The sequence below is a fragment of the Myxocyprinus asiaticus genome, chromosome 4 (genome assembly GCF_019703515.2).
Source record: "Myxocyprinus asiaticus isolate MX2 ecotype Aquarium Trade chromosome 4, UBuf_Myxa_2, whole genome shotgun sequence".
Lineage (NCBI taxonomy): Eukaryota > Metazoa > Chordata > Actinopteri > Cypriniformes > Catostomidae > Myxocyprinus > Myxocyprinus asiaticus.
Window position 1 is genome coordinate 44,007,280 of NC_059347.1, and position 144,179 is coordinate 44,151,458.

Consider the following 144,179-nt stretch of genomic DNA (forward strand, 5'->3'; position numbering starts at 1 on the left):
CCTCATATTAAGTGAGAGACCTCATGGAATATTTGTACTTTTAAAAATTCAGATGGCACCTTATATTAATGCTCCATTAGTTAAGAGTTTATACTGGGGTTCATTAATGACTAATAAGCCATTTACAAATGCATTACTTATCACTGATATATGATAATAACGACTTGCATGACTTATGATTTAAGGCAATACCTGCCAAATAGTGAGCCATTTTACCTCACGTTATAAATTCTTAATAACACTTATTCAACAATAGAAAATGTACCTTAATTTAAAGTGGACACATAAAGGAGTTGCCAATATTAGAAAACTATAGTATGTACCTAAAGGCTTTAGTAGATGATATATGCTGTGAATAAGCATAAAGACCTGAAAAATGTTTTTGCAGAGGACTCCACTTTTTGCCAAGAACGTGACAGAAAAGTGACAACACAAGTGAGTCAAGACATTACAGTTCTTAATACAAACACAAAGCAGACTGTAGCGAAGTGACATTATCCCTCCTTTTTATCTCACTATGATAATCTATTTTTGCTGTATTGTGACATGAATAATGAATACCAGCATTTTATGTTTTTGATTGATTTAAGCATTTATATCATGTAAGTTGCTTATATTTGGCAAGTATAGCATAAAAGTCACCTTTTTATTCATATTATGACTGTATATAAATGATTATAATACATTTGTAAATGACTTATTAGTCATTAATAAACCCATTTATAAACACTTAACAAAGGAACATAAATGTAAAGTGTCACCAAAATTAATTTATTACATTGTAGGACAATTTATGTGAACTGTAAAAAAGCAAAAAGGTGATTTAAGTTATGGAGAAAAAAAAATTGGTGACTAGTTACAGCACCTAAAACTATACGATTTTGTTTATACATACACCGATCAGCCACAACACTAAAACCACCTGCCTAATATCGTGTTGGTCCCCCTCGTGCCACCATCAAGGCATGGACTCCACAAGACCTCTGAAGGTGTCCTGTGGTATCTGGCACAAAGACGTTAGCAGCAGATCCTTTAAGTCCTGTAAGTTGTGAGATGGGGCCTCCATGGATCAAATTTGTTGGTCCAGCACATCCCATAGATGCTCAATCGGATTGAGATCTGGGGAATCTGGAGGCCAAGTCAACACCTTGAACTCTTTGTCATGTTCCTTAAACCATTCCTGAACAATTTTTGCAGTGTGGCAGGGTGCATTATCCTGCTGAAAGAGGCCACTGCCATCAGGGAATGCCATTGCCATGAAGGGGTTTACGTGGTCTGCAACAATCTTTAGGTAGGTAGTACGTGTCAAACCCAAGGTTTCCCAGCAGAACATTGCCCAGAGCATCACACTACATCCACCGGCCTGCCTTCTTCCCATAATGCATCCTGCAGCCTTCTCTTCCCCCGTGTAAACGACACACCCGGCCGTCCACATGATCTAAAAGTAAACACGATACCTTAGACTAGGCCACCTTCTTCCATTGCTCCATGGTCCAGTTCTGATGCTCATATGCCCATTGTAGGCACTTTCGGCAGAGGACAGGGGTCAGCATGGTCACTCTGACTGGTCTGCGGCTACGAGGCCAAATAAGCAGCAAGCTGCGATGCACTGTGTGTTCTGACACCTTTCTATCATGGCCAGCATTAAGTTTTTCAGCAATTTGTGCTACAGTAGCTCTTCTGTGGGATCGGACCAGACGGGCTAGTCTTCGCTCCCCACGTGCATCAATTAGCCTTGGGCGCCCATGACTCTGTCGCCAGTTGTCCTTACTTGGACCACTTTTTGTAGGTACTAACTAGGCACTGCATACCAGGAATACCCCACAAGACCTGCCGTTTTGGAGATACCCTGACCCACTCGTCTAGCCATCACAATTTGTCCCTTGTCAAAGTCGCTCAGATCCTTACACTTGCCCATTTTTCCTGCTTCCAACACTTGAAATTCAAGAACTGTCTGTTCACTTCCTGCCTAATATATCCCACCCCTTGACAGGTGCCACTGTAATGAGATAATCGATGTTATTCACTTCACCTGTCAGTGGTTTTGATGTTGTGGCTGATCAGTGTATATAAATTTTAAAGGTTTAGCACTAAAAAAAGTTTTCATGTGAACACGCATTCCACTCCTGAATGCACAATGGACATCAAGATTTTCCCTGGAAAATTAACTTTTCAGATTTAAATGAATCGATTTTGGATTGTTTCTTAATAAAACCAAGTTGTATGTCTTCATAAGACTTGGAATATGACAAACGAGTCAGATGGACTACCTTTTAGATACCATCAATTCCCATTGTATTGAAATGATGGACCGGTACATCTATTAAACTGTCTCCTTTTGTGTTCTGCATAAGAAAGGAAGTCATCCGAGTTTGGAATGACATGAGGGTGAGAAAATTAAGACAGAATTAAAAAAATTTGGTGAACTATTCCTTTAACCTGAAATCTTGATGTTAAGTAAAAGTCTGTAGACATTTTGTCAACTAGTCAAATATAAATTTCCTTTACCCTCCCCCAATTTTGTCATCTCTCAAATCTTTTTTTAAAACTTCTGTATTTTCTTGTACAATGCAAGACAATGATGCCCATTCACATCTTGTTCTTTTCAGCACAAGGCCCATGTTTGCTTTCATATGAAACTTTCTCTCGTTAGCTCCTCTGTCTCCCAATTACAATTCTTGCCTTCCTCTTCTCAGCTGAACAACAGACTGAGAACCAATTTACAATCTCTTGACTTGCACGTGGGCAGTATATGCGGAACACTGTGTGAGAACATATCTTCTCCCCCACAGAACGAGTCCTACATTCACTTTAATTCTGCCACCAGCCATGTTTCAGCTACAGGTCATTGGCTTGTATCATGTGCTTTTGCTTGTGATCTTTTACACAAAGTTCTAAACTATGTCGTTGCCTTTTTCTTCTGATCATTTCTCACTTCCCTGCTCAACCTTGCCTAAAAGTACACTCAGAATTCCTTGATATAACCTCTTTGTACCCTCGGTTAACCCCTCCTCACTTGACGCCTATGTCTACATAGTGGCATAGTCATCTGCTCTCAACATCTGTCACCACCTGTCATTGTGACATCATCCACCCACATCAGTGAGCCACAGATGCTGACTAGTCAGAGTCTGACAATAACGCAAAATTAACAGACAGTGCTAGACAAAGAAACAACTAGACTTTCTTCATAGGAACAGAGACAAACTTATATGAACCAGGAACCAAACCAGGAAGGAGGAGTATATTTAGATAAAGCGCTTTCCTGTGGGTTTGAAGGAGTGTGACAGAGGTGACACTGTGGGACTACAGCACCTGTTTTCACTCCTTAAGGAAAGACACGCACACACCTCCAGCTGTTACTAGGTCAGACAGGGATTGTCAAATCTGGCTTTGTTGGAAGTACAGAGGATGCAAAGGTTGTCAAGTCAGCTGCTGCTGCAAAGACGGGGTGTCTTCATATGCGTCAGCAGAAGGGACAGGTGTGCAAAACAATCGACATCTGAAAAATCATTCAGGGGCAGCCAGTCACGGTGAAGGAATGTAAATTGGGCCTCACTCCTATAACTGCAAGTCATGCTCACTGAATAGCACTCACTCTACTATGTGACTTCTGCATGGCATTTATATCCACGTGTTGCGACATTTGCCCTAAAGACAACAGAAATGAACAGAACAGCATGGCTGTATATTTTCTCTCTGTACATTTTTATTTACAATACAATTTTTCTTTAATGCCAGGTAAAAGTATTAAATGCAATACATAAATATGAACATTAGTAAGGTGTTTTTCCCCCCCATACAAATTTGCATATAATGGCTGAAATTAAAATTCAAACAGGTACATACTCTCAACAGATACATGTCTTTTAAGGAAAACCTCACTCCCTACAGAGGAAAAGACATTATATACAATACATGCACTCAAAAATCGCTCACATTTACATATACAGATACACACACACACACCAAAACCAAAATAACGTTTCACAGATTCAGGTCTGACATAATGCTTATACTATTGCGGTGCTGCAAATGCACTGTCTAAGGAGGACTTGCACATATCACTTTGACAGAATGAAGAAGGGCTGTACGCCGAATTCCCCATTGCACACAAATACACTCAGACTGTACCATCTCACATTTCAATAAACATCTACAAGTCCACAAAAAAAAAAAAAAAAATAAAAAAATAAAAAAAAATTCCCAGATCTCTTAGTACTGAAGACAATGAGCACAAGCCCTGCAACTGTAGACGTTATCAAAGCTCTAAAACATAGTAGGAACAGAGTGGAGGTTAATAGTTATAGAATGTGGGAACAGAATAACCTATTACAAAGGAATAAAAACAAATGACATTTGATGAATCTCAACCTTTCATTTAACAAAAAAAGAAAGGGTGTGACATCACAGTAGCAAGTTCACATTTTAAAATAATGCTTAACGGTACTGATAACCGGGCGACCCCACATTCTAATTTTCATTAGGGCTGCAACTAACGATTACTTTGATAATTGACTAACAATTATTAGAACGATTATTTGACTATTCGGGCGATTATTGCAACGATTAATCATTAGCTCTTAACTGACTATTCAGCTTGTGCCCAACTTAAAAGGTTGTATTAAATGTGCTTGATAACAATAGAGGACAAAATCATCTTTTAAAAATACCTCTAAATGACATTCACTGAAAAAAATCCTATTGTTATCAAGTGTTTTTGTCTTGTTTTCCATTTAAAATAGTCTAAAAATCCTTAAAACAAGATACATTTACTTGAGAAGCAACATAAGATATTTAGGTCCTGCTTTAAGAGACTGTATCTTAAATATAAGTGTATTTTGTATATAAGTGTATTTTTTCACTTGATTATATTTCTGCGAGTGCAGTAAAGACAAAATATACTTGTATTCAAGATCTATTCTCTAAAAGCAAGCCTAAATATCTTATATGCTGCTTCTCAGGTGAATGCATCTTTTTTTTAAAGTATTTTTTATATTATATTCAACATTCTCAGATAAAAAAATTCTTCTTCTGCAGTATAGCTGCTAAAGTAAATGTATGTTGTTTTAAAGCAGTTTTAGATATTTATATTGGAAAACAGGCCAAAACAAAAACAAATAAAAACGTATTTTGTTGCCATGTATAATGGGGCGAAGACTACCCTCTCTCACATTTTTGTTCACTTCAATCCATCTTTAACTCACAAAAAAATAAACTTTCTCATATTAATAAAGCTGCGTATCGGCAATTTTCTTCACGATAAGAAACGCACAGTGACATATATTATGATTCAATACGTCTATATTCTAGCTGCAGCAAGCACGCGCACTCAAGGGACGAGCATCCTTGCAACAGAGTGTGCATCAGCCGGGTGCAGTTTCCATCTCTCCCCCTTAAATCGGGACATTTCGCGCAACTGATAGAAGAGACACTGACTGCACAGAGAAATGCCAGTTTCGAAGTTTGTTGTTATTTACATGACCTGCTTCCTTATTATTTGAACTTTAATAAAGCTATAACGCATTAAATATAACTACATTAAAAGATGTAACACCAGGGTGTTTACTTTAAAGACGCTCGACACACAAGCTTTGCTTCAGCGTTGTGGCAGCTCCGACTCAGCTTATTCCACAAAGAGAGTGCTTCTGTATTTACTTATTGTATAATTCCCTCATACTTTGCGATCTACATCATCTGAAGCTGTTTGGAAAGTTTAGAGTGCATCTGGACTGTGAGCTGTTTTCTTCCACTCCTCAGTGCTCCCTTTGCACCATCATTAGTTTCCTATGATCTCATGTTACATTATATGAGATCAAACGACTATTCGACAATGAAAATTTATGTCAATTGTTTTTTTGTGTCGACGTGTCGATAACGTCGACTAAATGTTTCAGGCCTAATTTTCACCTTTGTGTAATCCTACTGATTTATTTATAAAAGACTGTAATGACAAACTCTTTCAAAAAAGAAAAAAAAAAAAAAAGGAAGAAGAAAACAAATATTTTTGCAGTTAGATAGACCGACACATGCAACACACATCGGGTAGTGAGTCAGGTCAAGCTTTGACACACCTCTTGAATACCCACCGTCATTCATGATATCAAGTCAAAGGCTGAACACTACTTACACAACGCTGCCTCAGAAACTACAATGCCACATTCTGGCACAGAGTAGCCACCACTCCCATTGTGTGAGGGTGGGACCAGGCAAAACAAAAAGCTAAAATTTCCTGAAAGGTGTCCTACACTTCAGGAAACGAAAGAATTTAGAAGAATAACTACCATAAAAACACCACAGAGAGGAGAGAAACCAAAACGGAAAGAAATTAATACCCATTACAAAAACAAATCTGTAAGATCGTTCATGCATGAGCCTCAGATGGCATTGTCCTTTTTTCTTCTTGTCAAGGTGATAGAAAAACACAAGTCTGTTTCTCAACTCATCCATTTTAACCATCAGTGTTCTGATCAGTCCCTCTCGGAGATGGAGGGAAAAGCTTATATTCTCTGTATCTTATCCGCCACCACTACAGGGTTCTCCTTGCGGATCTTAGCAGCGGCTTCTGCCTTGTAATCATAAGTGCAATTGTGCTTGTCTGAGTACCGGTGAATTCCACAGAACAGATTACCGCATCGACAGTCAAAACCTGAAAAACAACAGAGAAGATAAGACTCTAGCCTACTTAGACACACAAATGGATCACAGAATGACCAGTATGTGACAATATTTCAGTCTCACCTGTTAGGCCTACTCTCTTACGGCAGGTAAAGCATCTATTTTTCTTAGGTTTGGAAGAGTCTGGGCTCTTGCCCTCATCGCTGCCCTGGGCAACGGGGACAGGAGAGTAGGACGAGGTGGGCTGTGTTACAACTTTGGAAAAAAGGAGAGGAAAATAATAATACTAATGCAATATGGTTTGGGTAAGTGCTTCAGCGTTTAATAGAGTGGGGCTGCTGGGTGGATTCTGGAAGCAGTTTGAGGCAGACAGATTTCAGATGTTTAAAGTAGGGCTGGGTGATATATCGAATAGTAACGATATAAATCGCTATAATTTTGCTGATGATGTAAAATTGACCAATATCACGAATATCGTGATGATTTAATTAGCTTTTATTTGGCAATTAAGTTTCATAAAGAGTGCATCAGTAAACTAATTTCGCGATCCTTCAGGGCTGCACAATTAATTAAAATAACATAAAAATGGCGAGTTGGTAATATGCGATTATTAATCGACAAAAGGCTGTGATTTAAAGAGAGATAAACATGGTCTGTGTGCACTTCAGTTCACGTGCATTTTGAAATCAAATTAATGCAGGTTCAAGCATTCGTGCAATTCAAAACATTATAAATTGGAACGCCCAACCAAGAAGCTCTAGCGCCCAATGGTCAATGGATGTAGAAAGGAAGTCCCGCATTACAGGTAAAACAGCCAATCACCATTTAGGTACAGACATCACCTGTCAATCAGCTCGCTAACACGCATGCGCATTAGCTATACAAGCCGGAAAAATTGCGCGTTTTAGCATAATAGGAGGTAAAAAGCACAATTTATGATTCCAATTTTATCAAATTTTATTGCTGATTTGAAATATGTTCTTTGATCGTAATCTTGACCAACCATTTTTAAGATTTCGGTCTTTCCCCAGTTCAGATAGATAGGAGCTGCACTGTCATGACTGGAAATAGCCTCCCGAGTGCGTTCCAAAGATGGCCGACAGAGGACTGACTTGCTAGAAAGACTTCGCTTTTGAATAACGCAAATTGAATCAAAGAAATGGAATCACTGCACGCAACTAGTTCAGAATGTGTAGATCCATAAACCTTAAACAGTATAAAAAACAAAAAAATCAGCACTCCTTTTTCTCAATTTCTTTACATTTTATTTTATATTTCACAGAACAGGAGAACACAGATGTTATCATGGCCTTCCTCAGTGTCTTATATGCAATCTAATAATCAGAATTATAATAATTCAGCATTATATTATAATCAACCTGACGTACCCCACAGTAATAATATAGTATAAAGCTATGTTCATCTGGGTTTCAAAAATAAGTGAGTGAAGTAGCTTTGCACACCTTGTTTATCACAAAAATGTATTAGTAAAATAATATGAAGGTAAGTAATTCTTTTTATTAAGCTACTATGAATGTGAAATATAAATATAAAAGTGCATATCATTGAAAATTTCCTTTTTGTTTATTTAGTTATAAACCAATAATTTTAATAGATTTTCATTTAATGTCTTTAAAATATTGAATCTACTTGGCTACAATGGCTTTTTGGATGAAATGATGGTTCCTCTGGGGGCGAAACACTTTTGAGCCATTTAAGAGCAAATACATAATTATCGAGATATATATCGAAAATCGTCAAAAGGCTAAAAAAAAAATAGAGATATAATTTAAGACATATTGCTCAGCCCTAATTTAAAACAAAATGAGTATGGTCACAATTTTACAAGGATGTTCCCAAAATAAGCTCTGCCTCAAACCCCAAAGTCCCAATTTATGTCAGACTGAGGTTCCTAACACTGCATGAACTTAAGAATGTTAACTGGAAACAACCTAAATTAAAACTAGAGCAGGCTTGAGAGATTGTTCTGCTTGTTCTTGTGTCTCAGCTGACAATGAGTATTTTTTATTTCGGAAGGCATATTTAAACACACATCAGTCAAATTTACAATACCAAGCTCCATTTCTACATAAAATGCATGAAATTATTTTTTATAAGAACACTACCTGTACAGAGTCCCTTATAATTAGAGAATACATTACAGTATTGTGTTATATATTCAGGAGGGAATGTGTGTTTTTCTACCTTCCTACCAGTAAACACTTAGATATAGTTCACCCAAAATGAAAATTCTCTCATCATTTACTCACCCTAATGCCATCCCAGATGTGTAGTATTTTCTTCTGCAGAACACAAATGACGATTTTTAGAAGAATATTTCAGCTCTGTAGGTCCACACAATGCAAGTGAATGGGTGCCAAAATTTGGCGCAGTAAAAAGCACACAAAGCCATCATAAAAGTAATCCATACAACTCCAGTGTTTTAATCCATATCTTCAGAAGTGATATGATAGGTGTGGGTGAGAAACAGATCAAGATTTAAGACCTTTTTTGGTAGAAATTATTTTCCCTGCCCAGTAGGTGGCGTTATGTATGCAGAATGCAATTCACTAAACACACAAGAAGAATGTGAAAGTTTACAGTGGAGATTGAATGAAGATCACTTCTGAAGACATTGATTTAACCACTGGAGTCATATGGATTACTTTTATGCTGACTTATGTGATTTTTGGGGCTTCAAAGTTTTGGCCACCATTCACTTGCATTGTATGGACCAAAAGACCTGAGAAATTCTTCTAAAAATCTTTGTGTGTTCAGCAAAAGAAAGTCATGCACATCTGGGATGGCATAAGGGTGAGTAAATTAGGAGAAAATTTTCATATTTGAGGGAACTATTCTTTAAGGCCAAAGTGCACATCGGTTGTATGCGTTGCTGATCAGAACGAGCACAATTTACATGAAGTCTTCAGCACAGACTGTCCACGTGCAGCCCAGATTCTCTCAACACGCGGTTAATCCTAGTCTATGTGCATTGTCAGCGCATGCACCTGCCGCTGATTATACTAAAAGACTATCACAAAGCAGTCACTGTGTGAATGCCAAAAAAACGCATTAATATTCGCTCACATTCAAAAGAGTACTCTTTGAAAAGCTGAGCGCTCGACCTTGTGCGAGGAAATTCAGAACGCAGAAAAACGAAGAATACCTGAGCCTTTAGATTGTGGTTTAGTCTCTTTATTATCATTGATAGAGTGGATTAAATTGTCCTGCTGCTTCCAAACAGCTGGCAGTTAAAAAAAAATTCCATATGCTATTTATACAGTAACATTTATATTTTAAAAATGTTTTGTACACAAAATATAGTATAACTTATTTTTTTTATTAATAACTTGAAATACATAAAATTTGTCTATTTATCTGATTAAATGGTTGATCAAATATATAATCAAATAATAACTGACTATCAAAATAATTGTTATTTGCAGCCCTAGTTCAGACATTGTATTATATCATACTTAATTATGTTTATAAAGTACAGTAATTGCATTGCACATTCGGCAGACCCTTTTTTTTCTTCTTTTTTTTTTTAATCTAAGGCGAATTTCAAAAATATACATCTGTGAATATGGTGTTCTCTGGTAATCAAAACCATGACCTTTGCATTACTAGTGCCATTCTCTACCAGTTGAGTTAAAAGAACACTAGTTACCTGGTTCAACAGCTTCAGCTTTCGGAGACAGGGCCTTCTCCTCTTTAGAAATACTCATTTCTGTCATTTGTTGTGTTACTGGTAAGGAAGTTGAAGGAATACTTCTGGGGGGGCGACAGGTAGGGTTTCAGTCAAAGTAACACACACTGGTCTTCTTGATATCAAATGTATTCCATCTCATTCTAAGGTGCCACAACAAACATTTTAAAGTACTCACTCTCTCATGCTATCTGTGCTGGGTACAGATGAGGGCTCTGCTTTGCTTATACTGGCTTCTAGTCTCTGTATAGCCGAGGCCTCTGCTGAGGGGCTGCCAGCTAGTCCAACAGAACACAAAGAAACAAATCACAAACAGTGCACAGGTGCAGTTGTGCTACAGTATAAAAAAAGACAGATAAAGAAAACAAAAAACAAAAACAGTGCTGCCAACAAAACAAGTAGGAAACTAGGATTTCTCAGGGATGATAATTAAAAAGATCCAACCTAGTCTTTATAGACACCATCAAGATAAGAATTACCTCTAAAATAAATCTCTGAACAACATATCACTGTGTTGATCAATATGACAGGCCTCATAAGCAGTAACCATGGTTTGATATTGCTGTCGTTACTATAGTGTCACCGTCTACAAGAGGTGCTATGAATGAGAGCCCTTATGCCATAGCATAACCATGTTGTTTGTGTGGCCTGTAACCATAGAGAGCTCTACACAGCAGGTTAGACAAACACATTAATGCTTCAGTTCGACTTACCAAGAGGGCTCATGGGACTACGATCACTGCTCTGCTGTCTGTTCAGGTGTTCCTTATAGCACACTGAGCACATGCCATTTGTCCTAGGGTTGCCATAGAAACCACAGCCTGTGGTACACAGTATAGGCACGGGGCTCTGGTTCGTCTCTTGGGCCATCGCTGATATATCACAAAGAAAATGGAACAAGAGTGGTCTGGTTAACAATGACAGCATTGTTGTGGCTCATAGGCTACGTGTATGCACACAAGCAAAGATTAGTGGAGATCTTTGTTTTAAAGCACAGGGTTTTAAACTTTTCTAGTCCCTAAGCATGGGTACACCAGAACTACCCTTGTAATTAAAAGGCCTTGTTTTATCTCAAGCAAAAAGAAGAGACAACCTCAACTACCCTCATCTGGACAGTGTACTTACAATGAAGTCAACCGACTGACTGAACTGATAAAGAGCTCTGCTGGATCTATTCATATCAATGTTGAACTGAATTGGCTTCTAATTCGTCTGTCTGGATTTCCCTTGACTACATGGCACAAATTAAATTAAAAGAAGGATATCTTTAAGACAACACAACCTAAGCTTTCCCACTTAACCATGCCTAGCCAAACATGTGGGATGTCAGACATGATTTAAAGAAGAAATGATGGTGAGATGTTCCTGGTAGCTCTGCCTTAAAGGAATAGTTTACCAAACAGATTCTTTTTTCTTTTCAAGACTTTGAAACTCCAAAAAAACACAAAGGCAGCATAAAAGTAATCCATATGACTCTAGTGGTATAATCCATGTCTTAAGCGATCCAATCGGTTTTGAATGAGAACGGATCAAAATATAACTCCTTTTTCACTATAAATCTTGTATTTTGGCCTGTTCTCACCCAAAATTGATTAGATCGCTTCTGAAGACAGCCCAGGTTTAAGAGGAAAAAAGTACAAAAAGCTGTTAGGATTGTATCTGATATTTCACGTGTTCACCCATGCGAGTGAAGGCACATAGGTACACCAGCTGACAGACACATACGGACAAATAGCTGCTATGGACTCCTGTGCTAGTGAATGCTTCCAGCCATGAAACATAACTTAAAACTTGCATTCAAGCTAGCAGTCCGGGTCATTCACCGTCTACCTGATGAAGAGAGTGGCTCAAAACCTGGTGAGCTGTCCACCTAGACAACATCACATGGGGCATCACAAGCACACGACAACGCTTCCCCAAAATGATGTCTAGGTAGGCAACAAACTAGGTTTTGAGCAGCCACTGTCTGCCGAATGTCACAAACTAAGCTGTTTTGGTTCTTAGAGGACAGAATAAACCAGAATGGTCGGTAAAAGTCCAAAAATAACCAAAGAAATGAAACATCATAACATTCCAAACGCAAATGTAGCCAACAGAGCACAAGAGCAGCGATGGCTTCGTTTAATATTACTTCTTTGTCCCTTTGCTCCAGGGTTTCCTCCCCAGACAGACAATATGCCCTTTGAACAAGCTCGAAACAAAAAGCTAACAGGACTAGCCAGCTGTTTGTTTGTCGGAGTTACTTGCCAGCCATTTCGTATGAAAAAAATCGCGAAAAATGCGAACGCCTACACAGCATTTCCTTGAGTTAACACGGTACGAACCTAACAATAAACAACCAGCCGCACAATAAATATACTCGTTTCAAAAGCCACAAATGGAAAATGGAATTAAAAAACGACATAAAGAAAACAAATATCGTCTGATACGTAAAGCGACTTTTAATCGATGTTATAAGAAGAGAAAGTTGTCGTCGTCGTCCGTGCTCCCAGTCGTCTGTTTGGTCCCCCAGCGTGTCACGTTCTGGGGCTTGTGATGTTCATGAAGGTGCCGTTGACAACTTGGGCCACTTTGTTTTGTTTTTTAGGGACCCACCCGTCGAACAATGCTCAAACAACGTCTAAACGCTCATACCTAGAAGGTTACAGATCCAAGCGAACGCTTTAACCGGGTGTAATACACATCCTGAATCGGTAATCGTTCCCTTTTTTCGGGGTCAGTCAGTCTTTCCATGATCACAGCGTCAAAGCTCTCGAGGTAATCGTCCGGAGAACACAGAAATAAAACGTTCGTGTAAACGCTTACCTTTTAAAATATAAACGAGCGATTTATTTAGGTTAAAGAACAGGAACTCTTGCGAAAAGGAGTTTGTCTTCCTCCCAAGACTTTGTGTCCGTGATGTAAAAAAGAGAATTCCTCTCCCGTGCCTTCCCTACCCGAGATCTCGCCCTCTCTCTGGCTTCTCTCACCCTGTTTGTTTCCTTCTTTAGTAAGGGGAGTGGCCGATTGCGCCATTGCAGAGAGACAGGTATTCATTGGCCTTTCTACGCTAGGGGGCGGGGCGTACACTTATGACGCAATCATACCTCCTAAGACAAGTCTTCCCAGGCTTGAACACCAACAAAGTCAAGTATTGTTGCAACTAGGAATTTATCATTTTCGTAGACTACCTTTAAAATGTAGCAGTTTATGCTACTCACTACACTTTTTGTTATGATCACTAAAACCTTTTGGCACTCAAATGCCCCACCCATCCTTTCGGTGCCTGTAGACATCGCCCATTCTGGAACTCTTTGTTTATATATGTATTTATTTATTTCTCCCTTTCTCCCCAATTTGGAATGCCCAATTCCCAGTGTGCTCTAAGTCCTTGTGGTGGCGTAGTGACTCACATCAGTCCAGGTGGTGGAGGACGAATCTCAGTTGCCTCCGAGTCTGAGACAGTCAATCTGTGCATCTGTTAATGTGGCTTGTTTAGTGTGTTACCGTGGAGACGTAGCGCATGTGGAGGCCCACGCTATTCTCCGCAGCATCCACACACAACTCACCACATGCCCCATTGAGAGCGAGAACCACTAATCACGACCATGTGGAGGTTACCCCATGTGACTCTACCCTCCCTAGCAACTGGGCCAATTTGGTTGCTTAGGAGACCTGGCTGGAATCACTAAGCAAACCCTGGATTCGAACTCACGACTCCAGGGATGGTATTCAGCGTCTTTACTCGCTGAGCTACTCAGGCCCCCCCATTCTGGAACTCTTGATATTTCCATACCAGGTGCTGTTCATTTTGTCTCACCTTTGCCTAGATATGCTGACTGCTCTCATGTGTTTTTCACAAGTGTCAGTCAGCTCCCTCTCATGTGAACTGTACAAAGCCATGAGCATTAAAGCTAACATGAGGGGGGTTCCTTTCTCTGGTATTACACAGCTTAGTGTTTCCTGAGGGTGACTTTGCGCACAAGCAAATGCAGAAGCTGTCTGGTAGTTTTCGATGGATTTGAGGTGGAGGAGGGGACTAGTTTGAAAACAGAACATTTAAGGAACATAAACCTGCCTGAACTAGTTTGAGTTTGTCACACTCGTGTTGTTGTGTGTGCAAACATGCTATACAAGAGAATGGCTTATGCTAGGACATATTTTACCTTTATACTCTGATGCCTGATGGTGTGTTGTTGCTAAGTAAACTTCACTGCCCATGTCACATGTGTGACAATGAAGCAAACACCATATGCTTTCAGAGTTAGTCTAATTGCCCGTCTTGTAATGTTTGCATATTCATTGCAATGTATAGATAACAGTAAGCCACCCTCTTCACATAAAAAGTAAAATGCATGCAATGATCTTATCCGCATGCATATCTACGGTGAGCTCACCGAAACTATTTATTCACTGGAAAGCAACAGTCATTGTGTGGACAGTTCTTTTGCAAAACTGTGGTACATTGTCATTATTTATGCACATTAGGGGATACATTCCTCATGCAGCTACTGTTTCTGGTAATATGGTAGTCAAAAGTATTTTTGCATGTGATTTGGATACCATTCTTTCAGGGGTCAATGGATCAGTTAGATGTGCTGGTTTGTTCACATTATGGTAGAAAAGCAGATACTAAGGTGAATACAGGTAAAGTGGGACACTTTCTGATCATTTGTCATTGGTGCTTTAATATACGGAATCATGTCAGGACTAAGGAAGTTCTTTTTGTGTTATCCCATACTAGTTTAGAATTAACCTATTGCTGACTTTAAGTGATGGAAGAATATAGTCGTATTACATAACATGAAAGATGGCTAAGTTTAAGTGTCTTACTTTACCTGTTTAAAGGGTCAGTTCAACCAAAAATGAATTTTCTTAAATAATTTACTCACCCTTATGTTGTTCCAAACCCATAAAACTACATTTATTCCATGAAACACAAAATGAGATATTAGGCAGTTTCTCCAGTCACTTTTCACTTTCATTGCACCTTTCTTCTTTTTCTTCTTCCATACAATGGAAGTGAATGGTGACTGAGACTGTTATTTTACCTGTTATTCAGGCTGTCATGTCCTTTGGTATTCCATGGAAAAAAAGAAAGTCATATGGGTTTAGAATAACATTAGGGTAGGAAAATGATTGAAATCTTTTACATAAATAAAGAATGAAGAATTTTAATTTTTGGGTGAAATGTCCCTTTCAGGACTTCAGAGGATTGATTGATTTTCCCTCATTTTTTCTTTATAGTAATTTAAGCCTCATACAAGTGTTAATGAACAGGAAAGATAGTAGACTGATAGCCCCCAATGTACCTCTATTTACTTTACTATATACAGAGTTGTTCAGCACAGTGTTATCGTGCGAACAAAAAAACAACACATGTTCAATAACTATTTTTCTTTTAGTGTTTGCAGTATACTCAACTCAACTCAATTCAACTCAACTTTACTTATAAAGCACTTTCAAAACCACAGGAGTAGACCAAAGTGCTGAACAGAGATATACATTTACAACATTACAGGGAAAAAAGACATAGATTAAAACAATTACCACAATAATTACCATTAACAATATTAAAATACTTATTCAAAAGCCAATGTGAATAAATAAGTCTTAAGGCCACTCTTAAAAGCATCAATGCAGGTAGCGGATTTAATAGACAGAAGCAAATCATTCCACAATCTAGGAGCTCAACGGAAAAAGCACGGTCACCTTTGCACTTCAGATGAGACCGAGGAACAGCGAGGCACAGCTGGACAGTAGAATGCAAAGATCTTTGGGATTGGTGAAGGTTGATTTAATCTTTAATGTACACTTGTGCCAATTCATGTAAGGCTTTAAAAACAAATAGTAGCACCTTATATTGGATTCCAAATTTGACCAGCAGCCAATGTAATGATGCCAAAACAGATGTAATATGATCCCTTTTTAGGTATTTATTTAAAGCCTCGCAGCAGCATTTTGCACAAGCTGCAGGTGAGAAACAGAGGACTGATTAATACCTAAATACAGGACATTACAGTGGTTCAAATGGGTAGAGCTAAAAGCGTGTATAACTTTTTTCAAATCTTTAAAAGAATGGATAGATTTTAGCTTTGAAATAGGTCTTAACTTAAAGAAACTGTTTTTCACAACAGTTTTTATCTGCAGATCACATTTAAACTCAGAGTCAAAAATTACTCCCAAATTTTTTTCATGGGAGTGCTTGTTACCAGGCAATAAGCCAAAGCTATTGGTCATATCCTTATCATATCACCTTCTATGCCATAAAGTGTTTGTTAGGTTCACTGAAAACCCTAGTCAGTTGACTCTACTCAATTGATTGAGTAAACTCATTCCCTCAATTTATTTGAGTAATGGCATCTCCAAAACTTGTGTAATTAAGTTCACTTAACTTGGTGTTCATATAGAATGAACTTAACCATTTAAGATAACTAGATGCAAGAAGACTTAACCCAGATTTTCTTTAAATGTTGTTTCAAATTCAGGTCATACAATAACACATCTTAAAATAATGAAGATTATAACTGATTCTTGGTCATCAATCATCAACTAAACTTTTTTCTTCACAGAAATGCATATATGTCTGTGCTTCAGTTGCACATGCACAAGCACAAGCACAAATCAGATAGTGCCTGCGTCCGAATCCTAAGGTAGCTGCCTTGTTGCCTCGCTGACCTATCAGTCAGTGACTTCACAGACAGCGTTTGTGTACGAAGGTACCTCCGGAAACTGGTTTTGGACAGGCTTCCGAGGCAGCACTACATCATATCGTTGCTAGGAAACCAGCATTCATTTAGTCCAACCGAACCACAAAGGACTATTGATGTAGAACAGAATCAAGAGAGTTTTGGCAATAACCAAGCTTATATTGAATCATTACAATACTACTTTCTCATTAGAAATGGAATCAAAAGTTGGAAAAAGTGGATTTTTTTTCCCTTCTATATTTTATACACAAACTGGCTATCAACTGCCTCTTCAGCCGCCCTTATCTTTCTTCAGCTTAACAGCCCTGGATTCGCACGCACAGGATTGTGGGATTTGATAGGCAGCAAAGGATACATCTATACTGCCTTCAAAAATCAATCAGATAAAGGTATCTCAGTAGACAGGATATGATCTCAGTAGACAGGATGTGACATGAACATTGGATTCGGACGTTCCTTCATCCCTTCCCATAAAGGCTCCAGAGGCAGCATTTCCCTCATTTCAGACACAGCTGTCGTCAGCTGGGTCCAACTTAACCAAAGGGTTACAGATCACCCTATGTAGAGATCACATAAAATATCTATTTGCAGCAAAACAACATAAATAATAGTGGTCGATCAATATAACGCAGAGGCAGATAAATCGGCCGATATTCTGAATTTTTTAATTATCGCATTGGCCGATAAAATATCCCCTTTGGCCGATTTGTGAAGTGACCGAGACATGTAAATGACCAGTTATGGTTAGTTTTGTTGTTACGTGCCATTGTGTTACTACTGGCATTTTGTTAATGGGTAAGCAAAATAAACTTGTTTTCCCTTTGAATTAAGTTTATTTTTCTTACCCCAGTGGCAGATTTTTTTTTTTCTTGTTTTAAGACTAAAGTTCACAAAATTTTGTTGGATTTATTTTAAAACAAGACTTAATATCTTATCCCATTTTGCTTGACAAGTAAATAAATCACGTTTTAAGAATGTTTAGATAATTTTACAGGAAAACAAGACAAAAATACTTGTCTTGAAAATCATTTTTTCAGTGCACTTAAAATCTGAAGTCTACACATTTTTAAGAGAAGTAAGTTCAAGGAACTTAGATATTTGAGTTTTGAGCCCCAAACTTGTCATTTTAAGTAATGTTTAATTAAGATAACTTAATTTTTTCAGTTATGACAACATTTGTGTTTACAGTGATGCCACACTGTAAGTGTGTTGATCCATATCATTGAATGTCAGATTCAAATAAATGGACTGAAAAATACAACCCCCAAAAAGCATAAACACTCACAGTATCTTGACCTTAAGGCAGCGGTGATCTAATGAGCATACATATTGCATCATCTCTAAAGTAAAACCTGTTCACAAACTCTCTGCATGTCAAGAGCTACTTATTGTTCAAAACAACATAAGTGAAACCTGTTAGGCTACTCTATACAATCATTTGTTAATCAAAATGCTTTGGTAATGAGTGAGGTATACCACTGTAGTGTGAGTTCCAAAGTATATTAAAATCTGTATGATGAACAGTTCAAAAAAGATTACCAATGTTTCTAGGATCACATGTTTTCAAAGGTCCAACCATGTGACTTGCTCTCATCCACCCGTCAGTTCCCCCGTTTTATTTTGACAGCTTTTTCCTGCACTTTTTCAAGCATGCTTTTACTCATGAAAGCACCCTCCCTACTTCAGCCTACTCTCATCATCCTTATGAGAGATTTTGTTCAATTGCCCAACAGTACAGTATTCTCATATTTTGTTAATGAGTATTTTGATTTTGGTTTGACACTGTATACTGTATGTGTTTATATATATATATATATATATATATATATATATATATATATATATATATATATATATATATAGACACCCCAAGACATTGTGTAACATCAAAACTTATTTGTTAAATGTGCAGAAAACAAATAGAAACTATTAAGTGGCTTATTGCAGTACAGTTCAATCAGGGGGACTGAGGGTGAAGATGGTCCTTTATCACAGTGTAGACAAACATGAACTATGTGACAACAGGAAGTTCTTTTCAGTTCACCCAAGTTTGTCTAGATAAGTCAACTTATGTCAATTTAATCACAGATCAGTTTTATGTTATATCCCTGCCATAAGCAAAGAACAAACATACAGTATTGGTAGAACAGTGCAAAATGGCAGTGAATCATACTAAAAGGCCTTCCAGTCAACCGTCCCACTTTTCCTGCATGGGCAGTACTGAGAATACAGCCTGAATGAAAACGTGAGAGTAATATGGCACCAGCCCTTCTATAAATATACCTTTCATCCACCAAGAGTGTATTAAATATCCTGACTACAGAATTTTTCAGAGTGATGGAATGTGGCTCACAGCTCAGAGTTTTATTTTTTGGATGAATTACTGTATAACACCTGATGAAAAATAGGAAAGTGGAACTAAAACTGAACTTTTTCGGTTAATGTTGTCCTTCCAGCTGATCAAAGGTATGACACTGTGTGAGAGAATGAGGGTGTGATGGGAGAAAAGTGCCTCAGTTTGTTCCTGGGAGGCCTTACAGCCTCCAATTGGTTAGGATTAGGGTGGGGGCGGGGTGGGGTTAGGATATCTGCTGCCACCCAGGAACAAACTGAGGCCCTTTTGTACAATAGGCGAATGAGGGAGGGAAAAGGAGGCATGCTTAGAATACAGTTACGGCCCATCTAAATTCTCAGAAGATGGAATCCCCAAACGGTGCTGTTAAACTTAGCCCTGGAAAACAATCTAGCTCTACGCAGGGCGAGCACATCACTTTGGAAATAGAGATATAGACTTTCAAGCCCATGGGACCACACACAGGCACTGACCGGGCTTCACATAAGCACACTGCAAAATGTGCTGTCAAGAACAGCAGACTACAGAAATGAATCAAACACTGTAAATTCAATGTAGCCTGACATCATCTGAATTTCCCTGCACAGCCTCAAAAGTCGCTCTTTAGTGCCATCAGGTGGTGAGGATGCGCAAGGACACTTGATTGCACTGAGGGATTCCCTGGGCCTCCTCAAGAGACGAACAGGACAGTTGAATTCAGTAATCTGGAAATACATTAGTCTCACTGCTTTGTTGGCTATCAAACACGGTCAAACAGATCTATAGCCGTAACCTGATCAAATTGAGGTCCTAAATTAAACAACATGCAGATATTTAATTAAAAGCTAAATCCATATCTCCTTTCAAAAATGAGAAAGATGATTCAGCTATAATACAAATTTTGTGCAATTATCCATTAAAAGCTTCAGTGGTTTTATTTGCTAGATTTAGGCTACATATGTATTTATTAACTTAGACTCATGACCGGAGGAACTAAGAGAGTTAGAACATCTCCATTATATTGCAAAGTGAATGACAATGCCTTTTGTTAAATGCCTATTTTAAGTCAACAATAAAGATCTCATCGACAATTCTCTCATTAACTCTCCAATATACATGTTGATCCCCATCAGGGATCTGTAGTAGTGTCTCAAAGCCTTAAAGGGATAGTTCTGTCAAAAATTTAAATTCTCTCGTCATTTACTCATGCCATCCCGGATGTGTCTGACTTTCTTTCTTCTGCAGAACAAAAAATACGATGTTTGGAGGAATATTTCAGCTCTGTGGGTCCATACAATGTAAGTGAATGGAGACCAGAACTCAGAAGTTCCAAACACATTAAGGCAGCATTAAAGTAATCTATGTGATTCCAGTGGTTCAATCCATATCTCCTGAAGCAAAATAATAGGTGTGGTTTAGAAAAAGTTCAATATTTAAGTCCTTTTTTTACTATAAATCTCCACTTTCAGTTCCACATGATAGTTTTCTTCTTGCATATTTCTACCTACTGGTTGGGCTGGTCAATGGTGGAGATTTATAGTAAAAAAGGACTTAAATATTTTTCTGTTTCTCACCCACACCTGTCATATCGCTTCTGATTATATGGATTTAACCACTGGAGACCTTTGGATTACTTTTATGCTGCCTTTTTGGACCTTCTGAGTTCTGGTCACCATTCACTTCCATTGTGAGGACCAGAGATATTCTTCAAAAAAATCTTAATTTGTGTTATGCAGAAGAAAGAAAGTCAAACACATTTGAGATGGCATGAGGGTGAGTGAATGATGAGAGAATTTTCATTGTTGGGTAAACTATCCCTTCAGTCACTAGGTAGCCACCACCTCCTGGTCTAAATAACATCTTAGGTCTTGTGTTTTTCTTCTTGTACCTCTGGATACTTTTTCTTCTTTGTTTTCTTCCTTTTATCCAACTTTTTCTTCTTCTTCCTTTTTCTTCCCTTTCTTTGTCTTCTTCCTTTTATTCGTCTTCTTCCTCTTTGTCTTTTTCCTCTTCTTCTGCTATTTTTTATTAAATTCATATTATTTTCGACTATATTCTATTTATTTTATGTTTTTGTTTTTTATGTCTCATAGAACATTCAACATAACATTAATATTTTTTGGGATAATTTACGCACAAAGGTGAAGAAAGACATTCTTGACAAGATGAGATTCATTTACCTATACATGGCAGCATATCAAGCTCTGTTTATAAACCGTAATGTCCTTAATGTTCTCCTTGCTCATACCTCTAATATTCTATTTCCCTCCTCTTCTGTTCTGTAGAGCACATCCCCACAGGACACCTCAGGCAAATATAAAAATCTCATAGATTTTTATGTCTATCTTCCTGTTAATTTCTCCAGAGACACTTCCAGACTTTCTGTTTTTAGTCTTTGTCGAATGGAAGTTTTGCCTCCGAATGTGCTGGATATACTAGAGTAAGGTTTCAAAATTATTTGAGATGTACAGTACTTGTCACGGTCCTGTCTCTCTGTCAGTCTGGGTTTTGGTCTGACAAGCCGTGGCATTATCCGCTCATGTCTTTGTGTGAGCGCACAGTCTCTATTTTGTTCCCTGCAGAGTGCTCTTCTGTCTGTTGTGTTTCATGTCTGGAGTACAGTGTCTGGGTCCTGACTTCCTGTCTAGTTCAGTTCCGGTCTGTGTTGGGGCCTGGACTTTCATACACCTTGTCTGTCTGTTATTGACGTGGGTGCATCGCGCTTGTGTCATCTTGGCTGCATGCACTCGTGTCAATAATTTATGTCAGTCTTTGTATCTGTCTCTCGCATCCGCACGTTGCGCTCACTTCACGCCGTGCTCCCAGATCGTGAGCTGTCTTCATGTTTGTGCTGAGGTTCGGTCACTTCGGAAAGGTGTCGGGTGTGCATGTGGCTGAATTCTCACACAAGTGTCTTCTTGTGAGAACACGTGGATTTGTTATTGTTCCTGTATCGCCACATGCTTCTCTGTCACACCCCACCACCTTGTTTGCTCATTATTGTTTCATTAGTCTCACCTGCTAGATTTCTCTCCCTATTTTAGTCTCCTCATGTTTGCTGTCCAGTGCCAGTTGGTCTTGCTATTTAGTCGGTCCTGTATGTGTTTTCCAGTGCTTTTGTCGATCCTGTTCCCCAGCCTGGTTCGGTCTGGTCGGTCCTGGTTCCCCATCATCCTCTGCCCCAGTTCCTGGATTGCTTTTTCTCCTATGGGGCGGTTCATGTTTCCCCCCTCATGGGAGTTTGTTTGTAAATAAAGTATTTTTGGTTTTGAACTCTGCATTTGGGTCCTCATCTCTGCAACAAACATGACAGTACTGGCACTGCATCACTCAGTATGTTTAAGCTGCATGTGTTTCTTTCTTTCTTTCCATGTTAAATATTTTAAAACATCCATGTTTTAGGCTCTCAATATACTGTATCTAATATCTCCTTTTCCCAAATGAATGCATTCCTTTAACATCTTAGTGCTACTGCACTGATTTTATGATGATTGCACCATTTCCTGGATTGGTACTTGGGTGACTTTTGCACTATAAGTAAAAGTGAACCTGTAAGACCCTGTGGCACTTATCTTATATTCTCTCCTTTACTTTTTCTATAGTCAGTCATTAGACCGTCATCCTCTTTTTTTTTGGCTTGGTACAGTGTGAAAAAAAAAAAAAGAGTCATTACTCTGTTGAATAATTGAAACGGGTGAAACTGAGAGGCTCTAGAGTTTCGATTGGTTTGTGTTCCTGAACGAGGTTGCTGAATGGTAGTAAAAAGTGAACTCTTCAAGCAAGGTACTCATCACCTCTCAGTCTCTATTCAGCCAGGGCATGGTCCACTGCTGCATCATCATCACACACACATATGCATGCATGGATATGCACAAACACAAGGTCACACACATGCACAGAGTGAAGGCCACTCAGTAGGAGGATGCCACAACAGAAACTCATCGCCACTGAAATTGATGGTAAATATAATGATTATTGCTTTCTTTCTGTAGCTTTAACAATTACTTTGGTGATGTGTTTATTATATCTTCTTTAGCACCAGTTGAATTAATAATAATAATGATAACCTTGTTTGTAAAGAAGCTTAGCCACATTATACATTTCCATCTCACAGTTTGCCTCAGTATTTATAAATCTGGTAATGATTGTGTGATACTTATTCAAGAAGAATTGTAATTGTTCATTCATTTGAAAGGGAATTTATGCCTTATGCCTAAAAGGGAATTATAATTTTCTAGGCAATTGCATTTTGATGCAAACCTAATGACCAAATCATATTTTTCAGCTGTGCTCAATGTCATGGTGGTCATACAGCAAATATGAACTTTGTCTGAGTGTGTATGTACTTTGACCATTACTTTAATTCTTTTGCCCTTTGACCCCTGTGAGAGGACAGTTTGCACTGACAAGCACCATTGTGTCTATTGAACAACACAACTATAAGCATGTAATGACCCGGTCAGCGCTTACCGGTCTGGTTACACTGTGGTCACAAACAGTACAGCAGACATTAAACACCAGCTGGGAACCCCTCATGTCTGACCTTACAGAACTTCTCAATGTCTTGTTTTGTTTCCATTCTATGACTATAATTTTAGTTCTGTTTACCTTTACAGTTAGCACTGAGGTGGATGATGGTAGGTTGCAATTTTTTGTATTGTATTTTTTTATTTTTGTATTTATTCTAACTGGTATGTAAATGGTAAAAAGGGTAGTTGACAAATAACATGGACATAAACATGGATATGAACCTAATTTATTTTAACATCAAGATATTAGGTTACAATTTATATGAAGGGAAATATAATGGAAATGTATATATTTATTTGATTTTACATTATATAAGATATTATATATATATATATATATATATATATATATATATATATATATATATATATATATATATATATTTGTAAGGTGCTGGTCACAATTACATTTTAATCATATTTTAGCTTTAGATTGTCATGCAATGTGACAAATTCATTTTTAAAAGTACATATTTTACATGACCTTAAATAATATGCATGGCAATTAAACAAGAATTAGATATTTTTTTTTTTTTTTTTTTTTTTTTTGGTAGTTTTAGTAGAACAATGCTTGACATGTCATGTCAACTACTAATGTACAAGCATTTTTTGCAGGGAAAGATAATGAGTTCAGCCTTTACTATGAGGAAGTGGAGGGTAATTTTGAAGGAGAGAAGGAGAAGCAGATGACATGAGAGGACAAAAAAAAAAAAGAGAGAAAAATGGTAAGGTCGGTAGGAGGAGAGCTTCAGAAAAGAGATCGGCCTATAAAAGAACAGAGAAGTATGAGAAATACCACAAAACACCCCGAGAGAGAAAAGAGGCTGAAAAACATGGAAAACAGCACAGAAGAAAGGATGAGATGAAGAGGTGGTTGAGGAAGAATGCATCAAAGAGAAAAAGAATATTAAAAATGAAAGAACCAAGACACTAAAGCAAGAGGATGAGACGGAGGAGGTGTCGAAGAAAAAGGCAAAGAAAAAAGTTAAAAAGGAGGATGAAAATGAAAATCATAGGAAGACAAAACAGAAGTATTGTCACAATGTGCCCTTCAAGGTGAAAGAAAGCCTGAGACTACGTATTATTTTACTAGTTTTACCTAGTTCCCTCTGTAATTAACTCCTCTGTTTTTTCCTCCGTTATCTTACATTTGATAGATTTCATATTCCATTTTAGGTCTTTCTTTAGTGGATTTAATAGCTCTGCAGACACTATAGTGAACTGTTACTGTCAGGTTTGGTCAGTAATCTTGTTTCATAGTAAATAATTTTTTTAATATGAAGCTAATATGATGTTATTTTCATGATAAACCTTGCAATCGGCTTAGAAAACACTACCAACAACCCCAAAATTTTAAAAAGTGATTATATTAAAATCTGCTGAGGTGGGAGACAGTAGAGAGCTGTATAATCTAACATGTGAAGTGACCAATTATATAAAATCTCTTCAAGTAGAGCATTTATTTAAGTTTTGATATGTTGTGCATTATTTACAGCTACTTTTATATGTGAATAATTAAATTCAATCACTTGACATATTTGACATAGAGTACATGAACAATGCGGTGTATTTTTATATGGCTTACAGTGCCATTTCTAGCTATAAGCATTATAGGCGGGCACTTAGGGTCCCCGAGACACCAGGGGCCCCACAAAGCAAGGTAATTTTTTTAAACATACTATAAGCTTCGAGTTAGACTCAGACTCATCTGTTATGTCTCAATTAGAAAGGTGTAGGAGGCCCCCCTGTGGCCCGAGTGGGAAGGGAGAATGCAATGACCTGGTGAATGGGATGGGGGTGGGGGGATTTCTCTTAAGGCCTTCAAATGCTCAGAAACGGCCCTAATGGCTAGAATAAATTATGCCATCATAAAGGTAAAAAAATGCACCTGAAAATCAATACCAAGGGGGAAAATATTGCCCCCCAATAAAAAAGGATATTTATAATACTGACCTGCATCCACTTGATTCCCAGCTCAGAGTCAGAGTCTAAATCTGAGTCTGAATCAGACTCTGATTCAGAGTCAAAGATGATAAGGACAAGGAGACAGTAGTAATTTTGGGGTCTCTGACTCCAGAGGAGCTGGAAAAGTTAAATGAAGCCATAGACGAAAAGAAAAAGCTCATCGCCACACTGAGAGGAAAGCCCTGGCCCATGTGTAAAAAAACTAGTTATCCTCAGGTACATTCAGTGCTGTTTTTGCACATACTGTTAACACCAGCTTTCAAAAAGGCAGTATTACAAAGTTTTGTCTTGTCTTAGGGAGTCACGGGAGTTTGTGGAGAAATGCGAAGGTGCCCTGGGAAAGGGCAAAGGTAGGAAGCTCTACGTCTACAAGGTCATGCTGATGAAGGTGGGAGTCATTATGAAAGTGATGGAGCTGAATAGCTCCCTCTGCAGCTTCAGAGAGGACATACTTTTTCTTTATTGCTCTGATTGTCAAAAATGGATGAAGCTTCAGCATGACTTTGAGAACTTCAAGACTGCCTGCATCCCGTGGGAGATGAAGATAAAGGAAATAGAAAGTGTGACCTCTCTCAGTTTGATCTTCCTTCTTTGTCCTACTGGTTTTTCTTACTAATTTTATTCCAACTTCTTGGAATTTTTTATTCCAATTTTTAAATTTTCTTATAGGTCATTTTGGCTCTTCAGTTGCATCCTACTTCATATTTTTGAGGTGGATGTACGGCATTTAAATGATTCTATTCGGACTGACGTTTGGGCTGGTGATGTTTCCAGAGGTGAGAAATGTATTGGATCCAGCAAAGTTTTAAATAACATTCAATATTAATAATGCAGCATCACATGTGACATATTCCCTTGAATATATCCAGTCTATTCTTTTATTGATCATGATTGAATTTTTCTTCAAGAGAAACAATGAGATACAAGAATAATTATGCTTTCTTTCTCACCTTTCAGGCTCTGATGGGGAAACCATATGGCCCAGAGAAGACAGTGGCCAGAGAGGAAGAGGAAGAGGCTTGTGCCATGATTTTTGCAGTCTTATGGGACTTTGGGGTAAAGCCTCTATATATGATCATACATAAAGTTATATACCTTATACAGTACTTCATTGATTACATCAGTACATCATTAGTTAAGACAATGGTTTATTTTTAATTTTTCAGGGCTATGCTAAGTACCCCGTACTCTTCTATGGCTATTACAACAACCAGTGGGCCATTGGGTGGCTCAAGTTCTGCATACCCCTGTCATACTTCCTGGTTGGCATTGGCACAGTGGCATATAGCTACGTACATTGTGGTAATCATGACATGAGTAATGTTATATTGTAAAGTAAGTAAAGTATATTGTATAGTGACATGTTTAGCCTTTATAGTCTTCATATCCATTTCATAAACATTAATATATACAGGGGAGACCAAGGCTAGTTATCACACTTTTTACTCCAGAGAATATTTCTCACCCTAGTCTTATTTTTTGTCAATTAATACATAGCCATATACCTTAAAGTCTTGGCTACAAAAATCTAATAAATATTTCCACCATTATTGTTCAGGGTAAAAGATACAGTTCAATGAACACAAGTTGTCCTTCTTACTATATGGGGTTAGTTGTCACAATGGAACCTGCCATTAAACCAGTGGGGTAGGCTTCATGTGAACATTGGAGTAACATCGACCCACCAAAACAACATCTTCACCTCTATAGTTTAGGCTTTTCAAAATTTGTAAAACAGTTGTGAGACATGAAACGATTCATGAAACACCAAAAATGGAAAAGGTAACAAAAAATGTTTGCCAACAAAAAGAGCTTCCAACCTCCACCCGATCTGCTGAAACCATCTCAACATTCAAGAAATAGCTGAAAAACACCTCTCTATAGTGAGCACTTAATCAATCCAAAAGCATGATGCGATTTACTATTTAATAAAAATAAAAAAAAAATCCCTTTCTTTGTCTGTCTCTTTCTTCTGCACAAGCTTCCATTCTACTATAGCTACTCTTGGAGCCTGGCAGTTTGATATGGCAGATATTGTTGACTTTTGTAAGACAAATTGCTTGTTATGTTCCTCATTTGTAAGCTGCTTTCGATAAAAGCATCTGCTAAATGACTAAATATAAATGTAAACTACCATACAAAACAAAGAGAAAACAAGAGAAAGCACTCATGTACACAACTGAACTTTCGACTCCAATTATCGTAACTGAGATATATAGCACTTGTGGCAATTTCCACGTGTGACAACTAGCCCCAGACTCCCCTATTGGGTGTGTCCATAAGCACCATTTGCCATTTAGAACATACCATTTCTGAGTTGGTTTGCTCACTGATACTCAACAGTATGGCATGCAATTCCAATAAAGAAGGTGCCGGAGATGACATCAGCTTTAGTTAGTTATTTTAGTTGGAAGATGTTTACTAGCTGGGACTACTTCATTGGAAATCCTGAGACAGCAGACAACAAGTTTGCTTTCATCATCACAAGCTTTAAGGTATGCTACTCTCTGGCAGTGGCTTCAATCTAGCCTCTCCTAGCCTCATAATAATTTCGGCATTTTTACAGGAGGCCATTGTGGAAGAGCAAGAGAGCAGAAAAGATGACAAAATTCACCTGACAAGATTCCTCAGAGTGCTGGCCAACTTCCTGGTGCTGTGCAGTCAGACAGGGAGTGGGTACTTGATCTAATTTGTGGTGCACAGGTCCCAGAAAATTGCTTTGCAAGGACTGGAGAACTACGGATGGTGGGAGAGGAATGAGGTTGGAGGTTATGTAACACTGGTGATGAAGTTGTAAACTGTACAATGTAAATTCTCTTGTTAATCAATGAAAAGAATTTGCATAAGCCAGTCCATGTTTTACTTAGGGTTACCTTTTAACCAATTTATTTACATGACTTTTCCGTTTGTAATTACTGGACAAGGATTGCACCTCTTTTCATTTTAAAAATCTCGATTCATTTTACAATCTATTTCTTTGTATTATATTTTATTAAATTTCAAGCTGATTAAATATTTCAGCTGAGCATTACAATATACAGTGCATCTGGAAAGTATTCACAGCGCTTCACTTTTTCCAAATTTTGTTATGTTACAGCCTTATTCCAAAATGGATTAAATTCATTATTTTCCTCAAAATTCTACAAATACTCCATAATAACAACGTGAAAGAAGTTTGTTTGAAATCTTTGCACATTAAAAAAATAAAAACGAAAACAAAAATCACATGTACATAAGTATTCACAGCCTTTACCATGACACTCAAAATTGAGCTCAGGTGCATCCTGTTTCCACTGATCATCCTTGAGATGTTTCTACAACTTGATTGGAGTCCACCTGTGGTAAATTCAGTTGATTAGACATGATTTGGAAAGGCACACACCTGTCTATATAAGGTCCCACAGTTAACAGTGCATGTCAGAGCACAAACCAAGCCATGAAGTCCAAGGAATTGTCTGTAGGCCTCTGAGGCAGGATTGTATTGAGGCACAGATCTGGGGAAGGGTGCAGAAAAATTTCTGCAGCATTGAAGGTCCCAATGAGCACAGTGGCCTCCATCATCCGTAAATGGAAGAAGTTTGGAACCACCAGGACTCTTCCTAGAGCTGGCTGCCTGGCCAAACTGAGCGATTGGGGGAGAAGGGCCTTAGCAGGGAGGTGACCAAGAACCTGATGGTCACTCTGACAGAGCTCCAGCATTTCTCTGTGGAGAGAGGAGAACCTTCCAGAAGAACAACCATCTCTGCAGCACTCCACCAATCAGGCCTTTATAGTAGAGTGGCCAGACGGAAGCCACTCCTCAGTAAAAGGCACATGACAGCCCGCCTGGAGTTTGCCAAAAGGCACCTGAAGGACTCTCAGACCATGAGACACAAATATTGAACTCTTTGGCCTGAATGGCAAGCGTCATGTCTGGAGGAAACCAGGCACCGCTCATCACCTGGCCAATACCATCCCTTTTTCAGCGGCAGGAACTAGGAAACAAGTCAGGATCGAGGGAAAGATGAATGCAGCAATTTACAGAGACATCCTTGATGAAAACCTGCTCCAGAGCGCTCTGGACCTCAGACTGGGGCGAAGGTTCATCTTCCAACAGGACAACAACCCTAAGCACACAGCCAAGATAACAAAGGATTGGCCAAGGAACAACTCTGTGAATGTCCTTGAGTGGCCCAGCCAGAGCCCAGACTTGAACCCGATTGAACATCTCTGGAGAGATCTGAAAATGGCTGTGCACCGACGCTCCCCATCCAACCTGATGGAGCTTGAGAGGTCCTGCAAAGAAGAATGGGAGAAACTGCCCAAAAATAGGTGTGCTAAGCTTGTAGCATCATACTCAAAAAGACTTGAGGTTGTAATTGGTGCCAAAGGTGCTTCAACAAAGTATTGAGCAAAGTGTGTGTGTGTGTTATGTATTTATTTCCTTATCTTTAAGATTTTATTAATTACCATGACTTTTCCTGGACTGGAAATCACAATTTAAAAATTCTTTGAAGTTTAAACACTGTAGGAGCCCTGTTTGTGTGTGTACATATTCGCAGGTGAACATGGTGATGTCACTGCTGGGAATGTTCTGTCTGATGCTTTTTGATGTGTTAAGCACTGTAGAGAACTATCATCCACGCATTACCCTTCAGTGGCAGCTGGGCCGCATCTTCGCCCTCTTCCTGGGTAACCTCTACACAATCATCATAGCTCTTATAGATGCCATCCAACTAAATGTACAGCTGTCATTTAACTCAAGACTAGAGTGCTCACAATTCTTTCTTCAGTCTTTGTGAAGTACAGAGTGGTAATGATTTCCATCATTCTACAGTAGCTTTGTCAAAAGCGGTAACACTTTACAATAAGGTTCCATTTGTTAACATTAGTTAATGCATTGGGTTTCATGAATAAACAATCAAACAGCATTGATTAATCTTAGTTAATAAAAATACAATTGTTCATTCTTAGTTCTTGTTAGTTTATGAACTATGGTGCATTAACAACTTTTGTTAAAAGTATGTTATGTTAAGATATATGATAAGAGTATGTTAAAATTAACATTAACCAAGATTAATAAATGCTGTTAAAGTATTGTTCATTGTTAGTTCACGTTAACTAATGTTGTTAACACCAAATATGTGTGCCAAATATACAAAGGTCATTTCTCCTACTAATTTGGACATCAATCTGTTGCATCCTGCATTTTGAAGAGGGCAGAGGAGGGGATTGTCATATTCTTCTTCGCAATCTGGCAGGCCAATCTGTATAATGGGATGGTACCAGACAACTCAGCTGCTCCTCCAATCACAGTGCACCCTGCTGATATTCACAGAGGACCTTGCTGGGAGACAATGATGGGACAGGTACTGAGGATGTGTGGTTATTTCAGTTTGTAGTTTGAACAAAATAAAACTAGGTCTTTGTTAAACTATGATGCAGTATTGCATATTACTGTTATACTCATCAACGTCCATGTTGACAGGAGTTTGTTTGTTACATTTCTGATTCAATAACTTGCATCACTCTGCTGATTGCAGTACAGGTGCATTTCCTGAACAACTGCTGGTGCTGGGATCTGGAGGATGGCTTTGTGAGTATCCACAATGCAAACAGACTCTAGTAGCCAGGATTCCCTCTTATTCTTATCCTGTGGTGTGCTTTCTTCTTTAGCCATCCTATTCAGAGTTTGATGTCAGTGGCAATGTTCTAGGGATGATCTCCTTAACCAGAAGATGATCTGGTGAGAAATGTATCATATTAGAAGGCATGTTGTCTCCCTTTCAGAATAAAGCACAATAGGCTATACAACTCATATTTCACCATATTTTTAAATGTGTGTGGGCGTGTGTGTATTAGGATGGGAGCGTTCTATACTCTGTGTCTTCCAGCATTAAATCTGCTACGGCTGCACATGTCCATGTATCTGGCCCGTTTAGCAAAAGAACAATCCGAAATGCTACATCCAGAACGAAGTGATTTAATGTAAAATAAAGAGTTTTCAGAGGATGCAAACCCTGCAGGAAAATTCATCTTTAGCTGGTAGCTGTGTTTTGGAACACAACTGGTCCAAGCTGGTCATGAGCTGGTCCAGGCTGGCCCTTAGCTGGTTGACCAGCTACCATGTTCCACAAACCAGCTTGACCACCTTAAGCTGGTATGACCAACTGGTTTCCCAGCTTGGACCAGCTAATGACCTGCTTGGATCAGATAGAAACCAGCTACCATGTCCCAAAACACTGCTACCAGCTTAAGATCGATTTTCTCCAGCTGGGTTAAGTGCTTAAAACAATTCAATTAAAGGTAGGCCTGTACGAGGTTTTAATGGAAAATATTGAAGAAAGCGAAAAGGATTACGAACAATTAAACATGAGTAATTGGTAACTGTTTTTATTTTTTATTTTTTTTTATCACAAGAGCTTATTCGCGTCACGTGTAAAAAGAAACAGTATTTGAGTGATTGACAGGCTCCGAAGCACCGGCGAGTCCTGTACTGGTCTATCTTTACCACTAGAGTTCAGCAGATAGCAAATCAAAAACTTCTCGCAACTTTTACTCTTCACCAGGAAGGTCAACAATGATAAAATATAGAAATAAATGAAGCAATTAAAGATTTACATATATTTGAAAAGCTTTTAAAGTTTAGTTGTTGGTAACCAGTTTAGGGTTCAGTTTTTCAAAGAGTTTCTATAAAAGTCCTCGATCCCTTACTTGTACGCTTCCTGCAGTGGGAAAAACGGAATGTTTGATGTGATTCAGGAAAGTTTGGAGTCGGAATTTCCTCCCTTGTTCGAGAAAGTGTCGAGTTATGCCTCGAACCCCAGACTGGTCCTGTCCTTTTGCTCTTGGTGTCAGTGTAAACATCTCAGTGCGTCCATATGTAGTTTTCTATGAATATAAACGAATGTAGCCTACTGATGAATCTTTTTCGATAATTTTTCTCTTTAAATATATTATCTGCAGTCCACTTCTAAAACATACAAACGGGTAAACATGGAGCTGAAAAAGAAACTTCAAACAGTTAGTTGGGTATTGTATATATCAAATGTTAAAAGGACAGTTCACCCAAATAATTTTCTAATCTGCATCAAGTCATTGTTATTTGTATAAGGCTTTTCACAACACACATCGTTTCAAAGCAGCTCTACAGAAAATCATGCATTAACAGAAAATGAAACTGAAATATCTATAAAGTCTTACAGTCATCATTGTGTATTGTGATTAAATATGATTGTAAATTGTGTATAAAAATAAATGATTAAATAATAATTGTATTTAGAACCCCAGTGAGCAAGCTGAAGGCGATGTGGCAAGGAACATAAAACTCCGTAAGATGTTGGTTAATGGAGAAAAATAACCTTGGGAGAAACCAGGCTCTCTGTGGGGGCCAATTCCCCTCTGGCTAACCAGCGTGAATATAATGCCAATATTAGTTATTTATGTGCAGTGCAGGTGATGGTTTAAAATGAGTAAACTAAGTAAGTGTTAAGGGCCAGTGTTTAATCTAACAGTTAATACAAAATATTTGTTTAATGACTAATGTCTTTGAAGTTCATCCTGGATTAACTGCAGAAGTTCACATAGAAGCATTGTCCTTTATTAGTTGGCTGATGAAGGCTTTTGTTGGCAATTAATTGATACTCTTAAGATGGAACACACAGACTATAGTCCATCATTAGACCAAGGTGATGCAGGCAGAGATCAGTGAGCTGCATCACAGTTCAACATTTCGTTGAGGTCCATCCTAAATCCAAGGTTCAGGCAGTGGCATATGAAGTATCCCATGTCTTATGGTTGGAGTTGGCATCAGTTCATCCCCTGAAGTCCATTGTAGTAAACTGAAGTGATGTCTGGTTGGCACCGGCTGCATTTAGTCCTCTTCACTCGGAGACACATATCATTGGAGTCCGACACCAAGCAGGAACAGAGCTGGATCTGGTAACCTCGGGATATGAATAATATAATAGAATAGAATAATATTAGTGTAAATGCCATAACATTTTTTTTGAGTTGTAGATCATGATAAATGTTTCGTGCTCCGGCAGACCTAACTAAAGCAGCCTAATTGTGAGTTGGTGGATAAATTAGGTGTATGCCTGGCTAAATAGATGAGTCTTTAGTCTAGACTTAAACTGAGTGAGTGTGTCTTTGTCCCGAACAGTGTTAGGGAGACTATTGCATAATTTAGGAGCCAAATAGGAAAAGGATACCACCTCTTGTGGATTTTGATATTCTAGGAACTATTAACAGGCCATAATTTTGCAATTGTAATGAATGTGATGGAATATAGTGTGGTAGAAGGTCACTGAAGTACTGTGCAGCTAGAACATGCAAAGCTTTGAACGTAGTTAACAAAATGTTTAAATGAATATGAAATTGAACAGGTAGCCAATGTAACAATGATAAAATGGGGCTAATATGATCAGTTCTAGTCAGCACTCTGGCTGCTGCATTTTGAACCAATTTAAGTTTATTTATTGAACTTGCTGGATCAAATTTGTATCAATTTCTTGCTGATATTGTAATATAGTATATAGTAAATCCTGTGCCCAGGTCTACATTGCTCTGCATGTCATGCAAACATCAAAACTGTATGACTTTCTTCCCTGGGACACAAAAGGAATTGCAGAATTTTAGCCTCAGTTACCATTCACTTTCATATCTTTTTCCATACCCAGAAATTGAATGGTGACTGAAGCTAACGTTCTGCCTAGCATCTCCTTTTATGTTCCACGAAGAAAGTCATGCAGGTTAGGAACAACATGAGGGTGAGTAAATGATGAAAAATTTGTAGGTGAACTATCCTCAAAGGCTATGAGCAGATGGTATTATGTAAACTCTCCAGTAGCAGTAACCTTGGCCTAAAAACAAATCTAAATAAGTTTAAAAGGTTTTTTAAATGTTCTATGTTGAGATTCTATATATATATAAAATATATAATATCTCCATGACATTTTGTCAAATATCACTTGATTTAAGATATGCTTAATGATATTATATATGGTTATACAGTATATGGTTCATTCATAATCATATTTTCTGAATGATCTAATTTTGTTTTTTTAGCAAAATGAGGAAAACAAGAATAAACTTGCAGCCTTAAAGGCAGCCAGTGAACTGGAGCAGGTGAGGAATGCAGGAGAACAACGCAGCAACCCCACCTTCGATTTGGGTGAGAGCACAGAGAACGGGTCATAGCTTCTATCAGTCAGTACACTAGACAGTGGCTTGTAACAAATGCAGAAAAAAAACATAACATTAGTGTTGAAGGGTTAATACAGTATGTTGTTTTTGGGTGACCACAGTCTAATAAAAAACATCCACTTGTTTCAATATCTGTCAAACTTATTCCGAGACACTGGTTTAGAAGTATGCCAACATCAGTCTGTCCCCTGCTAGACTCTCATTTTAATTTCTTTCCCCCCCAGGCCTCTCTCACTCTCTGTGTCTTTCTCTACACAGCCCCTTTCTCAAGAATGAATGAAGAGAACAGTAGCTTAAATGAAACCGGGCATCACAGACAGGCTGGACAGAATGGTCACTATTCACCCATCACATGGTCCACACTCCACATTCTCAAGGAATCTCCTCTACCAACACAAATACCAGAACCGCTGTGTCCCAGGGCCACACATTATCTGGACATCTTCCAGGACACCCACAGCAACCACAGAAACTCAAACCGAAGATAAATACCATAGCTTTCATGCAGTATCCTTTCAGATTCTCTGTAGACAGTTGCCTTTGTGTAAGGCTACAAGAGTAGATGTAAATATTAAAGCCTCTTGCTGTGCACAACATTCGGCACTTATATGAACATTTTTATTTCTTGCTGATGTTGTGATACAATATACAGTAAATCCTGTGCCCAGGTCCACATGGCTCTGCATGTCATACATGTCTCACTGAGGCTCAAAGGCTCAGTGGCTATGTAACTCTAGATTGATAGAACTCTTATCTCTGTGAAAGAGAATTGACTGCTCTTGTTACGCATAGGCCAATCTAGCGCCACATTGTTTCTTGACTTGTATCATTTGTTTCATATTTTGATGCGTGTTTTATATATGTATTGTCTTAGGTAGTTTTAGAAATGTTTGCTTGATTGATTTGCCAAATGTAACTTTTAGAAATTAAAAGTCTTTCTGAGACTCAAGCTCTTGCATTCTTTCGCCAGCAGAACACTTGCACCCTCCATGCATCCGACATTGCATTCTGAGGGGCTCATTCTGAGTAACCATGGTGGTTTCAGGAATAGTCCACTCAAATGAGTTTTGTTTCATGTTTTATTCTAAACCCATATGACACAAAAGGAGATGTTAGGCAGAGTGTTAACCTCAGTCACCATTCAATTTCATTGCATCTCTTTTTCATGCAATGGAAATTAACGGTGACTTGGGCTAGTGTTCTGACTAGCATCTCCTTTTGTGCTCGACTGAAGTTTTACAGGTTTGGAACAATATGAGGGTGAGCAAATGATTTTCATTTATAGGTGAAATAACCCTTTTAGACAAAGTTTCTGTTATACAGTATGGCCCAAGCCCAATAAGAAAGGATAAGAAGCTGTAAAATACACCATTATTCCCCCATATTTCGTGAAATGAAATCGTCTGTTGTAGATTGATGACTTGGCTTAGCCCACTGTTATACCTCTCCTCTCCATTTCATTGTTTACCCATTTCCAAATCCATGCATGCTTGATCTTGATCAGCCTGTCAGGTGGCCCACAACATTTCCATACACCGTACTGTATTTTCAAATCTGCTCTCAGCTCTAGGGGTGTCTAGTGTCCCGATGAAGGATTATTTTCCAACGGCCACAGATTTGGCAGTAAAGATGCATGTGGCTCACTTGTCATTCCACTGCGTACACAGTTCTGTTTTGGGGTTACTCTGTGTACCTTTTATGTAAGGGCCTTCAGACCCACAACATTGAAAAATATCCTTTGAGTGTCTCTTTTTAGGATGGAGGTCTTACAATTCTAAGAATGTTATGGCATCCTGGTTTCAGTTATACAAAATCTTGACGATTAATTATTAGAGAATTGGCACATCAGTTTCATTAACATTGCAAAATGTCATCCATAATTTATGGGCAGACTTCATTAAGTATTTATAGGAGACATTTGAGATTTTGTTTATTTGTTCATTTAGGGAGCCATAGTTAATTGAAACTACTGCTCTGTTTGAATTCACTTTTCATGGCCTGATTCTGCCAAAACATCAAGAATAAGGATAGCATTAATTGATGATAAAATAAAACAGTATTGATTAATCATTTCATTAATTTGATCAATACTTTTAATAACTTTAAAAACTTGTTTATTGTTAACCTACTTATGAACGTGAATAAGGTCTTTACAACATTATGTAGCCTACCTGCTGCCGCCACAGACAAATGTGGTGGACATCTGATCTGTGTGAATGTAATTCTGTTACCGGATGATATAGTAGTAGACTTCTTGTACATAATTAACCCAACACAATTAATGGCATTCAGGTGCTGTGTCAGAACAAGAAGGTTAGTTTCCTACGATGTGCCCGAACTTTCTGACGACATCTTGCTTAATCCTAAACAGATTAGCTCTTCTACTAAAGTCCAAGACTGTGTTAATGAACATTAAATGATTACCAACTATGGAAAAACTGTGACTACCTTCAAGAAAGAATGATTTAATCAGCATTACACATAATTTAACAGTCTAATTCTTTCTGCATTATTTACTAGGTGGAGTTATACTGTATCCACATTTAAGTTTAAATATAGATGCTATTGAACTTTTTTTTTTTTTTTTTTTTGCAGGGATTCGTCATGAAGGTATAATGAAAGCATTTTAAGTTAGTTCAGCTCACTTTCCTTAAATCAACATTATGTATAGTATTGACATGTTTTTTGGCATATACAGGATGTTCCTGTCATATTATTGGCTTCCAGCCTTAAAAATGGTAAAGTAACCCCCTTAATTAATGAAATAACTTAGTACAGTGGAAGCTGTGGCTTGTTTGTGTGTTTTGGGGTCATGTACTTTTGGAAAAGTACTTTGATTGTTCTCTGATTATTTTTAACTTTTATCTGCCCCATTTACTGGTGTTTTGTGTACTGGCTCATACAGCAGGGCTTTAGATCTTGACTACCATTCACTGTAGTCAAGGAGACATTTGATGCCTTTTTTTAGGAGTGGAGCACCTGTTAACAGAGACCCACCTGACAGTCAGGGTGTATCATCATCAGCTCTAGATGCCTCACAAGTCTGAATAACAGGACAATTCAAACCAGCAAAATGCCACGCAGAACAAATCAAATTAAAATAAGCATGGATGATGGTAAGTAGATTTGAATGTCGAGCAATAATCATGCATAATTAAAATGCATAATTCTGATGCATTTTAATTAAAGTTGTGTGTTTTTGGGAGTATTTCAAATGGATTAGTAAACTTTGCCAAGCAGTGTCAGATGTACATGTGGATTTACTGGTTAAGTTATTTTCCATTTAGCTATATTATGACAGTTGATGTCACTTATGATTTTAATACTGAAAATTACATGTTTGCTATTGTGTACCACTGGCTTTGTCGAGTCAGTATTTGATTAATGCCACTTAAGTGACACGATTATATGTAATATGCTATATATTTTAATTTTTCAATGAACACAGCAACCAAAGTGTGTGAAATATATGCCATAAAATACAACTAGTTGTCAGGATGTTTATAATGTACTGTAAAGAAATAGACATAAGACAGGTGTTTAAAAGAAGCTACTATACAACAAACTGAGTTATTGTGAAACATAGGATTATTAATAAAGTGTATGTTTATGTGTTCATGTTACAGTTGGAATCGAATGTGACGCAGAATTTGATAGTGGAACTGAGGGTAAGTCTTGAAGAAGAAGAGAGTTAAAATTTTAGAAGATTTGTACTCAGTTTTATATAATCCTTTAAATTATTCTTTAAAGGGATATTTCACACAAAAATAAAAATTGTCATAATTTACTCACCCTTATGTTGTTCCATTTTTTTTTTTTTTTTTTTTTTTCTTTTTTTACTTCTGTGGAACACAAAGGGAGATGTAAGGCAGAATATTAAAGGACTGACAGCCGCCTTAGACAACATTCACTTTTATTTAATCTTTTTTCATACAATTAAAGCAAATGATGGCTTATGAGGTTGTCAGTCCCTAATGTTCTGCTTAACATCTCCCTTTATGTTCTATGGAAGAAAGAAAATAATGCAGGTTGGCACAATCTGCGGGTGAGTAAATGACAACAAAGGTTACATTTTTGGGTATACTATCCATTCAAGGATTTTGTCAATATAAATACACAGATGTTTCCTAAATCTTTCCAGTGGATTCAAATAAAAGAGCAAAAGGCAGGAGGAAACCAAAGCCTGTAGCTCGGGGAAAGAAAGCCAAGCCGGCAGAAAGTGAGGAGAGCGAGGAGGAGGAGGAGGCTCCACGGAAGAGGAAAAGCAGAAAGAAGGAGGAAAGCGAGGAGGAGAGTGAGGAAGAGCAAAAACCAAGAAGAAAGAAAGCAGTGAGTGTGAAAAAGAGGGTTGCCAAGAAAGATGATTCAGAGGATGAGAGTGAAGAGGAGAAGGGAAATACAAGAAAAGGAGGAAGAAAAGGAGCAAGTAAGAAGGAGAAAGAGGAGGAGAATAGCAAGGAGAAGAAAGGAAATGGCAAAGCTGCCGGCAAAGGAGGGAAAGATAAGGAAAAGGATGATAAGGATAAGAAAAAGAATAAAGGCAAACACAGCAGGTGCAGTATTCTTTAGCTCTAAGCATTTGCAAAATATATGCTGTTTTCCTAATATTTTTTATTATTGTGATTGTCATTATGTAAGTGATATACAGTACATGTTACTAATATATTCATTACATGACCAAAAGTATGTGGACACCCCCCTTCTAATTGTCAGGTTTTCACAGGCCCTTTCCAGTGATGCTATGGCACACAATGACATTCTAGAAATTTGTGCGTTTCCAACTTTGAGTCAACAGTTTGGGCCAAAGAAATGAATTACTAAGTCTAGCATGAGAGAACTTGACTGGCCTGCACAAAGCCCAGACCTGAACCCTAAACACCTGCTTTAGGATGAATTGGAATTCCGACTGAGAGCCAGACAGAACTCACTGTCCAACATCTGTGCATGACCTCACTGATGTTCAATTTTCCTAATAGGAGCAAATCCCCACAGCCATGTTCCAACATCTAGTGGAAAACCTTTCCAGAAGAGTGAAAGCTCTTTTGGAGGATCAACTTCCTATAAATGCAAAAGATTTTGAAATTAATTGCTCAATAAGCACATATGGTTGCAGTGTTTGGGTGTCCACATATTGGCCATATATTGTAAATATTACTGATAGACTGAATGATTAACAAATTGATTACATTTCTTATAGCCAGACATTTTTGTCACTTCAACCAACAATGCAATACAGTATTTTGCCAGAGCTATCCATTTTTGGTTAAGACATTTAATTTATTTAAAAAAATTTGTTTTTATTATTATTCTTTGCCTTCCAACTGATGATCTGGAAGTGCTGTTCATTATCATCTTGCTGACAAGAATTAATTTTATGCACCAAAACAACACCAATATCCTTGTGGACAATACTGTGAAACTGGACTGTATGGACTGCTGATCCTGGGGTCTCTGATGGCTTTGTTCTACAGCAGTTCATCCTCCAACAGCGATTCAGATGACGAGTCTATGTCTGAGGGAGAGATGGCACGACTAAAAGAGGAGGTGGAGGAGAAGAAAAAGCTGATAGCGACTCTTCGGAACAAACCCTGGCGCATGAAGAGGAGACTCAAGTGCCTAAAGTAAAATGGATTTCCCTCCACTTATTTTTCTCTCAATCTGTGATAATGATACTATCGTCTCTTGACTTGGCAACCACTACCTCTATTGATGTTTAGTTGTTTAGCACGAGTTTCATGCTTATTTGCTTCATTAAAGCTTACAAGTTGCTGTGCTGCTGCTTTCTTAAATCTTCTGAACTCTTGGTGCACTTTAAGCTGAGGTTTAAAGGTGCTCTTACTGGCTACATATTCCTTGTGATGAAAACTATGTTTTTAGAGAAAGCATGTGTTTGAAAGTTGTTTGAAAAATGGCTGGTATGGGGGATATTCAACCTCAAAAAGTTTTGGAAAGTTTTGCTGCCAAAATCAGTCTGTGCTTAAAGGTGCACTCAGTAATCTTTTTCCCATTACAAAACTTTTACTCCTAAAGAAATTAATTGTAATTTTGAAACATACAGTATGTATTAAATCATGACCACTCACATGAGATGAGGACTCTAGTCTTATCAGTAACCTTATAAAAGCTGTTTTATTCTGCATGGGGCAGGGGCGCCCTTATGGGGGCTGCAATTTTAGAATCACATGACCAGCTGAATACTACTCGCTTAATCTCAAAAACCATCTTGTTATTGGACACTTTCACTCTTGGATTAAATTAATCATGGCTAATTGTGAATAGTGAATTTCTACAATGGCATCTGTAACTGAAAACTATTGATTTTGAATGATGCTGCATCCAGGCCACTAGGTTTCACTTTAAATCCAAGATAACACAAGCAAAAAGTTACTGAGTGCACCTTTAAATTTGAAACACTGCCTCCAGTAGCTTAAGCTGGAAGAGCTCCAATTTCCAGATAAAATGTTCACAGAGTAAATGATATAATACAAAGGAATGCACATTTTATTAACTCTACCCCTAACATAAACCCCAACCCTAAACGTAATTGTTAGAGCCATAAAAATTTAATTTTAAAGCGAAAATGCAATCTTTGAATTGCGCTCACCATTGTTTATATAAACACGATTACTTCCTGGTTCCTATGATGCCAGAACCCCGGTCTTGGAAGTTGCTCGCACAACACACTATTAGTGCGCTAAAGGTAAATATGTTCATGTATGATGGGGTGTGGCACTTGTCAGTAAAGCTGTATGACGTCCTTGCTTTCGTGGAACACAAAAAGAAAAGTGTGTTGTGCAGAATTTTAGGGACTGTCAGCCGCAGTCACTACTCACTTTTAATTTTATGGGGAAAAACGATGCAATAAAAGTAAATGGTGACTGAGGCTGTCAGTCCCTAAAATACTGCACAACACACTTTTCTTTTTGTGTTCCATGAAAGCAAGGAAGTCATACAGGTTTGGAACAATATGAGACAGATTAAATGATGACGGAAATTTCATTTTTAAGTGAACTCAAATTATTAGCACAAAAAGCTAATAATTAATAGTAAGAAGATGTCCCTCAGGAATCACCATCATCCAAAATGTATTTGCACTTTGAGATAAAACGCTTGACATGGATGCTATGCAAATGCATTCATTACTCAGTGGCCTCCGGCTGAACCTTTACCTCAGACTGCCCAGTGGAATTGACCTGTGTGGGTGACAAGTGAGAGTTTGGACAAGTGCCCTCCGAAGTTAGTAGAGACAGACACTCTGCCCAAGAAAGCAACAGTAGTCTGGGCACTGGAGTTGTAGGGAAAGAAACTGTGGCCCCAGACAAAGATCACATTCATTTGGCAAAGCTTCTAAGGGAGTGCAGGAGAGGTTACCTCTTGTAGAGGTATGTTACAGTTTTATGAGGTTCACACTGTTTTATGCATGCTAATGTTTCTGTTTGAGGGCATGCATGTTTGGGTATACTGTAGTTGCTTTTAGTGGTCCTTGTACGAAGTGCCATGGTAAAAAAGTACAAAAAGCAAAAAGTACAAAAGGTCAAAATCACTACACAGCTGTTAATTTGACCTACTACAGATTAAAAAAGATGCTTCGGGGGGGCCTGGGTAGCTCAGCGATTATTGACACTGACTACCACCCCTGGAGTCACAAGTTCAAATCAAGGGTGTGCTGAGTGACTCCAGCCAGGTCTTCTAAGCATCCAAATTGACCCGGTTGCTAGGGAGGGTAGAGTCACATGGGGTAACCTCCTTGTGGTCGCCATTAGTGGTTCTGACTCTCAGTGGGGTGTGTGGTAAGTTGTGCATGGATTGCGGAGAATAGCATGAGCCTCCACATGCTGCGAGTCTCCGCGGTGTCATGCGCAGCGAGTCACGTGATAAGATGCATGGATTGACTATCTCAGAAGTGGAGGCAACTGAGACATGTCCTCCATCACCCAGATTGAAGTGAGTAACTGCGCCACCATGAGGACCTAGTAAGCAGTGGGTAAGCCAAACTGGGGAGAAAAGGGGATAAAAAAAAAAAAAGATGCTTTTTAACATAATTACACTGCAGTTTAATTGCTGTAATTCTCTCTGTATGGATTTAAAGGGATACAGTAGTTCACCAGTAGTAATGTTGAGATCTCCTAAGTTATCCAATGTCCATGCATTTCCATCCTCACCCCACCTAAAACATTAAGTAATGTGTGTTTGCCCTGTCATAGCTCTCACAAACCACATTCAGTCTCCATCCCGTTTGCACTATTCACATTCATTATGCATCGATTAATTAATTAATTGGCTGTAGGATCAAGTTACAGTGTTTGAAGGTTGTAAGTGAAAGATGATATTTTCCTTGGTGTCGTCTCTGGTGCTTACTGCACAATGTTGAATGGTCATACTGATTAACTTCGTAATAAGCACAAGCACAGTCAACAAATATCTCAACGGATTGGTCTTTCCCTGTTCTACATGTATGTGTAATGTGCAAATATATGACGAAAAGGGTGCTCCACTGAAATCTGAAACGGAAACTACAGTAAATGCTTGCACATTTGTTTAGTTACTGTCATACAAGTGAGAATGCAGAGTCGCTCTGAATTTAATTAAAGCTGAGTTTATTTATGTGTTAAAGGGATAATTCACCCAAAAATCTAAACTTATCATTCACTCACCTTCATGTTGTTCCAAACTTGTATGACTCTCTTTCTTCCATGGAACACAAAAGATGTTAGGCAGAGTGCTAGCCACAGTCACCATTCACTTTCATTTCATCTTTTTTCCATACAGTGAAAATGGATGGTGAGTTTAACATTTGGCTAACATCTCCTTTTGTGTTCCACGGAAGAAAGAGAGTCATACAAGTTTGGAACAAAATGAGGGTGAGTGAATGATTACAGAGTTTTCATTTTTAGGTGAACTATCCCTTTGATACAATTCTCAATTTGTATTAACTGTTAGAGAAGCTCAGGAGTTTGTGGAGAAGTTTGAAGGGGCCTTGGGAAAAGGAAAAGGGAGGAGACTCTATGCATTCAAAGTCATGATGACCAAGGTACAACCCTACATGTCTCATATTGATATGTTATACTTTATGGCCATTATATAAACTCAGTTTCCTAACTTCTTCATAATTCATTCCTTGTTTTCCAGAAATTAATTAAGTTCAACAGAGACTTTGAAAACTTCAAGACAGCCTGCATTCCCTGGGAGAGCAGGATAAAAGAAGTTGAAAGTCTGTTGATCTCTTTGTTTAATTATCTGTTTATCAAGATTTGGCTACTTATTTATAGATGTAGGACAGTCCTCTCATCTGTTTCATTCTCACAGGTCACTTTGGGTCATCTGTTGCCTCCTATTTCATTTTCCTTCGGTGGATGTATGGACTAAACCTTGTACTCTTTGGATTTGTGTTTGGACTTGTTGTTATTCCCGAGGTAAGATTATGATGCTAAGGTCTATGCTTAAAATCCTTAAAGGTATATTACGGGTTCAATATACGATAAGCTCAATAGACAGCATTTATGGCGTAATATTGATTACAACAAAAATTGGTTTTGACTTTTAAAAAAAAAAAAAAAAAAAAAAAAAGGAAGCAATAATCTGGGTAATGCTGAGGCACTTACAATGAAAGTGAATGGGTCAATCCGTAAACATTAAAATTCTCACTGTTATAAAAGTATAGCCACACGACATACACAATATGCATGTTAACATGATTTTAGTGTGAAAAAATTGCTTTCACACATTTTCTGTGTAAAGTTGTCCAATTTTACAAATTTCATTGCCATGACAACATAACACCTTTAACTCTAAACCCAAAAACAACCATAAAAACAATGATTTAATAAAACTTTACAGCTCAAATAATACACGAGTTTCAACAGAATTAAGTACTTTTATAAAATTATAAGCTTCAGATTCTGTCTTTAAACCCTCCAAATTGCCCCCATTCACTTCCATTGTGAGTGCCTCACTGTTACCTCGATTTGCTTTTTTTTAAAGAAAAGGAGGCACGAGTCAAATTTTTTTGTGTGTGTTAATCAACATAATGCCCCAAATGTGTAACATTGGGTGTCTAGGAGTGGAAGAGGAAGACAGGAGACGCAGGAGTAGATTAACTTTCAAACCCTTTAATAGTAATCATTGGAGTAGAACAAACGCTGGAGTGGAAACAAACAAAAGGCTCAACAATAGTAATCGCTGGAGTGGAACAAATACAAAATTGAACCATCAAAGCTTAACTCAACACAACACTTCATAACATATCACTTCAAGGACTGGATAAAACTAGAGGATATTTATACAAAAGGAACTAATGAGTGAATGGAATACAGGTGAGGATAATAAGAAACAGATGGACGAAATGAGGGCAGTGCACTATGGGAAATGAAGGAAAACTTCAAAATAAGAGTCCTTGAAGATGATGAGGGAGACAGACTGTGAAAAAAATGCTGTTGATTAAGCTAAACTTGTATTGAACCCAGAAAATTCCTTTAATAGGCACTTTTGTTTCAACAATATATGTTTTCCATTAAGACATTGATTACATAAAGAAAGATCAACAATGACTTAAAGGGGCACTAAATATATATATATTTTTTATGTTTTGCTTGATGATACAACAATTGCATTGGACTTCATACTGACACCTGTTGGAATGGATGCAGGAACATGCATAAGCAATGGTTTCTGGTTACCTATGCCATTGTTGAAATATTCTATTCGCAGATATGTTTGTCACCCACATACATTTATTTTGCATTAGAAATTGTCTGACTATGGGGGGTGGTGGGGGTAAGGTGGGGTTCTAAGATAAAGTGAGTAGCATTCAACTGGTAATGTGATCTCAACCTGGCAACCACCATGAGAGGGTGCCCACCTTACATAGAATAAAATAGCTTTATCTAGTCCACTTGACTGGAGTCAATCTCATGTGAGTGTACATCATTTATAACATATTCTCTCTATCATTGGAGGTTCTGATGGGCATGCCTTATGGCTCCCTTCCCAGAAAAACGGTCCCCAGAGATGAGCAGGACAGTGCCATGGACTTCTCTGTCTTATTTGAGTTTGGAGTAAGGATTTTATTTACTATTTATCTCATAGCAGCCTATTGGCTTTTATGTTGAAAGCATGTGTGAGGTTACTTTTGATGTGGACTGCCCCTTTTAAAATTGTTTTTGTTATTATTATTTTTTTTTTTCAGGGTTATTGCAAGTACTCTATTCTGTTTTATGGTTACTACAATAATCAACGAACCATTGGATTCCTGCAGTTCCGGCTACCCCTATCATATTTGTTGGTTGGTGTTGGGATATTTGGCTACAGTCTGATGGTGGTTATTAGAACGTGAGTCTAATGACTATAGGAAAACCTCACAATGCAGCAAAAACAAAGTAACCCTATATGATGATGTTTTCCGAATGACAGAGCTCCTGCTGTTGATGGTGTGGACTTAATGACTAATTTCCTTTTCTTAAAGGAATAATTCACCCCAGAGTGACATTTCTGTCATAATTTTCTCACACTCATTATGTCGTTCCAAATCTGTATGACTTTCTTTCTTATAGGGAACACAAATTCAAAATAAATCATGAATATCCCGGTCTGTGTTCTGAGTACAATAGCAGTTGATAGTGATTTACAGTACTTAAAAGCTTAAAAAAACAAAACAAAATCATCATAAAAGTAGTCCATGCAGCTCGTGCATCATATTGCAAGTCTTCTGAGGGCATACGATAGATTATCGTGAGAAACAACCTAAAATTTATCAGCACATTTTTCTACATTTTTGGGTGAACTATCCCTTTAACAAATCACTTGCTTTCTTCTCTTAGAATGGCAAGAAATGCCAATGAGGGAGGAGATGGAGCAGAGGAAGGTTCCTTCACCTTTTGCTGGAAGCTGTTCACTAGCTGGGATTACCTTATAGGAAACCCAGAGACAGCTGACAACAAGTTTGCCTCCATCACCACAAGCTTCAAGGTTAAAGACAACATCATGGATTCTGCCTATAATGTACCATATAACAGAATCAAAGAGTGGTCTGTTCTGTACCACCAGATTGATCACATCAAGACTTGCTTGATCAAGTTGAGTCTTATAGACCTAATTCATAGCAGCGCCATCTTTGATTTTTTGATGAGAATGACAATGTGAGGGATAGACATAGTCTCTTCAATGGGTTGTACTGCAGTTTAAAGTGTTTTTGGATCATTCCACAGGCCAAATATTGAAAAAAACATCTTTCCAAGAACATTCAGTAGACAAAAAACTCTTGACAACATTAGTTGTGGAAAATCAGATGTGATCTAGGAGCTTTTTACAGCTTTATACCGTGTGATTGCCATTGAAGAGATGGTAGGTCTATCCCTCACAGCCTCAATGTAATTCCCTTTAAAAGATGGCACTACTGTGAATAAGGTCTTGGTGGAGCTTAAAAAAGGTGTAAAAGTTCAGAATGTTCTCTTTTTCTTCCCTCAGGAATCTATAGTGGATGAGCAGGAAAACCTAAAGGATGAGAATATTCACCTGCGCAGGTTTCTACGTGTCATAGCCAACACTCTCATCCTGTGCTGCTTGGGTGGGAGTGGATACCTAATCTATTTTGTGGTCAAAAGATCTCAAGATTTTTCCAAAAAGGACAGGAATGATTTGACATGGCTTCAAAAAAATGAGGTACCCGTTATTAATTTTTTACATTTTAAATTGTACCTTTAAATTGTGACTGTTTTTATTTTAAGGGATAGTTGTCTGTTGTCAAATACTCACCCTCATGTTGTTCCAAACCCCTATGACTTTCTTTCTTCTGTAGAACACAGGAGGAAAAATTCTGGAGAAAGTTAATACTGCTCTTTTTTCCATACAATGAAAAGGAAAGGGAACTCAGGCTGTCAGTCACTAATATTCTGCTAAACATCTCCTTTTGTTTTCCATAGAAGTAAAGGATGACAGAGTTTTAACCCTTTAAATTTGAGCAATAAGAGCTATATAATGATGAGATGTCCTCAAGAAGGTAGAATAGATTGAAGCTTATTTTTTATGGTTATCAGAGTTCTGAAACCATGTTTTCTCCATCGATCAGGTTGAAATTGTCATGTCACTGTTGGGCTTGGTGTGTCCACCTCTGTTTGAGGTTATAGCGGAGCTCGAAGACTATCACCCTCGAATCGCACTGAAATGGCAGCTGGCTAGAATCTTTGCCCTCTTTCTGGGCAACCTCTACACTTTCCTGTTTGCGCTGTTTGATGAGGTCAATGCTAAGGTATGACTAGATATTTCTCTGTGTTCATGAATATAATAAAAAGGTGATATTACTTGAATGGGATGCATCTTTATAGATTCACTACCTATGCTGGTACATTTTGTGTGAATAATTTCTCTTGTATTATATGTTCACAGCTTGAAAATGAGAAATTTATCAGAAATGAAACCATCTGGGCTCTTAATGAATACTACGCCAACTACACCTTACAGCACAATGTTACGGAAAACATTCCTCCTCCAGACATCGCCCCTGCTGATGTCATCAGGGGTCCCTGCTGGGAGACAGAAGTTGGCATTGTAGGTACCGTCATCACCACCACTGTCATTATCAGTAACAATCAGGGTACGAAATTAACTTTTTTTGCCTACCAGTCACACCATGGACCAACCTCAGAATATCCCCTGAGATGGTTTGAGTTAATCTGAAAAACAGTTAATTTGGCATTTCTTGTAAAAAAAAAAAAAAAAAAAAGTCAATCCAAGACGTAAGGGGCCGTTCAGACCGAACTTGTTCTTGCACTAAAAAGCTAGCAACGCAGGGCATCGAATAGAACAGAACACGTTTTTAAAGTTGTAGTTCTTCTTAAGTTGATATATCATCTAAAAAACTCCAGCACGAGATGCTGAAAAAACAGCGAGATGCAACGGTCAAAGATATCCGTCAAGCACATGTATTACTGTGGCTCAGGGGTGCACAACACAAAAACATTAGCAAAGCAAAGAGAAGAGAAGCTGGAAACACAATGAAATTAAGCCACAACACAATGAAATTAAGCCTTTTCTGATACTTTTGTTATGTTGTGGTTTAATTTCAATTGTGCTTTGGCTTTTCCATTGTGCTGTGGCTTAAATTTACTTTGTTGTGGTTTAATTTTGTTGTGCTGTTGCTTTTCTGTTATGTTTTTGTTGTGTTGTGGTTTTTCCATTGTGTTGTGGCTTAATTTCATTGTGTTGTGGCTTAATATTGTTGTGCTGTGCCTTTTTCATTGTATTGTAGGTTTTTCGCTGTGTTGTGGCTTAATTATAGTTTTTTCACTGTGTTGTGGCTTAATTTCATTGTGTTGTAGTCGGATGTAGAAATGGCAGTCCCGTCTTACAGGTGAAAGAGCCAATCACTTTTTAGATACAGACATTCCCTGTCAGTCAACTTGAGAAAGCACATGCGCATTAGTTGAACCAGCCTGAAAATTTTTGCTTTTTTGGTGTGATCTGAGCAAAAGAAGCACTAATTAAACCATTGTTGTCAGAATTTACTGCTTATTTGAATACTTTCTTTGATCATAATCTTAACCAACCGTTTTGGAGATTTCGGACTTTCCCCATTCAAGCTTTAGATTGGTTTGTTTCCTATTTGTGGAATTCTCTATAAACTGTATGTTACCGCTTGGTTCTTTGATTTGGAAATTCAACATAAATGTTCATTGATATGCAGATGACCTACAGTTGTATTTGTCGTTGAATCCTAATGATCTGACTAATTTAAATGTTCTTTAAGCTTGCATAGCAGATATAAAAAATTGGATGGCATGTAATTTTCTTCAGTTAAATACTGATAAAACAGGTTGTTATAATCGGTCATGTTTTTGAAAAAAGTCAGATTGAGTCAGCACTTAATAAGGTGTTCCCAAATATTCAGCAGGTGGTGAGAAATTTGGCCGTCTAATTTGATACTAATTAAAACTTTGAATATCACGTTAGGAAGTTAGTTCAGTCTTGTTTTTATCAGTTAAGGAACATTTCAAAGATGAGACCATGCTTTTATTTCGTCTCGTCTTGATTAATGAAATGCCCTGTTTTCAACTTTAAATCAATGCACTTTTACATGGCTTCAAACAGTGCAAAATGCTGCAGCTAGACTTTTGACACAAACTAGGTTTTCTAATCATATTACACCAGTATTGGCTTCCTTGCATTGGCTACCAATTCATATTAGGGTTGATTTTAAGATTTTATAAATCATATAAAGCACTACGTGATGTAGCACCAGAATATTTAGCAGAACTTTTAAGACCTTACAAAACGGTTAGACCTTTTAGATCTTGTCATGAACTGTTGGCTTTTTCAAGATCAAGATGCAAAACAAAAGTGATAGAGCTTTTGAAGCGAAGGCCCCACGATTATAGAAGAGCCTGCCCTGGGATATTAGATCTGCTGAATCTGTGTCTGTTTTTAAGTCTTGTTTAAAAACTCATTTGTAGACTTACTTTTACTACTTTGTGAATTTAATTTTTTACCTTGGGTTTTACTGAGTGTGTTTTGATTTTATGTTTGGTGAAGCACTGCTAAATTGCTAAAAGGTGCTATAAAAATAAAGTTATTATAAAGTTATTATTATTCAAGTACATAGGACCTGTACTTTTATGCCGCTTGTTTACATTGAAAATAGCTGCCCAGCCTGCCTGGGAGCATTCCAAAGATGGCCACAGAGTGGACTGACTTGCCTTAAGAGGAACTTTGGTTGTGGCTTAATTTCGTTCTGTTGTGGTTTAATTCATTTGTGTTTTCAGCTTTTATTTTCTTTGCTAATTTTGTTGTGCTGTGCACCCCTGGGCCACAGTACATTTTACATAGAAAACAACTGAAAAACGGCACAGATGGACGCATAACTTTTTCAGTGTGAACGGCCTCATACAGTAGCTACAGGTCACCTGCCACAATACCTGCCACTGCGTAAAAGTACCCGCATTTGGCCAAGCGGGTGTCAATTTCATAGCGTCATGAAAATCTTTCAGAACTGTCAACAACAGCCAATGATTTTCATTCATGTACTTAAAATTAAATTGTCTCGCTGTTTATTTCCTGCTGTTTGTTTTTCTTATAGGAGTTTGTGAAGCTCACAGTATCAGATATTCAGGTGACATATCTGACCATTCTGATTGGGGACTTCTTACGGGCCCTGATAGTGCGCTTCCTCAACTATTGCTGGTGTTGGGACCTGGAAGCTGGCTTTGTACGTTCATCATCAAACCCTGCTATTACTCATGTTACTCATGTTTAAGTATCACTGTGGAAACCCAGCTCTCGAGAACAGGATGACCTCATCTAATCACACATTTTAGTTTAGCAATGCAAAACATTCACATCAAGAATAGGGTAGTGACCAGGAACTTGTAATAAGGAAACAGTATGGTATAAAGTATTTACAATAAGAGATTTTTAGTGCCAAGAAATGACTGTGCTCCGTATGGCTATGACCTCTCGCCCTCATTTTCCTGTCATTAGATATCTGTAACATACTACTCACTCATTCGAGGTCAACTGAACACCATGTGAGGTGGCAGGATAGGCGATAGGGCAGCTTCACAACTAGAGTCACAGAGAGACACAGTACACCATTCAGGGCACTTAATTACAGAGATAGAGAGAGTGACATCTTTTGCTGTGTTGTCCTCAGTGCGAACAGATACTTATCCACGTGTGTGCATGTTTGTGTTTCTGCAGCCATCTTATGCAGAGTTTGACATCAGTGGTAATGTACTTGGGCTCATTTTCAACCAGGGAATGATCTGGTAAGAAAATTAAGGGAGTGAAAAGACAGCATCTATACCACTGACAGTGTAAAGATGTCAGTGGTGCAGTAATATGTGTGTGACATAATGAAAATAAAAATGCAGAAAGTTTTGTGTGAGGGGTAGGTTAAGAGGTAGGGGATAGAAAACATCAATGGCTCAGTATGAAAACAATAGAAGTCAGTGGAAAATCCCCAACATGATAGAAATGTGTATGTGTTTCAGGATGGGTGCATTCTATGCCCCTGGTCTGGTGGGCATAAATGTGTTGCGTTTGCTAAGCTCCATGTATTACCAATGTTGGGCAGTGATGGCCTGTAATGTTCCACATGAGAGAGTGTTCAAAGCCTCACGTTCTAATAACTTCTACATGGGACTGCTCCTCCTTGTCCTCTTCATGAGTCTCATGCCTGTGGTCTACTCTATCATGACTCTGTCACCTTCCTTTGACTGTGGACCATTCAGGTAACACTTCAACCCGAACACACACATATGTACTCACAATGTACACTGTAAACTCAGACACTGCATTGTTCATTCTTATTTTTCCTTTGTATCACCAATTTCCTGAGCAATTTGAAATAAGAAAAAATGTGACCCTTTGTGAATGAACCATTTATGTCAACAGTGGTAAAGAAAAGATGTATGATGTGATCACGGATACTATAGAGAAAGACTTGCCTGCCTTTATGGGAGACATCTTCAGTTATGCTTCCAATCCAGGCCTCATCATTTCTGCAGTCCTGCTCATGGTGTGAGTTGTCACTTAAAGGCTCAGTTCTTTTTTCCTCATCACATGACCAGCCATCCATCTATCTATCTATCTATCTATCTATCTATCTATCTATCTATCTATCTATCTATCTGTCTGTCTGTCTGTCTGTCTGTCTGTCTGTCCGTCCATCTATCTTATGTACTGTATGTATCTGCTCCCTGATAGGTTGGCAATTTATTACCTGAATGCTGTGTCCAAAGCATATCAGAATGCTAACATGGACTTAAAGCGGAAAATGCAAATGGTTGGTAAACTTTTTTTGTAAATTCTGATAAAGTGGTTTGACATCAACAGCATCAGCTATTTGTTTCTTTTTACCTGCTGTATCATTTAGCAAAGAGATGAGGAAAAGAACAGGAGGAACAACAAGGACAGCACCAATCAGGTGATGAAAGACCTGGAAGATCTTCTGCCCAGCAAGTCTCTGATTCCACCTCCATCGGCTGAAGAGACTGGTTAGTGGGCTAAATATCTAGTTTAGCTAGCCATGACTTTGCTGTGTCTCTGCTGTTCTTGTATACTTGAATAAAATTGTAATAGCTTCCCCTACTGGTGATCCTACCACAACAACATTGTAGGAGTCTTTTCGTAAAAGGCACCTCTGAACTCTTGAAACACATTTTTCATTTTTAAACTTGATAAGAGTGTGCAACTGTCTTCATTCGCAAAGAAATGTATGTTCCTTGGATGAACTCTCCATTTGCATTGCAGAGAAACCATCAGAACAGCTCAGCAAATCACCAAAGGTGACAGGAAAACCAGGTGCTGCAGCCAGTGGGAAAGGGGTACGTGTTCAGAAGGAAGTGTCTTTGGCTGCAGCAAATCCCCGGGCACCAGTGACTCGCCCGCCTGGTCCCAGGGCACCCGGGCCTCTCCCAGGTAATGGCCGTGGACCTCCACCAGGTCAAGGGACAGGAAGAGGGAGAGGTGGACCACCACCACCACGAAGATACTGAAGAATGTTTATAGGCACACACACTTAAAAAAATAAAAATAAAAAAAAGCCACTCACACTTGATATGCACACCAATCACAATCATCCACATTTATCAGTCAATTTTATTTTTACATTATATATGGAACTCATACCAAATGACATTGTACTCTGTAAAAAAAGAAAGAAAAAAAGAGAAGAAGAATAAAGAATACTATATGTGCAGTTAAGGAGTTATTTCAACTTGATCTAACCCTTAAAAAAAATGTCATTGTTGTAAGCTAATGAAGTCATGTTGATTCGGACATATTAAATAATATTTTTGACTTGAAAATAATGAGTTAATTTAGATGTCACCACATGAAACAATTTTTTCAGTGTGAGGAGTCTTTTTACAGTGTGAGGAGGCTCTTTAGTTGTATATAATCTTGCATAAAATGTAAATGTAAAATGTATTTGTATGTTTCTTTATATTACTGGAATAAAGGATTTTGGTTGAACAAATCTGTGGTGGTTAATTCCTTAACACCCATGTCACCCTAGATAACAGACTCCTAAATGCCAGAAGAAAACCATAAGTCACAAAGCCCAGTAATATTCTGGCACACAACATTTCCTTTCAGTTTTTACTGGGCAATTAAAAGTAACAGGTTTTATTTTATTTATTTTGTTTTATTGTAGGATTCTTCCTTCCTTGACACGTGCATGCTTAAGTTATCAGTGCACATGCAAACACTCATGGACAGACGACGTTGTAATTCATTATTCCACCAGACTGTCATATATTTTTCTGCATTGACTATAAAAGGGGATTAAACAATCTTTTCAGCATTTACATTTTATGTACTTTTTAATGCACAATACAGTAAATCACCTTGCACATAACTGTATATAACTTGAACAACATTATAGTTTCCTCTATGGGAGATTGGTGTACAAACTAACGCGGGGTTAGTTGTAACACACGTGGTTTAAACGTTTCCACACAGGCTGGTAAGACGAAACTTCATTTGTTTACTTGTTGCCATATCAACACTGCGTAGATAAAATAATTGCGGAAAATTCAAAAAACTTTCGAAGATATCGCCAAAAGTTCATTTTAAAGTAGCAAAAGTAAAAATTCACATGAAAGTAAATTTTCATATCTGCTTTTACTGTTTATTTAAAACTTGGTATCATTTTAATCTCCAATCTTTTAGCTAGCATCTTACATAGTCTTTTAATTCTCAGAAGTGACCAGCCAGGTTTAAATCCCAGTTGCGCAGACGGGGCACGTTGTGCAATTCAGTGCAGGCAGATATGTAATTTACATAATTCCCCTTAATGCGCGCGCACGTGTATGTGTGCGGGAGTGTGCGTGTGTTTTGTCATCAGGCATGCATTATTTCGGTCAGTGCTGTGGCTTCGTTGTGTATTTATTGTCAAGTGTCAAAATTATTGTAAAGTTAATAAATGACTTTTAAATGTGATCAGATACAGTTGTTGTGGGGGGGGGGGGGGGGGGGTGTTAAACTGTTATATGGCCTTGTTACAATGTACCCATCACCTGTTACAACGTGCCACATTACACATTCTTTTTTTCGAGATAGATTGCGAAAAAAGTACACGCTGTTTTCATGAAACAAGACCACATATGTGTAATAGATACGTGTGAAATTATTGTGAAAAAAGAAAGATACATCGAACCCCAAGTACATTTACACAAACTTAAGAAAACCAAAAAGTGTTAGTTTGTGCCCCGCCCTCCCCTACATATTTTTATTCTTATTTCACTGTTTACGTATATATGTTTATATGTATATTTAAAATGTATGAATGTATGTATATACTGTATATGTATATTTTTTTGTATTCGCTTTGCACTGGAAGCTTCTCTCACCATGACAAATTCCTTGTGTGTGCAAGCATACTTGGTAATAAAGCTCATTCTGTTTCTGATTTCTAATCGAATCTGCTTGCTATTGATTCCTAGATTTAAATGCACTGTGGGTTATTAGGAAAATGTAGTTTTAGGACACTGCCATTCCTGTGGAAATAAGCACACGATTTTTTAAATGTATTTATTTATTTATTTTTTGGCTAACATTTTCCTTTCTATTTATAAAATGTCTTCATGCATTAGTATATATATATATATATATATATATATATATATATATATATATATATATATATATATATATATATATATTTGTATTTATTTGGCTCACATCCATGCAATACATTCATGCTTGTCAACTGATTACAATAGGTCAATAGGAGATCAGATCTTCTCCCCTACGCCCCTCCTGAGTTCTCATGTGCTTTTGAGTATAAGTCGCTTACTTACGCAGAGCGATTTTTAACGATGCGATTTTTCTGCGAGTGAAACTTTAAGTATTTGACTGCAATCACGGAATTCGTCAATAGAAGACGCAAAGGTAAGATAGCTACATGTATACCTGGATGGTTTCATTTGCATTATGAAAATGTCCCTTTTTTCTCTTTCTGTCCAGTTCAATCTATTCTTATTCTTGGTGCATTTCATACTTTAGGTTTAATTGTATAATACATCCATGCAGTAACAGATATTGTCAAGTTTACCTTTCTTTAAAGCTTCTTCTATTCCTTAAAGCCTTTTCTTTCTGTAACGCCTCTTCTTCTTTCTATTGACAGATTGAATGTTTAAAATAGTCCTGCATATTTTGGTAGAGGCAATTAGATGTTATTTGCACTAAGTGCAATAACCATAGATGCTATTTACACTAAGTCTAAATAGCAACAAAAAGCATATTCTAAGTGAAATAGTGTTAGATGCTATTTGTGGCAGATATTTGCACTCCTAATTAAATAGCAGTTTATTTAGAGTCCCACAGACACCCTACACACACCCCTACACCTAAACCTAACCCTAACCTTACCTAACAAAAATTAACCATGGTTTTACTACATTAACCATAGTATCACTATGACATTTTGCAGTAAAATCATAGTAACCACTAAATTAAACATAGTTACTATATTAACACCATATTACTGTAGTAACACTATGGTTAATTGCATTAAAACTATGGCTTCTGTGCCAAAAAAACATGGTTACTGCAGTATTACTATAGTAAACCAGGTTGATTTTACCCGGATCAAATCACTGCAAGGTAATCAAACTTTATATTAATTTTTATCTATTACTATAAGTAGTAGCCTATTAAAGGAAATATTAAGAGAGGAGGCAAGAAACAGGATGGGGAAAAGTTGGACAACAGAGGAAATCGAACATGTCCTTCCGCACGAAAAATGCACATTCACACCGTCTTTACACACTACACCACTGCAGCAACACTTCAAGGCACAGTTTGTCTTCAATATCTGTTTCCACCAGACTATTTGAGTGCAAATATCCACATTGCCTGTGTGGTAGGTGCTCTTTACACCTAGAGCAAATAGTCCCTTCATGCATATTTTTGTGTTTTATGGTGAATCTATGTAAAGTGGGACAGCTGGTAAAACTGGACGCTTAAGACACTTGAGGAACTAATCAATTGGGTGCTATTTTAAAACAATGCAATATGACAAATGATGAATGTAATAACTCTACAACTTGATGCTTTAAAACAAATTCACTTGAGCTTTAAATACCCTAGTCATTGTCTGAATAGAGCTCCATCTTTTTTGCAGCGTAAGCCTTGTTTCTTGAGGAGGTCTGCCGCATGACAGCATCTGGAGTGACTGTATTCCTCTGTGGCTTTACTCTGCTCTTGCTGGCTCTCCATGGTTGGCAGAGAGGACCAAGCTGCTCCTTGCTCCCAGGTCCCAGACCCTGGCCTCTAGTGGGCAACCTTCTCCAGCTGGGGGAACAGATCCATTTGTCCCTAACCAACCTGAGGTCTCAGTATGGAGATGTGTTCCAGATGAAGATGGGTTCTCTTGTGGTGGTGGTTTTGAGTGGCTATTCCACAATCAAGGAGGCTCTGATACGGCAAGGAGAGGCGTTCGCTGGGCGGCCTGATCTTTTCACCTTCTCTGCAGTTGCTAATGGCACCAGTATGACGTTTAGTGAGAAGTACGGTGAAGCTTGGTTACTTCACAAAAAGATCTGCAGAAATGCCCTGAGGAACTTCTCTCAAGCTGAAGCCCGGGACTCAAGTGCCTCTTGTCTCCTGGAGGAGCGTATCTGTGTGGAGGCGGTGGAGATGGTGGAGGCTCTGAAGGTTCAGGGAGATGCGGCTGGAGATGGAGGGCTCGACCCTGTCAAGCTGCTGGTGACCTCGGTTGCCAATGTGGTTTGCACTCTGTGCTTTGGGAAGCGATATGCACATAATGACAAAGAGTTCCTCACCATCGTACACATCAATAATGAAGTTCTGCGCATCTTTGCTGCTGGAAATCTGGCAGACTTTTTCCCCATCTTCCGCTACCTGCCCAGTCCATCTCTCAGAAAGATGGTCCAATACATTGACAGGATGAACAACTTCATGGAGCGCAACATCAAGGAACATCTCATCACCTTTGATAGGGTAATGACGGGAATTTACAATAACCTGCATATCAGAATAAAGTGAGGAGTAGACAAAACATTCCTGCAGGAAAATGCTTATTTGTACTGAGACTGAACATAAAGATTATTGGCATATTGTTAGTGTCAGGAGGATCACACTGCATCTCTTCTCATGAAATGGAGGTGAGATCAGATGAGTGGACAGACAGGTGGTGAAGTTTGACAGGTTTTATGGAGTATGAAGCTGGACAGCTTCATACTCCACCTCTCAAACTTCACCATCAAAAAATCCATTAATGTAGCCTACATATGTTTGCACTTTATTTGAAGAACTTTAAGTATTTTTTTCTAGTTCAATACAAGTTAAGCTCATTCAACAGCATTTGTGGCATATTGTTGATTCCCACAAAACTTAATTTCGACTTGTCCCTCCATTTCTTTAAAAAAAGCAAAAATCTGGGTTAGGCACCTAGAATGGAAGTGAATGAGGCCAATCCATTAAACGTTAAAATACTCACTGTTTCAAAAGTACTGTATAACCACAAGACGTAAACAATATGCGTGTTAACATGATTTTAGTGTGATCAGATCACTTATTTACCTTTTCTGTGTAAAGTTATATGATGATGTAACACCGTAAACCCTGTAATCCAGCACAATGATTTAAACAACTTTACAGCTGAAATAACACATGAGTTTTAACAGAAGAATTAATGTAAGCACTTTTATAAAATTATAAGCTTCACATTTCTGCCTTTAAACCCTCAAAAAATGGGCCCCATTCACTTTCTTTGGAATTGCCTCGATTTTGCTTTTGCAAAGAAAATGAGGGACAAGTCGAAATTTATTTTTGTGGTTATCAACATTATTAAGGGTGTCATCTGAAGTCACGTAATATCTTACATGTATTACATTACATTACAGGGGGGAACATTTTTTCCTAGTGCTTGAGTGTATGAGTTTCCAAGGAAAAATGGAAAGAATTGTAATTAGCCTTCAATTCCATATACTATTCTCATTTTGGGCTAGATTTAGTCAAGTACTTTTGACAGTAAATGTCCACTGTATGTCCTTTTTAATAACATAATTTAATACTATTATTGTATTTACATTTATAATGTTGACTTTGCCTTTACCATATAAGCTTCTGCTTATTTTCCTTACTATGTGGTTGCTAGCTATAAAATATATGGCTCTTACTAGAACCTAAGCTTAACTCTAAAATGTAAAGATTTGAAGCTCAGTTTTGTGTCCACTTTGCTGTTATGAGACTTGAATTTCTTCTTTGGAGCACCTGCGAAGTGAGCCTTTGTTTCTGTTTTGTTTCACATCCTAAAATGCTCCCATCAGGGGTGGACTGGCCATAGGGAGTACCGGGACCCACTCAACAACTTTTGCACCAGATTTGATTTCAAATCCAGGGCCCATTTCTGTTCGCAGTCCGCCCCTGGCTCCCATGCACATTTGAATTTTGAATTTGGTATTAACAATCCAGGGAAAAGCACACATGCATACATTGCTAGGAAGAAAATGTGATATGAGAAAGAGTGCTTTTAATAGATATCACAGCATATATATATATATATATATATATATATATATATATATATATATATATATATATATATATATATATATATATATATTTACACTTTTTTTAGATAGTGAAAGTCTGATTCTCTTGACATTGATTTTGATTTTGTGCAGAACTGTGTCCGGGACATCACTGATGCTCTGATAGCGATGAGTGAGGACAGACAGGAGGATGGGGAAACAGCCATGCTCAGCAACTCACAGATCGTGCACAGTGTTATTGACATCTTTGGAGCTGGTGAGAAACCAGAGAGAGTGAATGAGAAAATGTGAACACCATTGTATTCAACAATACTGTTAGTCTATTAGAAGTAGAACAGAACAGTGAATCTAAATTATGAGCATGTGTGCAGGGATCTAGAAACATTGTGGAGATTGTTAGGTAACATTTCATTAACTGAATCATTTATAAAAACATCTATGCAGTAATTATTTGACATATTTCATCACACTTTTAGACGTTGCCAGACATAAACACATGCCTTTCGGGATTGCAGTCCTCCTCCATGGGATGTTATTACACTAATAGCTTCGCTTGTTAAAGACATACATTTGTATCCAGAACCAGATGTTTTTCCTGGCTCTGTGCTCTCGTCACAGGGGAGGCACTGCGGACTGATCTACCAGAATCAGAATTTGAGTTCTTCTGAGAATTTGCTTTAGATGTATTTTTTTTCATGTGGTCTTTGCTTACATCATTCATTCTTGTTTCAATTTATGCATCTTAGATCTAGATCATTAAAGAGTGTTTAACAGACCCCTGTGAGGAGCCTGAGAATCTTATCCTGAGAATGTTTTGGGGTTTTTATCTTTCGCAACATTATGTCTATTGCCGATTTGGTTGCCGACATTTTTTTCCTTGTACCGTCTAGCTAAACACTGTTACAACTAAATGCTCTTGAGTGCTTTGTGTGAGTGTGCATGTCTTACAGGAAGAGTTCAAGAAAAAAAAAATTCTGCCTTCTGTTACTCACCCTTATGTCGTTCCAAACCCAAATGTCTTTCTTCCTTCCATGGAAATGAAAAGGAGACATTTTGAAGAATGTACTGGTTGTTCTTTTCCATGCAATTATAATGAATGGGGATACAAGTTTTCAAGCATTAACTAATTGGGCATTTACTCGGAGGGCTACTTCTCTTTTGAACTCTCATAAAAAAGAAGAGATAGGCAGGTGTCAAGATTTTCAGAGAATAGTAATAAAGTCGTATGGACCACTTTTATGCATTTCTCCAATATTCATCAGAAAACAAACAAACAAACATGAGTTTGGAACAACATAAGGGTGAGTAAATAATGACAGAATTTCCATTTTTGGGTGAACTGTTCTTTTAAGATAGTTTTTATAAAACAGCCTTTGTTTTCTGAGGCCATTTACAGATTATAATCATAATCAATGCCTCTTTTTTTCTTCTTCTTCTTCTTAGGTTTTGACACTATCATCACCGGTTTACACTGGAGCCTTTTATATCTAATCAAGTTTCCAGACATTCAGGCTAAAATCTTCCGGGAGATTGGTAAAGAACCAAAAGGGCCAATGAAAACAACATTCTGTTTATTGGAAACAATGCATTTTTCCATCATACATATCCATTTCTTCAGCTATCCTTCTGCGTCTTGGGGAAACTGGATCTCAATTGGCCGTGGTTTGTTATAAGACAGACACAGGAAACCAAAAACAATGTAAAATCAAATCCACTATTTTGAAAGCAATGCATATGAGATGTTTAAGGCAAATAAAGTCTGAATGCAACAGAACTAAACTTTCTCCTTTTCGGCCTCACTTGTTTTGGTCTTTAGGAAAATTACGAATTTGGCACAAACAGGAACTTATTTTGTTAAATGAGATTTCAATACATTTATTTATTATTATTATTATTATTATTATTATTTTAATGAGATCTACAAGGCCAGAAGTACTTCTAATTTTACGACTTTATTATAACTTTACGACTTAATTCTCAAAACTATTTTAATCTAATAATGCTATGATTTTATTCTCCTTATATTCCAGATGTATTCTTATAATTTTGACTTTATTTGCAAAATATTACTACTGCAACTTTATTCTTGACTTTATTCTTAAAATATTAGTACTTTAATTAGTGTTGGGTTTGAGTCCACCTTAGTCAAGTCCGAGTCGAGTATGAGTCTTTAAACAATCGAGTCCGAGTCGAGTCCGAGTCCAAAAGGGGCCAAGTCGGTCTCAAGACCGAGTCCATAACAGGCCGAATTAATCTGTTTATGAATCTGAATTCAAATTGTAACTTTAAACTCAACATCAATATTTTAAGCTTATTTTAACTTTCACAACTAAGAACAATTGTCAATATAAATGTAACAAAAACACCTCTATATTTTATGATTAGTTTCCTGCTGAACAAACTTCAAAGTAGTTTCAGAATGAAAGCATTTTCTTTAGGTGTATGAAGACAAAACTGTCCTTCAACACACTTCTTACTGCATTCTGTTGACATTTCAGTCTGCTTTTTCCCCTCCACTCAAACATAGACTAAAGAAAATGAAAGCTGCGTTAATCATTAAAACCAGGGTTATTTTTGTTTCGAATTTTAATTTAGTTTTTTATTTCTAATTCATTTTCAATTTGTCCTTTCAATTTAGTTTAGTTTTATCTAAAATGATCCCTATCTAAAGAAATAATATATACGGAGATTTCTTGTTTGTCTCTATCTGCCAACTGGTTTGGGAGAATAATAAGTCAACACAGTGGTAATTAGCACTCCCTGAGAAGTTACTCGACTGACAGGACGGCATAGAGCGCGAGCGCTAAGCGCATGACGTCATTGCCATGGCAACCCGATACATTTCAGCTGATTTGCTGAAGACTAGAATGAATGTATCGTCCAATCAACTTGCGATGCAACAAAATTGATTTTCTTCTTTGCAAACGATACCAGAGACAATAACGAGAAGGACAATGAAGAGACTAAATTTAGGGGGAAAAAATCAGTGACCCTACCAAAAACCGGGACTGTCCTGTGTAATAAACCGGGACCTCTAGTCACCCAATCTATAATTATATTAGAAACAAAACATTTCGCTGCCCAAAAATAACTTCATATTTCATTGTGCATTTTATTGTGGAAAACAAAACTGTAAAATAACATATTTTAAGCAACTCATCAATGCTTTTAAAATAGAAAAACAATAAATAGGAGCTGTTTATATGTTTTTCAGAGTTGCAGTCTGCTTTTTTCTTTTTTTTTTTTTCCTCCAATTTGGAACGTCCAATTCCCAATGCGCTCTAGGTCCTCTTGGTGGCGTAGTGACTCGCCTCAATCCGGGTGGCAGAAGACGAATCTCAGTTGCCTTATCTGATCACGTGGCTTGTTGAGCTCGTTACCGCGGAGACATAAGCTGTGTCTCGTTTGGAAGGCTGCGTCTTCCGGAGGTCGCATTTGTCTTGTTTCAGAAAAGCGAGTAGGACACTTCGAATGCAGCTTTCGAATGCGACCTGCTTTAACGGGAATTCGGAGGATGCGTGAGGTGTATCCTTCGTGGGCACTCACAACCCACAATCCTTTGCTTCAACGGAAATGGTTAAAAAAAAATAACGCCAATTTGCCCGTAAATATGATGTTCAAATGCAAGGAATGTTAATTCCCAAGTTGAAGTACCTCAGTAGATGGATGCAGAGTATATAATATGTATAATTATATTAATATGTAATTAAAATAAAGTATTAGACTAAAAGTACACCTGTAAAATCTATTTTCTTTTCTCTTCACATCATTATAATTCTCCTAAAATGTACCTCATACATTCCCTTCCAGAGGGACTTTGTTCCTTCTCACTCAAAGCGCTCACGCTTGTTAAAGAGTGGCGTGCTGTCATAGCAACCATGTTACCTTCCATTTCCGTTTGTCCTACGAAGGCTGTCTCATTTAAACGAGGCTTGTCTAAAGGAGAACACTCAGTATACTGCAGCCTTCAAAGGACGCATCCAACCTAGCATGCAGCCTCTGAAACAAGACACAGCCATAGCGTGTGGAGGCTTCACGCTATTATCCGCGGCATCCACAACTCACCATGTGCCCCACCGAGAGCGAGAACCACATTATAGCGACCACGAGGAGGTTAACCCAATGTGACTCTACCCACCCTAGCAACCGGGCCAATTGGTTGCTTAGGAAGTCTGACTGGAGTCACTCAGCATGCCCTGTATTTGAACTTGCAACTCCAGGTGTGGTAGTCTGCGTCTTTACTTGCTGAGCTACCCAGACCCCCTGCAGTGCTTTAGCAATACAATATTTTCCCCGACTATTTAAAAAGTTATAGTAAATTCATCAAGGACCAGTTTAAGTTGACAACACAGTGTGGACCACAAGAGACTACAGATGCCTACATGTGTGGATACATTATGCCTAAAAAGACTTAATAGCCCAATATTAATAATATTTTTCTGAATTTTTATTTTGATATGTTGTTTTAGTAAACTGCGATGCGAGCACCGTCTTGGCTGCACAAACGTTGCGTGCGATTTTTGTCAGGACCCATGCTGTGTGAAATGGCCTTGTAGTTTCTAGTACATTGGCTACGTACCTGTCTTTATGTTTTCGTCATGCCACCCACCTCGGTAATCGATGTTATACAGCAGTCTCCGTAGTAACATTCGAGCGTAGTGGTTGACTAAGTGTGCCGCTCTGCAAGTCTGTTTGCTCAACACGGTGAAACAAACTCTGGCTACGTCTACAAAATCAGGGGGTGCTACAACTGCTCGCAGACAGAGTGTCCATTTTTTTCTGTTTTGTTATTTTTATTTATTTATTTTGTTCATTGCATCACAAATCAAATACCATGGACTTGGCTGGACTCTGAAAAAAATCCCGAGTCCCAGTGGCTCGAGTCAGAGCAATTACTTGTGACTCTGAGTACCCCAACTCTAACTTTAATCTCGTAAAGTTTCGACTTATTTCACGAAACTTGATGAGTTTATTATCTTTTATTAGATTATTCTCTATATTTTTAATGTGGCACTGAAACACATTGCACAGAATTGACTGCAATCAGTGCAAATTATTATAATAGTGATTTTGATAAGCACAGACATGTGTAGCATAAAATCACAATATTCTTGTATGTAGAAATTCAGTATTAAGAAGACAAATTATGCTAGCATTTGCAATTTCTGTCTGCATTTTCAACCCAAATGACATGTTAGATAAAATTTTTAATATACAACTATTTCTCACAATGCACATCTTATATTTCTGAGGTCAACTACTCTTACAAAATAAGCTCATCTTTCAGAGTCTTCTGTGGGCCTCATTCCCTCAACTTCGAGAGTTTAGCCCACTCGGGTCTCACATAATTGGTCACACTAAGTTGTTGATGCCAGACTTCCTCAGCAGTTGATCTAGAAACTAACGAGGTCTGTCATGAAAGCATCCCGCATTTTGCTGTAGTTGTTTGTTTAAAAAAAAAAATAATAATAAATAAATAAATAAATAAATATTTGTTAAAAAAAAATCATTTTGTCATTGTTAAAACTAGCCGTGAGGATGTTCAAGATTGTTAAATCAAGATTAAATTAAAATGGTAGTTTATTATTTGTTGTATGTTCTCTCCTAGATTACCAGGTTGGGATGAACAGACTACCACAGTTTAAAGACAAGCCAAATATGCCATACACAGAAGCATTCATATATGAGGTGTTCCGCCATGCATCCTACATGCCTTTCACTATACCCCACTGGTAAGTGTTTCTAAGCTTTCTATGGTTATTGTATCGCTATAGCTATAAGATTGGCTTAATCTAATTAAACAGAATCTCACATTCTTCTTTTGCCTCCACCATGTTATAGCACAACTGAAAACATTACACTCAATGGATACTTCATTCCCAAAGACACATGTGTGTTCATCAACCAATATCAAGTCAATCACGACATGTAATTATCATCAAATTCTCCCTATGTTTTCTTCATATTTGTACGCATGTCTCCTAAGGATTTTCATTTGCGTGTTGCTTTGTAATATTTAACATTAGCTGTACAAATAACTAAATAAATATATTTTTGTCTGAATTTGCCCAAAAGGGAGATTTGGGGTGATGCAGAGTCCTTCAGACCAGAGCGGTTCCTCACTCAGTCTGGTCACGTAAATAAAAACCTAACTGAGAAGGTAATGATATTTGGCATGGGAATACGCCGTTGCCTTGGTGACAGCTTCGCCCGACTGGAGATGTTTGTGTTCCTAACCACCCTGCTCCACTGTCTGCACATAGAGAATGTTCCGGGGCAGGAGCTTGATCTGAGCTCCACATTCGGGCTCACCATGAAGCCCAGAATGTTCAGAATAAAAATCTCACCTCGTAACTAAACATTTGTACTTTAATGTGTTCCGACTGTTAAATTATATGGCCACAAAACAAGCCCACAGTACACAATACCACAGAGTCATTGCTGAAGTCCTAGCACAAAGCTAATGATAGGAATCGCTGGACTGATAAGCTAATTAGCCCCTCGACTAATAATTTCTCATGGGGACTTGTCTCTACCTCTATTTTACTGTATATTAAATTGATGGAAGTTTGCTGCAGTAAATACTGTACATGCCTTGAATCATGCAAGAGTTCTGTTGTCACAACTTTTTGTTAAATCAGTCTTGTTGTAGAGCATTCTGGCTGCAGATGCACTCCCAGTCTCACATGCAGTCTAATTAATGAAATAATAATAATAAAAAACATACATATGGTTATATTTAGAAATCTAATTTTCTACACATTTTGAAGTGATAAGTGTTAAAAATGTATACAACATTATTCTTGCAGCTTATTTCCGGTTCCTTGACACAGAGTGCATGTGAGCTGAGAGTGCATCAGCATGTTATAACATAATTGTAACACATTTATATACTTGAATGTATGCTGTTGCACATATTTTTCGGTATATCTATGCAAAATTAGTGCTAATGCATCATCTTAGCTTGAACGTTTTGCAAAGTTCTGCCTGTTGAATAGCTGCCTTTGTGTTAGAAAATAAATATGCCTTCTAAAACAGTGCGAGAGGCTGAGAGAGATAGAGCTTGTGTTGTATATACTGTATAAGAATGTAATCATATAAATGGCATTGTATTAACGAATACATTTTAATGAAAAAAATAATACACTTTAATATAGCATTGACTATCAAGTTGTAGTTTTAAATAACATCAAGTTTAAATCTTTTAGTTGTGAGGTCTCTACCATACAGCTGAACTCATGTTTTTCCTTTACCATCACAGAATATAACTGAATAAATAATAACCTGATTAACTCCAAAATGTGCATTTACTACTTATTTCAGTTTCTTGTCATATAGTAAAAGTGAATGGTGACTCGGAACCAGGGGCGGACTGGGAAGAGTAATCGGCCCTGGATTTTACATAGGAACCAGCCCGGTGGGGGGGGTGGTCACGGCCCGTTCGGCATAACGTGGCAGCCCATTTCAGCTTATCGCCGCCCGTTAGTCCCCGTTTCGCAGCCAGCCCACCGGGAAAAGTTCTGGTTCTGTCACAGTCTTGTCACCTTGTCAGGTTGGGTTTTTGTCTGAAGGGACCATGACATCATCGCCCCATGTTCTGTCTTGTGTTTCGTGTCCTGTCTTTGTGTTGAGCACACGGGTCCAGTTGTGAGTTGTGAGAAAGATTCCGGAGCCAAGGGGAATGTTATGGACGTTGACATGGCTTCCAAGTGGCAAGTTCCGATGGTCCAGTTTGACAAACCTGTCTCCGCCCGGAGGGGGAAGGAGGAGGAGGAGCTGGGTGCCTGTTCCTCAGTCGCTGCCAGCATCCATGGCCACGGAAACCGTTCCCTTGCCGCCGTCAGCGCTCACGGGCATGGAGGCCGTTCCCCTGCCGCTGACAATGTCCACGGCCACAGAGGCCATTTCCCTGCCGCTGCCAGCATCCATGGCCATGGAGGCTGTTTCCCTACTGCTGCCAGCATCAGTGGCCAAGGAGGCTGTTCTCCTGCCGCTGTCAGTGTTCACAGCCACGGAGGCCATTCCCCTGCCGCTGACAATGTTCACGGCCACAGAGGCCATTTCCCTGCCGCATCCAGCATCCACGGCGGCCGTTCCCCTCCTGCTGCCAGCGGCCACAGAGGCCGTTCCCCTGCCGCTGCCAGCATCCACGGCCACGGAGGCTATTTCCCTACTGCTGCCAGCAGTTAGGGAAGTTCCCTCTTCCCTGATAGCGTTCATGGCCATGGAGGCCATTCCCTTGCTGCTGACAGCGTCCACAGCTACGGAGGCCATTCCACTGCCGCTGCCAGTGTCCACGGCCACGGAGGCCGTTCCCCTGCTGTTGCCAGCACCCACGGCCATGGAAGCTTTTCTCCTGCCGCTGTCAGCGCTCATGGCCACAGAGGCCGTTTCCCCCTCCCTGCCTGCGCTCACAACCACAGAAGTTGTTTCCCTGTCACTGCCTGTGCTCACAGCCACGGAAGCTGTTCCCCAGTCACTGTCTGTGCTTACAGCCACAGAGGCTGTTCCCCAGTCACTGTCTGTGCTCACAGCCATGAAGGCTGTTCCCCAGTCCATGTTGGTCCTCACAGCCATGGAGGCTATTCCCCAGTCCATGTTGGTCTTCACAGCCATGGAGGCTGTTCCCCAGTCACTGCCTGTGCTCACAGCCACAGAGGCTGTTCCCCAGTCCATGTCAGTCTTCACAGCCACGGAGGCTGTTCACCTGTCACTACTGGTGCCCACAGCCACGGAGGCTGTTTCCCTGTCCCTGTCAGTACTCATGGCCATGGAGGCCATTCCCCAGTCTCTGCCAGTGGTCACGGCCAAGGAGGCCGTTCCCCAGTCTCTGTCTGTGCCCTCGACCATGGAGGCCGCTCCCCAGTTGCAGCTGCCAGTGCTCACGGTCAAGTCATGGTCCTGTCACCTTGTCAGGTTGGGTTTTTGTCTGACGGGACTGTGACATTATCGCCCCATGTTCTGTCTTGTGTTTCGTGTCCTCTGTTTCATGTCCTCTGTTCCTCTGCTCTTGGGTCTCTGTCTCGCTCTTGCTTTGTGACAGGTTCTCCCTATGGCCAGTCCGCCCCTGCTCGGAACTGTCAAGAATGTCAAACTGAACTGCCAGAAATGACAAAAACACCATATTACCACAGAAAAGGTAGTCAGTACCTACAATTACTTCTCTAAAATTATAATCAGATGACTTTATTGATTACTTAATTGAAAAAGTAATCACATTACTCATTACTTTACTTGTAAGTTATTTTATTACCAGAGTTAGGGAGTAATGGAATACAAGAAATGGGATTACATATTTAAAATACTAAATTTTATTTTTATAAATTTGTATACATTTAAAAAAAAATGTTTTTTTTATCTGTATAAATGATCGATCCAAGGAACGTTTGACCAGCAATGAAACACTTTCTTATGATTTGTTACATTCATACGATCAGACAGAGGGTGCTCTTAAACTGTTTTGAGTGAAACCGTGGATATGAAGTCAATGAAATCAGAAAAGGATGTTGCTGTGTACACTCTGTGGGGTTTTGAAGTAATTTTGGAGGAACAGAAATAGTTAACCTTGTGTAAATTTTCATGTGAACGTTTAGCTGTATGCTAAGCTAAAATACCATTTCTAGCCATTTTACATGCACCTGTTACCAGGCATGATTATTTTTTATTTTATTTTTTTATCAAGAAAAATACAAAAAACAAGATACATTTACTCTGCAGATACTTAGGCTTTTTTCAGAAAATATATTTTTAATATAAGTGTATTTTGTCTTACTGTACTGGCAGATCTTTTTTTCACTTGTGTTTAGTCAAAACAAGTGAAAAAAATCTGCCAGTACTGAAGAAGTAATCCAAAGTATTTAGTTTATGTTACTGACCTTGAGTAATCTAACGGAATATGTTACAAATTACATTTTACAGCATGTATTCTGTAATCTGTAGTGGAATACATTTTAAGAGTAACCCTCCCAACAAACTTTTCACAGAATAATGTTAATATTGTTCAGTGTTGCACAAGTCATAAACTCAGCACCACATGTTTCTCCCTTACAATCCCTTAGTTAGGGGGCGCAGGCCCTTCAGCTCTCACATAAATTCAAACAGAAGAACATATGAACATAATTTGTGTTTTTGTAATTATTTTAGAAGTATGTGTAATAAAAGTAATGTACTGTACTTCAAAGTAATTAACTTAATTAAAAGTCAGTAACTGTAATCCGATTACAAGAATTTAAAATGTAATGTTTTACACTATTTGACTAAAAGTTATTAGATTACAGTAATTATTTTGTAGTTAGATTACACACAACACTGGATGGAATTTAATTTCTTACTTTACAGAAAAGAAAAAAAAACCCTCATAAAATTCTCTCTAGCCATTCTCTTATAGTGCTTCTTTATATTTTATTGCCCTGTGTGTACACAAATTGCTTTATTTCTTACATGCAGGACATAAAACAGGACTCTAAATTTAGTGAGCTCCCCATTGTCCTCAAAAGCATAACAACACGGGCCTTTCTATTGTCTATGTCTGTTGCAATGAGATCTGACTGTGTGACAGTGTCAATCAGCAGGGTTCCCTCGTTCTCATTCACCTGCTGTATTTGCCAAATTAAGCTTTATTCACGCTCAATTCCTTTTAGCACAATAGCAGCATAAACTGGCCAAGTGACTTCATAATTGGCCCTGGCTCCTCCAGTCTCTCCAGCCCCTGAATGTGCCTTTACAGGTTTGCATGCGATGCCCTGGCCCATCTTTGCCCTTGCCATTGGCCTGACACGCACATTTAGAAGGGGTGAAGAGGGACACACACTGAATTCTGGGTACAAACTCATCCTCTCAGACATTATACAACAAACCAACACGTTACACACACAAAAGAGGCTATGACCGCGATTTCAAACCACCAACACGCTCATCTGTAAGAAAGTACTAAAAAGTACTTAATTGAAATATTTTAATATTTTTATTATAAAATCCGAAGGCAATCCAAATTAGGATTAATGATTTGCTTTGATTAAATGAATATGTCCTCAGACCCTCATATTCAGTCTTAAAGCTGAAATGTGTCACTTTTTGTGTGTTAAAAATATTTTTTTGGAACCAGCTTAATATGCATAGACAACTGTAAGTAAGACATTCATATGTACATTTTCTCGAAAACTGCAAACACTCTGTTCTGTTTGTTTTAAGCGACCCATCCAGCTCGAAACAACAACACTGACCTAACCAATTATTTGAGTTTGGGGCGGGACTATATGTTTGTGTGATCAACAGCAGTCAGGGGCTATATTCAGAAGGCTGTTTGAAAGCACAGAAATGACGCACTTCCGCTTTAAATGTACAAACGTAACATGCACAAGAAACTGGCCTAATTGATAATAAAGCCATATCCCCATCTGATAGAAGCTCAGACGTCTTCTTCTACAGGCTGGCCTAACTTCAGTTTTAATATCACCTGTGAAGTGAAAAGAGAGCATATATGAAAAACGAGACATGACAGAGGTTGATTTTTGTGTTCACAAGCTGAAAACATGATCTCTGTAAAATAATGTATATACCTCTTTTAGCTGAGCAATTTCCTTGTTGTCCACGTTCCTCTGTGCATTGTTGGTGATGGCTTTCACTCAAGTTGCATAGCTGTGTTAAAAAATTAAATACATCAATTTCACAATGCACAGTGGCTCCAAAAAGTATTTTTTAGGCACTTAAGTCACACATGTAATTGCATTGGAAACAAAATATAAATTCAAGGTGCAACTGCAAACAAATAATGCAAGACCTTTTCTCAGAAATAACGTAATATTTTCTAGCCATTTTAGCTTTAACTTTACTTTTAAAATAATTTTTTATTTTATTTTTTTTAAAACAAACTGCTCCCAAGACCATTTTAGTGGATGTACTGTATGAAGTCAATTCCCTTCAAGTTCACAGAGGTGAGCACATTGAATGCAATGACATTCATACATTTTTAAGTGTGCCCAAATATTTTTGGGGGGTTACTAAATGTCATCTTTATGTGTGTGTGTGTGTGTGTGTTGTCTAAAACATCCCTATAATATAATACCTTATAATCCCTATAATATAACAGCAGAAAATTATATTTAGGAGCTTTAATGCAGCAAAACTATATGATCATGACCTCATGACTGACTCTGAAATTAGAGATTATTGTTTTAGATTTAGAGGAGTAGAATATTTGGAGAACTTTGGGACACTGCTTGGGTTGTTTGGTTCTCACATAAGTGAGTTGAGAGTTTCATCCAGGTTGCAGTCAGAGGGGGAGATACTGAGGATAATGAGGGTCTTGTCATTGCCCCCCAGTGAGTCCTGCATGAGCTAGGTCAGCTTGTTGTTACGGTAGGGCACATGAGGCTGCTCCATTGACAAAGCTGGAATCACATCTACTAAAGAACTAAAGGATTTGTTAATAGAGTTTGCCTCCTGGAACGAAACACATACAAAGTGAAATGCACACAGTTTCTCTGGATGTTAATTATATATTTGAATCATATATTTGAATTTCAAGGCTTAAACAATTTCACTTCCTGCCAGGTCCACCAGACTGAGATTCCCGAAACTCACACTCCCATTGGTCAGACTCCGACTCTCAATCATGATGCCAATGATCAGGTGAGAGCGTGAACTCTCTACATTCATCTCTAACAAAAGAAGAATGAAAATCAAAAATATTTTTAAATTACTTACTTTACTCAAAGATTTTTTTTCTTTTTATTATTAGTAAATAGATCAATAAATATACTGGGAAAATATATGGGCTATGATGGTCATGATTTAAAGTTATTTGTATAGCATTTTATGGGGAAAACTGACAAGTTTTGATTAAAAAAGTCTTTTCATTTTCAATTAACAGGTATTGGATGGATGGTTGGATAGATGGATGGATGGATGATGTATAGAGACCATACTAAATCTACGTTTGTTCATGGAAGCCACACTTGACTCTTTTGTATAATGTTCATGCACATTATAACCCTAAATTACTCATTATGCCTGTTCTCAGACACATTACACAGTTACACTCAAGGACCACCTCCTTTGTTAGGACATTTGGCAACAGTCCCTACAAAAGCAGTTCTGCTAGGTCATCATGTACTTAGCATGCATTCATCCTGACTGCAACTAAAGCAATTAATCCAAACCATTTAACTGGACTCCTTTGAAGTTTCATTAAGCACATACTTGTGGCTGCAATGTGACAGATTGCATAGCCCTGCTCGAATAATGAAAAGATTTCACTGGCGCTGGTTGCCTCCTTTGTCTCTGCTCCCTGAGTAAACACAAGCCCCTTTCTGTCCCTCTTAATTTGGATTTGCTTGGAGAATGCTTCAGTGGGGCTTACAAAGAGATCCTTTAGGCGGTTGTTGTACAGCTCCAACATGTAGGCTGAAACCTGAAGATGGACAAAAAAAGATGATGAGAGGAGAGAAGAAAGGAGGAATGAGAGTAGAGTGTAAAGACTACCAAACATCAGCTCATTAAACATGTAAAGTATACCACACTTAAACTCAAATTTAGAATCATTCTTCTGGATGATTTCAAAGATCTTGGTGAAGGTTCTCTGGATGATTCCTGGGTTCTTCCGATCTCTATCTCCAACCATTGTGAAGGTTTTCTCGGAACCCGTATGGCCATACGCAAAGATGCATACGTTAAAGCCATCAATCGCACACTGGATTAGCCTTGGAGAAATGTGCATCTATTTAGCATTCTTCACCTCTTCCAATCTGTTCAAATTAAAGACATTGTTTAAGCAAGTTCACCCAAAAATGTAAATTCTCACATCATTTACTCACCCACATGCCATCCTAGATGTGTATGACTTTATTTTATCTGCTAAACACAAATGAAGATATTTAGAATAATATTTCAGCTCTGTTGGTCCATACAATGCAAGTGAATGGGTGCCAAAATTTTGAAGCTCCAAAATCCACATAAGGGCAGCATAAAAGTACTCCAGACAACTCTGGTGGTTAAATCCATATTTTCTGAAGCAATATGATAAGTGTGGGTGGGAAACAGATCAATATTTAAGTCCTTTTTCCTTCACTTTCACTTTCTGCTTGTTTTTGGTGATTCACATTCTAATAAAAAATGAATTACTAACACCTGCTCACTAACACCTAACATATTGCTTTAGAAGATATGGATTTCTTCTACTGGAGTCATATGGATTACTTTTATGCTGCCTTTATTTGGATTTTGTAGCTTCAAAATTTTGACACCAATTCACTTGCATTGTATGGACCAACAGAGCTGAAATATTCTTTTAAAAATATTAATTTGTGTTCTGCAGAATAAAGAAAGTCATTCACATCTGGGATGCCAGATGTTAGGTGAAGTATTCCTTTAAAGGTATAGTTCACCTGAAAATTTAATTTCTGTCATCATTTATGCATCCTCTTGTTTTGAAACCCATTTGATTTTTTGATTTTTATTATGTGGAACACAAAAGGAGATGTAAGGCAGTATGTTAGTCTCTGTCTTCATTCACTTTTATTGCATCTTTTTTCACATACAATTAAAGTGAATGGTGACTGAGGTAGAGGTCTGCAACCCGACCCGGGCCCAACAGAACCTAAAAAACTGCCAGGTTTTATGCTCGGTTTAGTTTTTCAAGTATGAGTTCGGTCCGGGTTGAGACTGTAATTAATGAAAAATTAAACAGGCCTACATAGCTATTTTCACTCACACACGCTCACTCAAAGACACGCATGAACAGATGAATTGAGGGCCGTTCACACCAAAAGTGTTTTTCGTGTGTCTGCTTTGTTTTCCCATTGTTTTCCTTTATAAACACATGCTGGACAGACATATTTGACTGTTGCACCTTGTCTTGCTGTTTCTTCAGCGTCTCGCACAAGACGGGCACATTTTTTTGACACAGTGTCAAGTTAAGAAGAACTTTAAGTTTCAAAAACAAATGTTGAGACACCTGTGTTCTGATTCACTGCACTGCATCTAGCTTGTTTTTAGTGCAGTTTTCACAAAGATTCAATGTTTTGAACAAGTTCAGGCTGCAAAGAGGTGTCTGTTACATTTTTTCACATTATTCCAGATTGTTTTGCACCAAGCAAAACAAAAAGTTTTGGCACTTGATAAACAGTAAGCCAATGGTTTTTTTTTCCTTCTGTTCTAGTATCTTGTTTAGCGCCTTGTTAAAACTGTGTATGTTTACTGTTACAATACTGTTACGAATGTTGCCTATGATGCTTACATAAAATACACCCTGTTGCAACTGGACTTGCTAGGAGCAGCAATTATAAAGTGAGTGTGTGTTTTCGGGTTCGGGTCGGGTTCAGACTTAAAATCCTATGTTTCTGTACGGTCTCTGGTACGGGTCGGTTTCAGGATTCATTTTAAGGCCCGTGCAGACGTCTAGACTGAGGCTGTCATTCTGCCTAACATCTTTTGTGTTCCACGGAAGATAGACATATGGGTTTGAAACAACATGGGGGTGAATTTTTGTTGTTGTTGTGAACTATGCCTTTAATTGTCTTAATATCCATTTCTGGCACCATTCATTTTTTTCCAAAATGTATGTAAAGAAATGTACTGTGTGTGCATACAATACATTTTTTATGGACATCAAGATTTTAGTTTAAAATTGATTTGAATGTATAGGGAAAGTTTGTATCTTTACTCTCAGGAAAAAAGTACTGTTTAAGGAACAAAGGCATCACCTTTAAAGGTACGCAACAGGTCCAGGGTACAATTATGTACCCAAAACGAGTTAAACATTTTAAAGGAATGTTCCAGGTTCAATACAAGTTAAGCTCAGTCACCAGCATTTGTGGCAAAATGTTGATTACCAAAAAAATTTATTTAGGCTCATCCTTCCTTTTCTTAAAAAAAAAAGAAAAGCAAAAGGTTACAGCAAGGCACTTACAATGGAAGTGGGGGCCAATTTTTGGAGGGTTTAAAAGCAGAGATGTGGTTTATAATTTTTAAAAAGCACTTACATTAATTCTACTGTTAAAACTGTATTATTTGAGCTGTACATTTGTTTAAATCGTAATTTTTAAAGTCGTTTTAGGATTTTAGGTTTTGTTGACATTACATCGTCATGCCAACAAAGATGTAAAATTGGCTATAACTTTACACAGAAAAGCAATTTTATCACACTAAAATCATGTTAACACACATATTGTTAACGTGTTATGGCTAAACTTTTGAAACAGTGAATATTTTAACATTAAAAATTGTAAGTGCCTCACTGGAACCCAGATTTTTGCTTTTTGTTTTTTTTTTTAAAGAAAGGTCATAAAAGCTGCATGCATAATAGTGTTAAATAATGTTGTTTAACATAGTTTTAGATTGAGTACATATCAACTATTGATGTATTACAGTAATATCACACTTACCCACTGGACTCCAGGATTTATTATTGTGAACAATCTGAGTTAAAGATCTTGTCAAACTGAAACTTGTGAGGTCCTCGAGGAGTCTCCAGGATCACAGAGTAGTCATCAAGACAAGTGACTATGATGTGACCTCTTCTTGCCTGCTCTGCTCAAGTCAGCGGTCTTATTCGACAGAACACTCTGATTTTACCTGTACATTACCAAACATAAAGTCAGGGACATCTTATTTACAGGTCAAAAAGTCTAAAGGATATACAACTATTTGCTAAGTGTCCCATCACAATGTCACTTATTCTGGACAGTCTATACACATATACACTAAAAAAATGTCTCACATTAAGCCTGGCAAAATAATTAAAAACCTTAAATGAACCTTAAATGCCCTGATTTTCCTTCTTTTGGCATTCATCTGTATTACTTTTGGATTTAAATACAACTGTTTAAAAAAAAAAAAGAATGTCTGGGAAACCATTCAAGAGTCTTGGAGCTATTTGGTCCAAAGCCTCAGATTAAATTGTAGATACCCATAAAAGGGCTATAACAGTTCATGTTGTGTCTGGCAACAGTTCCTATAGTATACTAACTGATTTCTATGTCTTTGGTCAAGTTATATGAGGGTGATATATTATGCCTTTCATATCCTCCACTATGTTGTAGTACTTCTTTCCCATGGTTCTTTCAGCGGTGCAGTTGTCAATAATCTTCTTATTTTCTTCTTTGAGTTGATTTAACTAATAGACAGAGGAGGAATATGAGGTCAGATGAATAGCAAACAGACTGACTTCAATTGAGACCATTACTGTGGCATATTTAGAGAGTCTAATATTCAGGATTAATATTGAAATTTAAGATTACTGAGTTAGGTCAGTTTAGTTTATACACTGAAAAATGATTTTTGATATGCTGTCATCACCTCAGCTTGCAGCAATAACAGCTGCTGCCCTAAACTCTTCTCAGTTTCAACATTTAAGTATCCATTTTGTCCAAAATTCACCTCAAACTTCTAGAAAGAGAGGAAAAAAGTGAGTATCAAGCAGTATTATTGTCCTTAATAAAAACTAAATGAAAAATGTTTATTAACTAAAAAGAAAAACTTCAATGTCACAGTTTAACTTCAACATAAATGGAAAACTAAAACTAAAATAAGTTTTTCATAACTCCAGTAAAAACGACCACAAATACATTTTTGTTTTTGATATACAGTGAAAAGCGTTAACTTTGGCAACCCTAAAATCTTAAAACTAAAATCAAATATAAATTTAAAAAATTAAAACTAAGCACTAAACTTAACTAACTATCAAAGTGAAAACTATTGACAACTGAACTAAATTGAATGGACACACAGAAAATAAAATTAAAAAACTAAATTAAAAATTAAAAACTATTATAACCTTGGAAAGTGAGACTGAGTGCAAAATAAAATTTGTATGTTTATGTCTGTTTGCCATATACTTTGACTCTTTCATCAAGCTCTGCTGCCCAAGCCTCATTTGTGTCAGACTCTAGGAATAATACAAAAACAAAACTACTATGTTCACATCTATGCTTTGATACATAAGGAGACGATTAATCATTTACACAGTCACCAATTTACCAATGACGGTGGATGTAGCTCCAGCTCTAATGCACTCCAAAGCCGCTTGTATGACCTCATGATGGAGTAAGCTGGCCTATGATCCTTCATCCACCTTTGGCTCTGCCCTGAGTTAAAACATGTCATTCAATTAGGAGATGCTTACGTTCAGAGTTGCGGAGTCTTTTAAGTTATATTCTGACTCTTTAGAAAACAATTACCATGATCCCACGTTTGCTGTTGTGTATTCTCTTGTTCCTCATCAGTCTTCTGGTTGGATTCTTCTATGGTTTGTTCTAGACTTTCTTTAATCTCTGTCAGAGTTTTTTGGTTGTCCACTGCCATTTGGACAAACTGCTGCTTAGCTTCAACCAACTCACCATAAACATGATGAGCCTGGAATACAGAGAGAAATTACCCATAAGATAACAATTATTAATGGCTTAGAATAGTGTTTCCCAACATTTTTTTGTCTTGTGTACTCCCACATCCACATCTGTAGGGCTTATACCTCTTCACTGATAGTAAACCAAAAATGTGTTCCTTTAAACTCATTATACTGGATATCATTTAGCATAATAATTAATATTTTTAAAGTAACTTAAAACAATAAATACTGTAGAGGAAAAACAGACTAAGTGGCACATTTTGCTTCAAGTGACATCCACAAAAATTTATAAAACTGTATAAAAATTATAAAACTGTATAAAACATATTGCACATGTAACATCCTGCTCCACGAACCGGCGTGGGAGGCGGACGCGCTAACAAGGAGGCTAAAGGCTACAGCCCATGGCATCAGTCGCTAGTGCACCTCTTGAGGCCAGGGGAGTGAGATTTACACTTACCGCACAGCGACCACGTACCAGCTGGCTCCCGTTACACACACATTTGTTTCTTCTTCTTTTTTTTTTTTCTTTTTTTTTTTTTAGAAAGGAACTGAAAATCCTAACATAAATTACAACCATGTTTTAATCTTTTAGTAGTTTTATAAGTCATTTTAATCCATTGACAGCCCTAATATTTTTAAGTCATAAATATTGTTTTATAGGTAATAAATCGATAAAAATGCAAGTGAATGGTCACCAGAACTTTGAAGCTCCAAAAAGCATAAAAAGGCAGCATACAAGTAACATATATGACTCCAGTGGACTCAGTGTTTTCAGAAGTGACATAATAATTGTGGGTGAGATCAATATTTATGTCATTTTTATATATACAGTACTGTGCAAAAGTCTTAGGCACATAAGATGTTTCACAAAAGCATTTGTCTTAAGATGGTTATTTATATCTTCAACTTTAGTGTGTCAATAGGAAATTTAAATGTTAGACTCCCAAACATTACTTTTGCAAATAGAAAAGATTAGAATAGAAGAAAAGGGAGCCCTGCAACAGATGTCATGGCCCCCATAAAGCCCCAAACTGAACATCGTGTCTGTCTGAGATTGCATATAGAGACAGAAGCAGTTGAGACAGCCTAAATTGATAAAAGAACCATGGTGAATTCTCCATGAAGCTTGGAACATCCAATTTGCCAACCAACAAGAAAAACTGTGTCCAGGTGTACCTAGGAGAATTGGTGCTGTTTTAAAGGCAAAGGTGGTCACACCGAATATTGATTTAGCTTTTTTATGTTTACTGGACTTTGTATGACATTAGGTGATAAATGAAAAATATTTTTTCATTATTTTTGAAGACATCCTCACTATGCAACATTTTTCACAAGTGCCTAAAACGTTTGCACAGTACTGTATCTATATCCACAGTAAAACGAGTCTTATATCGACATAACCTAGGCTGCTCAGCAAGGAAGAAGCCACTGCTCCAAAACTGCCATAAAAAAGCCAGACAACAGTTTGCAAGTGCACATGGGGACAAAGATCTTACATTTTGGAGAACTCTCCTCTGGTCTATTGAAACAAAAATCAACCTGTTTGGCCATAATGACCATCGTTATGTTTGGAGGAAAAAGGGTGAGGCTTGCAAGCTGAAGAACACCATCCCAACCGTGAAGCATGGCAGTGGCAGCATCATGTTGTGAGGGTGCTTTACTGCAGGAGGGACTGGTGTACTTCACAAAATAGATGGCATCATGAGGAAGGAAAATGATGTGGATATATTGAAGCAACTTCTCAAGACATGAGCCAGGAAGTGAAAACTCGGTCGCAAATAGGTCTTCCAAATGGACAATGACACAAGTATACCTCCAAAGTTGTGGCAAAATGGCTTAAGGACAACAAAGTCAAGGTATTGGGATTGGCCATCACAAAGCCCTGACCTAAATCCGATAGAAAATTTGTGGGCAGAACTGAAAAAGCGTGTGCGAGCAAGAAGGCCTACAAACCTGACTCAGTTACACCAGTTCTGTCTGGAGGAATAGGCCAAAATTCCAGCAACTTAGTGTGAGAAGCTTGTGGAAGGCTACCCAAAATGTTTGACCCAAGTTGAACAATTTAAAGGCAATACTACCAAGTACTAACAAAGTGTATGTAAACTTCTGACCCACTGGGAATGTGATGAAAGAAATAAAAAAATAAAATAAAGTAGTGATCCTAACTGACATAAGACAGGGAATGTTTTCTACGATTAAATGTCAGAAATTGTGAAAAACTGAGTTTAAATGTATTTGACTAAGGTGTGTGTAAACTTCTGACTTCAACTGTATGCATACCCCTGTTTAGGAATCACTGGCTGAGAAACCAGAATATGAATATAAACTCAGAATATGAAATATGCTAGCAATAAGACCCAGGCCCAGATGGTGTTTCACCTGCCTGTCTGCGCTGACCAACTGACCCCCATCTTCACACAGATCTTCAATAGATCACTGGAGCAGTGTGAACATCCCTGCTGCTTCAAATGCTCCACCATCATTCCGGTCCTCAAAAAAACCCAAATCACAGGAATAATGACTATAGACCTGTCGCTCTCAAGTCTGTGGTCATGAATTTGTTTGAGAGACTGGTTTTGGCCTACCCCTCTTGGACCCCCTTCAGTTTGCTTACCGAGCAAACAGGTCTGTGAATGATGCTGTCAATTTGGGACTGTATTATATCCTGCAACACGTCGACAGACCTGGAACTTATGCAAGGATCCTATTTGTGGACTTCAGTTCAGCCTCAATACCATCATGCCTGATCTTTGTTTCAACCAAACTGACCCAGCTCTCCGTGTCCACCCCAATCTGTCGATGGATCACCAGCTTTCTGACAGATAGGCAGCAGCTAGTGAGACTGGGGAAGCTCACATCCGGGACCCTCACTATCTCACCATTAGCACTGGTACTCTTCAGGGATACGTTCTCTCTCCACTGCTCTTATCCCTGTACACGAATGACTGCACTGCAAAAGACCACTCTCTCAAGCTCCTGAAGTTTGCAGACGACACCATGGTCATCGACCTCATCTGCGATGGTGACAAGTCTGCATATAGACGGGAGGTTGATCAGCTGGCTGTCTGGTGTGGTCACAACAACCTTGAGCTGAACACGCTCAAAACAGTGGCGATGATAGTGGACTTCAGGAGAAATCCTCCCGCACTCAGTCAGAAGGAAACTACAATGGACAGTAAGGACTGCTGAGAGGAATATTGTTGCCCCCCTGCCCACCCTCCAAGACCTGTATGTCTCCAGAGTGAGGAAACGTGCAGCTAGAATCAGTCTGGACCCCACACACCCTGCCCACTCCCTCTTTGAACTGTTGACCTCTGGCCGGCGCTACAAAGCACTGAGCGTTTCTCCTATCACCAAAAAAAATTCCTTGTGTATGTGAGAACACTTGGCAATAAAGCTCATTCTAAATCTGATTCTGATAAATCAATTTGTAGTACAGATGAGAGGTGAAGGTTTTATAACTTTTGTCATCTCATAGTTTTTAAAAGCACCTGTTGTATAACAGCACTGAAGAGGTTAGCGTATGCTGACTGTTCAACAGGATCTGTCACCCTCTCTTTTCATTCCATGAGCATTGAGATCTCCCTCTCTCTTCAACAGGTTATCCTTCAGAGCCTCCAGATGAGCTTGCGTGCCATCTAGTGATACATCTGAATCACTGCAGTCCTGATGGCACAGGGAAGTACATCACAGTTCAAGAATGTCATCTCATAGAAATCATACATGCTAGGTTCTTTATCTGATTACTCTTGTATTACTTATTGCATGTTTTGTTGAAAATCTAATTTTAAGTGCATTAAGCACCAATTTGCACCCCTTTCATTAAAGGAATATTCCAGGTTTAATACAAGTTAAGCTCAATCGACAGCATTTGTGGCATAATGTTGATTACAACAAAAATGTATTTCGACCTGTCCCTCCTTTTCTTTAAAAAAAAAAAAGCAAAAATCTGGGTTACAGTGAGGCATTTACAATGGAAGTGAATGGGGCTAATCTGTAAACGTTAAAATACTTACTGTTTCAAAATTATAGGCGCAAGACATACACAGTATGCCTGTTAACATAATTTTATTATGATAAAATCGCTTACTAACCTTTTCTGTGTAAAGTAATATCCAATTTTTCAACTTCACTGTCATGACGACGTAACACCCTCCACCCTAAAACCCCAAAAAGACCCCCAAGAAAAGGAGGGATAAATCGGAATAAATTTTTATGGGAATCAGCATTGTCACAAATGATGTCAATTGGGCCTAACTTGTATTTAACCCAATGTATTACCTTTAAACATAAGTGAAAATTGAATAAAACAGCAATTTGGTGTCTGTACTTTTATTACACATATTTAAAATGTAATGTAATCTAATTCCTTTTTGTAATCTGATTACATAATACAGATTACATGTAGTCCATTACTACCCAACACTGGTTTATCATAATGCCATACCTTCTCCATGTCCCATGCTGCTAAATTTTATTGATTCCTCTCCTGAAGCATTTCGTGTTGCTCCTGAAATCGGTCATTCAGACTCTCCGAAGTCTGATCAGAGGAATATTAAATATCACACAAGAAAACAAAGCAAATCCTAGCCAAATAACAGCATTATGACATAATTACTCAGATTATAATCAAATATCATCTGCGAAGTGAAAGAAAACCCATGTTGTTGTGGACCACCGTGCTGAAAGCTTTAGACCAGCATTAATTTACAAGCTAGTTTATGCGAGTCTGAGTTAAACTCAGCTGGTAAAGCTTGTCGACCAGCATAGTATTTCTGGTGAAGCTGGCTGAGCTGTTGATACTCTTGCTGGTTAAGATAGATAAGTAGCTTGGAGGCAACATCAGCACAAAAGCATCCCTTGCTGTCTCTGCAACAGGTTAAACAGGTCACTAACGTTACAATTAGGTTTAGGCCTGCCTGAACCTGAAATGGGGATTTGATGTGCTGAGTTCACAATGAGGAGAATTTGGGAAATAGGAGGAAGTATTACAAAGTTGATGATACCTGTGACTCACACTGACCTTCTCTTCCCAGTATGCATGTTTTCTGGCCACCTTTTCCTGGTAAATATTCAGTGTCCTCTTCAGGGAGTCAAGCTTATTTTGGTAATACGTCCTAATTTTAAGAACTGTTCTTTCCTACACAAACACACATTTACAGATACACCCATAAATACACTTAAGCATCCATAAAAGCATCACATTCTTGATTTTTGTTTGACTGATTGACTAGCTTCGTCACCTGGTTCTCCCGTGATGCAGTAAGAAAATTCTCCTCCAGTTCCTGAATCATCTCCTGATGTCTGTTCTTCATTGCCATCATATCATCTGTCATCTGTTGGTATGGTAACAACTATAAACTAAACATATATAGTGGCAATGAAAATTCAAATGGCTCTGCCCATTTTTGGTATTCATGGAATTATTGTCCAATTCTGCATACTAGAGTACGCCACAGTACAGTGTTCATTTTAAGACATTCTCATTCTTCAGGTCTCAGGAAAAACATTGTCTTGCCTAAGGTCTCGTACAACAAGGCATCATACCAAACTGCCTCAGACCAAAAGACATCAGACCAAAAGACAGCAGACCAAAAGGCATCAGACAAAGCAGTCTCGGAAAAAGAATCTCATTAATTTTCAGAGCAAAAAACTATTTTATGCTTTTTGTGTAGTCTACAGACACAGGTGGCATATTTCTATACTATTGTAATGTACAAATTTAGAGTTATATAATTGTAAATGTATGTTCTCATGTCTTTTTTGTAAGAAGGGATGTGATTGGTTGTTGGTTACCCTGGACCTACACAAAGGGAGAGCTTAATTTTGCTGTTTGGCTGAACTGAATTATTTTGATTTTATTATAGGGACTGCTTTATATGATTTCATTTTGATTTATTTAATTGATATTTTTGTTTGTTGTTGATGTAAAAAAAAAAAAAAAAAAATCATAATAACTGGCAGCTTTGATTTTGAGCCACCCCTTTCACTGATTAAGACGGAGAACAGAGTAATTTTAAACTTCATGAATTTGTCCTTTGAGGACTGTTGTTTAGACTTTGTTGTTTTACTGCTGAGGATAGAATGATTATAATAACAATATTAAGAATTATTATTATTTTTATTATTATTTTACTGTATTTATAACGTTTAAATATTTGTTTACATACAGGCATCTTCAAATTCTTTTGTTGGATGATAACAATATTGAATCATTAATATAACAAAATTATCCTTTTAAAGTGTCAGATTTTATAAATAAAGCATCAAATGAAGAAGTTATCCTGTGGTTTACTAAAATAGTGTATAAGACAAAGCAAACAATGTCATAACTAAATTCAACTTGTTACATGAAGCTTAGCTTCATACACAAACTCTGCTATTAAATTATACATAAAAAGCTGTCCATAATGTCCTAACATTTTATTGGTGCACGGTTGAATGTTGTGAGTAGTGGAGATATGCAGGACAAAAGATGAGTTTTAGGCAGCTCGCCAATGTTGAAGACAAATAATAAATAAGTGTCATTGTATTTAATCAGTTTAGAACGGCGGTCTCCTTCAGCAATAACGATTTACCGACTCTTTAAACATAAGTTAAACATAATTCATAAAACTAATCTGGATCTCCCAGAAGGGGCTTCTAATTCAAGCTGATAACACTCTGAATATCATTAGCAGCAAAATTACCTCAAGGGACTACAGAAATAATAAAATGTGTATAAATTACACCTAAAAGGACTTATTATTAAATCATTATAAATAGTATAAACTACTTACACTATTTTAAATTGTTAAAAATATTGTAAGAATTTACAAAAAGGTTGTATTCATTAACATTAGTTAACACAGTAGTTAACAAACAATGGACAATACTTTTTCAACATTTACTGTATTAATCTTGATAAATGCTAATTTCTACACATGATAATACATTTTCCACAAGATAGGCCTATATGTTAATTAGTCAATTAGCATTAGTTAATGCATTGCGAACAAACATACAAACAATGAACAATATTATTTTTGAAAAATTTACATTAAACAAGCATTCAAGGCAAACACAAAAACATATTATTATTATTATTATTAAATAAATATTATTATTATTATTATCATCATCATCATCATCATCATCATCATCCTATCCTCAGAATGAATGGTCTGATGCCTTTTAGTCTGATGCCTTTTGGTTTGATGCCTTTTGGTCTGATGCCTTTTGGTCTGATACCTTTTAGTCTGATGCCTTTTGGTCTGATACCTTTTGGTCTGATACCTTTTAGTCTGATGCCTTTTAGTCTGATACCTTTTGGTCTGATACATTTTAGTCTGATGCCTTTTAGTCTGATACCTTTTAGTCTGATACCCTTTGGTCTGATACATTTTAGTCTGATGCCTTTTAGTCTGATGCCTTTTGGTCTGATGCCTTTTGGTCTGATGCCTTTTGGTCTGATACCTTTTGGTCTGATGCCTTTTAGCCTGATGCCTTTTAGTCTGATGCCTTTTGGTCTGATACATTTTAGTCTGATGCCTTTTAGTCTGATGCCTTTTAGTCTGATACCTTTTGGTCTGATGCCTTTTAGTCTGATGCCTTTTAGTCTGATGCCTTTTAGTCTGATACCTTTTGGTCTGATGCCTTTTAGTCTGATGCCTTTTAGTCTGATACCTTTTGGTCTGATACCTTTTGGTCTGATGCCTTTTGGTCTGATACCTTTTAGTCTGATGCCTTTTGGTCTGATACCTTTTGGTCTGATACCTTTTAGTCTGATGCCTTTTGGTCTGATGCCTTTTGGTTTGATGCCTTTTGGTCTGATACCTTTTGGTCTGATGCCTTTTGGTCTGATGCCTTTTAGTCTGATGCCTTTTTTGTCTGATGTCTTTTGGTCTGATGCCTTTTGGTCTGATGCCTTTTGGTCTGATGCCTTTTAGTCTGATGCCTTTTGGTTTGATGCCATTTGGTCTGATACCTTTTGGTCTGATGCCTTTTGGTCTGATACCTTTTGGTCTGATGCCTTTTTTGTCTGATGTCTTTTGGTCTGATGCCTTTTAGTCTGATGCCTTTTGGCCTTATGCCTTTTGGTCTGATGCCTTTTGGTCTTATGCCTTTTGGTCTGATGCCTTTTGGTCTGATTCCTTTTGGTCTGATGCCTTTTGGTCTGATGCCTTTTAGTCTGATGCCTTTTGGTCTGATGCCTTTTTTGTCTTATGTCTTTTGGTCTGATGTCTTTTGGCCTGCTGCCTTTTGGCCTTATGCCTTTTGGTCTGATGCCTTCTGGTCTTATGCCTTTTGGTTTGATGCCTTTTAGTCTGAGGCCCTTTGGTCTGATGCCTTATTGTACCAGACTTTAGACATGACAAGGTTTTTCCTGAGACCTGAACCCTTTTATTCCGAGGAATGGTGCCATTCTGCCTGATGTCTGAGAACTGACACTGAGGTCTGAGTATGTCCTAAAATGAATGAACATAAATAAAATATGTAGCCACAAGAGAAACTAAATAAAGCATTAATTACACACCTAATGTGCGAATTTCACTTAATTTCGTTGTATTGGCGCTGAAAACACTTCTTAGCTTAATAAATAAATATTAAATTTCCAAACGGGTCCATTCTTTCCGACTAAAATCACTTGAACGCACATGATATCTTATGTCCGATTTCCCACCTCTTAAGTAGGCTATGAACCCAGGAGGACTTGGCCGTACGGTGGAGTAAGACTGCGTTTTACTGCCACGTAAAAAAATAAAAATAAAAAATCTACGATTTCGAGATTAAAGTCATAATATTGACTTTGACTTTTACCTGCTGTTCCTACTCAAGTTCATCTGACACATAACAAACGCCTCGAGTGGGAGCTTTCTATTTTCTCTTTTTATTACGCAAGCCTCATTTCTAAATATATAATCTATAAATCTCATTTATAATCTTCATTTGTTTTTAACAATCCACACACCAAGTAGATTTTAATGCATGCACCGGCAAACTTGTTCGGTTATTCGGGTTTAGTCTGGAGTCAGTACGCGTGAATAAAGAATGTTTATTGCAATGGAATTTCCTCAAACGCAACTCAAAATAGCAGAATGGTGAGCTATAAGCCTAAATAGCACAATACAAAGGTTTTAAAACGATAAATCTCACATTAATGTCAAACAAAAAATTTCTTGTTAAAAAAATAGTTATTTTTAATTTTACTCGGTGATCCCGCCATGGCTTTTTATTGCCACGTTAAAAAAAAGATTTTGTATGAGAATAAAGTCAAAATTATTCAAATAAAGTCGTAGCATTTTGAGCTTATAGTCATAGTATTTTGAGAATAAAGTAAAAATTATTAGAATAAAGTCGTTGAATTGTGAGAATAATGCAGCTTTTTAGAGGAAAACAATCTCAATATTAGGCTAAAAAGAGCGTCATTATCACAATGATAGAATGTATGACGAGCAAGCAGCTTCATTAATGCGAGAGATGGATGTGGAGGATGTAGTTAAATCATAGGCTTACTTTAATTTAGGATTTAGCAATAAAGAAATCTTTGGTCTTTTGGCTCATCAGCACAGAGTTATTAGTATCTGGACACTGCAGCAGTTATGTAGGAAATTTAATTTCTTCAGGACAAAGAATTTGCGCAGTCCCGCTTGGCGTTGCTGTTGGGTTTTCCTCTCAAAACAGTACTGTAGCTGAGGGGACGTTACCACATACAGTATCTTGATATGGACTTATATGATTCACAGGTTCCAGTTATTTTTCACTTCACTTGAGTGTGAGCCTATATCTCGCGCCTCCCTTGACAGGTGCCCACATGTTGAAAACTGTACTAGTGCACACCTCATTCATGAACAGAGAGCTCGAAAAACTTCCCACAAATTCAGCTTAATTATCTCCCTGGTTAGTGGTGTTGTATGTAAAAACCCAGACACTCCACTTTGCTGTTGTCCACCACATCACTTTCCTTTCGATTTATTGTCAACATATTTAATTTTAATCTCATACTGCTTCAAATTTCTTCTCGTAATTTTTACTTTATTCTCAAAATATTATGGTAAATGAAACTTAGATCCGCAATTTAAATAAAAAATGTGTTTGATCCATTTATTGTGTGCCTGACGTTTGCTTATATAAAGCTCTGAACAGGTATCCGTGTTGTGCGCTTAATATAGGCCCTAATTGTTATTTGACATTTATGGTGGTCATTTTTAAAATCATGGAATGAAGGATTCTTCTTTTTTAATATTTTAATATGCCCTGTAGGCTAAGCCCTGGATATCACTGAAGACTAGCAATGCCCCTGAATCAAAGTGTAACAACTTGCAGCTGTTATAGACTGATTTATTAGCCTTATGTTTAAAATTGAATTTTAGACTGATGGATGTGTGTGAAAGATCGACTACAGCAGTGGAACACCTCTGTTTTAATGGAAACATATCGAGTCAGTAAGCTACTGAATGTAGTTATATATAATACTATATTTTACCTTTCTGTGATAAAAAATATTTTATTATCTGCTTCACATTAAAATCAAAAGTCTGTATGTGAACACCATTAATACACAAAGAAACTGGTTGAATGCAAGAAATTCAGTGCAAATTTAAATTAAGATGATGATTTATAATTTTTTGACATTAGTTAAATGGAGGAGGATAGGATAGGAATAAATACAATTTCATTGTGAATATCATTTACATTGTGCTTGTGTCACAATGTTGGTTAATTGCACTAAAATTATTAGTGATTAATTCTGTTTTCTATGTTTTAAATAAAATTGTAGATGGGGCCACAGTCATATCAATCACTTTTAAGGAATGTCTCACCAACCCCAACTCAGATTATTGTCAAATAAATAAATAAATAAATAAAGCCTTATCACAACAAGCAACTCAACCTTTGTAAAAGCATTTTTACTGTGTGGATACACTTACATAATCTGAGGCAATTATTATGTTCTATAATTTATGTTCAGTAATTATTATGGTTATAAGAACAAACTAAGATGGTGTAACAGGACTGGTTGGTATGTGTGGCAGCAGGGGCGTGGTCGAGCGTTCATCCGGAGAGAGAGAAAGTGGTAAGGATGCACACACCTGAGCGCTATAATGTCTAACACCTGTTTCTGATTGCAGTATGCACTGGGGAGAGCGATAAAACCACGGCAGAGACGAGGGAGAGAAACGCCAGGTGGTGGCACTGGACCCACTCCGCCATTCCTTTCGCTAGACGACGGATAAACTGCTCCAGCTAATCCCTCGGCGCCGCGGTCCTCAGCCAGCAGCCACTTCTGGCAGGCGTCCCGGAGCTGTTGAGTGAAGGCAAATGGGCGACCGCGCCCATCCATCTTCATCGACCGGAAGAGATTTCGGTATTGCTCGGGAAGCTGGTAGGGATGAGTATGTACCACTACCCCGGGCATAGTCTCGATGTGGTGCTGTATGAGGTTTGTATGACCAGGCAGAGGCAAGAACATGTCTCCAAAAACTTGGCAACCTCTGTGAGTTGAGACGGAGAGAGGTGGTCTCCACAAGTGACTGGGGTGAGATGATTGGCTTTTTAAGTTCACCTCCAGTCCGAGCTCCACCCTGATGGGGTAGAGAGAGAGCGAGAGAGAGAGAACGAGAGCTCCTCCTGAGCGGCACTGGACCCATTCTGCTGTTCCAGTTGGCAGATGAAGGACGAACTGCTCCAGCACCGCCAGATTGATGATCTACTCGGCGTCGTGCTCCTCCACCAGCAGGCATCACGGAGCTTTTGGGCGAACGCAAACGGGCGGCCACGCTCACTCAGCGTTATCGAGCAGAAGTGCTGTTGTTGTTGCTCTGTGCTGTGGCCGACCCATTGCAAGATGGCTTTCTTTTAGTCCTTATACACTAGGAGGTTCGCTGCAGGCAGATGTTGGTCCGTGAGCTGGGCTTCCCTGGACAACAGTGGAAGGATGCAGGCCGCCCGCTGTGTCTTTGGCCATTTCCACAGCTCCACCATTCGCTCAAACAACTCTATAAACGCCTCTGGTTCATCTTGCGGGCCCATTTTTATCAGGGTAAATGGGGGCATGGAAGCTGGTATCCGTGGAGGGGCAGCTCAATGTCAGAGCAGCTCAAAAATAATCATAAAAGTATCCATTTTTCATGTGCTATATTCCACTTCTGAAGTCATATGATAGCTTGGTGTGAGGAACAAACACAAGTTAGTCTTCATTCCATGATCATCATCCCCATCTACCATCACATTCAAATACCACTTTAAGATGTGTCATGACAGGTTTGATGTCAGTGATGTCAAATCCCATTGGCTCTTGTGTCTTGTGACCGATTGCAACATACTAAAGTTTGGATGTATCCTTTTGAATAAGATGTGACTGCCTTCATGGACCTTAAGTTTCACTCTATTCCTCACACAAAGCTATCGAATGTCTTCAGATGACTTGAAATGCAGCACATCATTGTTTGGAATACTTAGTGTTTTCCTGTCATATATTTTTTAAATAAATTATTGTGACCTAGGTCCTCAAAAATATCAATATAGTGTAAAGTAACAAATTATTCTGACTGTGCATTTATCTGCCTGTTATAAATTGAATATTGTTGAGAAGTGGTTAGGTTTAGGGTTAGGAGATCTAAATTATCGATATACAGTAATAGTATAATTCAACTATACTAATACATTTATAATACAAGTGTAATGCACAACAATATCATTAGATTGCCAACCATGTGACGGGATCCTCTGAACTGATGTAAGAATGTAATAGCAGTGATGTTTTTGTGGTACACTACAGTGACATATTCCCTTTGAAAGTGCCCTGCCAATATCCATAATGACCTGCAAAAACCAGCTCCCATTTTTACAGTGATTTATATATATTCCCATCATATAGGATGCATGATATACCCCTGAATGCTACCATCACTCTGAGAATAGGTGTCTAGAAGAGAGACTCTGTCTGCAATGATATGTAGAGTCAGAGAAGGCAATACAATCCCCAGCCTTCAGAGAATTCCTCTTTTAAACCAAGCTTTTGTGTTATGTCAAAGGACTTTGGAGTTTTGGTCTCTGACCATGAGGGCTGCCTTAATGAATTCTGTGCTCCAGTCTTCACAGACCAGATTTATTTAAGGGATAGTTCACCCAAAAATTCACACCCAATCATTATTTACTCACCCTCATGATATCCCAGGTGTGTATGACTTTCTTTTTTCACCAGAACAAATTTGAAGAAAAATAGAAAAATATCTTAGCTCAGTAGGTCCTTAAACTGCAAGTGAGTGGAGATTTCTCTTTTGAAGCTCCAAAAATCACAGACAGCCAGCATAAACATCAACGATATGACTCCAGAGGTTAAATGAATGTCTTCTAAAGCGATACGATATCACCTGGGATATCATGAGGGTGAGTAAATAATGAGATAATTTTTATTTTTCGGTGGACTATCCCTTTAAGGAACACCTTCAACACACTGCTGTCTCCTTAAAAAATTTTTTAGTGTGACTGATAATCAGTCAAGTAGCAAGAGCATAGATTTGAATTGTTCATTTCTGAATGTCTGTTTACAAATGTTTTGTACAATTCAGTGCCTTTTCAATAAATATTCAAATATTAAAATAAACATTTGGTATTTTGTATTTTGTATTTTGAAAACAGAGCATCATTTTGAACACTATATAAATAATAATGACAATTGTAACGGTAGTAGTAGTAATAGAAGTAATAATAATCGGAAGAAAATGATTAAAAGCAACATTTTGGGAAAAATAACTCATCAAATTAGTTATTTTATAACCCAATTTATTGGGTAAATAGGCTACCCAATAAATTGGGTTAAAAGTACCCAACTAGGGGGTCTGTGCTATATCAACCCACCTTTGGGTTAGTGATTGGGTTATTTTAACCCAACTGTTTTAAGTAAGTACAACTTGTTGAGATTTATCCTTATGAGAATCAATAATTTGGGGGTTTGAAAGGTGGCTGTGAGAGCTGTGTAACAGGAAATGTCTACAAATTTATTGTCATGAAAGGGATATGAAGGACCAAAAACACATGACATCTAATGAACGAACCATCACCACCCCATGCCTCCCAGCAATAGAGGGAGTGACAGACATGTGACTACTGCTAAACTGCATTCCTAACAAACAACTTTGTGTTCTTGTCCATAAGACAGTGCTCTTAGGTCCAGTGGATTAAGCTCTATTCTTAAATGTGACACATTACACAATGTAGAGTCGAGAAGAGTCCCTATAAGAATGCATCATTAGTGGTATCTACATATTTGGGTTATGCATAGCTTGGCAGAATCATATGGGATAAACATCTTGACATCCACTGGAGCTTTATCCTCACATTCTCTTACTCTTGCACTCACCGAAGACACATTGGAGGCTATAAATGAAATTGCAAATCTTTTTTAGAATTAACTTCTATCTGCGCTTTAATTATACACAACCACCTTTTCCAGAGCCTACCGTTGCCAATGGATTTTGGATCATGATGCCGGTCTGCGCCAATCCAGTGTTTGAATGTGTTCCATCTGAGTCTACCTTTACTCAGCCTTGAGACCTCACCATTAGCTGCAACTTGAAATATTAAAATGCAGTTACAGTGACACTTCTCTTATTAAGCTCTGATCAAGTCTAGAGCTTATTTTACACAGCCTTGATGAGTACTGTCCCTAGATTAGTGTGAGTCTGTTCTATCCCCCATCTAAATCTGGGATATCCTGTCTATTATTGATGTATGTTTTGATGGGTTTTTTCACAGTTATATTTCCTTTGAAGAGGAATGTGTTAAGTTCCCTTTAAATGTTTCGGTATACTGTGTGTGTGTGTGCGTGTGTATATATATATATATATATATATATATATATATATATATATATATATATATATATATATATTGTGGCTGCGGGGGCATGGTCTAGCATTCGTCTGGAGAGAGTGAAAGTGGTATGGGTGCATACACCTGAGCCCGATAATGACTAACACCTGTTACTAATTGCAGTAAACATTGGGGAGAGCGATAAAGTGAGACCACGCCAGAGGCCGAGTAGAGAGCCCTGTCTGAAAGAGACCGTTGTGTTTAAACTGGAAGTGTGTACTGCTGAAAAGCCCTTTTTGAGTTGTTATTAAAAATCATACCTTTGAGTTGGAGAACCCAGTTCCTGTGTCCTCCTTTCCCACCCTACTTCAAGTCCTTTACACTGGTGCCGAAACCCGAGAAATTGGAGGTGAACACAAAACCCAATCATATCGCCCCAGTCACTTGTGGAGACCACCTCTAACCGTATCAAGTCACAGAGGTTGCCAAGTTGCAAAAATAATTTGCAGACATGTTTTCTCCTCTGTCGGGCCGTATAAACCTCATCCTGCGCCACATCAAGACTGAGCCGGGGGTAGTGGTACATAGCCATCACTACCGACTGCTGAACACAAAAAAATAAAAAATAAAAATAAATTAAAAAATTAGATGCAATGCTCGATATGGGGTAATAGAGGAATCCCACAGCGATTGGTCCAGCCCGGTTGTCTAGTCCCTAAGAGTGACGGGTCTGTATGGTTCTGTGTGGATTATAGGAAAGTCAACGCGGTGTCCAAATTTGATGCCTACCCAATGCCTCGTGTTGATGAGTTGCTCGATCGGTTGGGCACCGCTCACTTTTATTCGACACTGGACTTGACAAAGGGTTATTGGCAGATCCCCTTAATGCCAATATCCCGCGAAAAAACGGCCTTCTCAACACCGTTTGGGTTACACCAATTTGTGGCACTTTCATTTGGTTTGTTTGGAGCCTCGGCTATGTTTCAGTGCCTCATGGACTGAATCCTCAGACCACACTCTGCTTACACCGCCTATCTGGATGACATCATTATATACAGTAATGATTGGCAGCGGCACATGCAGCATCTGGGGACAGTTCTGAGGTCGCTGCGACGGGCGGGACTCATGGCAAACCCTAAGAAGTGCGCAATTGGACGGGTGGAGGTACGGTATCTGGGGTTCCACTTGGGCCATGGGCAGGTGCTTCCCCAAATTGATAAAACTGCGTCGATTGCGACCTGCCTGAGACCCAAGACCAAAAAGGGGGTAAGACAGTTTCTGAAGCTGGCTGGCTAATATAGAAGGTTTGTGACTAATTATTTGGACATCACTAGCCCGCTGACTGATCTTACTAAAAAGGGAGCTCCTGACCTGGTCCAGTGGTTGGAGCAGTGTCAACAGGTGTTTACGCAGGTGAAAGCTGCACTTTGTGGTGGGCCGCTTTTACATTCACCCAATTTCTCTCTCCCTTTCATCCTACAGACGGATGCTTCAGACAGAGGGCTGGGGCCATTCTCTCGCAGGTGGTGGAGGGGGAGGAGCGCCCGGTGCTGTACATTAGACGTAACCTCTTGCTGAGGGAGACTAAGTACAGCACCATTGAGAAGGAGTGTCTTGCCATCAAGTGGGCGGTCCTCACTCTCTGCTACTACCTGCTGGGGCGGGCCTTCACCCTCTGTTCGGATCACGCCCCACTCCAATGGCTCCACCGCATGAAAGATACCAACACGCAGATCACCCGGTGGTATCTAGCTCTTCAGCCGTTTAAGTTCGAGGTGGTCCACAGACCGGGAGCGCAGGTGGCTGTTGCAGACTTCCTTTCCAGAAATGGGGGGTGGAGTGGTAGACAGACTGGATGTCTCCCTGGCCTGAGTCGGGCGGTGGGGATATGTAGCGGCGGGGGCGTGGTCGAGCATTCTTCTGGAGAGAGAGAAAGTGGTAAGGGTGTATACACCTAAGCCTGATAATGACTAACACATGTTTCTAACTGCAGTAAGCATTGGGGAGAGCGATAAAGAGCGACCACGCCAGAGGCCGAGTGAGAGAGACCTGTGTGAAAGAGACCGTTGTGTTTAAACTGGAAGTGTGTACTGCTGATAAGCCCTTTTTGAGTTGTTATTAAAAATCATATCTTTGAGTTGGAGAATCCAGTTCACGTGTCCTCCTTTTCCACCCTATGTCAAGTCCTTCACGTGTGTGTGTGTGTATATATATATATATATATATATATATATATATATATATATATATATATATATATATATATATTATCAGTCACACTAAACAAGTCAGAAGTTTACATACACCTTAGCCAAACACATTTAAACTCAGTTTTTCACAATTCCTGTCATTTAATCGTAGAAAACCTTTCCTGTTTTAGGTCAGTTAGGATCATTACTTTATTTTAAGAGTGTGAAATGTCAGAATAATAGTAGAGAGAATTATTTATTTCAGCTTTTATTTCTTTCATCACATTCCCAGTGGGTCAGAAGTTTATATGCACTTTGTTAGTCTTTGGTAGCATTGCCTTTAAAATTGTTTAACTTGGGTCAAACATTTTGGGTAGCCTTCCACAAGCTTCTCACAATAAGTTGCTGAAATTTTGGCCCATTCCTCCAGACAGAACTGGTGTAATTGAGTCAGGTTTGTAGGCCTCCTTGCTTGCATATGCTTTTTCAGTTCTGCCCACAAATTTTCTATCAGATTGAGGTCAGGGCTTTGTGATGGCCACTCCAAAACCTTGACTTTATTGTCCTTAAGCCATTTTGCCACAACTTTGGAGGTATGCTTGGGGTCATTTTTCATTTGGAAGACCCATTTGCGACTGAGCTTTAACTTCCTGGCTGATGTCTTGAGAAGTTGCTTTAATATATCCACATAATTTTCCTTCCTCATGATGCCATCTATTTTGTGAAGTGCACCAGTCCCTCCTGCAGCAAAGCTCCCCACAACATGATGCTGCCACCCCCATGCTTCACAGTTGGGATGGTGTTCTTCGGCTTGCAAGCCTCACCCTTTTTCCTCCAAACATAACTATGATCTTATGATTTTACTATGGATATAGATACTTCCTCCAGCATCTTCACAAGATCCTTTGCTGTTGTTCTGGGATTGATTTGCACTTTTCGCACCAAACTACATTCATTTCTATGAGACAGAATGCGTCTCCTTCCTGAGCGGTATGATGGCTGCTTGGTCCCATGGTGTTTATACTTGCGTACTATTGTTTGTACTGATGAACGTGGTACCTTCAGGCATTTGGAATTGCTCCCATGGATGAACCAGACTTCTGGAAGTCCAAAAAAAAAAAAAAAAATGTCTAAGGTCTTGGCTGATTTCTTTTGATTTTCCTATGATATCAAGCAAAGAGGCACTGAGTTTGAAGGTAGGCCTTAAAATACATCCACAGGTACACCTCACATTCAGTACACCCCCTATCAGAAGCTAATTGGCTAATTGTCTAAAGGCTTGACATCATTTGGAATTTTCCAAGCTGCTTAAAGGCACAGTTAACTTAGTGCATGTAAACTTCTGACCCACTGGAATTGTGATATAGTTTATTAAAAGTGAAACAATCTGTCTGTAAACAATTGTTGGAAAAATTACTCGTGGCATCCACAAAGTAGATGTCCTAAATGACTTGCCAAAAATATAGTTTGCTAAAAATTAAATCTGTGGTGTGGATAAAAAATTAGTTTTAATGACTTCAACTGTATACAGTATATATATATATATATATATATATATATATATATATATATATATATATATATATATATACACAATACTGTGCAAAATCTTAGATGCATTATATTTTTCACAAAAACATTTGTTTTAAAAAGTTTTTTATTCTGCTTTTAGTGTATCAGTAGGAAATATAAATTTTAGATTTCAACATTCCCTTTGCAAGTAGAATTGAATAGGAGAACAAGGAGCCCTATAACAGATGGCCCCCACAGAGCTCGGATCTCAACATCGAGTCAGTCGGGATTACATGAAGAGACAGAAGCAACTGAGACAGCCTAAAAATATAGAAAACTGTGGCAAGTTCTCCAAGAAGCTTGGAACATCCAATCTGCCAACAACCAAGAAAAACTGTGTCCAGGTGTACCTAAGAGAAATTGTGCTGTTTTGAAGGCAAAGGCTGTCACACCACTACACCGTCACAACATTGATTTAACTTTTTTGGACTTTGTGTGACGTTAATTGATAAATGAAAACTATTTATTTTTAGTTGGCATTATTTTTGAAGATGTCCTCACTGTGCAACATTTTTGACAAGTGCCTAAAACTATTGCACAGTACAGTATATACGTATATATGTGTGGGAGTATTTAGGACTTCTATATCTACCACCAAGTGTAATTTCTTGAACAGGTCAGTTTCAGAGTATCATGTCTGATTGATGCTTTTTGAAACAATAACATGCATGTACTGAATATAAATTCATTACATCTTTAATTGATAACAATTTATTTGTAATATTGGTTTATTTCTTAAAGTTTTGCAAATTTTTTTTACAGAAATTAATACACTGAAAGATAAAAACACATTCATCTTTTTCTTCATTATTTATTCCTTTATTTAAATCTACATTAACAAATTTATAGTGTTTAATTTAAAATTCAGTTTGATAAACATCTTGTTGCAATGTTTGTTGCACGTCTTGCTTAAAAGAAAAAAAGAGAAAAATCTGTGTAAATAAATTAATAAACAAAAAACAGTAGTGGCTGTATGTTTTTTATAAAGTTTTCAGTATGCAAAAATTAGGTTAATAGTTGAAATTTGTTTAGGTCTGTATGAATTTAGTTTAGGTCTGTATTACTAATATTTTTTAGTTATTGGGATTAAATACAGGTAAGTGTTAGTTAAAATGTTAGTCAATTATTAGAAAATATTAAGGGTTTAAGTTATGTTTAGGTCTTGGAAGATGACAGGATTCATCTGCAACTTTAAATTCACCTCTGTCTTTATCCTGATCTAGGAGTGTGTTTTGGATGTTACATGGTCTGCCCCATTGAACCACTTCTCTCAGGTCTGGCACACTGCCTGGCAGTTCCTCTGATGCCAACACAATGGGATGGGAAAGTACCACTCGGGTGGGGCCCACTGGATCATCCTGAGATTTAGAAAGGTCAGTGGCCTCCCAGGCACCTAGAGATAACCAAAGAAAACAATGTGTTTTAGATTGTCCACAGAGAAGTACATCTGAGAGTAAGTGTTTCTAAAAGGTGACATTATTTTCAATAATAGGGTGTCTTTTAACAGATATTTTAAAGACTGGTTAGGTGTGCTGATAGCCGGCAGTTTGTGGTTTTGGAGATGAAAGTTCTGATGCAGTAAAATGTAATACCAATTTTCAACAAATTACATTTCATTAATGGGAAAAACAGAACATAGATACTGATGAACACATACAGCTTCCTACTGAACACAGTCTTGGAAAATCCTTTATTGCTCAACATCTAAAAACTCTGTGTGTGATGACACAATATCAGATATGCCTAAAGTGATGCATTAAGATGTGAGGTAGATGCAGGAGGCTTGTGTGTGATATTTACATACGTTGTTTTGCTGCTGGGGCAACGGTATGGTTACGTAACTTCCTGCCCATGAAGTTCAAAGACATTGACACATTTTCTGCTCCAGAATTAACATACATGATGTCTGAGTGTCTGTATCCCTGTTTTTGTTTGAGAATGGGCAAGAAATAAGGCACGTGTGTCACAGTAATACACTGAAGCACTGTACCTACACAATAAGACCAAGATTCCTCCACAGTATCTACCCATACTGTAACCACACAAATATACACACTGAGCAAAGCAGTAAAAGCCTAGGTAAATGCAAGGTAAAACCAACTTTACCATGCAATGCAAGGTAAAGTCAACTTCTACGTTCGCTTCTCAAAACATATGATTAAAAATACATTCTATTCCCTCCCTGTACAATTAAAAAAAAAAAAAAAAAAAACATAACTTGAATCACCCCACCTAATGTACAATAATCAGATGTTGAGAATTATAAACGTACAGTATGCTGCAATTTACCACCACTGGTTGGACAGGTGTCTGATTAAATGCACAGCCGCAGGTTAACATTATTTCAATGTTATCACTAAGCAGTCTAAACAACCTAATTAAAGTATATTACATATAAACAGATCTAGCTACATAAAACACATATATAGAGTTTTTTATTGAATAAGAAAGATCAATGTTAACACCATCAGTGAAACTATAAACATTCGCTTTATGAAAGAGTTGAAAGAAAATGAATGATCTGTAATTCCGAGGTATTACCTTGATTCAAAGACACTTGACTGCAGGCAGCTTTGTGAATACCTGTCTGGCAAACATAGTAGAGAAAAAAACTGGAAAGATGCTTGTTTTTGTGAGGAACCAAACTCTCAACACTTGTTAAATATTAATGTCTGTGGATGAGGTTTCAGTGGGATTAGTTTGCCTGATTGGCCAACACAAGCTGCAGACTGTCATCAGGTTTCCAGTGTGTAAGATAGAGATTGTAACTACATCCATATACTATAGGTCTGTCTCTCTTGGACAATGTTAATAGCAACCTGTACTGTAGTCATCTGTTGGATTTGTGAATTACTGTCTTTCATTAATTAAGGATTGAATGTTTTTTTTATGAATTGAAAATAATGACATAATCAGACATCTTGTGCTCATGATCGGCTTACTTTCTGTACCAATGTATGTGTGGGCCTAATATTCAGCCATCAGCACTATATGAAGACAAGGAAAGGGTTAAACATAATTTAAACTGGTTCATCTGCTTTAAAGGAATAGTTCACTGAAATTTAAACGCTTTATTCACTCACTCTAATGTTGCTACAAACCTGTATGATTTTCTTTTTTCTCTGGATCACAAAAGGAGAAATTTAAGGTATCTTCACGGTTTGTGTGATATGAGAAAATAAAATTGTGACTCTGGGCTGTCAAGCTCCCAAATAAAAAAAAATAACTCCAAAAAACAAAACAGAGTAAAAGCAGTCGCACCAACTTCTGCAGTACATTCCAAGTCCTCTGAGGGCAAATTATCACTTTCTTGTTTGATGAACAGACCGAAATTAAAGTTGTTAATCACTCTCAAATTAAATTATTGATCAACTCTCATTTGCAGCATCTAAATCAGATACACGCCTACTTCAGTAAATTTAAGGGCCCTATTTTAAGAGTGCTAGTGTGATGGGAGCCAGCTGATTGATAGCTGTGCTTCATGTGTGAAAAGTCAAAGGGCATGGCTGTGAAGTTTTGGTATGTTCGTGCAAGCATGCGCTAATTCTAGGCGCAAGTGGGTTTTGCGAAATTGTGCGTGCAAAGTGCTAACAGGCTGGGTCAAGTGCACTTTAATTCGGAGGTGCTTCTCTGGTTATTGCACCATCAGCGTTCTATTATAGTCTATTCCCTCTTAAGCACCAGCGATATAAACAAAGACAGCAGATCCATAAGAAGTTGGTAGTGTAAATGGGCTGTATGCAGTAAATTAAAGGAATAGAAATATGGACTTCTTTTATGCATTAATTGCATCCTTGTTGAATGCCAGGGATATTTAAATGACAGTGACACATTCCTTTTATAAGCGTGATAAATATGGTTCTCGTCAGGATTTGAATGTAGGCTCTGTTGAATTATAGAGAATGTAGGTATTATTAATCAAATTAATCAAGTAACTCACAAATCATGGCTAGTATTAACAGTGATTGTATCAGCCTTTCAGGTTAGGTTGTGGATTTTTAAGTCAAGAAGGATTTGCACAAATATTTATACTGAATGTTCCACTCTAAACTGCAAATGCAGTGACTGAGTTTAGACTTTGCACTGAAAACAAATGAAGTTCTGAAACGTCTTCGCGCAATGACCTATTTCTCTATAAATTAGCAAACTGCGCTTTGCGGCATTTCATTTACATACAATGCACTCACAGTGTGTGCGTACACCCACAGACAGCGCAAACACTTCCACCCACACCCACTTAAGCTTTGCGCTTAGAATTAGCACTCTTACAGAAATTAGATAAGATGTTGTGCATGGTCGTTGCACATTGTGCTGTGCTTAGCACGGTCATCAAAATAGAGCCCTAACCTAACTCTAACCTTAAGCCCGTTTCTCACATGCAGCGACATTATCACTTGATGTCGCTAGTCCCTGTACTGTATGTTGCTAGCGGACGTTCCTACTGCTGTCGTTCTACCGTTACTCATGGAATGCACGTCTTGCCATTTCTTTTTTAAACATGATCACAGATGAGACATATTAATGATAAAACTAAAATATCATTCTAATTTGACAAGGAATTCGTTTTATTGTGGCTATAAATTAACATTCTGAGTTTTTATATAAACTGCAGCAGTGCTCATTGCATCATATCATTAACAAATGAACAATCTATCAATGTCCAAATCAAATTCACTCAGACTGCCAAAACTTTTTTTTCCATGCATAATTGTTTTATTATATCCATGTATGTGGTTACAGACAATTCATACAGAACAGTGAAATCACTCACAGAAATTTAAATTCTCCTCTGTCTTGTTTGCGCTTGACGACATTATCTCAGGGGAGACGGATAACGTGAGCTCCACTGACACCGTCTTTACACCTAGTTGTAATCGCTAGCAAAAGTTGTCGTCATTTGCATAAAGTTACACTTTTCTCAACTTTCTGAAGTCGCTTGACACGGCCACGTCTTTTCACCAGTGGTCACTGTCGCTCATGTCGCTGGAAGTCCCCAGCTTTCATTGAAATGTTCATGTGAACGTGGCTTTAATAGCAGCAAATGTGACTCTTGCGAGACTTTCCAAGATCAAGAGGACCTTGGAAACAGGAGTTGATCAAAAATTTTATCTTGAAAGATTTGAGTGTGATAAACAATTTACAAGTGATTGTATGATTGTATGGCTTCAGAAAACTTGGACTATAGTGCACAAGTTAGTTCAACTGCATTTACAGATTTTTAATTTGGGGGTAAACTATTCCTTTAATAGTGGGAAACTCAGAATGTCAGATACCATTCAAATGAATCATCTAACAATAAATATAGAGGAGCAGTTTTATTGTTACATCACTCTGAGCGAGTAAATTAACATCACACACAGTTGTGTTAGCTGCTTTTAGTTGGAAACATTTTTGAATATGTTGAACACCATAAATTTATAGTACTGTAGCTATATGTATTAAATGTCAGTTTACAATGCTAGAGGTTTTCATGGTAAAGCAGAAGGTGTTAGAAAATAATGAAAACAATGTAAAACACAGAGAACATGACATGATCTGTTCAGGCAGTGTTAGGTCAGAGCTGTTCATAGGCTTGTGCTAACAGGTCTGGGTCTGTCTTCACAAAACTGCAAAAAGTTGACCTTCATGGACTGCCAAGCATGTCAATCTGTTGTCCTAAGAATGTGAATTGCTATGCTGCTATGCTGTCTCGTTGCCATCAATTAGTTTTTGCTGTTTTACATAGAGGAATGCTGGAAAACCAGAAACATGTTGCAGTAGCATTACATTTGTGTTTCTATTTGTTCTGGAATGCCATTTTCTCACGAATGCAGTTAATTTATCAGTGGCTTAATCTGATGCAACCAAAAAATGTCTTCATGTTTACTGAACTGTGATTCTAAAAAATGTGCTCAACCCAGTGTTTGTGAAAAAAGAGAGAGAAAGTTCAGCCGTTGCCTTTATACCTCACAAAAAAAAGTTATTTTGTTAGACGGCCCTGCCTGTGGCAACACACACTGCATACCTTTGGAAACTGCAGCCTTTCAATATACACTCTCTGTGACATATTTTCTAAATCACTAAAGTCTTTCTGTAGATTCTGTGTAAAGCTTGGGGAAGGCCTGCTTCTGATTGCTGCTCGGGGAAAAAGCTGTCTAGAAGTGCTGGTCTAGGATCAGTTTCTCTTACCAAAATCCAAAGCTTAACCATAGTGGGATAGAAAAAGCGGAGTCTAGATCAGTGGCTGCAGGCAACCTCACATCGTTTGCTGCAGAAATACGCAGAGAAAAGTTTTAATTTCAGTTTTATTATTATTATTATTATTATTATATTTTTGCCCATTTTCTGCCTTTATTTGATAAGAAAAGTGAGTGGAGAGGGAGACAGGAAACAACAATGTAGAAGAGGGTGAACGGAACGAGAAAGGACTTCAAGGCGGGATTCGAACACGGGTCACCCGCAACCCTGCAATGCAGACTTGCAGGCTGGTAAACAATAGACTATGGCTCTTTTTAAATTATATCCAAATTCACATTTAATTCAGTATACTACCGCTCTCTCTATCAACTCGAATCCTAACCTGCACTGAGATGATGATGAAAATGTATTTTCTTGAGTGAAAGGCACTCACTGGATTTCCAAAATCTTTTGAGGTTGCTCTGACATTGTGGGTGGTGAACGGAAATGATATGATGCCAGGTTCAAACATAGGATTCTGCTGCATTTGCTAAGACATACAGCTATTGTTTATTATTCATGTTGGCTGTGATGCCGATGGATAAACAAACAAATTGCACATGTCTGCATTTGCAGTTGAGTTGCTTAAATAAATATCACTATGATGTAGAGCCTAATAAATAATGTATGTATGCATGATGATGATAATAATAATAATGTAAAGTAATTATTTAAATTATGACTTGAAACTTAAAGGTATTTTGTATGGAAAGTATGACTCTACAGGGCAGGAAATCTTAAAGGAATATTCCTGGTTCAATGCAAGTTAAGCTCAATTGACAGCATTTGTGACATAATGTTGATTATCACAAAAATAACTTCAACTCATCCCTACTTTTCTTAAAAAAAAAAAAAAAAAAAAAAAAAAGCAAAAATCAATGTTACAGTGAAGTACTTACAATCGAAGTGAATGTGGCCAATTTTTGAAGGGTTTAAAGGCAGAAATTTGAAGCTTATAGTTTTATAAAAGCACACATTAATTATTCTGTTAAAACTTCAAAAAAGTCATTTTTACAGTCATTTTAGGATTTTAGGGTTTGCTGACATTACATCGTCATGGCAACGAAGTTGTAAAATTGGTTATAACTTTACACAGAAAAGGTTAGCAAGCGATTTTACCTCACTAAAATTGTGTTAAAACGCATACTGTTTATGTCTTGTGGCTATATTTTGAAACAGTGAGTATTTTCAAAAATTGGCCCCATTCACCATTGTAAATGCCTCACCAGCCTAGTTTCCATCCACTTCCACGCTATTTTGTCATCGACAAAGTGAAAATGCGTAAAACAAATTTTGCGAAATTTGCCATCTTCTGTCTGTTTCCATTCAAATGGTCTTTTATTGATAACAAATGGTGTGCGTGATGAAGTCATGCCTAAAAAAACACTTTGTTGCATACGTTTTGGTTTATCGCAAAAGAAATCTGCCCTTAAGCCTTTTCCATACAGAAATGTGTGTTTATCGCTAATTGTGTACCTTTTGCCTCCCAGATGTCCCTAAATTTTTTCCTCTGAAGTTTTTGCTAAAATGGGGAGAGTATTGAGACTATTCATTGAAAATAGCCAGCTTACTATCATTTTAATTTCACAAATAATAGCAACCAGAAGAGGAGGAATTGTAATCATAAGGGAGCAGTTGCCCTTCTGATAGGACTGTAATATTGGTGCTGATGTTGCGCTTATTGCAGGTTGCCACCGTTTCCGACCCAAAAGCGAATCGTCATGGCCCTGTTCAAGCTGGCAACCTGCACCAAGTAGTGGGGGAAACTTTCGGTCTTAGTATAAGGACCATCCATCGATGTGCATGTGCTGTGTGCACAGCTATTAAAGAAAAAATGTATGCGGAGTAATATCAGGGTTTATATATGATACATTCCTGAATGTGCTATTTTGAACAATCATCTATATAGTTATAACTATGTGTAAAAGTTTGTTTGCCGTCAATGAAAACAAATTTGGCCAGAATATGTACATAAATAAATAGAAACAAATATAAATATATGTCAAACAAATTAAACATACCTCTTAAAGTGTAGATCTTTGCAGATATTTTGCAGATTAATTTCACTCTATGTGAGTTTCTTGCATCTTTATATCTGCAATGTTTTAATTAATTCCCCAAATTATTCTTGAGAAAAAGTGTAAAGCCCTATGCTTTGACAAGTGCTGTTTCTGTTATCTTTAAACAAAGTAAGCCTCAGAGACTAAAATAGCCACAAAGTAATATTTTTTCATGACTTATTTTCTGCATTTTTTTCAGGCATGAGCATTATTCAGCAAGTCGCACTTGAGCTCCCACTAATGCTTTGCGGTATGAATAAATTATGCAAATGACTATGGACTTCTCATAGCTTTACTGTTTGCAGAATTTATATATGCTGCTGTTGTATTTGCTGTAATTTGCAGTTATTTGTCATTTTGTGATTATTCAGAGCTCATCCTATACTTAATATGTTGTCTTTGGTTGTCACCATTACTGTGATTTGTATGTCAAACAATGTGCAGCAATGGGCCGGTCCAAATGCTTCAGGGCGGCCCACTGATAAAATGCACGGTATTGTCTACAGTCAGTACATCCGTATTTGGAAGTGTCATCTACCGTTAAGATCAGTTCATGATCACCTACAATAAATTGGCTTTTAAGGGTGTATACAGTAGTCATGATTAACACAGGATAACGATTGGGGTAAACTCTGTAATGTACATTTTAGCGTTAATGCCGTGACATTTGAAGTATTGACAGAGTTTATGCGCTAGACTTAAACGGAAAAATAATATGTCGACACTTGTGAAATTTTAGCGATAATTTGCGTTTCCATCAGCTTTATTTTGATGCGCTAAAGCTTTTTTTTTTTTTTAAGAAAAGGAGGGGCAAGTCAAAATTTATTTTTCTGGTAATCAACATTATGCCACAAATGCTTTCGATTGAGCTTAACTAACCGGAATATTCCTTTAAATGTGTAAAAATAAATAAATAAATAAATAATCAAAAAGCGTTCCATGGATCTGGGTTCCTCGGGCGCCCATACTTCAGCCTGTGTTTGATGGGAAGGGGGCAAGCAGACCTGCCCAGTCAACACCCAGTCATCAACACCCAACTGCAGCGCAACAGTAAAACTGATGTTGTTAGGTGTGGTTCTGTGGATATAAATACCACTGAAGCTTTCCTCCTACTCGCTTGCTGTGTGCGTTCGGTCTTGGTAAGTGGGGAACAGTTTTACACGCCAGACAGTAATGTCAGCTTTTTATATACTTTTGCATATTTTTTGACGGGATTGTTTTTCTTGAAAAATAAGATTCCAAGTAATGCAATTCTGTTGTTACTCAAGGAGATTAGAAACGTTGCAGAGCATTTATGTTGTTGTAAAACTAGTAACTTGACAGTCAGAGCTCTAAACTTCCTCAGACTTTTTTTCTGAACTGCATTTATTCGGTTTAGGCTTGTCAGTCTTTGAAATGACAATCTTTGATGTTTTGTTTTGTTCTATTGGTTATTCATTTCTTATAACAGCAGTTATCATTGCTAGTGAAAATTTTTTATGTAGTCATCCTTTTAATATATGTATCTCAACATATGCCAACACGTAGGTTTAGCTGTTGTGTTGCCAAGGTGCCAACATGTCCTTCGTCAGTGCTTTTCTCCAGCAGCTTGCTTATCAGGGCATGCAAGATGTGCAAGATATCACAGTAAGTTTGCTTCATTGTTTCTTTTAACTTTCTGGACAATTTAAGCACCACCAGAAAATGAGTCAGCAACAGGAAGTATTCCACTCCCCTTTCTTGACTCATTCAGTCTGTTAAAAGGAAAGAGCATCAATGTTTCAAACATTAATGCATTTCTTCTTAAAATTATCTTCTTGATTTTTTATTTTTATTTTTTGTTATTGAATAGTCTTATTGTTATCTTACATTAGTCTTATATAATCATTGTAATAAGTGCCTCTTGTGTCTCTAGGAGGGACAGGGGACAGTGAGGCCCTTTGCGCAATTCATTGCAGCTGCAGATGCATCCGTCCTGGAAAAAGCTATCAAGGCAAAAGGTTAGGTGTATTAACGTAGAGAAGTATACAGTATACAAAGATATAGACAGCACACAAAATCCTCACTTCTGCATCCGTTTAACTCTGGCATTTTCTATTTTATTTTCTCAGGTGTGGATGAGGCTACAATCATTGAAACGCTGGTCCGCAGGAGTAATGCCCAGCGCCAGCAAATTAAGGCTGCCTACCAGCAAGCCAATGGCAAGGTATGAGTCACACACATTCTTTGGACCTGAATTTGAAACATTTTTCTTACTGGATCTTCATTCACTTAAACGATCTCTTGCCTTCTGTGTAGCCTCTGGATGTAGCCCTGAAAGCTGCCCTTAACGGTGAACTGGAAGATGTGGTTCTGAGCCTACTGATGCCTCCAGCTCAATATGATGCCTTTCAGCTCAAACATGCCATGAAGGTAACTTTAAGACTTTAAATGTCTGACCATAAGGGTGGATATTTTGGAAAGAAAAACACATCTTGCACACATTCTGTCTGTACAGAAGGCAGTTCATGTGTTGTCTTCTGACACAGAAGTCTTCTTCGAAAGAACCAAACTCTGATCCCTTTAAATGGACCAAAAAGTGAATAGAGTGAAAAAGAACCCAGTTATTTTTTAGAAACAATGTCTGTGGACTACAATGTCAGCTCAGATCTCTTTTTGGTCCATGCTGCATTCACACTGTGTTGTTTTTTTCAAACCCAGTCCATTTGTTTCCCCTAAATAGAATATTGTTGATAAAAAAATATGATCGTGCCTGGTAACATGCATGGAAAATGGTTAGAAATAGCATTTTAGCTTAGCGTAAAGCTGACAATTTACACAATATAACTTCAAACTTCTCTTGTCTGCTCGTATGAATGTAACACATCATAAGAAAGTGTTTCACCGCTGTTCAAATGCACTTTGGATCGCATCATTTATATGGATAAATATTTTCCATCTGAAATGTCTAAATATTAAATGAAACAAATGACAATAAAATGCAAAGTAATCTCTTCAGTAATCAAAATACTTTTTGAATGTAACTGTATTCTAATTAACAATGATTTAAATTGAAACTGTAGTGGAATACATTTACTTATATTTTGTATTTTAAATACGTAATCCTGTTACATGTATTTCGTTACTCCCCAACCCTGTACACGGTATATATACACATCTCTTTTCGTGTCTCTACTCTGCACATTATCATTACCGGTGCACGTTAACCTGTCATGGCCAAACATGTTTACAAGAAAAGGAAAATCAAGTGAGCCCAGATCACTTTGTGTTCACAATGCACATTATTAGTGAATCGAACGGCAGGCTTAAAGCAAACCGTACTCAGACTACCTCCCAAGAAGGTCTTGTTTTGGTTTAAAGGGGTCTGAGATCATTTGGTGTGTAGAAACAATTGTCAGTTACACTGTCATTTTGTCTCCAGGGTTTAGGCACAGATGAGGATACACTTACCGAGATTTTGGCTTCCAGGACCAATAAAGAGATCAGACAGATTAAAGAGGCTTACAAACAAGGTAACTTCAATGCTCATTATCTGCCACTTATCCTTTAGGTGCATTGGCATTCAAGTTCAGTATAATTATTATATGAAATTTCATGTGTGGTTTACATTTATAGACTACAAAAAGGATCTAGAGGCGGACATCAAATCTGAGACAAGTGGAGACTTCAGCAATGCCCTTCTTTCTCTCTGCAAGGTTGGCTTTGCTCATATAGATGATCCAACTTCACAGCATTTCTCAACCCTGCTCCTCAGTCCTCACATTGCCCAACACTGCACATTAACATGCCTAATCATACACATTATCTCACTAGTAGAGTGCATGCATGACATGAATTGGGTGTGTCAGATTTGTGAGACAAATAAAGTGTGTGATGGTAGGGCAGGAAGGGAGGAAGGACTGATTGAGAAACACTGTTCTAGTACACTGTTGATGAAAGATGTATTTAAAATTTTATTCACAGGCTGCCAGGAGTGAAGATCGGATTGTGCAAGATGACCTGGCTGACAAAGATGCCAGGGTAATTAAGCGTGTTTAGTTAGTGAGTTTCTGGTTTGTCATGTATGTACATGTCTCTTGACCTCTCAATCTTTCTGTAGGCCTTATATGAGGCAGGAGAGAAAAGAAAAGGCACAGACAGCTCTGCGTTTATCGACATCCTCACTACAAGGAGTGCTCCTCACCTGAGGAAAGGTCTGGTTTACCTGCTATGCCTCCCTATTTTCAGGATAGGTCTGCAGTTCTCTTCAGATTTACTTTGCCATTAATACATCATAATTTATCTTGGTTTTTTATTTTATTTAGTTTTCCAGCTGTACTCAAAGTACAGTAAAGTCGATGTTGCAAAAGCCATTGATCTGGAGATGAAAGGTGATGTTGAGAACTGCTTGATTGCTGTTGGTAAGTCTATAGAAGTGGATGTTATAGCACTACTACAATTTAAAACACCACACCCCCATTTTCTGTGACCTTGCATGGATCACTTGTTAAGTGTGTCATTTCTGAGCTACTTGCATCACCAAACTGAACTGCAAAAATAATGGTTTCCCAAACACACCCCTCATCTTCCATTGGTCAGACAAACTAATATTTTTGCCCCTAACTCATGCATTCACTTTCCAAAAGAAATATTACTACTATTTTTTTTATTTTATTTTTTACATATCACTGTGATTTTATTTAATCTTTTTTCAAACAGTGAAATGTGCTGGAAGCAAACCTGCATTCTTTGCTGAAAAACTAAATCTTGCAATGAAGGCAAGTGTAACTTAAAGATTTTTAATCACAGAATTTTAGCATATAGTTGATCCATTTATATCACTGATGACAAAGTTTTATATAATTAAAAGTATGTAATAACTTTTCCCAATGAATCTGACTGTAGCAAGGACCACATTGTGTAATGCTTGTGTTTTTACAGGGCTCTGGTTACAAAGGTAAGATCTTGACCAGAATATTGGTGAGTCGCTCTGAGATAGACCTGGACAAAATCAAGCAAGAGTATCAGAAGAAGTTCAGCAAGAGCCTCTACCAGGACATCCAGGTAAATAAATCTCAGTAAGCTAAGAAAGACAGATAAAGAAAAGAAAAAGAAACAAAGTAATTACAATTGATTAAAAATACTGCTGTTAAAGCAAATTTAAATGTTGAGTCCTTATGTTTTGCTTTCATCACTGAACTCTTTTTCAGTACTTAACTGCATAATGGTGAGTCTTATTTTGTTGTCCTTTACTTGGAAAAAGATCCTAATGTTAAAGATCGTGTGTTTCATTTGTTTTTAGGATGACACAAAAGGAGACTATGAGAAGATCCTGCTAGCTTTGTGTGGCAATTAATTCATAATAATAAGTCGAACCCTCTAGCTATCTGTATATGAATTGTATACATCAAACAGCTGTAACAGATTGGAATGAATTTTGATAAATAAAAACTCTTCTCTGACTGTTTAAATGGCAAAGATTCATTTACTTGAACTATAGAATGTCAAAGTCAAATGTTATAGTTTGCTTCCTGATTATGCGGGTGTGCAGAGTATACATGAATATTAATACATTTCCTCAACATGTGTGTGAAACTGAAAAGGTTTGTCCAAGCTCCTTAAACCTCAACATGTTTAATGGATTATTTTGAAAGGTAATTAAGTTTCACCGTTGAACAGTTAAGCTTAAATTCAATTGTTCCCATTTTTGCAACACTTCATAGTTGTACGCATGTAATATGCGTTTTTGTACTATTTTGAATGAATGACTATAGGCATTCGCTTATTATGTTACGTTATCAAACAGCAGAGCAAACTTTAAAAAAAAATCTATTATGTTCTATAGCTAATTCAGTTATTCTTCATTGTGCTCTTATTTGTACCTTGTGAGAAACTGGGTCTTTTTAAGGAAATCCTGGCAACAACTGAAATAAACCTAAACAAATGTATTTGTGGCCGAATCAAATTTTTGTACCCTACCTGGTGTGATTATTCTGTATTACCCTTAATTTCCGTAGTAGACGGTAGGTATCTAAGTGGATACAATATACTGTATATATACAATGATATTAGTCATCCATTGCACATTTTGCCACGATTCTGATCATCTGTATGATATCTAAATATAAATCACATGAAATTAATTGTGACCATAACAAGTAAGGCAGCAGTCATGCACTGACTGTAGATCGTATTGACAGTAATTGCTTTCTCAGTTCATGTCCTGTCAGCTGAAGTTTGCGATTCCCTGGAACATAGATAAATGTATTGAAAATTGTTTAAGCCTTTAACAATGTTTACTTTTAAGGATGGATAATACATTTGAAGTGGATGTTGCCAGGGTGGGCCGAGCCCATCATTGCCAGGCTCACCCTGTTCCCACTGTGGAGCTTGGCCAGATAGATGTGGCCATCCACAGATAAAATCTCAGAATAATACATCCTGACAAGATATTTATTTATTTAGCAGTTCACATGCAATTTTTGCAAATATACAAGATTGTTCAAGAATCCTCTTGGAAACCAAGAACTTTTTTTTTTTTTTTTTTTTTTTTTTGCCCAATTCCAAATGCACTCTAAGTCCTGGTGGTGGCGTAGTGACTCCGGGAGGCGAAGGACAAATCTCCGTTGCCTCTGCGTCTGAGACAATCAATCCACGCATCTTATCACATGGCTTGTTGAGCGCATTACCGCGGAGATGTAGTGTGTGTGGAGGCCCACGCTATTCTCCGCGGCATCCACGAACAACTCACCACGCGCCCCACCCAGAGTGTGAACCACATTATAGCGACCATGATGAGGTTAACCCAACGTGACTCTACCCACCCTAGCAACCAGGCCAATTTGGTTGCTTAGGAGACCTGGCTGGAGTCACTCAGCATGCCATGGATTCGAACTTTCAACTCCAGGGGTGGTAGTCAGCGTAAATACTCGCTGAGCTACCCAGGCCCCCGGAAACCAAGAACTTTTAATACCTTACAAAACAGTTAGACCTCTTAGAGATCTTCTTGTCATGAACTTTTGGTTGCTGCAAGATCCATTCCAGATACAAAACTAAAGGTGATAGTGCTTTTGTAGTGCAGGCCCCACAGTTATGGAACAGCCTGCCCTGGGATATTAGATCTGCTGAATCTGTGTGTTTTAAAGTCTCGTTTAAAAATTCATTTGTATAGAATTGCTTTTACTACTATGTGAATGCGTTGTGTTTTACTGTGTGTGTTTTGATTTAATGTTTTGTGAAGTACTTTGTGCTAATTCGCTAAAAGGTGTATAAAATTAAAATTATTATAAACATCTGGTCACATCTAAGCAGGGTTGGGGAGTAACGAAATACAAGTAACGGGATTACGTATTTAAAATACAAAATATAAGTAACTGCCACGCGCCACTACAGTTTCAATTTAAATAATTGTTAATTAGAATACAGTTACATTCAAAAAGTATTTTGATTACTGAAGAGATTACTTTGCATTTTATTGTCATTTGTTTCATTTAATATCTAGTCCTTTCAGATGGAAAACATTTATACATATAAATGATGCGATTCAAAGTGTATTTGAACAGCGGTGAAACATTTTCTTATGATGTGTTACATTCATACGAGCAGACAGAGAAGTAAGTTTGAAGTAAGTTTGGAGCAGAAGAAATAGAAATAAACCTTGTGTAAATTGTCAGCTTTATGCTAAGCTAAAATGCTATTTCTAGCCATTTTACATGCACATGTTACCAGGCACGATCATATTTTTTTTATCACGAAAATTCACGTTGGATCATAATTTCTTTTTTTCTAGTAAGACCTTTGATATTAGGGCAACAATCTTATTCTTGATAATAATTTTTATATTGTTATCCTGTAAAAATATCTAAAAATCCTGATTTTAAGATACGATATTTAGGTTTTTCAAAGAATGTATATTTTAACGTGTATTTTGTCTTACTGTACTGGCAGTTTTTATAGTCAAAACAAGTGAAAAAATCTACCAGTGCTGAAGAAGTAATCCAAAGTATTTAGAATACGTTACTAGCCTTGAGTAATCTAACGGAATACGTTACAAATTACATTTTACAGCATGTATTCTATAATCTGTAGTGGAATACATTTCAAAAGTAACCCTCCCAACCCTGCATATAAGACATTTTGGCTCATTTTAGGGCACTCCGTTGTTATGACAGGTGGCGCTGTTGATTTCTTAGCTTATTCATGAAGACAGTGATACCTGATTGGACGGTTCAGTAAAATGTATCAGAAAAGTGCTATCTGATTGGCCGGTCCAACACTAACCCTACCCCTAACTACACCCTAGCCAATCAAGTAGCGCTTTACTCATACATATGAACGACTCTTCCCATGCCATCCTGGGTTTCCGGCCGTCAGAGTGTTGGACACTGATTGGTTTAGTGGGTGTGTTACGTCACCAGCTCCTGCGGAAGTGCTGAGATTAGAAAATAGAAGTTATGCTGTATCAAGCACATCGCTTGAAGGAGACGGTTACCTGTAAATATATTAAGGTCTTTGCAGTGCTAAACTTTTTTATTTTATTTATTTATTTTTTTTTAAACAGTTTTCGTTATATGTAATATCTGTTGTTATAATTGCTAAATGAAAGTCTCCCTCAAGTAGAGCACATGTTCAGACAGTAAAGGGCTGTTTCATTAAATGTTAATGAAATCGTTATTGTGCTTAAAGATGACATTTGAGTGTATACCAGTACGCTGAATGTTTTGTTTATGAAATATATTTATGGGCACAGAGTATAATGTCGTTGCGTTGGTTAAATCCAGCTGCTGTTCTCGGCACAGAGTAATGATTTGAACATACCACAGTGCCACAGTTTGTTTACACTCTTTGGAGTGGAAAGTCAACCTATGAATGGCTTACTTATAATTGTCTCTGCATATTAAGCTGGGATTGGAGAAAGTACTTTTACACTAATTAAAAATGATTAACTTCACTGTCAAAAGGCTCCATCTGCTCAGTTTCCTCTAAGTTTATGGTTAGTTCCAATCAATGTGTTGTTTTTCCACTAGATGGCAGTCTTGTTCTTTTTCAGGCTTGCTGTCACATTACCCAAAGACTATGAAACCACAAAACATCAGAAAACCATACAGTTAAAGTCAGAAGATTACATTCACTTAGGTTGAAGTCATTTAAACTCATTTTTTAAGCACTCCACTGATTTCATATTAGCAAACTATAGATCTGGCAAGTAGTTTAGGACATCTACTTTGTGCATGACATGAGTAATTTTTCCAACAATTGTTTACAGACAGATTGTTTAACTTTTAATTGACTATATCACAATTCCAGTGGGTCAGAAGTTTACATACACTAAGTTAACTGTGCCTTTAAGCAGCTTGGAAAATTCCAGAAAATGATGTCAAGCCTTTAGACAATTAGCCACTTAGCTTCTGAAAGGAGGTGTACTTAATTGGAGGTGTACCTCTGGATGTATTTTAAGGCCTACCTTCAAAATCAGTGCCTCTTTGCTTGACATTATGGGAAAGTTAAAAGAAATCAGCCAAGACCTCAGATGAATCTGGTTCATCCTTGGAAGCAATTTCCAAATGCCTGAATGTACCACGTTCATCTGTACAAACAATAGTACACAAGTATAAACACCATGGGACCATGCAGCCATCATACCGCTCGGGAAGGAGACACATTCTGTCTCCTAGAGGTGAACGTATTTTGGTGTGAAAAGTGCAAATCAGTCCTAGAACAACAGCAAAGGACCTTGAGAAGATGCTGGAGGAAACAGGTAGACAAGTATCTATATCCACAGTAAAAAAGAGTCCTATATTGACATAACCTGAAAGGCTGCTCAGCAAGGAAGAAGCCAATGCTCCAAAACTGCCATAAAAAAGACAGACTACAGTTTGCAAGTTCACATGGGGACAAAGATCTTACTTTTTGGAGAAATTTCCTCTGGTCTGATGAAACAAAAATGGAACTTTTTGGCCATAATGATCAAATCAAAATCAAATCCCTTTATTGTCACTCAACCATACACTACTGTTCAAAAGATTAGTGTCACTTACTCATTCTTTATTTTTTTTCACATTTTAGAATAATAGTAAAGTCATCACAACTATGGAATAACATAAATGGAACTATGGGAATTATGTTGTGACTAAAAAATTCCAAAATATATCAAAACTCTGTTATATTTTAAATAAAATGTTAGTTTTGTAATTAAATATATTAATATGTTGGCCCAATTATATTTTTGTCTACAAACTAATTTCAAACATTTAAGCATACGCCTTCAGATCAAAAGGTTTTTAAGATCATGAGAAACTTTTCAGGCAAGTGACCCCAAACTTTTGAACGGTAGTGTATACACAAGTGCAACAGTGGGTGAAAGTCTTAGATGCGGTTCCAAGCAACATAGCAGTATGACAATTACAATAAACATCTGATTTACACATAACACAGTTTACACATCTGTTACACAACACAATATACAATATACACCTACTAATATACAATATACAGTATACACAAAATAAAAAGACTGTATACAATAAAAATACATTGTAATTCAGCTGTCGGTTGATAGTCAGTTTTCAGTGTGTTATTAAGAGAAGTATAAAATGTGAGTTCAGTCTGAGGCTAATAAAGTGCGGTGCTGATATATGTATCGTGAGAGATCAAGAGTTCAAAAGTCTGATTGCTTGGGGGAAGAAGCTGTCATGAAGTCCGCTGGTGTGGGTCCTGATGCTGCGATACCGCCTGCCTGATGGTAGCAGTGAGAGCAGCCCATGGCTCGGGTGGCTGGAGTCTCTGATGATCCTCCGAGCTTTTTCACACACCGCCTGGTATAGATGTCCTGGAGGGAGGGAGGGAAGCTCACCTCCGATGATGTGTCTGGCAGTTCGCAGCACCCTTTGCAGGGCTTTGCATTTGAGGGCGGTGCTGTTGCTGTACCAGGCAGTGATGCAGCCAGTCAGGATGCTCTCTACAGTGCTGGTGTAGAACCGTGTGAGGATGTGGTGGTTCATTCAAAACTTCCTCAGCCGTCTCAGGAAGAAGAGGTGCTGGTGAGCCTTCTTCACAAGTTCCACAATGATGTGGACACAGAGGAACTTGAAGCTGCTGAGTCTCTTAAACGGTTGTAGAGCCGAGGAGGGCGGGGCCAGGCTGGAATGAGACACACCCGGTCCCTAATCAGCCTGATGGGGCGCACGAGGGATAAAGGCGTCCGGGGACGACAGTTAGAGAGAGAGAGAATTGCAGGCAGCTGTACTGTGTGGTTTTTGGTTGTGTGTTTGTTTAAGTTGTTTATTAAATTATTATTTAAGTTGTCAAGCCGGTTCTCGCCTCCTCCTTTCCACTGAACCCCCTTACACTGGTGCCGAAACCCAGGAAGGAGGAGGGATTCCCGTCGCAGAGTCCTCGACACTGCCGTCCACCCAGGGGAGCGCCGCTGCTGTCCGATGGGGGACGGAGTAGCCCGACCACCCAGACGCAGGGAACGGCCGCCATCCGCGAGGCGAGTGGGGACGGGACTCCCCGATCGCCTGGAGTGAGGGAGCCGCTGCCGGGGGCGGAGGAGTGCCCTGCCGTCCCCCGGGAACGTGGAGGGGTCGAGAGAAGACCACCGTCCGCGGGGGGGAGGAGGGAAGCGACTCCCCGACCGCCTGGAGTGGTAGGGCCACTGCCAGGGGCGGAGGAGTGTCCCCACGGGACGCCGGGAATGCGAAGGGGCGTTCTGTCCGTTGGGGGTCGGAGGTCTGACTCCGGTCCGCCCGGGGAGGAGCGGCTGCAGTCCGCCTGAGAGGGTGGAGTAGTGATCGAGGACCACGCGACGGCGCATCAGAGAACCGGTGAGTTTCTTTTTCTCTCTCTCCTCTCTCTCTCTCTCTGTCGCTCCGTGTTGGCCTTTCCTCGCCATTTTGTTTTGTTGTTTTTCCCCTCCTGTCTCCTCCCAGGTTGAGGAAGGTGGGGATGACCCACCAGCAGACGGGGCACGCCCCCCCCCCCCGGAGAGGAAGTGTGGGGGATGTATGTAATGCCGGGGGCTCCCCGGCCTGAGGCAATGCCAGGAGGAGTGTAGAGCCGAGGAGGGCGGGGCCGGGCTGGAATGAGACACACCCGGTCCCCAATCAGCCTGATGGGGAGCGCGAGGGATGAAGGCGGCCGGGGATGACAGTTCGAGAGAGAGAGAATTGCAGGCAGCTGTACTGTGTTGGTTTTGGTTGTGTGTTTGTTTAAGTTGTTTATTAAATTATTATTTAAGTTGTCAAGCCGGTTCTCGCCTCCTCCTTTCCACTGAACCCCCTTACACCGGAGCGCCATTGATGGTGATGGGACTGTGTTCTCTGTCTTTTCTCCTGAAGTCCAGTCCTCCACCCTTGGTCTTCCTGACATTTAGGGAGAGGTTCTGCTCCTGACACCAGCGTGTCAGAGTGTGCACCTCCTCTTTGTAGGCTGTTTCATCATTGTCAGTGATCAGACCTACCACTGTTGTATCATCAGCAAACTTAATGATGGCATTGGAGCTATGTGTTGCCACACAGTCATGTGTGTACAGGAGTGGGCTGAGAACACAGCCCTGTGGGGCTCCAGTGTTGAGGGTCAGTGATGAGGAGATGTTGCTGCCCGTTCTAACCACCTGGCATCTGCTTGACAGGAAGTCCAGGATCCAGCTGCACAGTGAGCTATTTAAGCCCAGAGCCTGGAGTTTCTCATCAAGCTTGGAGGGCACTATGGTGTTGAATGCTGAGCTGTAGTCTACAAACTGCATTCTCATATATGTGTTCCTTTTTTCCAGGTGGAAGAGAGCAGTGTGTAGTGTAGATGCAATGGCATCATCAGTGGAGTGTTTGTTGTGGTATGCAAACTGCAGTGAGTCCAGTGAGGCGGGCAGCACAGAGCAGATGTAATCTCTGATTAGTCTCTCAAAGCATTTGCTGATGATGGGGGTCAAAGCAACAGGACGGCAGTCATTTAAGCAAGTGATTTTGGATTGCTTTGGTACAGGCACAATGGTGGACGTTTTAAAGCATGTGGGGACTACAGACAAGGAGAGGGAAAGGTTAAAAATGTCCATAAAAACACCAGCCAGTTGGTTCGCACGCGCTCTGATGACCAGCCAGGAATGCCGTCTGGACCCGTGGCTTTACGGATATTCACCCGTCGGAAGGATCGGGTTACATCAGCTACAGAGACGGAGAGTGAACTAACCTCTGTAGCTTCGGCTGCGAGAGTTCTCTCCACGAGGGCGGTATTATTTCCCTCGAAATGAGCATAAAAAGTATTTAGCTCATCCGGGAAAGAGGCAGCGGTGTTCACGGCAGAGTTTTTATTCCCTTTGAAGTCTGTGATGATATTAATTCCCTGCCACATGCTTCTAGAGTCGAACTGTCCTTCAGTCTTGTCCCTGTACTGGGGTTTGGCTGCTCTGATAGTTTTGCGGAGGGCATAACTGGCTTGCATTAAGTGTCACACGAACATCGCTATTAATCCATGGTTTCTGGTTAGGGTAGATCCGTATAGTTTTGTTTAACACTATGTCATCTATGCACTTCCTGATGAAACACATTACGCTATAAGCGTAGACCTCGATGTTGTAATCAGAGGCGGATCGGAACATCTTCCAGTCCGCATGATCAAAACAGTCTTGTAGCATAGAATCTGATTGGTCCGACCAGCACTGGATCGTTCTGAGGACGGTTGCTTCCTGTTTCAGTTTCTGCCTGTAAGCGGGCAGAAGCAGAACGGAAGAGTGGTCTGATTTGCCAAATGGTGGGTGGGGGACAAAGAACGCAGCCTCAGTGTGTGCGGTTTCCTGCTTGCTTATACTCCCATGCAGTTCTTGAGTGCCCGGTCTGTGTCATCTTGTGGGGGGATGTACACAGCTGTGATAATGACCACTGTGAATTCTCTCGGTAGCCAGAATAGTCAACATAGAAGTATGAGAAATTCCAGATCAGGAGAGCAGAAAGACTTGATAGAATGTACGTTCCTCTGATCACACCAGGATTTGTTGATCATAAAACATACACCACCACCTCTGCTTTTACCTGAGAGGTCTTTCACTCTGTCCGTTCGGTGCACGGAGAAACCCGCGGGTTCGATGGCTGAGTCTGGAATCTCTGCAGACATCCAAGTTTCTGTAAGGCAGATAATGCAGCAGTCCCTCGTCTCTCATTGGAAAGAGATCTGCACTCTCAGCTCGCAGAGCTTGTTGTCCGGAGACTGAACATTTGCCAGTAGAATACTGGGTAGCAGGGGTCGATTTGCATGACATCTTAGTCTGTTGAGAACGCCGGCTCTCCTTTTTCGGCTACGTTTCCGCGGCCGGGCTGCCCAAACAAAGGGCTCCACTGTCGTGTTTGTAAACAGCAGGTCGGCATTGAGGTATTTAAGGTCCAGTTTTTGGTGTGCTATTGCAGAACCAATGACCAAAAGTGTTTGTCTATTGTAGACAATAAGGCAGACAACATCCAAGACAAAAAACATAAGAATTGTAGACAAAACAAACAAAAAAACTGCAACATTGGGTCAGAGCTCACAATGCAGCAGCCATACTCAGCGCCATCTTGAGCAAAAACAAGATGGCGCTGAGTATGTTTGCCATTATGTTTGGATGTTTGGAGGAAAAAGGATGAGGCTTGCAAGTCAAAGAACACCATCCCAACCGTGAAGCATGGGGATGGCAGCATCATGTTGTGGGGGTTCTTTGCTGCAGGAGGGACTGGTGCATTTCACAAAAAAGATGCATCATGAGGAAGAAAAAATTATGTGGATATATTAAAGCAACATCTCAAGACATCATCCATGAAGTTAAAGCCCGGTCACAAATGGGTCTTCCAAATGGACAATGACCCCAAACATACCTCCAATGTTGTGGCAGAATGGCTTAAGGACAACAAAGTCAAGGTATTGGAGTGGCCATCACAAAGCCCTGACCTCAATCTGATAGAAAGTTTGTGGGTAGAACTGAAAAAATGTGTGCAAGCAGGGAGGCCTACAAACCTGACTCAATTACACCAGTTCTGTCTGGAGGAATGGGCCAAAATTCCAGCCACTTATTGGGAGAAGCTTGTGGAAGGCTACCAAAAACATTTGACCTAAGTTAAACAATTTAAAGTCAATGCTACCAAATATTAACAAATTGTATGTAAACTTCTGACCCACTGGGAATGTGATGAAAGGAATAAAAGCTGAAATAAATTATTCTCTCTACTATTGTTCTGACATTTCACATTCTTGAAATAAAGTAGTGATCCTAACTGACCTAAGACAGGTAATGTTTTCTACAGTTAAATGTCAGGAATTGTGAAAAACTGAGTTTAGATGTATTTGGCTAAGGTGTATGTAAACTTCTGGCTTCAAGTGTACATACACCATGGATTCATCCAGTGGTTCAATATGGCTTTACTAAAATCTTAAATATCAAAATATTCCAATCAAGTTTAGGCTTGTGCTTAATCACTAGCCCAACGTTTGTGTCATGATCTGAATCGAGAATACAGGCATAAATGTCCAGCTAATAATTCACTTTCAATGAGCTTAATTTGGTGTTTGGCACCAGAAGGGGATTATGTTAGGATTAGAGTCTAGTTGTGTCTGTGGTATTTTCATAAAAACTGAAGTGAAAAAATATGTTCAGCAGTGTTTATGGGGTTATTCTGCATGTGTCACCTTATTTGTGTAATAATTTGTGTAATATTTTAATAAATTCATCAGAAAACCCATCTTTGTGAGGAGTGTGTGTATATGTAGTTTTGTTAGTGTCTCTAACACACACACACACACACACACACACACACACACACACACAAAGACAGAGAGAGAGAAAGAGAGAGAGAGAAAGAGAGAGAGAGTGAGGTGGCCCAGTAATCGGGTGAACTCCAGCAGACAAAATCAGACAGGACAAGTGGCAGCTCCCCCTTAATCTGTTTTGTAAAGTTTCTCTCCCTGGTGAACATTATAATCTCTATTAAACAACATGTCAGAGAATGTGAACTACACTTTGGGCCTCTATTCCGACTATTCCAACTAAAGTAAGAATGTTGTTAAAAAAGAATGTTTATGGGTTTTAGAAGGACTGAAGTGTCTTAGACAACAAATCAACCGCAAGTTTCATCCTTGTGTACCGTTCAATAGCTCTATTGCATCACAGGTTGTAACCAAATTGTGCTGTTCTATATGGCTTCTCTCGTCCCAAGTGTTCATAAAGGGTGATGGGTGGGAGGGAGGGGGGCAGAGTCACAGAACAGAGTCTGCCATGGCTTTAGAGGATGGTGGTGGGATAGAGGGGGCGGGGATGGGGCCAGACGTGGAGCTTCCCTGGGAAGAGTCCAGGTGGAGGCTGGACTTACGGATTGTACATGTGGGGGTTCAAGCAGGACTCAATGGGAGTAAAAAGACACTTTAGTCCTTCTGTCTCTCTCACGCGCACACGCACATGCACACACCTTTTCCCTATATAAATATAGGGAAAAAGTATATATATACTATATACATAACATGTACACACATATATACATTATACTGTAAATATACATAGCCTGATGCTGCCCTCCCTCTGTTCTGCACAGCAGGGGCCAGGGAAAAGAGGGGCTTATGTGGGGATGGAGGGGTGATGTGAACAGAAGGCAAATATATTTCAGAGGGAACGCAGAGGACTGCAGGGGGGATGAATTAATGAACACCCACCACATGGTCAACTATGAGAGAGAGTGAAAGAGAGAGAGATGGTGGGGTGCAGGGGGCATCGGGTATGATGAGAGAGCGCAAGACTAGAGAGAGAGATGGAAAAAAATGACAAATGACATAGAAATAAATAACTATATGTAATATGTATTTTAGTTGACCTAAATGTTCACCCCATTGTCTGGACCATTGTATTACTCGGGTGTGAACATTAAAAAAAACCATGCATTCTGTTTAGTTATGTGAGCTTACATAACATACTTTGAAAAGTATGCATTTCTGTTTCCTGTCCACACCATCATATCATCCCTCACTTGCATAACTAATGGTGGAATTGATAGTTCTGCATGGATGCTTTTGTTTTGTCCAAACAATTATGACATTTTGTCCCTGAATGTAAAGGGAAAAACCTAGACATTTGCGCATTCTTACCTCAGAGGTCCGTAGAGACTTGGTAAGGTGCTTGTTGTTGGTTGTGGAGCTTCCACAATGGAGTTGTGTGACCAGCTCAAGTACACGCAGATGCAGATACACACGGCACAGTGACCTACATGAACTAGGAGGGGCAGAGGCTCCTTATATTTGCCTGTAGCTTGAGGCAGAGCTCAGGCTGTTCCCATGCTGAAGACTCTAGGGAGTTTGAGATGTGTATCACAGTGCTGGTTTTAGTCAGCACCTAACACTCCTCGGCTTTCACACACTTTTGTGATTGTAAGCTTGTGTGCATGTGCCTTTATATCAGGTTTGGTGGTCTTCTTTAGGGTGTGCGGTGATATTCTGAAGTGTTCTTTGACGTTCTTCAGTGTAGTTCTTCACCTCCATTGTTAGGAGTGGAAAGGCACCTTTGCTCCGCATGAAGTCATTGAACACTGTAAGACATACAAACTGATAACAACACTCTCACAAGTTCTTTCATTATTTCTTTTGAACCAACTAGTAAATAGTAATCCTACAGAGCCCCCTAAGAGGACAGGGAGGGAACCATAATCATGGTTTTACTATAGTTATATTGTAGAAACCATGACTGTAGTAATTTTAATATTGTGGGTACAATGGTTTTACTACAACTACCATGCTAATGGAGTAAAACTAGTAGTAAATGTTGTAAAACCCATAGGAAACACAAAATTATAAGTTTTTGTTTTCCTATAATATTACATGGTTTCACAACGAATATTATGGTTAAAATATGGTTACTGTATAAACCATCTTTAACACTGCAATTTTGAAAACCATCTATTTGAAAACTATTGTTATTAGTATTAATTTATTATAATTATTGTTACTATTACTTTAACTGCTATATTTATTTATTGGGTGGTGGTGGGGGGTGCGTGTGGAGTATTGGTTTGGCGTGGATGTCGCCTGGCGGATGTCACTGCACCCCGAGGTCCTTTGGTTCGGGTGTCAGAGCAGCAGGGGCACCCGGAGGTCAAGTGCTATGCCAGACCACTATCTGGATTTTTATAATATTGTCAAATTCATCCGGGCGGTGGCATAAGCAGACCTCATACAGGTGGCCTGTGGATGCGTGCCATCATATTTGGCACTGAAGGACACTGGAGACGGGCGCCCAGGTTGATAAGAGAGATAACATGTTTGGGAGCCTGTGGCCGCGGGGTCTCTGGGGGGGAGGGGGTGGGTGGCATTTCGCTGCTGGAGGTGTGCCTACAAGGTGGCACGCTGGTGCACCTCGTGAGCATGCCCCCATCCCGTCTTCCCTTTTCCTTTTTTATTTATTATTTTTTTTTTTTTCATTGTCTTTATATTACCTTTTCATCCTTATCTCATATTCTGTGAGTGGTGGTGGCGTAGTGGGCTAAAGCACATATCTGGTAATCAGGTTGCTGGTTCAATCCACACAGCCATCACCATTGTGTCCTTGAGCAAGGCACTTAACTCCAGTTTGGTCCAGGGGGATTGTCCCTGTAATAAGTGCACTGTAAGTCGCTTTGGATAAAAGCGTCTGCCAAATGCATAAATGTAAAATGTAAATGTAAATATTCTAATCAAATTTCATATCTGTATATACTACAAATTCAATCACTGATTTGCTGAGATTGTCTGTGAGTTGTCTGTATGTTCTCTATGTCTGTCTTTATGTATTATGTAGATATTGGCTTTTTTTTTTTTCGTTTTCTTTTTCTTTTCTGTAGTATGTTGCATAAAAATACAAATTAATAATAATAAAAAAAAAAAAACATTTTACATTTTGTGGTCATGGTTTTCTACAAATACCATCGTTGAACTATAGTTACTATAGTAAAACCATAGTAAATTATGTGGGTACTATGGGTTTACTACAGATATCATAGTTCAGCAATGGTTACTGTAGTAAAGCCATAAATAATTTATTGTGAGGGGATGCAAAACATATTGCGAAAGGACACAAATGTTTCGAGAGGGAACGCAAATTTCAGAAAAAAATTCCCTCCCTGATTTTCATAAAGGCAAGATTTTCAGCAAATGACAACTTCATTTTCTGTTTCTTCTCTCTCAAAGATATTGTATGGATTCAGAGGACTTGGAATATAGCACACAAACTAATCTTATAGATTACTTTTATGGTACCTTTTTGTTTTTTATTTTTTATGAGTTTGACAGCCCCTGGTTAACATCTACTTTCGTTTTATTGAAAATAATGACCAGAACATACAGATTAATTGCCTTTTTTATGTTCTGCAGAACAAAAATAAATCATACGGGTTTCAGAAGACATGAGGGTGAGCATAGCATGACCGAATTTTTATTTTTTGATTGAACATTCCCTATAAAGTATGCTTAAAGCTTATTTCCCTTTAATGTAGTATTCAGTACTTATCAGGTTTACTGTTCAATCATTATCACATGACTGTGGTGCACTCTTTGCCGTTTTAGTCTTTCCATTTCTTTCTGTAACTGGTGTCAGTTTTTTGTCTTATCTTTCTCCACTAGCTATCATCTGTACTGTAGGTGAACTGCTACAACATCCCCCCCCCCCCCACCCCCACCTCATGCCTACCCTCTTCTGCTTCCCTCCACTTTGTGTTTTTGTGGATGTCTAATGAAATCCCATGTGAAATGGACAATTGTTGCTCTGAGATTATTTATAGACATAAATGAGCAGCCTTGTTGTTTGTTTTCAATCCCTGCTTAAAAAATAATTAGTTTGAAGCAGCATAGAAGAAAAAGACAGAGACAGAACGCTGAAGCACATGTCCAAAATGTACAAACAGAATGAGAGGATCTACAGCATCTCTGAAAAGTTCAATGATCATCCAGCGGTGTTTCTGATTTTCTGTATAAATTTCCCTCCACTACAGGAATCACTATGTTTACACAATGAACATTTATTCTACATGGTTTCCTTACATAAATTTACCGTGGTCTTATTGTAGTAATACTAACAGTATTAACAAAGGTATTTTGGTGAAAATGTTGTAGATTCACATTAAATCTTATTAAAGCTACACTGTGTAACTTTTTGCCCTCTAAGCGGTTGAAGAATAAAACTGCAAGTTACTTGCGGAGGAACACCTTTTTGGCAATTACGTGAGTTGGGCTTCGGCTCTGCTCTTCTGCGCGGATTAATCTGATGGTTTGAGGAGTGCTGGTGTAACCATGGTTACAGGTGATCAACTTTTCAGAGCGAATGTCACTAATGACAACAAAACTCGCCCCCTCCCCTCAAAAATACATATAAATAAATAATGAAAGGAAGAAAAAGAAGGAAATCCGAAAATTTACGAGCAGGTAAGTAGCTGCTCCGCTGTTGTTTTGACTAATTGAAAACAATTGTTTTAAAATAAATAGTGTTCCAAAAGTTAGGCAACAATGACTTTGGACATAACAAATGCTTGCCATGTCAGAAAAATTCAAGCGGTGGAAAGGTGCAAACGGTGGAAATTATAACTTAGGTTGTAGGCAAATAGACCATGGTAGGAACTGGTTTAGAGACTGGCATTGTTACAAGCATAAAGTTAATTTTTTTTCCATTGTCCTTCCTCGAAAATGAAATCAAGCACTTGCAGTACCACAATCCATAATAAAATGCCCCATTAGAATGGCTAACGCTTTCTAACGAACTACCGTGCTAAGAGAGCTACCTGGTGAACTATCGGCCAAATAAAATATCTTGCCTGTCGAGCAAGAAAAACTCCATCTCTGGGTCGGTTTAAAATCCTTTAAGATCATGGAGTTGTCGCCACCTCTGAATAGCCAATCCAATGTTGTTTCGTGTTTTATTATGGGCTATGTCGCTTTCCCTTTTTACTTGCAGACTCTTCTCGGTTCGAGGTTAATTTAATTTGAAAACGGGTGATTCCCAAGGGGGTTGCCTTTTTGAATGATCCATGGTCAGTGTCGCTCATTTGTTGTGGTTACAAGCTATAAGCTTAAAACTATCCTATCACCGCACATAAAGTGCATTCACAAAGTTTTCAGACCCCTTCATTTTTTCACATTTTGTTATGTTGCAGCCTTATGCTAAAATGTATAATAATGACAAAGAAAAAAAAAGAAAAAAGATTTTTGATAACTTTGTAAAAGAAAAAACTGAAATATCACATTGACATAAGTATTCAGACCCTTTGCTATGACTCTTGAAATGTATCTCAGGTGCATCCCATTTCTCTTTCTTCACCTTGATTGGAGTCCATCTGTGGCAAATTCAATTGATTGGACATGATTTGGAAAAGCAAATGCATATCAGAGCAAAAAGCAAGCCATGAGGTCAAAGGAAGTGCCTGCAAATCTCAGAGACAGGATTGTGTCGAGGTACAGATCTGGGGAAGGCTACAAAAATAATTTGGCTGCATTGAAGGTTCCCAAGAGCACAGTGGCCTCCATAATTCTTAAATGAAAGAAGTTTGGAACAACCAGGACTCTTCCTACAGCTGGCCGCCCAGCCAAACTGAGCAGTCGGGGGAGAAGGGCTTTGGTGAGAGAGGTGACCAAGAACCCGATGGTCACTCTGGTTGAGCTCCAGAGATCATGTGTGGAGATGGAAGAAACTTGCAGAAGGACAACCATTACTGCAACACTCCACCGATCTGGTCTTTATGGCAGAGTGGCCAGACAGAAGCCTCTCCTCAGTGCAAGACACACAAAAGCCTGCTTGGAATATGCAAAAATAAATAAAAGCACCTAAAGGACTCTCAGACTGTGAGAAACAAGATTCTTTGGTCTGATGAAATGAAGATTGAACTGTTTGGCCTCAATTCCAAGCATCATGTCTGGAGGAAGCCAGGCACCGCTCATCACTTGCGCAATACCATCCCAATGCTGAAGCACAGTGGTGGTAGCATTATGCTGTGGGGGTGTTTTTCAGTGGCAGGGACCTGGGAACTGATCTGGGTTGAAGGAAAGCTGAACACAGCAAAATACAGAGACATCCTTGTATTGGTCAAGAGTGCTCTTGACCTCAGACTGGGCCGAAAGTTCACCTTCCAACAGGACAATGACCCTAAGCACACAGCCAAGACAATGCAATAGTGGCTTAGGGACAACTCTTTGAATGTCCTTGAGTGGCCCAGCCAGAGCCTGGACTTGAACCCAATCGAACATCTCTGGAGAGACCTGAAAATGGCTGTCCACTGACGGTCCCCATCCAACCTGACATAGCTTGAAAGGATCTGCAGAGTAGAATGGCAGAAAATCCCCAAATCCAGGTGTGCAAAGCTTGTTGCATCAAAAAGATTTGAGGCTGTAATCGCTGCCAAAGGTGCTTTAACTAAGTACTGAGTTAAGGGTCTGAATACTTATGTCAGTGTGATATTTCAGTTTTTTATTTTTAATAAATTTACAAAGTTATCAAAAATCTAGTTTTTGCTTTGTCATTATAGGGTATGGTGTGTAGATTGATGTGAAAAATAAAATAATTTAAAGCATTTAAGCATAATGCTTCAACATAACAAAATGTAAAAAAAAGGAAAGGGTCTGAATACTTTATGAATACACGTGCTGTATAGCAGGATCTACTTTTCTTTATTTACAGACATGAAAACACGCACGGACGAATGACAGAAGTATGCAGTTTCCCACCAAATCCATCCCGATAGCTCTAAAATATAAATAATTATAATAGACTTACCGTAGTGAATCAGGGTAGGGCAAGATCATGGTTTGGAAGAAGGATTGTTGGTGTACTTGCTCATTAATTAAATTTTGTTCATTTAAAAAAAAAAAAGAAAATCTATAATCCTAACAACTATTTTTCATAGCTAAGACCATAGAAACCACAAGAAACCTTATTACCCTGCAAAGCTAAAACACAGTTACTACACATTTTGGAAAAATTGTGTTATGACCAAAATTGGGTTTCTCAGATGGATGAGTTTTGAGTTCAATGGATTCAGATAAAAACGTGTGACTGTAATCCACATTTTGTCCAAATAATAATAATAATAATAATAATAATAATAATAAAACAACAACTATGAAGCTATTTTTCTCAGTTTCATTGTTACCATAGTTACTGCATTTTGGCTTTGTAGGGCAGCACAGTTACATTGAACTTACCACTGTAATGAGGAGCCATTCATGGTTGTGCCTGATACAAATACCACAGTTAAACTTTAGTTAAGATGTAATTATGGTACATTTTCATGAGGGTTAGGCTAAAACCTTTTTCATGCCACATACAGGAACAATGGTAAAGTTTCATAATGGTTAGGTTACTGTTACAGAATATAAGCAAAGTAACAAAAGCAGTTTCTATTGCTTTCTGTGCAAAGAGAATGTGACTGGCTTGTATGTGTTCATCCTAATGTAAAAATAAGCCTAGACAATGGATCTGGCTGATAGCTATCTTTTAGGAAGCAAAGGCAGATATGCTGAATGTGAAAAACGAGTCCCATTGTTCATTGGTTCCACCACAATACAGACTTTACAACATTCTTTACAAATTTAGTACTTCTGTCAGGCTCAATCTCCCAAAAAGAAAGTGATGTCAAAGCATTCACGTGGCACTGTCAGCGGCTTCTGATTTTTGATTTGATTTTCTCCTTTTTGTTTCTCACCGGTTTCATCCCGGGAACCCCGGAAGCGTAGTGTCTGTTTGACGACAGTCTCAGAGCTGTCAGTCAGTGGGCTGTCTCGCTGTCGAACTGAAGGCAGACTTTATAAATAATGACAATGCTGTTAAATAATACACGGTGGCGGGTTACCGAGGCCTCCGCGCGCCTGCTATCATGCAGTGATGCAGGACTCAGCACTGTAACAGCAATGTTTTCTCTGGCAGCTTCTGTTTTTGTCACATTTGTCTGAATATAAGTGACAAACTCTCTAAACGAGAATGACTAGAAGGCAATCCAGGCACAAGTACTTTCTTAAAGAATAAAGTGTGAAAAACGTGACCTGTGCTCAGCTTCCCCCCATTCTCAGGTAACAAGTGTTTTATATTTGGTGAGTTTGTGTTGTGATCTCTGGATGGTATCAGGAGTTTAACCCCAGCAGCCAAGATTTGAGAAGGGTCTGATGCAACATCATATGAATCCAGCATATTTGAAATAGTCTGGTCAATTTTCTGGCTTTCAGCCTGTTCTCTGTTTCTACACTATAGAGTTTTCAGAAAAAGCATGAGTCCGTTCTGAGGAAAGAGCATTTATAATAGTTGAACTGTGGGTGTGCTGATGTAATGCTTTATTTTCTGTACAGGTGAACAGGGGACTATCACCATGTTTCCGCTCTTCTTGTTAGACCACCACATGACTGCCAGAGAGCTGGGGGTGTGGAATGGCTTGGTTGCCATGGCATTCTCCATCTGTGGTTCTTCAATCGGGGGCTTCTTACTCTCTCAGTACAGGTCTGTAGTGTTTTTTTCTTTTTACGTTGTAATAAAACGACTGCAAAATTGACTCATTTCTAACACCCTTTCTAGCCAAGTCACGCTTTGCTATTAATGTTGCAGGAATGGTGCTAGAAGACTTTGTTCATCGAATTTCTTCTTCTCACCTTTTTCAAAGCCGCGTCACCCCCTCTTGTTTTATCAGTTTCTCTGGTCCTCTTCTCTGAGAAACAAACAAGACCCTTTCTATTTCTCAGAGTTTTCTCACTATATCTCTCACCCCATCTCAGCCCCAGGCACGAAAACAGCAGAGGGAAAGAGATAGAGAGATAGTAATGGAAGTAAACACATCCTTTTGTGGGAGCTTAGAGTAAAGCTGGCTCAGGTGAGAGCTGGAAGGCCTACAGGATGCATAAAGTTGGCTGCGTGAATAGATGTATACACATTATGCAATTTTGGTCTTTTAATACCGGAGAGAATTGCAACCCTTGCTGCCTTGTCTCTGAGTGCTGTAAACAATTCCCCAAACATCTTATCAAGTATTAGCTGATGATATAATGCAAATATAGTTTCAGTTTGAACTCCAGTTCTCTTTTAAAAGAATATTCAGAGTTAAATACATTTTAAACATCCATAAAATGCTGTTGATTACCATAGAAATCAGTTGCAAAAAAACATTTTCTTAACTAGTATTTTTGTCTTGTTTTGCAGTAAAAATATAACAAAGCAAAATGGCTTAAGATATTTTGATTATTTTCAGAGAAATCTAAATATAGTGAGGTTTAAAATAAAAAAACTATTTGCCAATGGGGTAAAAAAAAAAAAAAAAAAAAAAAAAAAAAAACTAATTCAAAGGGAAAACAAGCTCATTTGTCTTAATCCATTGGAATATTTTTTTGTCTTGTTTAAAGCACAACATTTACTAAATTGTGTCTGATTTCTCTGAAAGCAAGACTTAATATTTCATGCCATTTTTCTTGTCAAGTAAATTTATCTTGTTTTAAGAATATTTTGATATTTTTACTGGAAAACAAGACAAAAATAAGAATTAAGAAAATTATTTTTTTCCAGTGTGGGAGTGGGATGTCAATGGGAGATTCATACTTGATGGTTTAAAAGCAGAAATGTGAAGTACATATTAAAGCACATTAATTATTCATAAAAATATGTATTATTTGATCTGTAAAGTCTGAATTGTCCTTTTGAGATGGTATTATATTTCTGGGTAGATGAAGCTGAACTTGTGGTTATATTGTACCAACATAATTCTTGTGGTGGAGTTTGCTCCATGTAAAAGGTGCTTGTACATAACTGTACATCTCTTCCTGGTCTCCTTGCACAAATATCATGTAAAGTATATTGGGTTTACGACTTTGTATGATCATGACATAACTTCACATAGACAAGGTTGATCATTATGCTTACAAATAATGTTGAAACGGTGTGATGAATTGTATATTTTAAAATATAGTCCTGTGCTGTGCAATTCCCCCATAGATTTATGTTGTAATGACATTACTGTCAATTCAAACTAAAGCTGGCTCTACACTAGCTGATTTTTCCAATGATTTTCAGGTGTTAGCTTCATTAACATAATCACTGGCCAGGCAGAGGGAGACAGAGCGCCCATTAGCACCTCTCAGCGGGAGGTGGTTGTGATTATTGTGTTATGAAGTTAAAGTGTTTAAGTAATTGTTTGCCTGTGAAGCTGTTGTGTTTAAATAACTCCGTGCCTGAGAGACTGTTGAGTTTGTGAAACTGTAAGCATCAAAGTGGCCAAATTAAACACTTAACTGAACTGGAAACCTCGCTTCCCTGTTCTCCCTTCCACTGAACAGTTACACTGGTGCCGAAACCCGGGAAAAACTTTGGTTAAAGATGGACGTTGCCCCGTAGAGCCCTCCCAGTTGGCTGAGATCCTCCAAGCCTACATCGGAACCACCAGCAAACCCTGCTTGAGCTCCGGCAAGATCAAGATCGCTGGTTTGTGGAGCTCCTACGTGCTCAAGCAGAGGACCGGCAGGCGATCCGGAGCCTCCTCAGCCAGGAGGCATCCCCAGCCGCAACCCCGGACCCTCACATGCCGTTGCCCCTGCCTGCGCTACAGAAGATGGGGATGGCGGACAACCCCGAGGTGTTCCTAGATTTGTTTGAGCGCACCGCCGAGATCTGGGGCTGGCCGCTCAGCCAGTGGGTGGCCCGAATTATTCTGCTGTTGTCCGGGGAAGCCCAGCTCACGGCTCAACAACTTCCGGTGACGAGCCTCCTGGCTTATGGTGACCTGAAGAAAGCCATCTTGCAACGGGTTGGTCGGAGTCCGGAGGAGAATCGTCAACTCTTCCAGAGCCTGAAGCTGGAGAACTCCAACCGCCCGTTTGCCTTCGCCCATCGGCTCCGCGATGCCTGCCAAAGATGGCTCCTAGAGGGGGACCGCGGCGTCGACGGGATCATTGACCAGGTCGCACTGGAGCAATTAATACTTCGACTGCCAAAAGGGACGGCAGAGTGGGTCCAGTGCCACCATCCGGCGTCGCTGGAGGAAGCCGTCCAGCTTGCGGAGGACCACATGGCAGCGATCCTGAGGGCTGAAGAGCCCTCCTACTCTCTCTCCCATCCCCTTGTGTTTTCCCCTGTCTCATCCCCTACCCCTCTCTCCTCTCGTTCTGCTCTCTCCCCATTCCTGCCCCACGAAGGCGAGGTGGACTTCAGCCATGAGTCCAGCTCCCCGGGCGTGGGAGGTGACACCTCCCCCTACCCCGATGCCCCACCGCTCTCCCTCTCAGGTGGGGGGGTGCCCGCCAATGCAAGTGCGGGCATAGCGCCTGGGCCAGCCTGCTGGAGGTGCAGGGACCCGGGCCACTTCTGGGATCAGTGCCCTCTGATGGAGCTGGGGACAATGGTGCGGGTCTCCAACCTCCCGCAGGCTGCCCCCGACTGGGCCGTACGGATACCGGTAAGTGTCAAGGGGGTACTCACCAAGTGTTGGTGGACACCGGGTGTAATCAAACCACTATCCACCAATGCTTGGTTCAACCCGAGGCTTTGGGCACAGCTAAAATGGTGAGGGTGAAGTGTGTGCACGGGGATATTCACAAGTATCTTGTGGTGACTCTGACGATTAAATTCCGGGGTTAAAAGCATAGAGTGGAGGCCACGGTTAGTTCCCGCCTCACCCATCCGCTGATTTTGGGGATGGATTGGCCTGACTTTAGAGATTTATTGAAGGGAATTATCGCGGATGGGTCATGTACTAAATTAGGGAGATGTGCAATGTGCGATGCTCTGGCAGGGGAGTTGGAGCCGGGGCCGACCTCGACAGCTCCACGTCCTAATGACGAGAGAGAGGGAGAGTCTACAGCCCCTCCCCTTCTCAGGGAATTCCCTGAGGGAGATTTCCCTTTGGAGCAGTCGCGAGACGAAACCCTCAAACACGCCTTTGACCAAGTGAGAGTCATCGATGGTCAACGACTCCAGCCGGACATCGACCTTTCATACCCCTATTTTGTAATTATAAATGAGCGGTTGTATAGAGTGACACAGGACGCTCAGACGAAAGAAGATACAACCCAACTTTTGATACCACGGAGCCGTCGGGAAATGGTATTCCAGGCGGCTCATTATAACCCATGGCGGGTCACTTAGGAGAAAGGAAAACACTGAACCATCTAATAGCTCGCTTCTATTGGCCAGGCATTGGCGGCGATGTCCGCATTTGGTGTGCGGCATGCCACGAATGTCAGCTGGTTAACCCACCGGCCACCCCAAAAGTGCCGTTGTGCCCTCTTCCGTTGATCGAGGTCCCCTTTGAAAGAATTGGAATGGACCTCGTTGGGCCATTAGAACGGTCGGCACGCAGACATCGCTTTGTATTGGTCCTAGTGGACTATGCAATGCGATATCCGGAAGCAGTGCCTCTTCGCAACATCTCAGCATGCAGTGTTGCGGAGGCACTCTTCAAAATAATCTCCCAGGTGGGGATTCCGAAAGAAATCCTCACCGATCAAGGCACAACGTTTATGTCACGGACACTACGCAACCTCTACGAATTATTGAGCATTAAATCTATTTGCATCAGCGTGTACCATCCTCAAACGGATGGCCTGGTGGAACGATTTAATAAAACCCTTAAAAACATGATTCGTAAGTTCGTGCACGACGATGCTAGAAATTGGGATAAATGGCTCGACCCCCTGTTATTCGCAGTACGAGCAAGCCTCCACTGGCTTCTCCCCATTTGAGCTGCTGTATGGGCGACGCCCATGCGGTGTGCTTGATGTATTGTGAGAAGCCTGGGAGGAGGGTCCTTCAAATAGTAAGAATGAAATTCAATACGTTCTTGATCTTAGAGCCAAACTCCACACTTTGGGACAACTAACACAGGAGAATTTGCTCCAAGCTCAAGAATGACAGTGCCAACTGTATGACAGGGGAACTCAGCTAAGGGAATTTGCACCAGGAGATAAAGTCCTTGTATTACCTCCCACATCGAGCTCTAAATTACTCGCCAAGTGGCAAGGGCCCTTTGAGGTCACACGACGAGTGGGAGATCTCGATTATGAGGTTAAACGAACCGATAGAGGGGGCACACGTCAAATATACCACCTCAACCTCCTGAAATTGTGGAGGGAGGCGGTCCCGGTGACGTTGGCTATGGTAGTTCCAGAGAAGGCGGAGCTCGGACCCGAGGTGAATTAAAAACATAAACAGTTCACCCCGGTCACTTGCGGAGACCACCTCTCACCGAGTCAACTCGCGGAGGTTGCCAGGTTGCAACAGGAATTTGCGGATGTGTTCTCCCCTCTACCGGGTCGTATGAACCTCATTCACCACCACATCAAGACAGAGCCAGGGGTCGAGGTACGTAGCCGCCCCTACCAATTACCCAAACACATAAAGAAAATAGTTCTGAAAGAATTGGATGCAATGCTCGATATGGGGGTAATAGAAGAATCCCACAGCGATTGGTCCAGCCCGGTTGTTCTAGTGCCTAAGAGCGACGGGTCTGTACGGTTCTGTGTGGATTATAGGAAAGTCAACACAGTGTCTAACTTTGATGCGTATCCAATGCCTCGGGTTGATGAGATGCTCAATCGGTTGGGCACTGTTCGATTTTATTCGACATTGGATTTGACGAAGGGTTATTGGCAGATCCCCTTGACACCAATTTCCCATGAAAAAAACGGATTACACCAGTTTGTGACACTTCCATTCAGTTTGTTTGGGGCCCCGGCTACATTTCAGCATCTCATGGACCGAATTCTCAGGCCGCATTCAGCTTACACCGCTGCCTATTTAGATGACATCATAATTTACAGCAATGATTGGCAGCGGCACATGCAACATCTGAGGGCAGTTCTGAGATTGCTGCGCCGAGCGGGACTCACAGCAAACCCAAAGAAGTGCGTAATTGGGCGGGTGGAGGTACGGTATCTGGGGTTTCACTTGGGCCACGGGCAGGTGCGTCCCCAAATTTATAAGACAGCAGCGATTGCGACCTGCCCGAGGCCCAAGACCAAAAAGGGGTGAGACAGTTCCTAGGGCTGGCTGGCTATTATAGAAGGTTCGTACCTAACTATTCGGACGTCACCAGCCTCACTAAAAAGGGAGCTCCAGACCCGGTCAAGTGGACGGAGCAGTGTCAGCAGGCGATCACGCAAGTGAAAGCTGCACTTTGCGGGGGGCCGCTTTTACATTCACCTGATTTCTCTCTCCCTTTTGTTTTACAGACAGATGCTTCAGACAGGGGGTTGGGGGCCATACTCTCGCAGGTGGTGGAGGGGGAGGAGCGCCCGGTGCTGTACATTAGCCGTAAGATCTCCTTGAGGGAAACTAAGTACAGCACCGTGGAAAAGGAGTGTCTCGCCATCAAGTGTCGGTCCTCACTCTCAGATACTACCTGTTGGGGCGAGCCTTCATCCTCTGTTCGGATCACACCCCGCTCCAATGGCTCCACCACATGAAAGACACCAACGCGCGGATCACCCGTTGGTATCTAGCTCTTCAGCCGTTTAAGTTCAAGGTGGTCCACAGACCGGGAGCGCAGATGGCTGTCGCCGACTTCCTTTCCAGAACTGGGGGGGGGGGGAGTGGTAGGCAGGCCGGATGCCTCCCCGGCCTGAGTCGGGCGGTGGGGATATGTAGCAGCGGGGGCGTAGTCAAGCGTCTCTCCGGAGAGAGAGAAACCGGTAAGGGTGCTTGCACCTGAGCTAGATTATGTCTAACACCTGTCTATAATTACAGTGAGCACGGGGAGAGCGGCATAAAAGAGCCACACCGCAGACGTAGAGAGAGAGACTGGCACAAGGAAGGCCACGGTGCTACAGAAGCTGTTGTGATTATTGTGTTATGAAGTTAAAGTGTTTAAGTAAATGTTTGCCTGTGAAGCTTTTGTGTTTAAATAACTCCGTGCCTGAGAGACTGTTGAGTTTGTGAAACTGTAAGCATCAAGGTGGCCAAATTAAACGCTTACCTGAACATGGAAACCTCACTTCCCTGTTCTCCTTTCCACTGAACAGTGTTACAATCACTTAGACAAAAAGAGTAATAACAAAAAAATAAAAATTATTGTGTACCAGATTAAGGGGACAAGGCTTTTTTCAAATAATTGCCAAATTTTATATATATTTCAAAAACTGTGTTTAAAAATATAGAGCCAAACCAATTTGTTTTAATCAACAAAATGTTAGGTTATAGAATGATGCCTTTTAAAAAAAAAAAAATTTTCTTTAGTTTTTTTGACTATTTGAAATCTTTTTAGTGACTGAATATGTTTGTCACAATATTTTGATAATGACCTGTCTATGTAATAATTTATTCCATATAGTTGTGCAACAAGTTAACAGTTGTTAGCCGGTCATTATCACATAATAAACCTGTCTAACGTGACAATACATTGCCTACCGTCTATTAATGTAGATTTATAAACATTCACATGTGTAAATAAAAGCGACTGTTATGGTTGCGTTCTTACCTCCAATTACCGCTGCCAAGCCATATTGTCCGAGGCCGTGTAAGTGTGGTCTTGCCCAATACTTTCGGCACTTTCTATTCGTTCTGCGTGTTACCAGAAACAATAAAACAGAAACTGCAGCCGCTGCCGTGAAACACTGCTTGCTGTTCATGGTAATGTTCACGTTAAGTGTGACACCTTTCCTCGGTTTTTAATCAGTAAATGTGACTCACTGACTAGGAGGGCAAGATTAGTGAAAACAGTCATTAAATGTGACACCCCCTACCCAATTCGAGGTGTTCTGAGTCTGCTAGTGTGGAGCCAGCTTAAGTGAAATGATTGATTTGTAGTAATCGACAACATGCCACAGATGCTCTCAATAAAGCTTCAGTCATACTTATCCTGGAATATTCCTTCTCTCATTTTGTGTGTAAATGAATATTTACGTAAATGACACACTGAATGGTGGCCTTTCACACTTTGTTTTGGGATGCGTGTGTTTAAAAGTGCAAAGTCAGAGTTTAATGTGTGCACGCTCTCTAATTTTTTCTCACCTCTTCCTCTCTCTGTCCCTTCCTCTCTTTTCTCTCTCTCTTACCTCTCCTTCTCTCTTTCTCTGTCTATGCTAAAGGCAATGTTGGTGAATGGGGAGGAATGTAAAGTTTTACAGGCAGGGGGTTCGTTCATTCGACACAGTCGTGCATTCAGGCCTTGCTTCCCACAGATTGGGTTTCTGCTGTTGTCTGTTCAGGGCCACTAAAAGCTAATTTGGACACTTATCCCAGCCCCATCTGAAATGCTTGAGTGGCCAAAAACTGACCCCCATACACCGATCGCCATCAGCAATCTGAGAGTACGAATCTTATCGGGCCTACCTGCTCGTGTGATACGCCTGTTTTAGACTTGCTCTCGAACCCTTCTCTCTCCCTGTAACTTTCTCACTTTCTCATTTCCCTGTCTCTCTCTCTCTGTCTCTTCATTGGAGTGAAATATGAAAGAGTGTTATTGAGTAGTTGTAGCGAGTCTGTTTGCATGAGAATGATGGCAGATTGGCTTTCTGTCTGACCGGCTGCTGTGTGCTGCTGTTGTTGGCTGGGTTCATCCAGATCTAAAAGGCTGGTTTAAGATGACAGACGAGTCCTCACTCTTCTCTTAACGTCCAGTTGACCTTTACCCACATCTCCTTCTCTCTTTCTCTACTCTCTTTCTCTGTTAGGGGCCATAGAGTCTGTTCACATGGAAAAGACATACTCGTTGGATCCTTGAAGGAATGTTTCGGGTTCACCTATAAATGAAAATTCGGTCATTATTTAGTCGCACTAATGTCACTCCAAACTCCTATGACTTTCTTTGTTCCGTGGAACACAAAAGGTACATTTTTAAAAAGTCATGATGAGAATGAATGAGGTTTGATGTTATCGATGTAGACGATATATTTGATATAAGTGCTTTATATGCTGTCAGTAGAGCTTAATTAGAATGCAGACCATTTCTTTAAATGGTCAAAGAATTAAGCGACGTGTGCTCTCTGAGTACTTTAAGCAGTAATACATGTCATTTGAGACCATAGAAACCATGATTTCCCTCTTCTATACAAATCCTGTATGTGATTAACAGGGCCCTCCGGGTGTTCTGATAAGAGCTCGGAAATACAAATATGTTTATGTTTGTAATGGGGTGTGTGATGGTCACTAATTAACGGGAGGTTAATCAGCCCAGTGCTGTGGATCTTGTCGCATTATTGATTATAATGTGAAGGAAGTTCACCAAGGGGATCCTTAACTGCTATTAGAAGAATCGGTTAAAGTGTGTAAGCAAACACACTGCATGTAAGCATGTGTACGGGGATTGTTTCACTGTCTCCAGTGTGGTTACCCTTCATTAACATCCTACAGTAATTGATCTTTAAGTTAGTACCATTTAGTTTGGTCCAGTAGTACCAATCTTTTTTCATTGCATATATTATACAGTATTAGTGGAGTCTGAGCCGATAAGTACTTTCTTATATTTTCAGTATTGGTATGCTAATGAGACGTGTGTTTATGATGCAGACTTTTAGCATGGTCCTCCAGAACTCGTTGCTCATTGTGCTGGAACCCTCACCCTTGATGAAAGGTGAGAAATTCACACACCTCTTCTGGCTCAGACATAGAGTTGTTGACACTGATGTTAAATGAATAGTTTACCCAAAGATTATTTATTCACCCTGATTTCATTCCAAACCTGTATGACTTTCTTCTGCAGAACAAAAAAGGTAATATTTATGAAAAAATTTATTTTGCTATTGCTGATTTGCATAAAATAGCAGTGTATAATGCCCCACTTTAAAAGCTTATAAAAAGCACCAAAAAGTGTTATAAAAGTAGTCAATGTGGCTTTTGCATCATATTCTAAATCTTCAAAGACCTTCCAAAGATGTGTCTTAAATGTTTTTAATCTTAGAAATTTCTCCAATCTGCTGACATATATAGTTCTGCTGCAGGTGTTTCTTAAGGCTGAAACATATGTAAATGCAGATGTAAGCCTTTAGCCACCACATTGCCAGTACGCGGTCCAGTTGAATGTGCTTAAAATGCGTTCTTGCGTTACCGTTGCAGGAACAAACCTTAGTACTCAAGGGGGGCGATAGAGTTACCTTCAAACATTTGTGCTATTAAAGTGAATGTGTTATTTTTCAGGTATGTTGCTATAAATATATTTACTTACTTGCTCAGCAATATTCTCTTCAAACTGTTGCTCTGCCATGACAGTAGTTGGCTTGAAAGAAAAACCTCTTAGTAGAAGCAGACAGTTCACACTAATATTGCTTGCAGCAACGTTGAGAATGTAAAGTGTAGTTACATTGGGTTATGAACTGCGGTCTGACACATTTCAGAACACGATGCATGAAAATGAGCTTTGCATTGCATGATACGTCTGTGTCTGCGTTCCTGACTTGCACAGAGTATGTTTCGACCCTTATGCAATGTATGTACACTGCATCGGTAACGGTTCTAGGTATCAGAGCACATGAGTACATGACACCATTACAAGTATCAGTATCATGCATCCCTATTGGAAGCAGTCATTATATTTGCAATTCCGTTTGGTACTGCTAGTGTTGCAGAAATGGCACTTAACACATTTAGTCCGCTACTTTATAAATAAAAGGAAAGAAAAACAGAACACTTGACACTTCAGTATATAGGCACTATTCTGTGCTTTCAAAATGTGTTAATTTCTACCTTGTTCTTCCTGTTGGTACAGTGTGTTCTTAAGAATCAAATAGCTCACCTGTATATACAGGGTTGGGGAGTAATGGAATACATGTAACGGGATTACGTATATAAAATGCAAAATATAAGTAACTGTATTCCACTACAGTTACAATTTAAATAATTGGTAATTAGAATACAGTTACATTCAAAAAGTATTTTGATTACTGAAGAGATTACTTTGCATTTTATTGTCATTTGTTTCATTTAATAGTTAGTCCTTTCAGATGGAAAACATTTATACATATAAAAGATGCGATCCAAAGTGCAATTGAACAGCGGTGAAACACTTTCTTATGATTTATTACATTCACACGAGCAGACAGAGAATTAAGTTTGAAGTAAGTTTGGAGCACAAGGAATAGAAATAAACTTAGCTTTACGCTAAGCTAAAATGCTATTTCTATCCATTTTTCATGCACATATTACCAGGCACGATCATATTTTTTTATCAAGAAAATTCATGTTGGATCATAATTTCTTTTTTTCTAGTAAGACCTTTAATATTAGGGCAAAAATTGTATTCTTGATAATAATTTTTGTATTTTGTTTTCCTGTAAAAATTTCTAACAATCCTTAAAACAAGACCAATTTGATTTTTCTTGTTTTAGAAACAACACTGCATAAGATATTTAGGTTTTTCAGAGAATGTATTTTTAACATGTATATTTTGTCTTACTGTACTGGCAGAGTTTTTATAGTCAAAACAAGTGAAAAAATCTTCCAGTGCTGAAGAAGTAATCCAAAGTATTTAGAATACATTACTGACCTTGAGTAATCTAATGGAATACGTTACAGATGACATTTTACAGCATGTATTCTGTAATCTGTAGTGGAATACATTTCAAATGTAACCCTCCCAACCCTGTGTATATATATATATATATATAGAAGTGAAATAGACCTGTTCTCCACTGAGCTTTCTAGTGTTCCCCTGCATTTAAGCATCCACAGGACTGTCTCCGGTTTCCAGTGTTTTCCACTGACGGACCAAAGTGTCCATTTCACCACCTTGCACAGAGTAAACAGGTGTTAAGGCAATGTGTGTCTGAATAAAACTCCCTTATGCTGCATTAAACAACAGCATGTGACAAAAAAGGATTCATATGGATGCCATAGAGATCAGGTTCATCTAACTGCATTTTGAGTGCAACATGCTTTCTCAGGGCTCAACAATAAGTATGGCCTAAAATTTGAGCCCTGTCTCTTTTCTAAGGAATTGTTCTGTTTTACCTTCTGTCCTTTGTTGTTCTATAAGACTCCTGTAGAGCTGCTCTGATAACTTTCACAATGCCAATGCTTGGATTCAGCACACTGCAAGCAAAATTTTAATGCATGAGCTGTATAGCTGTGATCATACAGAAGTTCTGTCAAACATATAGTCTCCCAGTTCGACTTGCTTAAGTGGATTTGCGTTTCTGTCTCCGTATGTTGAAGCTAACGCTTTTTGCGTGGAGTATTCTCACTGCTCACTTTGATAAATGAATAAACCCATATTCAAACCCTCTCTGTCTCTCTTTCCTACGCTGTCTCTTTCTCTCACAGGTACTTTGAATGTTTATTTAATGAAAATTAAAAAGGAAATAGGGAAACTCTCGTGTTTTAGCTGTTTTACTCTATTTTTTTTTTCTGCCACTGTATTCCTTCAGCCCCCGGAAGTTGGTGCTTTTTAGTGGAGATGTTTTTGTCAGCGAGCTTCTGTTTGACAACTCCCTCATCACTCCGTCTCTCTAATTCTCTGTCTTCCTCTTTCTTTCTGCTGCTCTCCCAGATGAAACAGAACAAAGCTATTCTACATCCAACCTAACCCCCCTCCAAAAAGAAAAAAAAAAGAAAAAAGAATAAAAAGAACGATAAAGTCCTGCAGAAAATATTTTTCAATATTGTATGAGACTGTTTGCCTCAGAAGAGCTGATTTTCCTTCCTGTGGTTCCTGGATAAGTAATGGAGAAGTTTCGTTAGGCAGAACTAAACATTTCCAGTAAATAATTCAGACAAAGCTCCATGATTTTTTGCAGATAGGCTTCTGGTAAGGATAGATTTTAAATTCATGATTTTGAGTGGCTTTAACTCTACTGCTGGATCTCATGATTTGTGTGCACATTACACAAGTAAAATAAATAATTAACTTTTTAAAAATAACAAAAATTTCTAATTTCTAAGCATCTATTGGGGAGAGAGTATAAGGGACAGACTTCACAGTATAAGGGACTGTTCACACCGAACATGTTTTGCATCCATCTTCGCTGTTTTTTAATAGTTTTTCTATGTAAACACACAAGTTGTCTTTAACCATTGGGTTTCATCTTACACAGGAGCGCCGTATATTTCTAAGACGCTCTCACGTAAAATGAACTTTAACTTTTAAAAACACATCTCGAGACACCCACAGTCTGTTTTATTTCTTGTGCTGCATCTAGCTTTCTTTAACACTAGGATGTGTTTGGTCTGAACTGCCCATATCTGTAAGCCTGCAGAGCGTAATGATATTGTGCTGAGTGCATGAATAAAAGTCTGGGAGAGCTCTGTGCAGTACAATAATAAGTGTGTACTGTTTCTTCTTCTTAACCAGGTGGGACATTTTTTTTTTATCTGAGTGAGTTTGTGTATATACATTTTACTGGACAGAGAGTAATATAAGTTTATATTGTTTCCTCTCTCTTTCAGCAATGGCAGTATTGAGTCTTTGAGTTTGCAGAATTTCATCACGGGTCTCATTACCACTCTCACCTTCACAATTATGATGAACTGCAAGCAGAGAGCCAAGGAGAACATACAGGCATGAAACACCACCCTTCTTCAATTGACCACACCTCACTGTTTCCTGTACTGGATTTGGCTAAATCTACAGTGGCACATCAAAAGAAATCCTATTTTTCCTTTAAGTTTTTGAGATTACGCAGTCTGAGTTGAATGTAAAAAGCTATAACAACTAGGGACCACAACATAAGTATTCACTGGCTCAAAAACAAACATATACAGTACGTCAGAGCCATGGCACAGTAGCTGGTGCTCTTGACATGTAAGAGATTTTGGCTGAAGGGGACCTGTGCAATGGTAGTCAGAGTTGCAAACAAATGATTTATGAGCTGGTTGTTTTGATCAATAACTCAAAAAGACTCACAAACTTACTATTTTTTTAATTGAGTAAATCTGACGAATCCTTCAGTAAACTGATTCGCTGAAGCAGTCAGAATTTTTACTGAAACACAACTTTCAGTCATATTCAAGTCTAAATGAAGCAAGAACACTTTTGTGTACTCAACGTCTGTAAAACTTAAATCAGTATCATTAACGACAGGTTGTTATGGATAGGTCACCCAAAAATGAAAATTCTGTTCTCATTTGCTCACCCTCATTTTGTTTCAAACCTTGCATGACTTTCTTTGTTCCGGGGAACACAAAGGAATTCACTTCCATTGTTTTTTTTCCCATACAATGAAAGTAAGTAGTGACCAAGGCTTACATTCCTCTTAAAACCTCCTTTTGTTTTTGGAACATTAGGGTGAGTAAATGATTACAGAATTTTCATATATCACATATATATATATATATATATATATATATATATATATATATATATATATATATATATATATATATATAAATGTTCCATGTCAATGATCAAGTGATGAAGAAAGGACCTCTTCTTTTGTTTGTACAAAACTAGCCCTATTGGACTTGTGAAATAAATCAAGTACTTTGCAGCCTCTATAAGGTGCACATTAATTACCACAGAAGCAAATCAAGTCTTAGCTCTCTAGAAATCGTAGAATGAGGTGTTGTCTGCAAGCGCTTTTCATGTGGAGTTCAAAGCAGTGCTGGACACTGGCGTTGAGTCCCTGACACGATTCGTGATTGCAGCTTCAAGATTGCTGTAGCAAAGCGGAAAGCCACAGTCTGCCGGCCAGTTAATATTGTGGAGGTTGAGAGTTTAAGAAATGTAATGCCCATTTCAATGAATATGTAACCTATGGGGACTAGTTCTTTTAATTAGTCAATCTCCCACATTTGTGTTTATTAGGGAAACATTTAATGTTACTTAAATTGGTGCTATTTTAGTGCATTTTTATTTTTATACTTCGGAAGGCTTTGTTTGGGAAATGTTGACAAACCATGATTGTTACATATTGTTTTGTTTTCTTTCCTAAGATAAAAATAAATGCATTTTGACAGTTAAGGAAGTGTATATTGTCAAATTTCAGCACTTATAAAAGCTGTGATTAACTGTGAAAAAGGATATGATTAATCATAATTAAAAAGTTTAATTGACTAACAACACTAAGAGATAGATAGATAGATAGATAGATAGATAGATAGATAGATAGATAGATAGATAGATTGATTGATTGATTGATTCATTCATTCATTCCTCTGGCATAAAAAAAAAAGAATTCTGTAGAAAACACTTCCGCACCTCTTCACACTGTCAAACTATGAAAAATTATGCGATTAATCTCAATTAAAAAGTTTAATCTAGTGACTTCACTAAGAGAGAGAGATAGATAGATGGATGGATGGATGGATGAATGGATGGATACACCGATCAGCCACAACATTAAAACCGCCTGCCTAATATTGTGTAGGTCCCCCTCGTGCCACCTAAACAGCCCCAACCCGCATCTCAGAATAGCATTCTGAGATGCTAGTCTTCTCACCACAATTGTACAGAGCGGTTATCTGAGTTACCATAGACTTTGTCAGTTCGAACCAGGCTGTCCATTCTTCGTTGACCTCTCTCATCAACAAGGCGTTTCCGTCCACAGAACTGCCCCTCACTGGATGTTTTTTGTTTTTGGCACCATTCAGAGTAAAGTCTAGAGAATGTTGTGTGTGAAAATCCCAGGAGATCATCAGTTACAGAAATATTCA

At 38.8% G+C, this 144,179-nt stretch overlaps 5 protein-coding genes, 1 long non-coding RNA gene and 1 pseudogene across 8 annotated transcripts; 4 read left to right on the forward strand and 3 right to left on the reverse strand.

Moving 5' to 3' along the window:
• Positions 1–3,685: 3,685 nt before the first annotated feature.
• On the reverse strand, positions 3,686–13,298 carry LOC127439596 (AN1-type zinc finger protein 5-like). 3 transcript variants are annotated; one of them, XM_051695783.1, is made up of 6 exons: positions 13,133–13,298; positions 11,041–11,199; positions 10,506–10,605; positions 10,289–10,392; positions 6,742–6,873; positions 3,686–6,649 (listed from the first exon to the last, which is right to left on the reverse strand). In XM_051695783.1, the coding sequence occupies exons 2-6, from the start codon at positions 11,195–11,197 to the stop codon at positions 6,501–6,503; spliced, it is 642 nt and encodes a 213-aa protein (XP_051551743.1). In that variant the 5' UTR covers positions 11,198–11,199; positions 13,133–13,298; the 3' UTR covers positions 3,686–6,500. The 3 variants fall into 3 exon arrangements, with proteins under 3 accessions (XP_051551743.1, XP_051551741.1, XP_051551740.1); XM_051695781.1 differs by having other exon boundaries at positions 12,962–13,298; XM_051695780.1 differs by having other exon boundaries at positions 11,041–13,298.
• A 9,802-nt stretch (positions 13,299–23,100) lies between these two features.
• LOC127439764 (transmembrane channel-like protein 1) lies at positions 23,101–35,516 on the forward strand (annotated as a pseudogene).
• Positions 35,517–38,101: 2,585 nt separating this feature from the next.
• On the forward strand, positions 38,102–53,801 carry LOC127439609 (transmembrane channel-like protein 2-B). Its single transcript, XM_051695802.1, has 20 exons — positions 38,102–38,144; positions 38,655–38,696; positions 39,170–39,581; positions 40,500–40,649; positions 43,969–44,059; positions 44,158–44,239; positions 44,335–44,441; positions 45,984–46,082; positions 46,214–46,356; positions 46,845–46,992; positions 47,491–47,685; positions 48,092–48,271; positions 48,409–48,570; positions 51,095–51,223; positions 51,715–51,782; positions 52,008–52,247; positions 52,411–52,536; positions 52,723–52,801; positions 52,892–53,012; positions 53,269–53,801. Exons 1-20 carry the CDS (start codon positions 38,102–38,104, stop codon positions 53,511–53,513), a joined length of 2,862 nt encoding a protein of 953 aa, XP_051551762.1. The 3' UTR covers positions 53,514–53,801.
• Positions 53,802–55,769: 1,968 nt separating this feature from the next.
• Positions 55,770–66,832, forward strand: LOC127440194 (cytochrome P450 1A1-like). Its single transcript, XM_051696655.1, has 7 exons — positions 55,770–55,911; positions 57,146–57,984; positions 59,673–59,796; positions 60,984–61,073; positions 65,149–65,272; positions 65,382–65,468; positions 65,616–66,832. The coding sequence occupies exons 2-7, from the start codon at positions 57,178–57,180 to the stop codon at positions 65,896–65,898; spliced, it is 1,515 nt and encodes a 504-aa protein (XP_051552615.1). The 5' UTR covers positions 55,770–55,911; positions 57,146–57,177; the 3' UTR covers positions 65,899–66,832.
• Positions 66,833–68,852: 2,020 nt separating this feature from the next.
• Positions 68,853–72,051, reverse strand: LOC127440206 (uncharacterized). The gene is made up of 3 exons (XR_007897092.1): positions 71,779–72,051; positions 71,099–71,177; positions 68,853–70,995 (listed from the first exon to the last, which is right to left on the reverse strand). It is a non-coding gene; the product is annotated as an uncharacterized LOC127440206 (long non-coding RNA).
• Positions 72,052–73,024: 973 nt separating this feature from the next.
• Positions 73,025–82,548, reverse strand: LOC127440205 (uncharacterized). The gene is made up of 8 exons (XM_051696668.1): positions 82,334–82,548; positions 81,378–81,552; positions 77,717–77,891; positions 77,517–77,623; positions 76,836–76,925; positions 76,554–76,653; positions 75,923–76,112; positions 73,025–73,285 (listed from the first exon to the last, which is right to left on the reverse strand). Exons 3-7 carry the CDS (start codon positions 77,838–77,840, stop codon positions 76,072–76,074), a joined length of 462 nt encoding a protein of 153 aa, XP_051552628.1. The 5' UTR covers positions 77,841–77,891; positions 81,378–81,552; positions 82,334–82,548; the 3' UTR covers positions 73,025–73,285; positions 75,923–76,071.
• A 23,241-nt stretch (positions 82,549–105,789) lies between these two features.
• On the forward strand, positions 105,790–110,148 carry LOC127440077 (annexin A1-like). Its single transcript, XM_051696460.1, has 13 exons — positions 105,790–105,858; positions 106,247–106,345; positions 106,614–106,698; positions 106,810–106,904; positions 106,997–107,110; positions 108,120–108,210; positions 108,314–108,393; positions 108,662–108,718; positions 108,798–108,891; positions 109,003–109,098; positions 109,397–109,455; positions 109,619–109,741; positions 109,980–110,148. The coding sequence occupies exons 2-13, from the start codon at positions 106,277–106,279 to the stop codon at positions 110,031–110,033; spliced, it is 1,017 nt and encodes a 338-aa protein (XP_051552420.1). The 5' UTR covers positions 105,790–105,858; positions 106,247–106,276; the 3' UTR covers positions 110,034–110,148.
• The last annotated feature ends 34,031 nt before the right edge of the window (positions 110,149–144,179 follow it).

Bases quoted from the DNA above. Each gene is read 5' to 3' on its own strand.
- LOC127440077 (XM_051696460.1), top strand. From the start codon at position 106,277: ATGTCCTTCGTCAGTGCTTTTCTCCAGCAGCTTGCTTATCAGGGCATG. The intron at 106,346-106,613 runs GTAAGTTTGCTT...TTGTGTCTCTAG, and splicing joins AAGATGTGCAAGATATCACA to GAGGGACAGGGGACAGTGAG. The intron at 106,699-106,809 runs GTTAGGTGTATT...TTATTTTCTCAG, and splicing joins AAAAGCTATCAAGGCAAAAG to GTGTGGATGAGGCTACAATC.
- LOC127440205 (XM_051696668.1), bottom strand. From the start codon at position 77,840: ATGGCAGTGGACAACCAAAAAACTCTGACAGAGATTAAAGAAAGTCTA. The intron at 77,624-77,716 runs GTAATTGTTTTC...GTTTTAACTCAG, and splicing joins ACAGCAAACGTGGGATCATG to GGCAGAGCCAAAGGTGGATG. The intron at 76,926-77,516 runs GTAAATTGGTGA...CTCTCTTTCTAG, and splicing joins AGCTACATCCACCGTCATTG to AAGTTTGAGGTGAATTTTGG.
- LOC127439609 (XM_051695802.1), top strand. From the start codon at position 38,102: ATGCCACGCAGAACAAATCAAATTAAAATAAGCATGGATGATG. The intron at 38,145-38,654 runs GTAAGTAGATTT...TTCATGTTACAG, and splicing joins TAAAATAAGCATGGATGATG to TTGGAATCGAATGTGACGCA. The intron at 51,783-52,007 runs GTAAGAAAATTA...TATGTGTTTCAG, and splicing joins TTCAACCAGGGAATGATCTG to GATGGGTGCATTCTATGCCC.
- LOC127440194 (XM_051696655.1), top strand. From the start codon at position 57,178: ATGACAGCATCTGGAGTGACTGTATTCCTCTGTGGCTTTACTCTGCTC. The intron at 59,797-60,983 runs GTGAGAAACCAG...TCTTCTTCTTAG, and splicing joins TATTGACATCTTTGGAGCTG to GTTTTGACACTATCATCACC. The intron at 61,074-65,148 runs GTAAAGAACCAA...GTTCTCTCCTAG, and splicing joins TAAAATCTTCCGGGAGATTG to ATTACCAGGTTGGGATGAAC.
- LOC127439596 (XM_051695780.1), bottom strand. From the start codon at position 11,254: ATGCTGTCATTGTTAACCAGACCACTCTTGTTCCATTTTCTTTGTGAT. The intron at 10,606-11,040 runs GTAAGTCGAACT...CTGTTGGACTAG, and splicing joins TAGTCCCATGAGCCCTCTTG to CTGGCAGCCCCTCAGCAGAG. The intron at 10,393-10,505 runs GTGAGTACTTTA...TCGCCCCCCCAG, and splicing joins AGCACAGATAGCATGAGAGA to AAGTATTCCTTCAACTTCCT.